This window comes from Passer montanus, unplaced genomic scaffold (assembly GCF_014805655.1).
Source record: "Passer montanus isolate IOZ18808 unplaced genomic scaffold, ASM1480565v1 scaffold38, whole genome shotgun sequence".
NCBI classification, from domain to species: Eukaryota; Metazoa; Chordata; class Aves; order Passeriformes; family Passeridae; genus Passer; species Passer montanus.
Window position 1 is genome coordinate 3,589,973 of NW_024368596.1, and position 138,579 is coordinate 3,728,551.

Below are 138,579 nucleotides of genomic sequence, written 5' to 3' on the forward strand. Positions count from 1 at the left end.
TTCTATAGTAAAATTAATTAAAAATCCTAGTACAAATGCCTGTCTCCCTGGGAGAGTCTTCTTTGGGGATGGGACTGAGGATGCAAACACAGTCAAAGCATCTCTTGCACCTTCTTCCTTTGAACAGATCTTTTCTGGGTAGTTTTACTCACTCCTGATAAACCCTGCAGGAGCAGCAGCAAGGTGCAAGGGCTTCTCGGTCCTGGCTCAGCAGGTGAATGGCTTTCACTTCCAGCCTTCAGCACAATCCTGGCAGCCACCTTGAGTTTGTTTTCCCTCTGTTCAGTCAAGCTCTTGTGCAGAGGAACATCTCCCAAGTAAGCTGTCTTCTGCTGCAGATTTTGGGGGCTTGGAGAGGAGATAGGATGTTTCCAGTGGGTGAGAGCAGGATGCTGCCTTTCTGGCAGTGCTTTCTGACAAGCCCCAGACTCCCCTCTACGAATGTTCACCCGAGCTCACTTTCCTCTAAAAGATAATGGGAGGAACTGTGACAAGTGGCATGTTTATTTCTTTCTAGGGCTACGGCTGCACCACATTTTAATGCAATAAACTGAATTGCAAATCACAGCAGTGCTGCAAACAAAGTGTGCTGGGGACCCTGTTACCAAGCAGTTGCTCTCTAAATGTGTCAGCCTGCAGTGGGGAAGGGACTGAATAACCAGCATGCCTGACAGGGGGTTTTGTGCCCTATGAAGTGTCTTCATCCCCTTTTGCATGCTGGGCTCTGGTGTGTGCCTGCCCTTGCTTGGGCAGCATTTGATAACCTGTGTTCAAAGCACTCTGCAAACGTCTCACCCTTGCAGTAGATCTGATCTCTGTGTGCTAAAGAAATGTGTGGATGTCTCCTTGCATGTGCTAATGCTCTTGATTGGAGTTGTCTGCTGCTAAGAGCTCTTCCCTGAGTGCCCTCCTGCACCTGGATCCCTAAATTAGGCAGGAGGAAGCAGCACAGCCCTGCTGGAGCTCTGTATGCTGGGTGGGAACTCCTCCTCCTGCTCCTGGATGTGGCAGGGGCTCACAGAAACCCCCGTGAGGAGGCTGAGCCAGGGCTGAGGGGTGAGCTGGAGCAGGGGTGGCAGTGACCAGTGAAATGTGAGCTCCTGTGGAGGAGCAGACGGGTGCTGAGGTGGGGCTAAGAGCCTGGGAGGCTGGGATGGATGAAAGCAGACATTTGTCTTGTTGAGATGAAAATGCACTAACTGTGGTAAGGGATTGCCTGTCCTGTACCTGTGTCCCCTGACACTGTTCACTTCATGTCTGGCTGAATTCAGCAGCCAGGCAAACCACAGCTGGGAGCCCAGCCTTGATGTGGGGCTGGGTGTCTGATGGTGTTTGTGGTTGATTTTGAGCCCATGAGTGCAGAGGGGTGCTGCTCTGCCTCCAAACCTGCCACCTGCTCTGCCTCAGCTCCCTGGGGAGCCTGGGGAGCCAGAGCAGCCCCTCTGCACTGGTGTCACACACCACTGGAGCCAAACCTGTGTGAGGAGGAGACAGGTAGGATGCTGTGAGTGATAGAGTTGCTTTTTCTTCCCAGCCCTTCCACTTGTAAAGCTCCCTCAGGTATTTCAAGTCAGAAAAATGCTCTTTTAAAAAATATTAATCAAACATGGCCTGGCTTTGTTGTTGTAGGAGCTTATAGCTTGTAAGTGTTTTTAACTGCTTCTTTGTGAAGCTTAAAATTTGCTTTATTTAGTTAGAAAATTAATACCCATAGCAGGATGAAGTGATTTGAGGGATTGCTTGAGACAAATGCCTCTTTTCTGCTGCTAATGAGTGTGTGACTGCTCTTTTACTGTGTGTTACCTGGCTGTGCCAGCAGTAATGCATGGTCCTGCAAAAGAAGCTTGAGAAAGGTGTAAGCAGGGTCAATTTGGTCTCCCAAATTCTTACCAGATATGTTGGTTGAGTTTTGGTTTTTTTTAGCTTTAGAGCTCAGGCTGGGGATCTTCCCTGGACTTGGCTTCTGCAGTTGTTTAAGGCATTAATACCTATAGGTCCTGGCTTGGATTTCTGCCCAGTAGCAGGGAGAGCAGAAGGAAACATGATGGGTCTTCTGTTGCTTTATTTGTTGCTTCATATAGTAACTTAATTTTTGCAAGCTGCTGGGAGGTTTTTCAGACCAAGCTCAAAGATCAAGATGTCAGTAAAACTCTTACAGAGAACCCTTTCTACAAAGGATGTGTCTGAAAGTGGAATAGAACCTGACCAAATAGAATCTTTGAATTGTTTGGGTAGGAAGGGACCTTTAAGCTCATCTTGTTCAAAGCCCCCTGCTGTAGGCAGGGGCACCTTCCCCCGGACAAGGTTAGTGTTAGACTGTTTAATTACTTGCTGTCGCTTGTGTTCCATTTGCTGGTGATTCCCACCAGAGCTGTCTAGCAAAAAAATCCACTAGACCTGCATTTTGAACCTTGAGGGTGACTCACAAAAGTCTTTCAGTGGCTTTGAACTGGAAGGACTTAGCCTTGTTTGTTTTGTACTGTTCCCTATGCATCTCTGCTAAGTGGGAGTAAATGGTTCTGTCCTCTTTTAGTGCTCTGCTTGGGGAGAAGGTAAAGCTCTTTGACTTTTCCATTTCCCATGCTTAAAGGGGGCTTATGAAGAAGAGGGAGAGTGACATCTTACACCAGCAGATAGTGATAGGACAAGGAGGAAATGATTTTAAAGTAAAGAGAGTAGATTTAGATTAGAAGTTAGGAAGAAGTGGTGAGGTGCTGGCCCAGCTGCCCATGAGAAGCTGTGGATGCCTCACCCTCTCCTGTTCTCTGCCTAGCTCTCAGTCCAGCACAGCAGCTCTGCTCAGCACATCTGACCCAAAGGCTTACTTGAGATGGTTTTGTTTATATTTAAGTTTTGGGAGCAGCCTGGACTGTGTTTTCCCAGCAGTCAGGCGCTTTAGGGAAGACCTTCCGCTGTCACGGGCTGCTGCTCGGTGCCAGTTCAGACACTGCTGCTATTCCCCCGAGATTTCTGTGCTCACAGCAGCACCAGGGTGGGGATGGAGGTCACAGGGCTGCAGGAGCTGCTCCGTGTGGGGAGAGCAGTTGTGCTGGAGGCGGGGAGGGGAGCGGGAGGCGGCTGAGGGCCGCGGGTGCGCAGGCCGGCGCAGCCACAGGGCCCTGCCTGTGCCGGGAGCAGATGGTGCTGTGGTTCACAGCCTGCCCCAGCACCCGGCTCAGCCCTGCTGGGCTCACAGGGAAGGGCTGCTCTCAGAAAAAGTGCTGCTGTCTGTGCTCGGCTCTCTCAAGGAGGCGGTGGCTGCGGGGTCAGGCTGTGTGGGGACACGAACAGGCTGCTGTGGGGAGAGGAGGTGCTAGCGAATGGTAGGTGGGGAGCACCTTTGTGGATGTTCTCATCCTGCCAAACACACGGTTCCTGCCCATCAGAGGTGCTCAGGCAGGGTCTCTTTTCCATTCACCCCCTTGCAGGCTGTGCTTGCTTGGTGGGGCTGTGCCAGAGCAGGTGGCAGAGCCCTGTAGCCAGAGCCTCTCCCAGGGCAGAGCTGCACATCCCTGTGATCTGGAGCAGGATTGCCTCCCATCCCAAGCCCCAGGGGAGCAAGAACCACTTTCCTGCCGTGGGTGCTTGGGCAGCCCAGCAGGGAGGGTTCTGTGGGGGCAGCCCACCCTGAGAAGGGCTCAGGGTGCCCATGGTGGGAGAGGGGATCCTGCCAGAGGAGTTGCTGGTTTGCTAGAAGCCTTCTCCTAAATATGGACATGATTATTTTTAATTTTTTATTTGCTTGCTCTGGAATCCTTTGCATTTTTCCCTTTATCCTGGAGAAAAATCAGTGGTGCCCTGTGTGCATGTGACATGGCTGTGCACAAACTCCCTTTGTGACTTCTTTCTTTCACGGGAGAGAAACACATTCAGGAAAAGCAGGGCCCTGACAACAGGAATCAAGTGTTTCTAAATATGGACATCCTTTTTTGGACTAAAAAGTCTTTTTGTACCATACATATTTCCCCTGTTAATCATTTCCTTTTGTTCCTTGCAAACTTGGGTCCTCCAATGTTATAGAAGGAATTATAGCTGCTCTGTTTGTAAACTTTTGTTATGATCCATGAGCTGCCTTGTACGTTGCACTGATTTGCTGGGTTTTCTTTTTAATGTGGTTGGAAAGGCCAGCACTCTGGTTTACTCACCCTAGGCTTTCCCTTTTTTTTTTTAAACAGTCATATTTGGCCTAAGCCCATCTCGAAATATTGGGGATTTTACAGGCCATTGAGCTTTGCCTGGTCCTATTCACTGCTTTTGTGTTGCACTAATTGGCTTGATAAAGAAGGGCCTGGGCTCTGTGGAGTGCTTCTCCTCCAAGGTGAAATGTGAGATGGAGGGGGAAATATTCAGATGTTCACTAGCAGTTATGCTCGCTGGATAATCTGAATGCATCAGAAATGAGCTAGAGCTCAGACAAAGTAGGGGATTAGGAGTCTGAGATGGGCGAGCGGGTGGACATCTGGAAGCCTGCTGTTTAGCTCGTCTGCTGGGGTGGGTTGTGTCTTCATAATGTGGGTTATAGGCACGGAAGATGAACAGCACGGTGTCTCTCTGTGGATGTATTCCAAAATAACAATCGCTGTTGTTATTTGCGGGGGACCCCACCCTCCCCAGCAGAGCTCCGCGTGTCCCAGCTCCCCTCTGATGCAGGAGGGACGTGCTCTGCTGTGATGGCACTGTTTGCATGCCCCACCTCTGCTGCTGCCCCGAGGTTTGGGGGAGCCTCATGCATCCCCGTGGCTGGTGATGCACAGCAGATGCTCAGGGCCTTGCTTGCACGGTGCCCACTGTGATTTTGGGCAGGGGCAGCTCTGCAGAGCCCAGCAGAAAAGCAGATGCATGGGGGAGGAGGAGAAAACCCAGCTCGGGGCTTCTGAACCTTCCCGTGTGCAGAGCCCGGCTCTCCCAAAGCTGAGCCCATTGTGGCAGGGCAGGGCTGCCCCTGCCCCAGCAGCATCTGCCCTGGAGCTCTGTCTGCCTGGGCCAGCTCCACTTGCTCCTTCCCTCTTTCACCCCAGCCCCTCATCCTGCAGGCACAAGGTTCATGGCTTGGTCATCACAGTGTGGATGGACCAGGGTCTTCCTCATTTGATGATGAAATAGGAGTTGAAAAATCCTTCGGCTTTTTTGAAAACAGATATTGGAGAAGGAATTACAAATATGATGTGAACAGAAATAACTGAATTGTGGTTTGGTTTGTTTTTTCCTAAACAGTAATTTCTTTCCCAGCCTCTCTGCATGTGCTCCCTTTCTCCTCCTCCGTCTCCAGCACCTTGCTCATGTTTCCATCCTTTTCCTGCATGCCCTGCCTTGGCAGTTCAATTTTGGCCTCAGCTGTGGCGTACCCAAACGTGGCTGTGCACAGCTGGAGCCTCACAGTGCTCCCAGCACACAGCCACTGCTGCTGGAGCAGCATTGTGCCTGCCACAGGTGGAGGCATCGCCCTGAGCCAGCCAGCATTGGGAGGTTTCTTGTTCAGGGAGCAGTGAAATTCCCACCCTGCTCTGGCACTGCTGGACTCCATGTCCCAGGGAATTAAAGCAGGACTGAGGAGTGAGCCAGCGTGTGGCAGTGTCACTGAGAGTTCTGACTCAGCAACGTGTGAAAGGTTGTGTGAAAGCCCTGCAAAATTCGTGATTTGTGGGGGATGGTCTTGTTTTACCTGTCAGCTACACACACACACACTAATCTGACCCAGAGGCTCTGGGTACAGCACCAGTGGCCTGTGGCTCCTGCTGTGCTGCCTTGTTTTCTCATCTTTTTCTGGCAAAACTGCTTTTTTTTTTGCTTGGGGGAGCAGAGCTGAGTCCCAGTAGGCACTGGCAGCATTTGTACTTTTTGAGTACTTCTGTGTCCTACTGGGTTGAAATGTAGTTGTACATTTTTTCTGGGTAGAAGCTTGGGAGCTTCTGCTGAGGGCGATTTGGCACTGAGTGGAGTGTGAGCACACAGGTAAAACAGCTCCTTTGCTAGGGCCATGTAGCAGCAATCCTGCCTCTTGATCTGTTGCCAGCAGCACCTTTTGGCTGGGGAAGTGCAGGTCTGGAGAAATAGAGCAACACTGCTATGGTCACCCATGAAACCTCTGGAAATCTGGATTCAAAATTCTCCTTTTTGTCCCAGGTGGGAGGAGGCATGTATTTTGTCAGAAAAGCAGAGCCAGAAAGGTTTTTTTTATGTGCTGGGGGGCTCTAGGTTAGGAGACTTGCCTGATTTTACACATGCTAAATGCAGTTAAGCATTGCAGTCCCAATTCTTCCTCCTCTGCAATGTAACTTTTCAGAAGTGCTGGCAGCACAAAACACTGAAACTGCTCTATACCAGGGGGAGAGCCTGAGGGGCTGCCCAGGGGCTTTGGGACTTGGGATCCCCCGGGCAGGGACAGGGCACCCTGCAGCTCCCTGACACTCTTCTGGGCTGCCAAAGCCCTCACTGTGAGGTGGAGGAGCCCAGGTTTGGGGGAGGCAGCCCTGAGCCCCGTGTCAGTTCCCTGGGTTTGGTGGGGGATGCTCCTGCACACAGGAGTGCTGGGAGTTTGCATTTCCCTCGGCCTCAGCCCTGAAGGAAGCCCAAAGCCTGGGTCAATAATAAGCTTATAAGACAGTAAATCTTGGTAATGAGAAAAACAGGAGACGGCATCTGCTCAGCACAATGGCGCTGTGTATGCTCTGGTAAACAGCCACTGAAGGGAGATGCCTGCTATGGAAGGGGCTGCAGCTGAACAGCCCAATTCCCATGCAGGATTGGAGGCTTTCACTGCCCCCAGCCCTTCAGAGTGGCTGCTGCTGGAATCCTGTGGGGGCTGAGCCCAGGCAGAGGTGACCTGTTGCCCATGAGTGTGTACCACAGGTGCAGCAGCCCCTGCCACAAAAGCAGAGCCGAGCTGCCATTGTCCTGCACGTGTGGAACTGGAGACAGGCATGAGGTGGGGCTGCCACAGTGGCTGTCTGCTCCCCTCCTGTGCCCACTCCAGTGCCTCCTTGCAATGGCTGCACTGGGAGATGTACATAATTCAGAGGGTACCCTGCTGCAAATAGGGGTTGGAGCAAAATGGGAAAGAGCTTCTTCTCTTGTCTTTGGAAGTGCCAAAATGAGATGAACTGATGGGCAACAGGCACCTGGGGATGAATGAGTTGTGCAGGGGGCATCAGGAAAAAGAAGAGGCTGGGTCTTCACCTGATACTCATTCACCTGAGGAGCCTTCTGCCCAGGGTGGGAGCTGGCAGTGGTCCCACTCCTGCTCCAGCTGTGTGAAGCAGGTCTGCAAAATGGGGAGGAGGAGGAGAAGGGGGGAGTTAAGGGGAAGAAATCTGCATATGGTGTGTAATGCGTTTATGAATTGGGTCTTTAATAATTTACATTACCAGTTTAATACTTTGAATACAAATTATCTTGCCCATATGCTGTGCTGACAAACATAAAAATGGAGTAATCAAAGCTGTAATAGCACTACAGCAAAAAGACATAAAATGCCACTAGAAGGCTTAGGATAAATTATTGCATGCACACACCAGCTCTATGGCTCCCTGGTGCCAAAGGATGCATTGCAATTTCTTCCTCAGACTTTGCATTTAGGCTTGAGGACTGATGCAGTACCAGGAGTGCTGCTCAAAATTCTGCAAGACGGGCAGCATTTAACAAAGAAGAGGAAAGAAAAAAAGGCTCAGACTTGTTTGATAAACACCGCAATTTAAATTCTGCTCTGGCATTCCATGGGCTGCCAAGAAAATATAGCCCTCTTATTTGTAGGGAGCCCCTTTCTCCCTCCAGCAGGGTTATTTGCATGTATTATAAACTGCAGTGCTGGCTTGCCATCTTCAGGCAGCTGCCACACACTGCACAGCATCCCTGTGCATCCTTGTCCATCCCTGTGGTGGGTGCAGCCTGGGTCCACGAGGGATACCCAAGGGAAGATGCACCAGGTGACCCAGGCAAAGGGCAGCATTCAGTCCAGGCAAAAACACAAATTTTACCTGATTCCTCTTCCCACCTGAACGTGCTTCCCTCTAATGCCTGAGCTCTGAGGGGCTGGAGGAGGTGGGAGAGGATGAAACAGCCCTGGGCCCTTGGTGCTGCCTCTGGGCCACTCCTGGGCTGCAGTTTAGGTACAAGGGAGCAGCCTGGGAGGCCTTGGGAGATGATGGATGCTGCAGATGACTTAGTGTTTGTTTTTAGCAGTCTTTAGGTGCACGTGTGTGTGTGTACCAGGCACAGGGTTCTGCAGCAAAAGGAGCAGGTTTGCAGAGCAGAGATGCAAGTTGTGCTCACAGGGAGCAGCTGCACTTGGAAATGTCAGCAGACCTTGTGTTGCACCTTGTGGCAGAGCCTCTGCTTTTAAATACCAGGCTGTTCACTGGTGCCACATCTCCAGCACATCCCAGCCACAGGCAGTCTCTCACAGAAAGAGCCGTTTAAGGCTCACATTTGCATACACTGAGTTTCTCAGCTATCAGGGTTACTCCATGCTGTAATCCATTCTGTGCTTCTAATACGATCAGTGAAAAATGAGGCTTCTTCCCAAATAAATCATCACCAATGAAGGAAATGGTGGTTTTTCCACAAGGCCTGAGGCTCCTGCAGTAGCAATTTGCTTTTTCCAAAAGGCAGAGAACTCTGGGCAGGCTCATTCTGTGCTGCATGAGCTCACTGCCAGTCTCCCCAAGATCTAAGCCCTTTGCATATGAATGAGTTTTCCCTGCCTTCGCCTCTCCCAGGATCTGCTGCTGTCTGTCTCCCTGGAATGTGGTGCCAGCAGCTCGGGAATAGTGCACCCATGGGCTGGGGTAGCCCCTCTTTGTCTCATCCATTATTCCATGCACCTCCCTCTCACATGCTAAGGGAAGAGGAGTGAATGCCAGTGTTTGGCATCCTGTATCCTGGCAAGGTGGGTGCTCAGGGCTGCAAAAAGTGAGAGAGAGAGAGAGAGAGAGAGAGCACCCTCCCCCTGCCTAGCGCTGTGTCCTGGCAAGGTGGGTGCTTAGGGCTGCAAAAAGTGAGAGAGGGAGCGAGCACCCTCCCCCTGCCTAGCCTGTCAGCTCCTGTGTTCCACCTTGCTCTGCTCCTTGTCTTCTTCCAAAGCCTGATTTTGCCTGTAACAGGGGGTTTTGGAGGAGCCCCACTCTATCCCCTGGCCCTGCGCCTTGCTCTGCTCCTTGTCTTCCTCCAAAGCCTGATTCTGCCTGTGAACAGGGGGTTTTGGAGGAGCCCCACTCTATCCCCTGGCCCTGGGGAGCAACCACATGACAGAGCAGACCTGTCATTGCAGCCAAAAGCCCTCAGTGCAAAGAGGCAAGCAGAGCTTTTCCTGCCAGGGGCGATGGGACCTCTCTGGGTGGGGAAAGGTACCTGTGTGAGTCAGGACGGGGAGAAACAGGTGGGCATCCAGCCCCCACTGAAAGAACTTTTCCCATTGCCAGATCTGCAGAATAAGGCCCTCACTGATCCTTTTGATCCACAAATAAATTGGATGGATCAAGATCACAATGAGAAATATCCCCATTCTCATCCAGAAGGGATTTTCAGCATAAAAAGGCTTTATGTGACTCATAAACTTTAACATTTATTTCTGCACGCGAGGTAAATATTTCCCCCTCTGAACGTCTAAGCAATGCAATTTTGTTTGAAGCCTCCATTTGTTTAAGTCTGAAGGTGACAATAATTCACCTGTTTTCCCTTCCTGTATTTTCCCAAGCAGTGGCATAAGCCAAAATAGAGCGAACTCAGCTCTGGCTGTTTGTCACCTGTCAGCTCTGTCCCTCAAATGTGCTCAGACAAGCTTTGTCCTGGAGTTTACATTTGGGCACCTTCTGACCTCAAGCTGCTGGTAAATGGCCCCAGGTTCTCCTGTTTAGAGGAAGAAATACAGCATACCTGCATGCAGCCACTGCCAGGGCAGGCAGGAAAGAGAGACATAATTTAATCTAACTCCAGATAAATCATGATTACACAGCGCTCTGCCTGCCACAGGCAGTTGGGAGTCCCATCTCCTTGGCACTGTAGCAACACTTGTCATCCAATGTCCCAAAGAGACCCACTCATGGCCAGAGATCACAGATGACTGAGAAGATGCCTGGAGTTGTAAACACCATCAATCTGGAGAAAACAAACACTGCTGGGAGCTGATGTCAGATGGGGATGTTCCAAGTCAGCACTCGTCTCTGCAGAGCACAGGATGTGCACATGGGCTGCACAGACCCCCACCTCACACCCCCCAGGTCTGGTACCTCCTGAAGCTCCAGCAGATCCAGGGAGACAAAGTGCTGTCTGTCCTTCCCTGGAAGAGCTTGGGTCCCCAGGTTTTGGAGGCTGTAGTCCCCCAGGCAGCCTCTCAGAGAGGGACCAAGGTAGGAGTGAGCAGCTGTGGTGGCCATGTGGCTGTGTGCAGCTGCCAGGTGCCCTTTGCCACCCTCCAACCTGCTCCTGCCAGACAGGGAGGCTGGTTTGGGACAGGTGTTAAAGTTTTATTTTGAGTTCCCCACTTACAGGCAGAGACCCCAGTGTGGGCAGTGCCCCATGTCCCACGCCAGCTTTCGGAGCAGCTCCCCGTCTCATCACAGGCAGTATGTTGGCAGCACAGGTACCTCACGTGGTTTTGTATCCTTTTTGGTATCCCTTTGGTGCCTTTCCTGGCTTTGGTGGAGTCACTTCTGATTTACAGCTGGTGTCACATGAAATCTGAAGCAGGTGCTCTCCTTCTGGCCCGCTCCCACCCAGGACTGCCCTGTTCCCCCTGCAGCTCCCAGTTTCCCTGTCCTCAAGGACATGTTCATGTCCAAGCCTAAATTCCATGCTAACATGCACAGGCTGTTTCTTTATCAGCCTGTCCTTTTTTTTTTTCTTTTTTTTTCCCCTTTTTTTTAAAGGAAACTGAATCCAAGGCTGCCATGTAATGATGACATTATTGTTAGTTATTTCTATTTCCATAGTTCCAGGAGGTAGAGAACAGAGTCCCACTGGGTTAAATGCAGCACATGTTATAACAAAAAGACAGTCTGAGTGCCAAACAACTTGCAATCTTATTTTTAATGTAAGGAATGTAAAATTAAGATTACTATAGCAACATCTTGCCCACGTTGAACACAGATAGGATTTGTTGGTCTTTATAAATATATATGAGTGTGTGTATGTGTATATATATGTAATGTACACATACAAATCCTAAATATCTCTGGCAACCTTTCCTGTAGTTGAATTTATATTTAATTTCAGGCTCTCTGTATTACAAATCTAATTTGCATCCAGCTTTCCTTCAGCAGCCTTGCCTTTTCCTTCAGGCTCTTTTGTGCACCCTGCATGCCAGGCTGGAGTGCCCACTGCCTGGAGCAGAGACAAACTCTGACTGGGGGAGCTAATCCCATCTACTGGGGGCTTCATTTTAACTGTATACAACCCTGCTAAACCTTATAACTGACTTTACATCTCCAAATTTGCTTTCTTCAATCAGATTTTAGGAAAGCAGGGTGAACTTGAGGCATGCAAATTCTTCCTTTTTCTTTCCATTTCTCTTCTCTGAAGTTATTTGTTCAACTTTCAATGAAATTCCTCTGAGGTACAAACCGAAGCTCTAATTTCTTCCACATGACTGAATAAAACCTGGGCCTGGTTTTATTAGGAAATGCCTGCAGGAATGGCAGAGCACAACCGAGACTGAGGAGCTGAGGAAAAGGCAGCAGGAGGATGGATGCTCCTACAGCTCAGTGTCACTTAAATTCTCTAGGAAAGCAGCAGAAATTCAAGCACTGTTTTCACCTTGTTGCAGAGGTAAGTGGAGTTACTGATAAAGAAAAACTTTAACATCACCAGATCTGAAGAGAGCTGTCTTTGCTTATGAGCCTACAACTGGGGAGGAGGGGAAAACCAGGCACCAAACTGTGCTCAGGAGATCTGAAGGATACCACTCTCTGCCAAAGAAAGACACACTGGAGGGATGCCCTCTTCTCTTGAGGAGCAGGAGGAACTTGCAGCTCATTTGTAGCAGCTTTAAGGCTGTGGAGTTGAACGTGCACAGTTGGAGGGTTGGTGGATCCACTGTTTTGAGAGCAGACTGTAATGGAGATCTGAGAACCAAAACTGAAAACGTCTGCTGGCAGGTCTGGATGGAGAAGCTGGAAAGCAGCCTGGAGTTGCCAGCTGCAGATTTCTGGTGCCTATGACTTAGCAGAATTAAATACAAGGAAATAAATCACAGGCAGCTCTGCCTGCAGGGTCTAGAAGGAAAGCAAAGGGGCTGGGGTGAGGAGGGTGAGCAACCCCAGTGGGTCTGTGGGGATGGCAGGAGTGCAAAAGTGAAGAATGGCTCTGCAGGGCACACAGAGGCCCACTTTCAAAGCCCACCCAGGCAAACACAACAGCTTTCCTTCAGACGGAACTGCTCTGTGAGCAGGAGTCAATGCCCTCCTGCAGAGCCTGCAAAAACACTGACAGGTGTAAATGCAGAGCTGATGCCCAGAGGAGGTTTCTGGATGCAGTTATTGCAGAGATGGGTGGGACAGAGCAAACATAGCTGGCACTTCACACATGCATTGGGTGGTGGTGTGGACCTTACCATGGCAGGCTGAAGATCAGACCAGGCAATGGGGAGTGGGTTGATGACCAGTGGGAGTTCATGGGCAATGATGTATTATAGGGCAGAGCAAAGTGATTTCTGTAAGATGGGCACTCAGCTGTTTGCTGCAGGAAAGTTGTTTCTTCGCTTAATTATTCCTGACCCTGGGCTGACCCCCAGGCAGAAGAGACATTGCCACCTCCTTGCCCAAATAGAGGAGGAAAGACAGTCTCCAGGGGTCCAGCAGGGCAACAGGGCTGCAAAGCAGGCCCAGGAGGAGTCAGTAACGTCTGTAGGGTGAACAAGCCATCTTCAGGACCACTGGTTGAAATCCACACACACTTTCTCATCCTGTTCTTTGGAATGGGCACCCAGCAGGACAAGAGTTTGTTTATGATGGGAGTTAACCCTGGACTGCCTCAGGTAAGAGCAGCTGCTGTGGGCAGTGTGAGCACCAGTGCTGTGTGCTGGGTAAAGGTTTGTGTGCAGCCTCAGCCCAGAGACCTGGTGGCTCACCTCTTGGAAATGCTGCAGAGCTGCATGGTCCAGTGAAATCAGAGCTTTTAGTGGGAGTACAGCAAGAGAAGAGAATAATTTCCATTTCCCTGAAGAATACGGAGTTTCCCATCTATGGGCTGCACGTTGCTGATAAGTACCAAAGTGATAGCCTGAGGAAAGGGAATCTCTTCACCGTGGAAAAAGCTTTGGTTGTGGAGTCACCTGTTAACTCCCAGCACACTGCCACCGTGGTTGGCTGCACTTCTGCAGGGGCAGGTAGGTACCACACATCCCCCTGTGCCAGCCACCATCACCATCACCTCTCTGCTTTTTATTACTCTTGACCTTCCTGTTCCCATCAGGTGTTTTTAAGCAAGCCTGCCACCAGGGCTGTAATCGGTTCTCATGTCCTCCTATTTATGCTCTCACCCAGCAATTTGCACAGGGCTGTCGAGCTCTGCTCGTAATTGACAGGGGAAGGCAATCTGCTTCATGAGAGGAAACATCTCCACGGCTGCTGGATCTGAGCAGGCTATTTCCCATAATGAGGATGAAGTAAAACAGGATCTCACTAACAGCGTGGATGTAGCTGAGCCCTCATTACTGCAGGCACAGAGGTGCTGCTTGGGACATAATTAAGAGCTCGAAAGTGTCACACTGTCCTTCCTACACTGCTGCTTCATAGCAAGATGCTTAGTGCCAAGTGCTCCTGAAATTTGCTCAAGTCACAATCCAGGCTGCAGGAGGGGCTGCTCCAGGAAAGGGAAAGCTCCTTGTCTTCTTTCCTAAGGCAGTCGTTTCTCTCCTTGCAGAGGACAGCCATGGGAATTTCAGCCTCAGCATTGGAAAGCATCTGCCAATGGCAATGGCTTGTGCCTTCTCCAGCAGGAGAAGCAGCTTGGACGTGGTGTGGGCAGAATGCTTGCAGGTGGGTGTGCATCTGAATGCACATGGGGGCTGGGGAGGCAGGGAATGTGAAGGGGAGAGTCCCCAGAGCATCTCAGCACTTTCCATCTCACACTCTTGCCCCTGGAACAGTTGGAGGATAAAATTAGGTCCTTTCTCCCCATACAGGTGGTGGTGAACTGGGTAATACCCTAATATTTCCAAAATTTTGACCTGATTCCTCTAGCTGATCTCTAACTGAGATGAACCCTGGGCTGGAGGAGGGGGAAGTAAGGGGAGAGAAAGTGAGGTGAGAGAGGCTGTGAGAGCTGCCCTAGGAAAACTGAGAGCCACTCAGCCAGCATCCCTGTAGGTGCTGATGTGGGAAACTGTGAGAACAGAGAGATTTTTGTGTGCACAGCATGTTGGGGCAAAAGGGATGGGCTGGAAAGGGAATGGTCAAAGGAGACCTGTAAGGAGCAGGAGTGGGTTTGGTAAAGTCACTGAAAAATCCCACATTTTGTCCTAGCATCTTGAGACCTGCAGCAAGACTGGTTCCAGCCACGGGATGCTGCCCAGTGTAGCTGGTGGTGAGAGCTACCACAAAACCCAGCACATGTCCCCAGGGATGCAGGGCTGGGTTCAAGGCACTGATGATGCTGCTGCAGGAAGAAGCCTGAGTTTCTTCACACATATTTATTTGCCAGCAGAGACTGTACAAATCCCATGCATAATTCAGCTGCTGCCATACAAATCATCCCACCAGTAAAAGCCTTTTCAGAAAGCACGATTTGATTGCAACAAACTTTCACCCAAATGTGCTGCAGCCCCGTATGACAGGTTTTAAACTTTTGCCGTCACTTCCTTCCGAGAGGCAGAGTGAATCTAGGTCAGCCTCCCCCTTGCTCATTTGTAATGAGGCTAATTCTGATTTCATTCATGTTGTATCCTCAAGTTTGAGATGGGGGGAAAATGGGATATTTGAAAAGGCAAGTCAGCCTCAAAGTCATTCTTCTTATATCTCATCTTGGAGCAAAGGAAGGTGGCTTGATGTTGCATCCCAAGGCAACATTGATGGTGTCATTTATTATTCAGGGTGCAAGAGGAATACAGAGTTTCCTTCTTTCCCTTTTTATTTAGATTACAGCGTTAAGCTGGGCTGAATGAGCAGGCCTGTGTCCGCAGCTCTGGTGGTGATTAACAGCCAGGGCTGTTGTGGGCCAGCGGGCTGCGCGCCGTGTCGGGCTGCTGCTCGGGGACAAAGAGGGGAAGTGGCTGAACACGGGGTTATTCATTTGTCTGGAGCTCCTAGGCAAGCATGACAGCATAAATAGAGCTGCTTGTTTGTTGATCTCCTCTGCCATGGCAGCTGAGGGCAAGCTGCTGCATTCATCCGTTCACTGCTGAAGCAGCCAGTGCTGCTTTCCCAGGACTGGCACTTTCACCCTGTGCACAGTACAGCTGTGCTGCCTCTCTGTGTTTCTCTCTGGACCAGAGAAAAGTTTGGGAGAGAGGAACGACTGCTGTATGTGTTTGGCTGGAGAACTGCAGGTGGGCAGTAGTGATTCCCCTGTAGGTACTGGTTTGGAAATAACTCTGCCTCCTGGCCACGTGCTGGATTTTAGGGCAGGATCGAAATAAGGGGTGTGGGTGGGAGAAGGTGTTTGCCCTTATTTTTATGCTAATAGTCATGATGCATTGTTGTTTTGATTTTTTAAGATTTTCTAAGTTTTTTGATGTTTACATTCTTGTAATGCACTTTCTCACATACTTTCTGTAAATAACTTATTGTTTTGCATTCTTTTATAGAAGAAGAGAAATTTGATGAACTGTTAATTTGTCCAGCGTCATTGAAGAGGTGGCACTTTCACCCTCCAATCCACTGTCACTTTTAGAAATCTATAACTGTTAGAATAAAAAAATAAACTTCCCTTTTACCTTAAAAGCAGCAGTGTGTCTGCATTGTATTATTTTATGTCTTATAATGACAATCCATGGCAGGACTAAATGACTTATTTTAGCTGTGTTTGTGGGCTCAGTGAGTCTTAGACTGCACCAAGGAATGAACCTCCATTGTCTGGGCTCTAGATCAGAATCTTAAGCAAATAAAACAGTCTGTACTGGAAAGGCCATGCTGAAACTCTGCACTGGCTGAGCACTGCATGCTTGTGGCATTGAACACCTGTAGGCTGCTGGTATCAATATGGGAGGCAGCAGAGACCTCTGCACTCTTACTGAGTCTGTTCAGGGGTGTAGGACACCTGCTCTGCCCATCACCAGGAGCAGACTAAAGAGTGCAGGGGCTAAAGAGTGTGGAAGTAGTCCATGTGGCAAAGGATTTACCAGCCTCATTTCTGCTTCTGCTTAGTGTGTCTCCCAAAGGACATTGCTTGAGTCAAAATGCAGGTGTGTTGAGAAATTACAACTTTCATTGCCTGCTGTTTTTATTAGAAATAAATACAAGTACTTGGCTAGGCTGGTGTGCTGGGAGAAGAGGGGTTCAGCTTCATTCAGCATCTTTGCCTTGTGTGTGAATCTGGGGGACAGAGCAGGTGTTTGGTGGGACATGGACAAGGGAGACAACTGAGTGTTACTGCTTGGGAACCTCAGTGTCAGGAGTGGCTATAAAATTGGCCTTGCAGCTCACTGGGAATTATTTTTAGTGAGGAAACCACTAACCCACCCTGTGGTCCTGGTGCCTGCTTTTTCAAAGAGGGAGTTACAGATCAAAGATGGCTTGCCTGCACCCTGTCTGCAGCTGAGACAGGCAGTGTGGAAGTTGAGGCTCTGATTTTGTATCTCTCTCCTTTCTTTTCATGTCTTCTCCCTCCTTTGAAGTGGGACACCAAGATACCTTTGAATGAGCTTATGTTGGAACTCTGAAATTTCCGACCCGGTGTTCCTGATTCAGTGCTAACCTACCTGTTCCAGCAGATGCCCAGGGGACCACTAATTATTTTGCTAAGCTTGAGGAGTTCCCCAGGTCTGGCTAAAGGGAATGGGTATGTCACTGTCACTAAGCATGCTTAGTCAAAACAGCAAGAAAAATTTGCCTCAAATATGCCAAATTCAGTATAGTAGTATTTGTAGAGAACAGCCATTATCTTTGTATATTTGACAAAAGTTAATTGTCTCTGTGACAATCAGGGTAGTAGTCAGCCTGTCCCTGTATAGGAGGGGAAAAAAATTCTTCATTTATAAGCGATTCATTAAGTAGCATTAAAGCTGTCTCTGAAGACAAAATAATCTTTTTAAAGAGGACTCAAGGTAGCGAGAAGGAAGATTAATGCCTCAGCTATTTTTCAATTATGTAAGCTTCCATTTATTACAGTATACCTGGATTAACTCTTACTAAGCTGTGTGCCTGCTAGGTAGGGTTGTGAAATGGGGGTGTTTTGTGCCACTGGACACTCTCAGCAAGGGATGAGAGATGCTCTGCACAGGGCTGCTGCGACGGGCATGGCAGGAGGGTGCCAGGCACTGCCCCTCCAGCCTCCCTGTTAGCAAAGCTGTGACAATTTTGCACAAGGAGTGTGCATTTCTAGTGCTTGAATATTTTGCACTGATTACATTCTACTTGGTCTTCCTGTTGGCATGCATGCACCTACTCTCTCTCCCTGGTGTAGTTCAGGTACTGAAGGGTTCTGGTTTCTGACACTAATTCAGGTGCTTTCTCCTGCGATCACATTCATGATCCTTGCACAATCAAAAGAGCCTAAATTCTTCTAACACACTGGAGATACTCTTATTTCAGCGTGATTTATGTCACCAGTTCTGGTAAAGTGTAATTAAAAAGGTCTCATTGATACCTCTACCTTAATATTTTTCCCCTTGCCACTGCTCCTTAGAGTGCTTGCCTTGTCTTAATTGAAGCAGTGAAGAGTCCATTTAGCAGGAAGGTGGGAGGAAACAGCCTGAAGATCATTCATCTAAATCACTCCAGTGATGAAAACAGTTGCTCACTACATCTATCATAATTTCTTCTAAGTTTCTTATGGAAGATTAGTTGCTGCAGCTATGCAGATGCACACATGCCTGGTAGAGCTCTGCAGACCTTCCCGTCTAGGGCAGTCACTCCAGGCTGTGGAAAAAGAACTGCTTTCTGTAGGTATAAATTACACACCAGATAAAAAGCCCTTTTTATGTTTTTTCCAGTTGCATTCATTTCATGAAATGTTACACCCCCTTTACCTCGCACTGCTCTGTGAGCAAAGTTTTTTTAAATGTGAGGCCAAAATCTTTTTTGGGTAGCTTTGGTGCTCTTGCCAAGATACTTTTACGTAAAGTTCAGGTCCCTTGAAGTCACATCCTCGTTCTCCTAAGAGCATCTTATAGATGGTGCAAAACTGAAAGAGAAGAGCAGAGTGAAGGTGAAAGGTGCTGGAAGGATATGTCCATGAGAGTTGACCTTACTCCAGTCTGCAAGTATGTCCTGAACAGAACAGCTGAAAGTCCATGAACAAAACTATTTGGTTTACACAGAGAAAATGTTTTCAAAACTATGCAGAATTCAGTGCAAAGTGCCAAAAGGAAGCCAAAAGAAGCTACATATCAAGCCAAAAGCTCTCTTTAACAATTCAAGGATTTTGATAATTTTGTTTAAAACCCTCTTTTTTTTTTTTTTTTTTTTTTTTTAAACTATGCAGAATTCAGTGCAAAATGCCAAAAGGAAGCCAGAAGAAGCTACATATCAAGCCAAAATGCTCTCTTTATTTTTTTTTTTTTTTTTCAAAATTGAGCACTTCAGTCATGGGGAAAAGGTAGGCAGACTTTAAAGCGGGTTGGCTCAGCAAGGTTCTGAACACAGATGCAAGGCTGGCTCTGACCCCAGGCCCCCAGGCCAGGGCAGACCCTGTTTGCTGCTGGTCTCTGCTGTGCCTCGCTGCTGCTTGTACCCTGCTGGCAGGGAGTGAGCCACCAAAGGCTTTGCTTTTTGCTTTGTTATTGACTCACTTGACCAGGCAGTAGTAAAACCCCCACGATGGGTTGTGACACAACCCTCATGTTTGCTTGGGCACTTTGACCTGCACACAGAGGGGTGGCTTTGGGCAGGAGCCAGAGGAGGTGGCGCTGGACAGCCCAAGCATGGACCTGCCCTCTGTCCTGCCCATGGCTGGTGCTGAGACCTCTGCTGTGAGCACAGGCTGAGAGAGCTGGGTTCTTCAACCTGGACAAGAGGAAGTTTCAGGGACACCTTATAGCACTGTCCAGTCCCTGAAGGGGCTGGAGAAGGACTTTAGACAAGGGCAGGGAGCGACAGAACAAGAGGGAATGGCTTTAAACTGGCAGAGGGTAGGTTTAGATTAGATATAAGGAAGAAATTTTTGACTGTTGAGGATGATGAGGCACAGGTTGCCCAGAGCAGCTGTGAATGCCCCATCACTTGAAATGTTCCAGGCCAGGCTGGATGGTGTTCCTGAACGTGTCCCTGCCCACGGCATGGGGAATTGGAACTCAATGATCTTTAAGGCCCTTTCCAACACAAACCATTCCATGGTTCTATAGTATCCCTATTTTCTCTTTTCTGATTTTGTTTTCTAAACAAAGCTGAGAGCTCATGTGGTTGTGGTATTGCAGCCACAGCCTGACCGCAGTGGTTTGGTGTCTTCTTGCTCATGGAGGTGTGGAATAAAGCACAGAAGGTGCCTGGAAGCCCTAGGCGTGGGTCCCGGCTGAAGGAGCCGGGTGTCCCGGCTACTGGAGCTGGGTATCCCGATAGAGGGAGCTGAGTATCCCGGCTGAGGGAGCGGGGTATCCCGGCTAAAGGAGCTGGGTGTCCCGGCTACGGGAGCGGGGTATCCCGGCTACTGGAGCTGTGTGTCCCGGCTGAGCGCTGTTTTCCTGCGGCTGAGAAGGCGCTGAGTGAGTGGGCTGCTGAGCTTACATTACTGCGGGGGATTCTGCAGCGCACACGTTACAATCGGTAAAAAGTATTAAAGCGAAAGTGAATGGTCTCATTCTGGCGTAATTGGTTGAAAAAGTCCCTGCGGGGATGGGTTTGCCTGAGGGGCGGCTGGCTGGGAGCGGAGCCGCGGGGCGGTGGGAAGCACAGGCACCGGGAAATGCTTCAGCGCCTCGAGGTGCGAAACCCCGCCTGGCAGTCTCTCCCTGCCGGCACCTGTGCCCGAGGGCGGGGACGGGCAGGGCCGGTCCCGCGGGGGCGGGCGGCGCTGCGGGCCCGGCGGGGACCCCCGCCCGTGAGGGCCCCTCCGCGGGGAGCCCCGCGGCCCATCTGCCCGGCCAGGGGCTCCGAGCTGCCGCTGAGCCGGAGTAGTGCCCGCCCGCCGCTTCGCTCCGGTGAGCGGGCTGCCGCCGGGTTCCCGGCTCGCTCTCTGCCCGTCCCGTCCCGTCCCGCTGCTGCTGCTGTCCTCCGACTTTTCGAAACTTTTGTCCCCCAGAGGCAGCTGCAGACGGAGGAGCCAACTCAGGTAAAGCCCACGTCCCTTCAGCCGACCCGCGCTGGGAGGAGCGGGGCAGAGGTGCAGGTGAGGACGACTCCGAGTGCCGCGTCAGGTCCTGAGCAGGAGTGCTCGGGTTTGTACGACAGGTCCATTACACCGCTGTGCACTTGCTTTTGTGTTCCAGCCTTTCAGTGTTTTCATATTTTTATCGTAAATCTGCTATGCCGAAAGCAGAGTGAAGAATTTACATGGTTTTTTTGCACAGGTAACTTGGAAGTCGGTTTTGTAGCCTTATTGATTGACCTCCCGAATGAATTAATATAGGAAAGTTGTTAAACTGATATTCTGTATTTTTAAGAAGGCTGTGTTATTTGAGGGTGTAAATTTCATTTCTTCAAAGTCTTGTTGTTTTAGCAAAGAAATAGTACTGGATATCAGTATTAACGGAGAACTTATACTGGATATAAGTTGCTGTGTAAGGAGTTTCAAGTAGTCTGTGTAGTGCTGCTTAAATTGTACCATAGAGTATGTTTTACTGAGGACTATATCACTGTCTGCTTTTATAGAGAGAACATAAAATGACCTTCAGTTTTATAGCTTGTAAAATGGCTCTAATGAAATATCTGTGGTGTTTATGATGTGCAAGTTGCAAGTATTTTGAGATGCTGATGTCTCACTGTCTTTCTCAATCTCCTGTAAATAGGCAGTAACTCAACAAGGTTCAGTAAAAGTACTGGATGGATAAGGCTGACAGGACAATTTCCAGTGCCTCTAACATTTGATTGATTTATTAATGATAGAAAGCACAGAAATGGCCATTGGCTTGGGCAGCCACTGGATGCAGTGACCTCGAATAGTGAGTTGCTTTTTAACTGGTACATAAAACGCTGCCCACAGCACCCGTAGTACACAGACAGGCTGTACTGGGTTTATGAGAAACTGCAGTAGAGCTGCAAAAGCCCTTCTCTTCAGCTTTGCTTTAAAATGTGGGTGCTGCAAGTCTGTAATCAGTGGTTCTGGGGAAGAAAAGCACCCTACCCTTCTCCCAAGATAACTAGCTGTTTATGTTATCTGGCTGCAAGCAGATTTGAAGCTATTAACGGCTTTTATTGCCTTTCAAATCGTTGATCCCTTGAATGCATTTCGTGTTTCAAGACTGCCTCCACTGTGAGTTGAGTTGAAGCTCCTGTGAAAGTGAAAAGGAACAGCTTTGTGGTGAAGTGATCACGGAGATATTTTCCAGATCTTAGCCCTTGTCAGTTGCCTGTTGTCTGCTCTCTGTACAAGCTGTCAGCGTGTACGAATAAAGTCAACACAAGTGCAAACAGTGCTAACCTTCCTGATTTGAGGGGACGTGGCTCTTGTTGCACACAGAGCTTGAGTGTGACTAGTGGGGAATTCAGTGTGACAGACTTTGAAGCTGTGGTAAGTCCCAAGACCCATCCTGTTTGTTCACCTGAGCACTGTTCCTCCTTCAGTCACAGCCTAAACTGGGAGTGCCTGTGCTAAGTCACAGAGGGTTTCAGCAGCAGGAGGATGAGGTGGTCAGGCCACTGGTGGTGGTGGTCTGATTCAGTAAAGTAAAATGTCTAACCTGCATCTAAGTGTTGTTATCTTGTGTTGCTAAAAAGATCATATGTGCTTAGGTGTTCAGACAGTACTGCATCTCTCTGTGTTGGGAAGTAAGCAGTCTGTCAGCCTCCCTGGATGCAGGACAGAAAGTCAGGGATCTCAGCTCAGTTCATGCTCCTCCTGACACGTGAGCAGCCACGTGAATGAGAGGGGCTCATCTGGAACCCAGCAGCCAGATTGAAGTCCTTTGGACAAAGAGTTTATCTGCTCATGTGCAAATATACCCTAAGCCAGTTCAATAAATGAAAAGGGCACCTCTGATGGCTGTGTCAGCTCTTGCCAAATCCTGGAAGGACCTTTCGTTTCTGGAGCAAGCTCACGCGAGGTCATCCAGCTGGAGCTAAAACTGTATTGTCAGGATAATCTGGATTCAGGCTGGGATGTGTAACTGGCACTGCTTCAGTGGCTGTGGTGGGGGATCTCTCTTGTGAGGGTGGGGTTTATGATCCACTACCCTGGACATTTTTGAAGAACTTGTCACTTGTCACTTCAGCACTGCCCACACCTGCAGTGGCACATAGCCACAAGAGTGTGACTGCTGGGCAGCATCTCACATCAGCATTTGCCTGGAACTGAACAAAGAGAAGGAGGTGAGTGGTGCCTGTGGGCAGAGGAAACTGGGATTCACTGAAAGCCCCAGGTGTCCTTTGTGGTAGACAGTTCACATCCACAGCTGACTGTTCAGCCAGAAATGCTGAAGAATGTCTGGTGTTAGGCTTTCCTAAGTCCAGTGTTACCTGAACACTGGAGATATTTGTGTGGTCAGAGAGGTTCCAGAAAAGCTCCAGGCTTTGGTCTGTATGTCCAAACATAGAGACAAGGCAGGGCAGTGGCACGATTGAGGGTGAAGGGTGTGAGGAATAGCCCTGCTCCTCTCACAGGAAAGATGTCTATATGTCTTTTTGGAAGGGGTGAAATTTTTTGGCAGCTGAAAATTTTGACAAACCTGACCACCCTTTTATTGCATTGGGCACTGGGGAGGTTGGGAAGAACTTTCTCTTTCAAGAGAAATCACACTGCTTCTCTTTCCATCTGGGAAGGTATAACGTAAGTTGATGTGTCCAGTGTTGTTACTGGAAGGTGCTCAGAGTGCTGAGCACAGATTAGGACCCAAGTAAGAAACAATGATAGTGAGCTGTGTATAATGGGACACGTGTGGGATCAGGACCAGCCGAGGGCTGCAGGCATGGCTGACCTTACAGCTTTCCATTCTGCCTCTGGCCAGCTTTACAAGTGTGAAAATCAGCTCTAAAACCAGCCAATATTTTTCAATGAGCCTGCTCCCTAGGCAGGGGCTCTAGCAATACCCTTCTCTAGTTCTTCTCAACTCGCTGCAAACTCAGGCACACAGCCCAAACATGCATTCCCTGGAAACCCATGTCTCCCAGCAGTGCTGCCTGGAGCTTTGTGTGCAGAGAGCAATTTCTGCTGCCTCACAGGCCCTTTTTGCTCTTGGGAGTGTAATCTCTGGGGATCCAAAACTTCTCTAGGGGCAGGCAGTGCAGGTACAACTCTAATGAGGTCATTGGGCTCAACTGGCTTTTAATCCTCTGGATATACACTATACACGGCTGTTTGCATAGCGAGGGGGATTTTGTTCTTGAACTCTCACCCCAGCCAAGGTCGGGCGTCACACAAAGTCTGTATGTGTTATGTCAACACGGTTACCTTTGTCAGCCAAATGCAAACTCTAAGAAGAAATACCAGATCCGTTTGACAAGCCCTCCAGCCAGAAAACTGTGTTGACTAACAGGAGTTGTGTTTCCATCCCTGAGCACTCGCTGGCCGCTCCCTGCCCTGCTGGGAGCACGGGCAGGGTGACCAGCCTGCACTTCCCAGGTCAGCCGTTTGCCCTCTGGAAATACTGGCACTGTGCTAAGTTTTTGTTTGCTTGAGCAGGGCTTTTTATTTATTATCCCAAGACCTCTGGAACTTCCTGGCTGGCCTGGGACAGGCTTCTGGTTTGTTTTTTTCTCTAAAGTCAATGTTAGGAATTTGGGTGAGCTCCTTCATAGGCTCCGAGTCCAGGTTTTCTCATTACAGATGTGAAGGATGGTTAGCAGATGCTGTTGGGGATCTTCCCAACTTGCTTCTCTGAGAATTTTGCTATAGCTGAGATTTAAGTCATCCTTATTTGCAAAGATAAAAGTAATGCTTATACTTTCTACATCGTCTATATCAGGATATTTTCACTGTACATTTTTAGTATCAAGCCTAATGTATTGATAGATTGTTGCTTTTTCCTGATAGACCTATTGCCTCCAGGTTTTTTAATATCTTCTAGCTTTCTTTATAAAATGTATTGAATTCTATAAAATTGGCTCTAATTTTAAAGTAGATTTATTTTTTTCTTTTCTTTTAAATTTGGCTCTTGTCTTAAATTTCTATTTTAAACCAAATATTTTTTTTTAAAATATACTGTTACTTTTCTTGGTGGGAAAGAGGACTCTACTAAGGCATCTTTAAACATCCTCCAATAAGCATTGTCACACTTACTTATATTTAGATGTTTTCTCTCAGTTATTTTTGTGTCTGGTTCTTTCTAGTTTTGTGAAACTGACCTTTAGGAGATGTTGTTTTGGACCATGTTCTGATTCCTTACCTCAAATCTAGTTGGGAACTGTGACTGGTTTTCTTTTGGCTACTGCAGGATTTCCTTGTCCTAGAAAGCTATCTATTATATGTAGGTGTTGAGATTTATTTTTTAATTTTTTTTTAGCACCACAAACCCTCCAGCATCTGCCATAAGCCTGAAATTACATCTCTTCTTGCTGTACATTGTGGGTAGATGCTTCAGGAGCTGCTCATCTGTTCCACTGATTCACTTGTCTACAGCAAACTCCTACCAGTGCTGCTGATGCACCGAGCCCATGGCCCTGAATGAGGGGGGCCCTGCTGCAGGTGGCTGGGCTTTCTGGGGGGGCTCTGCTGAGGGGAGCAGCCTGTGTGTTGGTTAAACTGCAAGAAGGTTGCTGGCACTCCAGGGTCTCCCCTTCCCCACCTGCTGGGGAAGGGTGGCAGCCAGCACCCCCTTGCCCTTCAGCAGGGATGGGCACCTGGGACATCAGAGGGGGGGCTGCTGACAGATGTCTCTGCTCTTGAGGGGGGCAGTCCACGCCAGTGGTTGCTTTTAGCTTTGTTACTGATGCACCGACAGCTCGGTGATGAGTTTGCCATTTCAAGCTGACTGCCAGTGCCCCAACCATGGGAATGGTACCTGCAGCATTAGGGCTGCAGAGATCTCTTGAGGGGGGCAGTCCATGCCAGTGGTTGCCTTTTAGCTTTGTTACTGATGCACCAACAGCTCGGTGATGAGTTTGCCATTTCAAGCTGACTGCCAGTGCTCCCCAGTGCCCCAACCATGGGAATGGTACCTGCAGCATTAGGGCTGCAGAGCAGCCTGGCTGGGGCTGGGCTCAGCTGGGCTGGGCTGTAGGGCTGCTGCAGAGAAGTTGTTGAGAGTGGTCTCTTGGGGGGTGTGGTGGGCTCTGGGAGCACTGGAGCAGGAGTGTAGGTGGGGATGGATCCGTCCCTGCTGCAGCCCCTGCTCCCGTGGCACTGCAGTGGGGCTGCTGGCTGTGGGAGGTGGGAGAAGCAGGAGTGACAGTGGGATGAAACCTGTGAGAAAATCAATTTGGATTAAGGTGAAGTGCGAACTTCAAGTGTAATAGGAGCATAAAGTGGAGAACAGTCTTGACGTGCCTTTTCCTGGAAGATGTCTTGCAGTGAGACACAGAGACAGGGCATTTGTTCAGGTTGTGTTGGAGCCACAGGCACAGCCCCGTGGCCAAACTGATTTGGAGAGGTCTCTGATGGCATCACCTTCACATTCACCTGCTCCTGCACTGGTGAGGGTTCAGACTGGATTCCCATCCAGGCCCTGGCATATCCTCCTTCCAGCAGTGCTGCTCTGGGCTCCTCCTGGGCTGTGTCCAGAGTGCCAAAGAGGAGGCTCAGCCACTGTCCTGTCCTGCTCCAAGTGGCATTTGTGCTCCTATGCTGTGCTGCTCCCATCTGTGCTCCCAGAGCTCCAGAGCAGGCGGCAGCTCACTCGGGCATGAGCAGCTCCTAAGTTGCTTTGTAGCACAGTAGCTTCAGAAATGTTTCTAAATTGGTCCTTCATGCAGCTCCGTTGGGGTTCCCAAGGGCATTCCATCCCATCAACTCTGTGAGGTCAAAGCTTCCAATATTTGGGTTTGGGTTTTTTTTTTTCTTTTCTATTTTTTTTTTCCAGGGAAAAAAGTCTTTATGTAGTCGTGAGTATTTTTAGGAACGCTGGATCTCAGGAGCCCCTTTGTGAAACTCTGTGCAACTCCCAGCAGAAATTTTTGCTCCTCCCACCCCCAGTCGTTTGATCCTCCTCCTCCCACTCCCAAAGCCCGGGTTGGAGCAGGACTTGAACACAGCACTGTAAGTCATGGGTGTGTGGCTGGGGAATGGAGTTGAAGCACTGTTAGTCATTCAGTAAGTGAGCAGTGCTCAGCATGCACTTCAGGTGTACCAGTGGTTTGGGAGCCAGATGGTATGTGGTCAAGTGAGAAATACGTGATTTGAGAGGAATTGCCGTGGTTTGATGCTGGCCCAATGCCAGGCACCCACCAGAGTCTTTTGCTCACCCTCCCCTGCTACAGCTGGGCAGTGGAGAGGGGAGAAAAAAAAAGAAATTGACAAACACTTCCTGAGTGGAGATAAAGACCAGGAAAAACACTTAAAGGACAAAACAGGCTCAACTTACGGTTGCAAAGTGAATTTATTACTAATGGAATCAGAGGAGGATAATGAGAAGTAAAATAAGCCCTTAAAACACTGCTTTCCTCCAGCCCCTTGCTCCTTCCAACCAACAGTGCAGAGGGACAGGGCAATGGTTAGCTCATCATTGAGATTTTCTTCTGCTGCTCTGAGAGTCCTTCCCCTGTGAGACTGTGGGGTCACTCCCATGGGGGACAGTTCTCCGTGAACTTTCCTGGCATGGGTGCACTCCCGGGAGCAGCAGCCCTACCACACCATCTTCAAAGCCATCAGAGACTGGCTCTGCTGGACATGGTGGAAGCTTCCAGGAGCTTTTCACAGGAGCCATCTTTGTGGCTTCCCTGCTATCAGAAACCAGGCTGTGCAAAACCAATACTCCAGTGGAACAGGTTTCCACTAGAGACAGTAATTCTGGCATTTCTGAACTGAAGATTATTTGTCTTTGCAGTGTTTGACAAAAGTTCTGTTACACATGTAGGTCTTTATACAGCTGAAATTAGTGGAAACAAAAATCTTGTTATTAGGCAGATTTGTGTCTTGTATCATGTAAAATACCTCCCTGCCTCCCCAGATGGCCACCCTGTGGACAAGAGAGCAAGCCGTGTTCAGCACAGTGCTGAGCTCCCGTTCTCCCTTTCTCAGTCCCTCCTAGCCCTGTGCCCTTCCCTGTCTCTAGCAAAGGCTCGTCTTTTCTTTTCAGCCCCAAAGAGCATTGCTGCCTGAGGACTTGATGTTCCTAAAAAATCTGGAGAGCCAAGTACTGGCATAGATAATGGTAAATAATTAATTACCTTGCAGACAATCCTTCAATACGAGCTGAAACATCTTTCAGGAAGAGGGAAGGTGGGCATATGTGCTCAAATTAACTGTTCCCTGTGATTAATTAAAAGGCTTAGAAGGACAACTGTCATGTCATGGCCTATAAATAAAATGGAAATTAATTCAGAGATAGGTTTTGTATGCTTTTCTCTTTTTTTCATTTTGTTTGCATTTTATTTGCTTTTTTCTCTCTGTACAGGATGTTTAATTCCTTCCAAGTCTGTCCCACAGCAGAGATCAGGGGTGGAGGAGGACAGGACAGTCCTTAGGAGAAGGCTGTGCCACAATCCCAGGACAGTCATGTCTGCAACAGCCCCAGTCTGATGGGACTGCTTTTTTGGAAGATGTAAAAGGAAACCTGTGGTGTAGCTTTCTCATGTTTAACCCTCTTCATTTCTGAAAATTGGAATGAGGACCAGTGAGTCTCTTCTGAGACCATCCCCTTGATGCCTTGCGTTGAGAGACCTCAGATCTTGCTTTGTTGAACAATCCCCAGCAGCACCTTCAGATGTGATGTTGACAAATGCTGTGGTGTCTGCAGGGACTGAGGTCCAGCAGCCCAGAGTCCCACCTGCCCTGAAGCCCTGCCTGTCCTTTGACAGGGATGCAATGCTTCTGGCCTGGAGCAGGAGAATGCAGAGGGTGAGGGAGGAGGGGGACACGTGGGAATGCTAATGCACTGGTGACAGTCTGGCCCCTGCAGGAGGTGTGATGGGATGTACCAAGCACAGCAAAAGCTGTGCCCAGGTGGGCAGTGGAATACTCAGGCTGACTGAGCTGCACCTCTTCCCCATGGCAGAGGGAAGGTGGGGAGGGCTGGCAGCTCTGCCTCTTGCAGACGTTCATGTTTTGCAGTAAGGGTAGGTGGGCTCAAGAGACCCTGGTGTTTTCTAGGAGCAAACCCCAGCCTTGTGGTGCTGAGCAGGCACACAGTTCCTGTGGGCTCTATGAGCTGTAACTTAGAGTTTAACATATTTCATCTTACTCTTAGCATGCTGTATGGTCTTCAGATCTCAGCTGTGAGTTTTATTTCTTCAGATACTGCAGTAGAAAATAGATCAAATTGTATCTTAATGGGATGGGTGAAATCCACAGCAGAGTTGCATTTGGATGCATTAGGAAATGGAGCCCTGGCCTATGCTGCCCCAGGGAATGCTGCCTGACAGCCAGGTGAGAGGGAGCAGCCTCCCCAGTGTGCCCACAGCTGCCTGCATGAGCCAGGATGGGGCACAGGGCTCCTCTGGTGGCTTCAGCTCTGTCCTGCTTGTGAGGAGATTCAGAAGAAGCATTTTAGGAAAGGGAGATGTTCTCCAGGTGGTCCAGGATTTTCCTGTGACTTGTAACTTTCTTTCCTATGTCCCTAAGGTGAGGAGACTGTTCCTTTAGGTGATCACTGCAGCTTAGGCTATCCCTGGACTTGCATACAAACATGGCAGAAGAGGGTTTGTGGTGTGAACAGCACATAGAAGGTAAGAGGGAGAAGAAGACTGGAATCCTGTGCCTGGGTATGGATTTTGGGCTCTGCTTTCAGGGTAGAACTCCTGGGAGATGATGATCTGTGCTCAGGGGTGGTTCTTCTGCACCCACCCGATCCACCTGCTTGTCTCCTGCTTTCATCTGCTGGCCAGCTTCAATGGCAAGAGCCATGCAGATCTCACTGTGTCAGTTCTTTGGCCCTCAGTCCCACCTGCAGGTTGCTGAAATACCCCTGCCCAGTCGTTTTAGTGGCTGCATTGTCCCTCCCAATGCATTTGTCAGCACTCGGCTTTGGGGCTTCCATGGAGGGTCTCTGGCTCATAGGGGAGCAGGGTCAGGATCAGCAGGAAGGATCCAGGCTTGCCTGGTGAGGGAAGAGCTGATGGGAGCTGTGTTTTTAAGGTACACTGATGGAGGAGGGAGGCATGTGAGGCTCCTGCTCATGTCCCTAAGGGAGCAGTGACACAGGGATGGCAGCATGGTGGCACTTCCCTTGTGCTGCTGTCAGTTTGTCTTGGCTGGTTTCTAGGAAAATGGATTATACCACATTCAAAATATTCACTACTGGATTTAGTAATATTTCAAAAATAACTTAAATGTATTTCTTTCAAAAGTGGTATTCCATGAAAATCCTTTCTGTTTATCTGCTGGCATTGCCAAGCACGTACTCCAAAGCCAACATCCATGCAAGTAATTTCTTTTTTAAACAGAATGGGAGAACAATAGCCTGTGTCATTAGCCTGGCCCCAAGCTGTCTGAGGACAAGGGCTGTGCGTTGTGTCATTCCCTACCTGCAGCTTTTCCCTGAAGTTGTCTGGGTGATATCTCTGTTGGCTCTGCCAGAGGTGCCTCAGGGAGCAGAGCCAGGGCTGAATGGCTGGGCAGTCTCCCTCTACTACTACATCTGTGCCAGCTGAGTTTGTTCTTCAGCCTCAGTACCTCTAGAGACAGTTCTTCAGTCTCTACATGTCAAGGTCTTCCCTCCTCATCTTTGAGATGCTTTGGAACTTTCTGAAGTGTCTCAGTTGTGGAGTGCTGGGAAGGTGGGGTGGTGGAGATCTCTCAACACTGGCCTGATGGCTTTGAAGAGCTGACATGAGCCAGCCCAAATAACAGCAAACCCCAGGCCCTGTGACTGATTGCCCAGCAAGGTGTGTGTTAAGGCAGGAGGTCAGAGCTGAAGCTCAAGAGAGTTTGGCCAGTGGTGCCATGAAGATGTGGGCATAAGGTGCATTAGCTTTACCTCAAGCACCCTTTCCAGTTCCTGGTACAGAGATTGAAAGCAAGCCATGACAACACAGAATGTTCCTGGAAGAGGTTTCCAGTAGCATTTGGAGTAGTCTGGAGTTGCCCAAGTTAGTATTCCTGCTTTTCTCTCAAGCTCCTCTCTCACCTCTGCTCTTCTGACTCCTGGTGGAAGACAGATCATGCTCACACTGGCAGTGTCTGTTAATATCTGACTGAAAATATCTGTCTCTTCTGAGTTTGGCACCATTAGTTTATTTACAAATGGTCAGTATGATCTCAGCACCTCAATAAACAGCAGTAGCAAAGATCATAGAATTCACAGAATGGTTTCAATTGAAAGGGATGTTTAAAGGTCATCTTGTCCAACCCTCCTTCATGGAGCAAGGACATCTTCAACTGGATCTGGTCACTCAGAGCTCTGTCCAACCTGGCCTTGAATGTTGCAGGAATGGGGCACCTACCACCTTCCTGGGCAGCCTGTACCAGTGGCTCACCATCCTCATTATAAAAAACTTATTCCTAATATTTAATCTAAATCTACCCTCTTTTAATTTAAACCCATTACCCCTTGGTCCTACTGCAACAACCCTTGGTAAAATGTCTGTCCCCATCTTTCTTACAGACCTCTTTAGGTACTAGGAGATGCCGTAAAGTCTCCCTGGAACCTTCTCCAGACTGAACACCCCCGAGAATCTGAATGAACAGCCAACCTTTCCTTCATAGGAGAGGTGTTCCAAAATGAAGATGAGTTGAAGAATTAGCTATCCTCTGCTTTCCATCACTAGTTCTGCCTGTTTTCTTTCTGGCATTTCCAAAAATATCGACAGCTTCTCTGGAGTTTTCAGTGTTCTGCTTTGCAGGGAGAAATTAAGCTAGAATGAAGTATACTGGTGCCTTTATGTAGAAGTACATGTTGTCAAGGCAGAGATTATGTCTTGGCTTTTTCAAGGAAAGACTAGAAAGGAAAAAAATTTTTCTACTCTACCTAAGATGTGAGCATTAAGTCAGTGGTGAGCTCTGCCATTATGGCTTGTGTCTTAAACAGTCTTTCTACTAACCCAAAGTGATTAGTCAAAATTAATTGGACTAAGTGGAAAGCTTGCTGACAAAACACTTCAAGAGTAGGTGTAGCTGATAGGCACCAAAATGGTCAGACATTACAATGTGGATTGCAAACTCTGCCTCTGCTGTGATCATCCGTGGGAGTTTCTGCAGGGAAGAGAGAAGTGTGGTGTGAGGACTTGCAGAAAAACACAGGTGTGGTGGGAGAAGGAGGGGCATGTGTGATGGGAACAGGAGGGATACTTGTGCTGGGAGGCTGTTGAGCAAATCCCTGCCTTGGAAGAGGCAGTCTTGTCTGCTGAGAGTTAATACCATGGCCAGCAGTCAGAGCAAGGAGGAGCAGCAGGAGTTACAGCTCTGCTGTCTCTGACAAGACACAAGTTTGCAGCTCCTGCAGAGGATCCACCTGCATTACTTGCTGAGATACATTTGGGCCCAGAGCAGTTCAGCAAACACAGCCTGCTGGAAGGTGCTCAACCTCAGGTCACTTCTCACCTAGGTTAGGAGGATTGAACATTTCAGCACATGTACTGGCCTTCTGGTCCTTCAGAGATAGAGAATGCTTTGTTTTGGAAGGGATTTTAAAGATCATCTCATTCCAACCCCACTGGCACTGGCATTATCCTCTTAGGAAGACAGAATTTGTAAGACAATGCACTCTTGTTCCTGACAGATGCTGATGAGCCAGTTCCTAATGACCCAAGACCTTGCTGGGGACTCGAGAGGGCCCTGTTTTCAGAACAGCTGCAGTGAACAAAACATTCCCTGCCTGGTCTAGACTCGCATGGAAAGGTGAGGCAATGATGTCTGCCAGCACCTTGCTCTAAGTCCTTCCAAAAAGCAAGTAAGGACAGAGAAGCCAGCAACTGACTTGAGCAAAAACCTAAGTGGGAAAACCAGGGTTTCCTGTGCCAGGCAACAAGGAAGTAAAACTAACTTTCCTAATTAGGACAATAGACTAATTAGCTAATGAGTGAAGTCTTTCCAGTGTGGATGTACCATTGGAAGCCATTAATTAAAAGTCTTGCTAAATCCCAGACTAGGCAAAGCCTTTGATAATAGGGAAGAGGAAGAAGTAGTTAGCACTGTGTCCCTTAGCACACACAAAGCCTTCTCCATGGAGTCTTTAAAATAATAAATTTGCTTTGGAATAAATTATACAGATACAGAAACAGAGGAGTGGGGAAGCAACAAACAGGGCTTACAAGGAGCTAGGCTGTTTCAGTCTTGCTGTGGCAGCATCTGTTCTTCCTTACTGGTATATTGACTCCACTTCTCTCATTTGTTATTTCCTTTTTGAGACAAATTTCTCCCAGGAGAGGTTGGATTTCTTCTGATTGATCGTTGGCATTACAAAACCAGTTGCTGCTGCTGGGCTGTTCCCATTGCTTTGGCAGACCAGTCTTTTACAGTTTCCTCTTACCTTTAAAAGTGATTCTTTTAATCATTTGTAACAAATGTGTAAAGATACCACTTTTTCCTCCCATGTGGAATGAAGACAAATGATCAAACTCTGACACCTTTTTCCTGGAATGTGATCCTGGTTTGTAATCAACTCCTATTTTTCTCTTCCCTGTTTTTAAATGAGTTTCAGTTCCTAGTAGTCAACAAAACTGTCTATGGCCTGGCCTGCAAGAGAACTTGAGAGGAATTTTTGCAGGGGCTGTAGGGACAGGAGAAGGCAGAGGGGCTTCATGCTGACATAAGGCTGGCTTAGATGAGATATTAAGAGAAAATTCTTCATTATGAGGATGGTGAGACACTGGCACAGGCTGCCCAGAGAAGCTGTGGATGCCCCATCCCTGGGACTGTTCAAGGCCAGTTTGGACTTGGTTTGGAGCAACCTGGGCTAGTGGAAGATGTCCCTGCCTGGGGAGTTGTTGTGTCAAGCCCTTGGCCACAAGTTTCCCTTAGCTGGGCTAAAATTGTCCCCAAACTGGAACGGGAGGATACAGCATGTCAATGAAGAGGAAGGGCTGAACATCTCTTTGTTGAGTTTAACTTTCTGCCATGGACATGTAAGACAAATTCATTCTAAAATAGAAAGCTGAACGGTTATTCTTCACTGTGTTGTTCTAGAAAAGCACTTCTTTTTTTAAAGAACAGACAGAGAAGACAATTCCTGCTAAGCATTCATTTTGTATTTGTCCTTTCACTCACCCTTGCTTCTCTAATTCTGCTGAGACTGATCTTTCACCAGGAAATGAGGAAGGTTGGGGAAAGGTGCTGTGTGTGGGGGATCTAAATGCACTTGGTTGCTGACAGCAGGGTGGATGAGGATGCCAGCACAAATGAGCACGTGGCAGTGGCTTGCACTTCTTCAGAAACCAGTGGCCCTTTTTGTTCTGAGGGATCTGTTTTAACTGCTGGACTTTCTTGAAAGCAGAGTTCTCACTGTGTGCTGAATTCTTTTAAAAGTAACTAGGTTGGATTTGAATTGGGAGCCCCCTGAATACTGTAAGTAGCTGGTGGTACAGCTGTGTTTGTAGGGGCATCCTGGCTGCAATGCCTATCATAGCTCTGAGCTGCCACACCAACAGGGACGGCAGGGCTTGGGAACTCCCTGTTGGGAACAAAGGCATTGGACACAGTGTGTGTTGTGTCTCTGTAGTATTTGAGTGTCTGTCCTGTTCTCCTTCTGTGCTGAGTGGTCCTTGGGGACAGGAGAGTCAGGGAAAACAGAGTGGAATCACGAGAGAGAATTACTCCAGTCATCCTAGAGCTCAAAGTAGAACTGGAAAATCTCCAAGATCACTGAGTCCTACCATTGACCTAACACTGCCAGGTCCATCGTTAATCCTGTCCCTAAGTGTCACATCTACACATTTTTTGAACGTTTCCACCAGCCTCCTTTTCCTTCTTTGGACACAAATCACTTGAACATTACTTGAACAAATACTTAAACATCTCTGCTCTAATAGGAAGATAGATACTTTGCAATCATGCTCAAGTGAGACTGTATAAAAGTCTTCTGGTTCTGGACCTCTACAAAGTCCTGGCTGGTGCTGACTTTAAAGGTGAGGTCTCTGCTGAAGTGGCACAGGAATAGAACAGGGGAAGCTGTTGTGGAAGTTCCCTGTGGTGTTGCTAAAAGGACAGTCTGAAGCTGAAGTGTCCTTCAGTGGCAAAAGAGATGAAAGTAGCTTTGGCTTGTATACAGCCCCTTTCATATGCCTCCGCCTGTGATCTCTGTGGCTGTGTGCTTGTCAAAAATGGTTTTCAGTTTCCTTTTGTGGGGGTGTGAGTGGTTAGAAAGCTCTTGTGCTGGCTTTCTGGGCAGCTGTGAACAAACCCCAATGCTATTGATATCCCTTCCACACAACTGGGCCTGGTAATGTTTATTCTTACCTTTCACCCTTGTGAAAGGAAGACAGAAGATGTGATTTCTTTAGGATGATGGTGAGCTGTGGACTGTACAAAGAGCCTCCTTCCCAGAGCCTCCTTACTGCTGCCAGACCAGTACACTTCAGACAGACTGTGTGCTGCTTTCTCTGTCCTAGACAAGGAGATTTTTAGAGCTGTGGTGCCTGAAAGAAGCCAAGATGTGATTGTGTCCATCTGTCCTGGTTTCAGCTGGGATGGGGTTAATTGGAGCCCAGTGCTGGGCTTTGGATTTAGGGTGAGAATAGTGTTGATAACACACTGATGTTTTAGTGGTTACTAAGCTTGAGTTAATGTTTATACCAACTCAAGGATTTTTCAGCTTCTCATGCTGCCCTGCCAGCAAGGGGAGCATAAGAAGCTAGAAGGGGCACAGCCAGGACAGCTGACCCCAAGTGACCAAAGGGGTATTCCAGACTATAAATTAAGGGCAAAGCTGGCCAGGGCTGCTGCTCAGGGACTGGCTGGGCATCACTTGTCAGGTGGTGATCAATTGCATTGTGTATCATTTGTTTTGCATATTCTAATTCTATTGTTGTTATTAATTCCCTTCCATTTTTGTGCTATTAAACTCTTTTTCTCAACACACAAATTTTACCTTCCCCCCTCCCCCCATTCACTCTCCCATTCCACTGGAAGGAGATGAGTGAGCAGTTATGTGGTGTTTGGTTACTTGCTGAGGCAAAGCATGACACTATCCCATCATCTGGTTTACTTTATTTCTGTCAGAAGTGCCCAGTTTGCATTTTAAGAGCTGCATCAGGGACACTGCTGCTTCCTTGTGAGAAGTGCTGGTGGCAGGATGTGAGACCTACAGATCACCTGCCTGTGGAGCTATAGTTCCCCCTCACATCATATTAGTTTCTTTGTCTCATTCTTTCTCCCTTCATCTGAAGTTATTTTAGCTTTTAAGTGCATTTCCAAGCTGTGGAAAGCTACTGACATTCAGAAACTCTCAATCTCCAACACTAAGAGCACACTTCATCTGCATTTTCTATCAAAAAGTGTATTATAACTCATCAGTCCAGTAACACCTAAGTTTGCAAATGTTTATGGGTTGTTTAAATATTTTAAGTGTGTGAGTCCAAAAGCTAGATATCTGCTAATGCATCAGATCTGTTCCTTGTGCCTCTTGTGCTTCCCTGCCTTCCTCACAATCCTGCTGTATTAATTTTTTCAGGGACTAACAGTGTCTGCCTGTCTGTAATTGCGTTGTATCTTGAGAAGTAAGAAGCCAGATAAAATTCAAAGCAGGACAAGGCAATCTTCATACAGATTTTGAAAGTGCTGCAAGATTGTGCATTAAAGAGATCAAGCACCTCTGCTTTTTCTGCTTTTGCCCTTTCCCTTCTGCCTGGGTAGTAAATGACCTGCATTAAAAGTTTAGCAGAGCAACAAAACACAGCTAGTTTTAAGCAGCAAAAAGGCAGAAATAGAGCAAGAAGAGTCCAAAATTAATTTGTGAAGCAGCTTGTTGCCTTCTGACTTAAGATCTGTGTTCTGAATCATTGTTCAGAAACATAAGCCGTTGTCCATATGAATGGATTTATATAGGGTTTAAAAGGAAAGGGTGAGCTCAAGTCTGGTGTTTAGGTTTGCCTGCCATGAGTCTTCATCTCAGTTTCCCTCTCCTGTGACACTCCCATGGAAGTAGGCCAAGACAGTTCCACTCAGGGAAGCAATGTAAAGCCAATGAGCTGGGTTTCAGAGCATGGAAAATATTTGCTCTCTTCTGCAAGTCTTCTTCCTTAATCTCTGAATATCTCCATGCACAATCTCGTCTGTAGTTACAACCACACTGGAACCTGAGAGTGTGATGCCTATTAATTACTTACCTAATATTTATTTATTCATAGTTTTATATGATAGCTTTTATTGTCTTTTATCTATGTTCAAAACCAGATTTTTATTTTCAATTGTTCAAAGTCAAGTGTTTAAAAAACACACAAACCCAACCCTGTTGGCCCAAGCACTCATATACCAATATGAGTGTATCATGTGCCTTGTCATCTTACCAAAAGCTGCAACTCCTAAAAAAATTAAATTGTTTTATCAGTGATTCTGGCAGCTCAGGCAGGGGTTTGTATGAACAGATGCTTTAAAGGCTAAAGGGACCAAACAAGGGTGCATGTTTCAGTGTTGTTCTGAGACAATGGAGATACAGCCAGCCAAGTTGTTGGAGCTAAACAAGGGACTTTTTGCATACTAATTGATAGCCTGATGTTTTCTTGAAATGTGCTGGTTGACAAAAATAATGATTGCATCACTAGGATACCAATACATCAGAGAATCATATAATTGTTTAGGTTGGAAAAAACCTCCAAGATTCAACCACTAACCCAGCACTGCCATGTTCATCACTAAACCACATTCTAAATGCCACATCTACACGTCTTTTAAATCCCTGACAGGATAATGACTTTACTGTATCCCTGGGCAGTTCCAAAGGTTGGCCACCCTTTTGGTAAAGAAATTTTTCATAATATTCAATCTAAACCTACCCTGGAGCAACTTGAGGCCATTTATTCTTGTCCGTTCTTCTTACCTTGGAGAAGAGCCTGACTCCCACCTGGGTCCAACCTCTTTTCAGGCAGCTGTACAGAGTGATAAGGTCCCCCTCGAGCCTCTTTTTCTCTGGGATAAACATCCCCAGTTCCTCAGCTGCTCCTCATCAGCCTTGTGCTCCAGACCCTTCCCCAGCTCCATTGTCCTTCTCTGGACATGCTCCAGCCCCTCAATGTCCTTCTTGTGAGGGGCCCAAAACTGAACTCAGCATTCCAGGTGTGGCCTCACCAGTGCCCAGCACTGGGACAATCACTGCCCCATCATTCCAGTTTATGGCTTTGTCTAATTAATGTTTGATTTAGATTCTGATTTTTCACACCATTCAGAAAAAACGGTTTTAAACAAGCAATGCTTCTTAACGTACATGTAACTTCATCTCCTGCTCTGAGTAGAGGAAAGGAGTATAATAGGGAGCAGGTGTTGCTCCTCCCAGTTTGTACATACTTGACTGTGATGCTTCTTTTAGAAATGTTTCCTTCTCCAAAGAGCCAAGTAAAAACTGTCATCCTGAAAACGATGACTGATTAAGAAACTGCAACATGGAAATTTCAGGAGAGGGAACAGCATATGACCCTTATATAGTGCTGTAAGCACTGTGGAAAGCAACAACTGTATTTGGTTCCTGGCAATATCTTTAAAAATTAAAATATGAAGTAGCTCAAGAGGAACTGGTTGTGGAGCTCTGTACATCATCAGTGGTGTAGTCTGGTTTTTCTCCAACACCTTCAAGCCAGAATCTTTGGAAGAATTTCAGTAAAAAAAGTACATTTTAATTTCACAGTGGTTAAAAAGGTATAATTTCTTACAAAAGTGTATCTGGGAAAATTTTTAAGATGTTTTCTCTTCTTCCATGGCTACTTTTGATTAAGACCTGCTTTGTAACAACACTAGTAAAGCCAAAGCTTTTTTACTTCAAAACATGGAGAAAGATACTGCAGATTTATTGGCGAGGCTGGATGTATTTTATTAACACCACGATGGGGAAGTCCAATTCTGATTTATTTGCAGAAATGTCACAATTTGGCAGTGCTGTCTGGCAGACTTCCTCTTGATCTTTAATTGACTGAATATTAGGATTGGCTTGAATAGAAAGTTTTGTTTGAATGGGAACTTCAGCTAGAACCTGTGAACATTTTTGAGAACCTAAGGCACACAGGTAAATGTTAAAGAATTTAGAAGAAACCAGTAGTTAATGTTCTAATTCACATATCTGTTAGAAATAGAACTTTTCCAAAGGCTTCTGCCTAAATTTAAATGGACTGTTTATAGCAACCAGCTAGTAATACAATATACTGAGCAAAATGTGCTGAGCATGTGAAGCAAACAGGGTTATTAAACCATGAATAAATCATTGGTTCAAATCAACTTGCACTAACGATGGTGCCCATTTAAAGAAAATGTACCTCATAATTCAAAGTGTTTCAGAATTCATAATAATAATTACAGTCTTAATCACCAGGAGGCAATGTTTCTTTCCCTTGGTGGCAGAGGAAACCTTAGTAATGTAGGGCTTCTCCTTCTCTAGATATAAGACTCTAATTTCCCCATGACAATCATGTCAGACATGTGCCATTGTATGGGATTATTCTCCTCTGCCAAATGGGGAAAGGCAGAGAAAGATTACAAATTTGGCCTTGTATATTGTTTTAGGAAGTGAATGTCTTTGACTCTTAATTTCTGTACTGTGGGGAATTGTCATGTCCAGATTTGGGTTTTGGTGTTTAAAATTGGAACAAAAAGTCAAAATTCACTGCAGACTGGAGGTCGATTGCAGCTTGTCAAAACACTCTGTTACTGCTGAAAAATGTAAATGTGCATATAAGGTAAAATGGAACTTTTCCATGAGGCAGCTCCTTCTGGCAGTGGTGGTATGGAGCACGGCACCAGATGACCCTCAGGTCTGCTGTGATGTGGCTGTTCTCAGGCTCAGAGCACTTATCAACCCTTTGGTCTCCATGAGGTATGAGAAAACACTGCCTTAACAGACCTCTGGGCATTAATTCAGTGTGGCAAATACTGACCTTGTTTACCTGGCTTTCTGAACTTTTTGCTTCTAGTGGCACTCAGAAAGTCCAAGCCATTTTTTATAGAGACCTGAAAATGCAGTGTACTGAACCAAAAGGAAGACAAACAAAATGTAAGCTTTCTACAGCTGCATGTATTGCAACCCCTTGCATTAGTGCTCTGTGTGATTTCTGGGGAAACCTTTTATTTATTATATCAGATATAACTACGTGAATTCATACACTTCAGATGTATATAAGTATAATCCCAATAAAGGGGAAGAATTTAAAGTTACTTTAAGAGTGGGTACTTTCTGCAGTTTTTATTTTTTGTGTTGCTTGATACTCTTTATCCTTCCAAAACTTAAAAACAGGACAGTTAATGCTGTGGGATGGGATGAGATGGAGTTTGAAGAATAGAAAAGCATCAGAAACAATTTCTTATAAGGTTACCTATAATCTCCTGCTAAATCCATCCTTCAGAACCATCTTGAAAGGGATGGTGCTGATGTTGCCACAGAAGCAGTGTGAGTGTTCACGCTTCCTTCAGTACACCAGGATCAGCCCTGTTGGGAATGTTCCTTCCATAAAAGGGGAAGGAGGGAATTTCCCCTTGAGACTTGTCAGCTGTGGGAAGGGAAGTACCAAGTGGGTTCATTTTCCTACCACATCAGGTTTCCCACTGCACTTACTTTCCCTATTTTTTGCTGAAAAATAGAAGAAAGCACCAAGGGAGTGGGGTAGAAATGAGGAAGAGAGGAATGGTAAGGATTCCCTTGTCTGTGGGATGTGGATTTATGAGTCTCATAAAATGCTTTTCTGCTTTTCCTAGTGAGAAATAATCATCTAATTCTGTTATCTTTAAGAGCACGATGATTTATGCTCTCAGAATGAGTGCTCTTTTCCACATCTTTTCAGTGCCTCAACAATGTCTTGGGGAGATTTCTTTTTCCCAAGAAAGGGTGGACCAGATGGTCCTAGGGGGCCCCTTTCCAGCCTGGTTTTCTATGATTCTGTGATAAAGTATGTTTAATTTTTGTTATTTTTTCCATATGTAGTTGTGTGGTGTTCTGCATTAAGGCCTCTGTGATTGTGTCTCTGGGAAATGTGTGTAGATAGATAATCATTCACATGATACTCTGTGCCAGAGTCAAAATCTGTGTAATTGTCTAAACAACTGCATGCCCTAAGTGCTACAGAGTTGAAGAAATTTGTGGCTTCCAACCTGGGCTTTATAAAATATCTAGTTTTGTGCTTGATATTATGTGGGTAATTCACATTATGTCATTCAAGTTTGCAAAATACATCTCCAGAGTATTGGTTCTGGGATGATTAGTAATGAACATTAATCATAATTAAAAGAATGTCATTATTTGAACTTTTGAATTTGTGTCCTTTCAATGTTTATGTGACTGTTGCAGCAGCTGCACATATTGTTGTAAACATATGACCACATCCATGGAAAGAAATCTGTAAATGATCAGAAGACTACTAAAGTAGGGCTTTCTTTTCCTGGACTTCAAATGGTGTCAGCAGCATAGTAACCTTCCCAATGTGTTTTCCCTTTTCTTCCTAATACAGAGAGGACCCAGCTTTGCCTTCCTTTACAAACCCCTGTCCATGGATAACAATCCAGATTAATCCTGATGCCATCTTTATCCACCATTTGCACATTGCAGGAGAATGTGTAAGTGAGGGAGGGTAAATATTTAGAGCAGGTACTGTCATGGCGTGTAGCTAGTGGGTGTGGGCTGTGGACACGTCACCCCAAAACATGTTGTAGGATGCACTGTGGTGAGGTAAGGCACAAAGCATCTTTCTCATCATCTGCCCAAAGAGGCTGGACCCAGCACATCCAGGAAATAGCAAAGCTGGGTTTGTTTCCAGAGGGCTTGTTCCCATGCAGCCTCCAGCACGCTCACCCTGGCTCAGGCTGCGTGTACTGGACAGAGCATTTCAATTTCCAGCTCTGCCTGTAGGGAAATGAAGGAGCATTTTAAGACCTACTGCTTCTCCTTGCAGAGGTCACACTAGTTCAGTGAGAACTGGGCTTGGCTTCCCATGACACAGCAGTCTGAGGGGAAAAAATATGTGAATCCTGGCTTAAATGGATAATGTGAAATGCAGATGTGCCATTATGCTTTGCCCTGCTGTCTGCAGGGGCAGGGCTGAGCCTTGTGCTTCTGCTGATAGGGGTCTTACATGGTTCCCAAAGTGTCAGAAGTTGAAGACAACTGTACTTTTTGGGTCTCTAGAGAGAATGTGCAGTGCCCCCACCCCCTGACTTCCCCAGCATTCCATGCATCCTGGTCCCCTTCCTCCCTCACAACCTGTCCCTGGGCTTCATCTTCCTTCAGCCCAATCCTGCATGAAAACAACAGAGGGAATTGGGAGGGGCTGTCATTTTCCTTCTGCTGTCACATCCACCCCAGAATGAGTCTGAGGGTGACTTACGAGTTTAAAGTGAACTAGCAGCAGTTTCAAGCATTGTCCTGCACATTCTGCTCTTATTGGTGATTTTTCTCTACTCATTGAACGCAAGCTCACATTAGAGAGGGAACTGTCCTGCTGACTGCAGCAAGCAGGCACTACAGAGGGAGGGGATGCTTTACTCATCAGCTCCCTTTGCTTCCACTGGTGATGCCAGACCTTGCAGTCACATCTGTGAGTTTTGCAGGAGGGTGGGAATTCCACTCAGTTGTATTGATGTAGGCATATAATGCAACCTGTGTGTTTTCCTCAGCCTTTTTCTCACTTAATCCCTTTAAATTGAACCCTTTTTGTTATTCTTGAGCATGTTTCCTCCTGCCCTACTTCATGTCCCAAGTTAAAAATCACCATTAAAGGTTTTACAGATAATTGCATATTTTTATTGCATCCTGCAAGCAGAGCTCAAAGGTTGAGAGGAAAGATGTGCCAAACTGGGCTTTCCCTGAGAGGATTTCCTTTGTGATGGAGCATTCTGGCTCCAGCCGATTCTTCAGCCAGATTTTCTTTGTCAAGTCTTCATATTAAAATGTGGCCAGTTAATACTAGAAGAAAATATGACCTTAAATTCTTACTCTTAGGTTTTCCCCTGTTGGCTTTCAAACCAATGATGTTTCTCAAATGTTGAGATGCAGATATGTTTCTGTGTTTTCTTCCAGGGAGTGAGCAATGGCAGCACTGCAGGTCCTCAAATGAGTGCAAGATGATAATGTTTTGCAGAAGAAACCTTTGTTGGTGAAAAATTATGTAATCAATTGCCTAGATTCTTTTTTGCAGAAAACAAATTTTTTTTGGTGTTGTGATGAAGAACAAAATAGTGGTTTTGACATCTTCAGAAATTAAGGTTTTCATGTAAAACTTTCTTGAAAAAAGCTCCAACCCAACAATTTAGTTTTATAATGAAAGTAAAAGAGCTCGAAGTCACAGTGAAATGTTCTGCTCTCAAATTTCTTCTTATTTGATGCACTGGAAATTACATTTTCTGAGGTAATGAAGAACAAATTGTGTTGTAGCAGGAGCCAAACACTCTTGTTCCAAACAAAAGGTTATTTGTACAACCCGTGTGCTGGAGTGTGCCAGGAAGTTTGTGAGGAAAGAGCAGTGATACTCCAGATGCCACACTTCACCGATCCTTCAATTTTCAGGTTTTTTGAATTGCAAAATTTATCTTGTGTTTTGGATGGAATAATACAGATCCAGATCCAACAAGCAGTCTGTCTTCAGTGGCCTGATAAATTGTTCTTAATTTTCTGGAATAGGTTAATTTCATTTAGGTAAGGAAAGGCAAAAAAGCAGGCTTTTCAGGGCGCTGCCAAAAAGAAGATTAAGTCAGCATCAAATCCATTAGTCAACCGATTTATCTGTGTTGGCTAACACCATTTCAGCCTCTTTGTCTTTCTTTTTTTTTTTCCCTTAGGTGACAATTTAGGTAACTCAGAATTTCACTGCTGTATGGCAGCATTACATGGTGGTTGCTCTGCATAAAACTAGGTTTACTGCCCTCTTAATTTTTTTTATAGCAGATTTTGTTTAGTTTTATTTTTTCATGGAAACTTTTTCTTTTTCTTTGAATGTACCCGTTCTTTGAAAACTAATTTCTGGGACTATGCAATCCTAATCGTTTTTGTAGGCTACTGGGGAACATGCTTGTAGTAGAAGGTTCTGGTGTCAGTTAAAGTCTAACCACTGGTGGGGACTTTTTTCACCTTTGGAATATTTCTAACAAGTCCATCTTTTGAGGATTCTTTGCTAATTCCCTGGTGTTATATTTTTCAAATTCTTCCAAGAAACATGTATGCCAGCTATTATCCCTGCCTTTGCTGGTGTCACTGAAGCAGTTAGGGATTTAGGGAAAAGTACTGGTTTAGAGGAGATTTCTGCTAATAACTTCTTTCCCACAATGAATTTTCATCTTCTAACCTGAGACACTGAAGGTGAGTTAGTTTCACTTGAAGTCAGCAGCACCTCTCAACAGGAAATGTTCCTCCCCTACCATGGTGGGGGAGTGACTCCATGGTGGGAAGAGTGTTGCCTATGGAATTTAAAGTTGCATGTGCTACATTCAGCATTTCTCATCCAAACTCCTCCTGGTGTGGGGGACTGTGGGGAACTCCAGGACTGGTGAACAGGGATGTGCTTCTGCCAGTGATATCCCACTTCTCTGGTTGTTCCTGCGTGTCACAGGCTCCTGCACAGAGCAGTGCGGAGCCAAGTGCTCAGTGTGGGAGGACTGCCCAGGGCCAGAAGGTGAGCATGTTGGAAATGTTTCAATTCCTATTCTGCCTTCCAGTCAATGACATCCTCCTACTTGTAGGTATCAGTGAATCCACTGGAGGCAGATCTTTTGCTGGCAGAGCAGGAAGCTGAAACATGCCGAGGCAGCGGTTTGCTCGTGCTGCATGGCGATTAACTGGAAAAGTCCTTGCTTGGAACAAGAATGTGTCTCTCGTTTGTCCTTACATTCAGCTCTCCAGTATAGCACTAGCTCTTACTAATTAAATGCAGAATTACACAGTGCAATCACCTTCTGTCCTCCAAAGAAATAGAGAACAAAACCTGTCAGCACTGCACTCCCCTGCTGCGGGATAATCTGGAACTGGCTGTTGGTTATGTACTTAATTTGTTTGGTTTGTCAGGGTTTATTAGGAGCCTGATTGAAGCAAAATCATCCCGTCCCCTCTGGAAATCAGTGTCCTTCTAGCAAAATGTACAGCTTGGCTTGCAGGATACTTCTTAGCCCCAGGTATTTCCCTGTGGTTTCTGTGGTACCTCTACAAAATCAGCTCCAGGTGTGACTTGTGTAGGCCTTATGCAGTCCTGATCCCCCAGCAATCCCAGCTGCTTTGGTGGTGTAGTCACCACTGCCATGTCACCAGTGCCTGGTGGTGTAGAGAATTTGGGAGTGCTGATAGTGGTGACAGGTATGGCCTTGACCTCTCTGGGAAGAAGGAAATGTGTAGTCTGTTCCAGGATGGCATTGCTGCTACAGGTCCATCAGCATCCTCCATGTTGAAAACTTGCACGTTATAATGGAAAATTGTAACACCAAGTGAACAGCAGTAAAATTCAGTCTGGTAAGATTTATTACTTTAATATTGGAGGGTTTAAGCTGATACCAGATTAACATATTCATAGGGTTTTAGGAACTGCTTGGGTATTAACTGCTTCCTTTTAAACTGAAAACTTTGCAAGGGTGTCACATCTCTTCTGCGCTAATGACTCAGTCTGTCTTTGTTAGAGGTTGAATTTCTTTACATGATGTTTTGAGACTAAATATGAAAGAGGGGAAATGGCCCTTAATTTTAACAAGTTCCCATTTGGTTTAACAGCTGCTGTGAGATCTCTCTTGTCTTTTTGGCTGTGTTTGCCACTTTGGCAGTGTGTTTCTGGTTGTCAGAGTCATACAGAGTTCTAATGAAGTGCAACACTTTTTTCTTTTCCCTACAGCTGTTATTTGTCATTTGATATAACTCTGCCTTGTGAGAGTTTTATTCCTGAATAGATGATAAAAGGACAGCTAGTATCAGAAGGCAGTGCTGGCATGAGAGTTTCTGCTTTGTTACAAACACAGAAGAAGCCATTGCTCTCCTTTTAAAGGATGTGTTATGTGGCTGAATTTGGGAAAGCCTTTCAACTCCTAAGGGAGCCAAAGCCAGCCTCTTCCCCTGTTCTCCCCCTTGCTGCTGTCCTGTCCTAATTAGCAGTTAAACTCCACGCCCTGTGCTCCCAGTGCCAAGACACTGACTTCTGGCAATCACTGGGGGTTTGTTTTTCTCTGCAGTGCAGTAAACACTGCGTGTTTCTGCACTGTGCTCCCAGGGGCTGTGAGACCTGCTGAGTAAGCAGACATGGCCCATGCTCCTTGGGGTTCATCTTCCTCCACCCCAGAGCGGGGAGATGTGGCAGCCAGGGCTGGGTGACGTGAGGGCCTGGGCACGGTGTGACCCTGGGGAGCCTCTTGGGTGGTCCAGACTGGAAGTTTGCTGCAAGAGCTGGGCTCTGTTGTTTTGTGTAAATCTGTTATTGAAGCTGCAAATCCTGGTTCCTAACTCTGACGTTACAAATAACCCCCTGATTCCTTAGAGTACGTACAGAGCTCAGCTGAGCTGTTTCACTGTTGGACATTCCATGTGGCTGTTGTGCAAGGATGGTCCTGCTGGCTTGAAGGTGACTCCCATACTCTCAAGATGTTTCTTGAGCTGCCTAAATGAATGTGCAACCAACACTGGTGTGCTCCCATGCCTGACAGGGAAATACACACCATATCATTGCATGCTGCCAGCTCTGCTTGGGAAGCAGAGACTGTTTGCTGGACTCCACTCATTAATGTGCAAAGCTCTCATCCATTGCCAGCAACGTGCCAAGCAAATTTTTGGATGAAATTTTTGTGAAGCTCTTTGTAAGGCACTCTAACTTTGCCTTATGTCTCCCTGTCCTCTCTGTGTTTCTGTGCTTTTGGGGCTCCCTTTAAAGGAGGGGAGGTGGGAAACATGCTATGAGTTTTTATTCCCTACCTGGATATGTTTGTGTTACACTGCTGCTGAGGACTAGAAACCCTCGTCCTTTCTAACCCTGCCAAATCAACCCCCTCTTAGAGAAGTGTCTTTAATGACATGTGATATTCCCACTGCCCTGAAGATTTAATGGTGAATGTATGGCATTGGTATTTGTTACAAATACTTCTCCCTAGAAGACTCTGCATTAAGCCCACGCTTCATTTAATCCTTAAAACTTCTCTTACTTTGGAGTTAGTTCATAAACAAAATTGCTTTACTGGGGACAGATAACAACATGGGGTTTCAGCAATTAAATGAAAAGTAGCAGGGAATCCTAAGGAGAGGAAATGGAGGGTCATAAATGGCTTTGAAGAGACTTGAAGGCAGGAATTAATATCTTATGCTTAATGAATGACAGCTCTTCAAAAATGCTGTTAGATAAAGCAACAGAGGAGTGGAGAAGAGGGCTTATCAGAAATTGCACAGACTTATAGATGATCTTTCTTTTAGAAATTTAGCAAACTTGACCATTTCTCTTGTCTTTGGAGAGGGTGGCAAATGAAAGCATGACCTCTAAAACTGATAGGAATTCCAACACTTCAGGAGCAAAAGGCAGTGTGAAAACCTATAGCTCTTTCCTCTATTTTGCATCTGCCAGAGGAGCTCTCACACTGAATGAAGGTGCTGGTGCTGAGTTATTCCTTTGTTTCTGAATTTACTCAACCAGCACATGCCTAAAGCCTTTTTTTTTTTTTTTTCAGTGGTAGCAAGTAGGGTGGAAGGTAGTTTGGATTTGAGTAAGGTCAGTTTAATTATAGAAATCATAGAATCATAGTCTCATTAAGGTTGGGAAAGAAGTCTAAGGTCATCAAGTCCAACCATTAGCCCAGCACTGCCATGTTCTCCACTAAGCTATATCCCCTCAGTGCCATGTGCTCACACTTTTGGAACACTTGAAGGGATGGTGATTCCACCATTTACCGAGGCAGCCTGTTCCAAGTGAAGAAAGGCTCCTCCTTGTCAGCAGTTTTTAAGAGCTGTGGCTGAGGGGGATGATCTCCCAGGGTCCCTCCAGCTCAGTTGTTGCTGATGGGTTTTACAGTCACACCCTTGGCCATACAAACATGGAGGTGGGGAGCTGAATCTCCTTTACCAACCTCCAGCTGGCCTGAAAGGTCCACTCAGAATTAGCATTAAAGGGCTGCATGCAGCCCTCACCGCCTGGGTTCCTGTTGGGAATCGTGAGGCGCAAGTGAACACATTACCACTTTGAAGTATGGAGCTGTGGATGTGGTTGTTAGGTAGTTTCAGAGAGAAGAAATGTCTGTGATTTATTTCTTGCTGAGAAATTTCATTAAGGAGAGAAAGGGAAAGGAGGGGAAAATTTTTAAGGGGACACTGAAAGCACCATCAATTGATGGTGGTTATACAACTCTAAAAGTGTGCCTGCCCTTATCACTACAGATTAGAAAGTAGGACTCGGGGGTATTCCAGGATTAGGCAATTTAGCTAAATACGTCAGAGTTTCTTTGGGTTATGTGGATGGCCTTTTTACAGCATCTTTTATTCTTTCTGAAGCTTTTTTTTTTCTTTTTTGCTGAGGGCAAAACATAGTTTGTAAGAGCAGAATCCAGCAATGCTGTTCTACTGGAAGCTGCTGATAGCAAAGTGCCAGCCTCTTCAAGTATTATCCACAAGTGTGAGATCTGCCCTTGAATGTGTAAGTCTGACTACATATTTCCTTCAGTAATTTAGGTGTCACTGTCCTGTGGAATCTTATTTGCCTTCAAACCACTTGGGTAGTATCCACCACTAATTCCCACTGAGATTGGTGTTGGAGCACACCCACTTGAACCATTTGTTCACACAGGCTCGTGCTGAAGCACATTTACTCTGGACTTAACTGCAAAAACTTTTCTCCTTTTATAGACTCACACATTGTACCTCAGTGTTTTGTAAGTCATTAGGAAAAGAACAGTAGCAGATGCCATCCAGCAATACGTTTGGGACTCCCTAGTCCAAGTTTCTCATATCATCAATTGTTTCTTCTCGTTCATCCTGTACCCAGGCTTGACATGAGTTCTGTAAACCCTGTGGAATATCTGGACTGAAAGTTTTGCTGATGTTCTGGGAAACAATGTTTTTGGACTCCTTTCTGGGAAAATGAGGACATGAGAGTTTTTTATTTTCCAGTATCATTATATTCCTACTGAACCAACTTTAACTGTTTGCATTGGACTTTTGCCTGTGTAATTGTATCAGAGTCCCTAAAGTGTTTCCAGGTGAAAGTAACTCTCCATTTCCAGTGGGATTAGTAAATAGGGATTAGTGACCAGGGATTAGTAAATAGTTATGAATGAATAGTTATGAATGAGCCAGGAGGTCCAGAACAGATTTTCTTTTACTTTCTTTTCTCCTACTTGCATGCCCTATGTCTCTCACAGTTCACATGGTCTTGATGAAGCCGTGACATCTTGGGGCTCTTTCTTTGCCTGTCCATTTTGTAAGGAATATTACTCCCCTTCCTAGCAGATTGTGACATCTGGATGAGCAGTACTTCAGGTATCTCATTTCATTGCCCTTAGTCATGCTGCTTTCCTGTCCCTCATGGCATCATTTCTCTTCCAACCTCATCTCCACTGCTTCTGCATACTGTGGCTGTTCATGCCAGGTTCAACGTGAGGCCACAAGAGAAAAAAATGTGGGCTCTAAGGAATTCTATGGATTTACATCTAGCCCATGGGTTTGGTTTTTTTTTGAAAAATTATGTTAAGGTGTTCCGAAGAAAAGCAAATCAATTGGGGCACAGCACTCCCTGTAAGGTGTACCAGGACCGCGCTGTAGCCTACAACTAGGCTATCACCTTGGAGATAATTTGGATCCAAATTATGTTTCTTTTTCCTCAGTCTAGTGGCAAATGCTGTGCGGAAGCACAGGTGATTATCACCCTGCTGCTGCCCTAGCATCCAAGCCTTCATTTAGGTAACCTAGAATTGGTTCTGAATGAGTTAAACACTAAGTGGCCTTCATCAATGGAAACATTTTTGTGTGGTGACTGTTTCTTTAGTAGCTTCATCATTTTCATATGCAATTCAAAAGAATTATAGGGGGAAAAAAACCATCTCCCATTCTTACCAGCTGAGCAGGAAGAGCTGGGACTGGAGAGAGGCTCATCTCTGGTATGTTAAGGCTGGGAGGTCAAGACAAGTTGTTAATTGTGGCATCTGGTCCTTTGCAGTGGATGTCCCTGATCGTAGTGACTGGGGCTGGCACTGAGGTTTAGTCAACAAACTGTGCTGGTGAGGCACAAAGAGGAGCAGGAGCAGCTCCCAGGCTCAGCTGTGGTAGTTCAGCAGGGCTCTCCAGGGCAGTCAGACAATATTTTTAACACTAAAATGAGCTGTGTGTTCATATCTGACTGTGTGCTCTGCGTGACAGCTGCCTAGGAGTTGGTTGCTTGCACACAGCTCCTTTCTGGGAGCACACTTTGACCAACACCAATAGCAAAAGAGCATTATTAAGTCTATTAAGCCTGGGTTGACAGATTTTTTTTTCTAGAATAGTAACAGATGGCAAATGGTGGTGGTACAGCTGATAGGACTGGGAGAGGATGGATGTTGGTTTGTCATTTCAGTGGATGCTGGCAATAATTCATATTTATGTTTATACAGGGTCTTTCCTCTTTGAGAGCACTTTACAAACCAGGTGATAAATAATGGGTCTGGAGTTAACGTGGGCTGGTAGAGCTCATCCCTGAGCCCATGTGGCCGGTGTGGGAGGGTGAACAGAAGGGCATTGGCTGTGCTTCCTACACAGCCTGGATGTGGATGAGGCAGCTGCTTTGCCACTCAGCAGGGATTTCAGGAGGGTAAACAGCTGGAATTCAGGGGGTGACACTGGTATTCAGGTGTCAGGTGCTACTTTGGGTACCTGGACTGACCTCTGGCTGGGTGGAGTTTTGTGTAGACTCTTCCCAAAGACATCTGTGTCCCACAAGAAGCTGCCTGAGGGAGCAGGTAGCCACCAGCCATGCTGTCCTTGTGGCAGCCCGGGCCCTGCAGATCACCTGGCATTGGCAGAGGTGCTGAGGCTCCCTCTCACTCTGTGCAAGTTGAGGGGGGCCCCAAGGCCCTCTTGACCTGACACTTGCTCTCCATCAGCCTTGCTGGGATGTGCTGTGAAGGCAGGCAGTATTTCCAGGCCCATCTTCGGCCCAAGCATTTGGAATTGATACGAGAAGGAATCAAGATTTTGTGTGGATTGGCTCATTCTCTCACAGTGTTACTGCAGGAGATGAGTTTGGTGGATATAACAGTGAAATGACAGAAATCTGGGGCTCATAAGCAGAAAGGGCACATTTTAGCATTTCTTTTGTATTTATTAGGAGCTGGATCAAGACCACCACTTACTCCTCCTCCATTACTAGCAGATTCAGTTGCCATAAATGCATTCAGGAAAAACATCCCACTAGCAAGAGCTAAGTATAGAAATCCATAAGAATTACAGCACTGTGGTTTTCCCTAATGCGAAGGGTCAGAACTTCCAGGAAAACACAGGAAGAAACCATTAAAAGGCACTTAAATGAACATTAAATGGTATTTTAGAAACTTGAAAAATGTTGAAGGTAGGTAAAATGTCAACTTTATATAATTTTTCCTTTCTTTATACTATATTCAGATCACCTTTTCAGGAAGGAGTGCCTAAGGTGAGCAGGATGTGTTAGAATTAATGGGTAATAACATTTGGAAACTTGCTGAATACTGTTTCCCTAGGATGGTGTAAAAACTGCTTTTTCTTTATAAAGAATTTGAAATTCTGAAGATGGGGAAGTTGCTCTGCATTGGTACCAAAAGATGGGTGACCACTTTTTAAATGTTCCGAAGAAGATATAATTAAATAATTTCTATTCATTTGAGAGTGAATGTCCAGCTACCATTTGTGTAACAGCAAGAGAAAAATCCTCCCCTTTACATTGCTTCCAGTGTAATGGTAAGTGATATAAGGAAAGATAAGAAATCATGCCAACAGGGCTGTTCTCTAATTTCTAGCTCATTTCCACAGAGTTCTGAGCTCAGCTAAGGCTGTGAATCTGGGTGATCTCAGCCAAATGAAAGTTATGAATCTCTGGGGTGTGAACACTGCCAACTATTGCCCTTTCCTGCATTCAGTTAGAGTGGCTGAAGGCATGGCTTGAGTGTGGTTTTGGCAGCAAGACAATTAGAAAGTCATGACTTAAAAGTCTAAAATCCAGTAAACCCAGTCTTTCACCTGGCAGTGTAAGCAATTCTTTAGCCATCAGCCAGGATAATATATGGTGCATAACAAATGTAATTGAAGCCCTACAGGGCTGGTCCTTTCTTTAGTAAATACTCTGAGGTTTTCTTCCTCCTCCCACAAGCCTTTCTCAGAGGTCCAGAGGGAAGGGCAGCTTTCACAGCTGAAGTGATGTACTGATGAGAGGGCTCATGGAGTCAGTGATGCCACAGCTGTTCCCAAGTTCCTGGCCACAGCAAGGCAGAGGAGGAGGAGAAGGAGGAGAGTTTGCTTTGTGGACTGCCTTGGCCTTGCTCTGTGCATCTGCAGGGCTGGCACAAGGCAGGGAGCAGCTCTAAGTGCCCACAGTTCTCCCATAGGGAATGATGCCAGCAAACCAGATAATAGTTGGTAGTCCATAGCATACTGCTGTTTTCTGGCTTTGTGGTTGTGCTGAGAGATCTCAAAGGACTGTTTTCAGGAGTTAAATTATTCTGAAGTTTCATGCATTTTTTAGGACTTTCATAATGTCCTTAAATTGGATATTTCCACATTGTCTAATCTTATAGCCTAAGAATGCTGTGGGTTGGCAATACCTCCTGCCCTTTTTGTTATTACCCTGTGTATCATTTTATGCAGCACAATCAGGATTTGAGAGCAGCTGACAGCCCAACTGCACTGTCTGTTTAACTGCAGGAAACCACACTTTATCCCCGTCTGAATGCTAATGGAGTAATGATAACAGATAATTAATTGAATGTCTTTTCCTTTCTTTTGTTTATTCCTCTCTTTGAACATACTCCCTAAATACACAAATAAAATCCTCAATTAAAATTTATGGATTAATGAATTGAACAACAAATTTTTTTTTTCTTTTTTTTTTTCTTTTTGCCTGGATCTCAGTGAGAATTTTGCTGATTTTCACTTGTGCTCCCCTGTCAAACATTTTTGGTTGTCAGAATAGGTAAGTATACACTGGGCTGTCATGTGGGTACATCAGTGTATCAGTGCTTATCAGAGTGGTGGAAAGACATGACAACAGTCTGGGATTCCTCCTGTGTCATTGTGTGTGGTGTGGAAGCCAGGAGCTTGTAAGGATCAGTGCAGTGGGTCACACTCCCCTACAGAGGGATCATTCTTAATGCACTTTGATGGGTAAATATTGTCTACCCAGGAATGACCCTTTAGAGTTTGTGACATCAGAAATGCTTGTCAGAGTGAGGGCTGCAGGCTCAGCATCCCCCAACACCCCAGCATGGTCATCCACTTAATTACAGCAGTACATGATCAGTATGATTGCATATGCTCAATGGTGTCTTTATGCCTTAAAAAGAAGAAAATTGATCTGAAAGCGTTTTCTATGAACTGCCACTTAGTTTGCAGAACTGGGCACACACTTTACATCTGCAGGCTGGAGGTTAGTGACATACAAGCAATCACACAGCAAGTGGCAGGTAAAAACAAACAGGAAAAAGAAGCTATCACAGCTAATAAAGACTTGTTGCATGCTGAATAAAGCTTTTCATGACTTTATTTTTTTGCTTGAAGCAAATAGTACATTTTGTTTCTGTTTTGCAGTGAGCATAAGCTTTGGAAGGTTAAACAGAGAGTATTAGATTATGGTAAGTGGTCATCAGAGGCTTGCTTTACAGTCATGGCCTGTTAAATTGTTTACTGAACCTCGTCACATATATATGTCTCTGAGGCTGACGTGTGTCTTCAATCCCATTTATTTGGAAGACCTGAGTCTGTTGATTTTTTTCATAAAGCCTGAATGAACAAACATAAAATTTAAGATTCTCTTTATTGTAAGCTGTGGTTTATAGTATAATTATAGTAGTAAGAAGTCACTGCAAACATACCACTTGCATCAATAGACTTTCAGCATTTTCTTTAATATCTTCATTGATGATCTGGATGGAGGGATTGAATCCACCATCAGTAAATTTGCAGGTGACACCAAGCTAGGAGCATGTGTCAATCTGCTGGAGGGTAGGAGGGCTCTGCAATGGGACCTGAATAGGATGGATGGGCCAAGTCCCACAACATGAAGTTGAATAAGTCCAAGTGCCAAGTCCTGCACTTTGGCCACAATAATCCCCTGCAGTGCTACAGGCTGGGGACAGAATGGCTGGACAATGCCCAGGTGAAAAGGGACCTGGGTGTGCTGGACAACTGACTGAACATGAGCCAACTGTGTGCCCTGGTGGCCAAGAAAGCCAGTGGCTTCTGGCCTGGATCAAACAGTGTGGCCAGCAGGAGCAGGGAGGTCATCCCACCCCTGTTCTCAGCACTGGTGAGGCCACACCTCGAGTGCTGTGTCCAGCTCTGGCCCCTCAGTTTGGGAAGGACCTTGGGACACTCGAGCACGTCCAGAGGAGGCAATGAGGCTGGAGAGGGGCTGGGAACACAAACCCTGAGAGGAACCACTGAGGGAGCTGGGGGTGCTCAGCCTGGAGAAAAAGAGACTCAGGGGTGACCTTATCACTCTCTCAACTCCCTGAAAGGTGGCTGTGGTCAGGAGGGGTTGGTCTCTTTCTCTAGGCAGCAACTAGACAGAACAAGAAGACACAGCTTTAAGCTACACCAAGGGAAGTTTAGGTTAGATGTGAGAAAGAAATTCTTCACTGAAAGAGTGATTGCTGGAATCATCTGCCAAGAGAGATGGTGGAGTCACCAGCCCTGGAGGAGATGTTAGGTCATAGGTTGGACTAGATGATCTTAAAGGTCTTTTCCAACCTAGTTGATTCTGTAATTCTGTTATTGTGTATCTTTGCACATTTTTATCAATACAGGTTTTTAGACCTGCTTTTCTACAGCTGTCAGTTAATCTGGTAGAAGCTGGACAGACACCAGGGTCTGATCTCACTGCTGGGAAGAGGCTGGAACAGCAAGGTGACTAGTCATGCAGTGAGCCCCATGGCACTCATCCATTGTGCTCATGGGTCAGCTTCTCACTTGCTGCCTTTGAAGCTGTTGTGTGTGGTTTTGTTTGCCTCAAAATGCTGTGCTGGGCACTGTCTATTTGGGAGCAACTGGAATCCCTGAGCAGAGGGGGGAGGAAGCAGCAGCTGGGACAGCAGGCTCACTTGGAGCTGGACTGTTCCAGGTGAGCAGAAGTTGATCCACACAACTCTGTTTCTGCTTTGGTGCAAATCCTGTTGCTCAGGACAATTCAGTTTGAGCACTGGGTGTACAGGTAACAGCGCTAACTTCAGGTTGTATTGAGCATCTCTATGTTGTTCACCTGAAGGAAACAGTTTTGTGGTTCTGTAATACTTCAGCAAGGAATATAAAAGAACTTCATATGAATAACAAAGAAGCAAGAGGTTTGGGTGTTTCAACATTTTGAGATGTACAAAAAGTGACAACTTTCAGAAAAATATTTTATCTCCTTCTCCCCCCCTCACCTTTTAACTCTGGGTCTCGGTTCAGGGTATGTAAACCACAGCCTGTAAAGGACAGCTCACATCTGCTGTGTGGGAAAAATAGGGAGAGGCTGGATCTGTGCAACAGGAGCTTGGACACCAGGGGATTTCCAACAGCCCCTTGAGGCAGGCAGTGCCAGTGACCCTGGTGTTTGTACAGTGATGCTCAGTTAATCTCCACAGAACGATACCTGTTTGGATGAAAGTCACGTGCTCTTGGGGCAGCCTGCCAGTAAAGACTTTTACGTATGTGGTTTATTGATTTGCAGAATTCATTGAGGTATTTCCACATTTCCTAGAACCAGGGCTTGACAATATGTCCTCAGATAACCTGTGTTGTTGGATAATCCAGGCAGAATGAGAGGTAGGGACAGGGAACTGCTGGAGTACAGGAGCAGACTGCTGGAGTGGGCAGAAATAGGTTTATGGGAGCAGAGAGGGAACTCAAAAAAGGGCTAGGGCACAAGATGTTCTGGGATAAATTCCCTTTTGCATCACTTGTGCATGCCTACAATCTGCTCTTCAGCAGGGCTTCAGATTGCTTGGAGTTGTTTTTTTTCCCCTAAACAATTGTGGATTACACTGTGAACAGTGTGTTGTACCTCTGTAATCTGTAGCTCTGTGTGGGACTTCTGTAATGTAAAAGAATTTGTAATTTCTCTGAAAATATGGAGAAATCTGTATTACCAGTGTTACACTTGCCTTTCTCCCCCATTCCTGCCTCATTCATGTAAAACTCTGTAACTGGGGGATGGAGGACAGTGGCACATGAGCCAGTTTATAATAAGTAGAAATTAAAAAAGGGATGGAAAATGTGAAAGCTAATAAGGAAATATAGTCACATGCCAACAAAGAGAAAAAAGATACATCTGAAAATATTGTTGCAGAAGCAGATAAATTTAAATTGGAGATAAAGCCCTACTGGTATTATTTATGGACCAGACTCCTTTGTTTTATAGTGGGAAAATGTAAAAGAAAGCAGTAATGAAGATCATTGGCAGGAAACTGCTCTTTACCTTTTCTAAAAGCCATATATTAGATGGCTTCCCATTCTGCAGTGTCTTTGGGAAGGAGGATCCAACCTCATCCTGCAGAGGGAAGGACACAAGCTGTTGGTGCAGGGCTCAGCACATGGTGGTCTCATAGCAAACCAGGGACTGCAAGGCTAAAGTAATGTTTAACTCAGATTACTCCTGTTTTAATAATTAGCCAATAGCCAGTTCCCATACTTTGAAGGGCATGTTCTGCTTTGGTGGCATGCAATGTGCCCCTTCTTTTCAGTATTCAGCCATAAAAATGCACTGATTTCCAGGACTGACCTGCAAGTTGCTGTTTTATGGGTCTGACTTGCTCCTTCATCTCACCAGAAGAGAAGGATGAAGTTGAGCACATTCCCACATAAACTGGGAGGTGGGCTTGTTTCTATGAAACAGTACTGAGTGAACCTTTCTGGCTGTATTTCCAGGCACCCAGCACCCTGCCTGGGCCATAGGTCTGGTGGGTAGGAGAGGTGAGAGTGCACCATTGAAGGTGCAGAGCAGGGGAGGGCAGGTTTGCTCCCTGAGTGGAGGAGATGATTCTTTTCTTGATAAAACCATCTCATTTTCTCCCTGCAATGAAGCTGTGTCAAAATAATACACACAATACTGTGCTCTTGGATTGAATCCAAACTACAAAGGTCATCCTGTGAATATTATTTCTATAGATTTTTTGCCTTATATCTTTACTTCCTTTCAAATATTCAAGTTGGTTAAGAAAGACCAGCAGAAACAGCTTCTTTCTTTCAGCAGCTGGCAGTGAAGTAAGACTAATAATTTTCCCTATGATATTTCTAAGCTTTGGATTAAATCCACAGATGTGGTGTTTTAAGTAGGGAATATTCAGCTTTGTTCTGCTCTGCCTGGTTCAGAACTGGATGTTGAATGTGTCTCTTTCATGCCCAGCAAAGGCAGAGACTTGCTTTCTAGCTGCTTGTGTACAAATGAGTATCCAAGTTGGACAGGTCTGGTGAAGAGGGAGAGTTGTGGTCCCATTAGTGGCGTCTGTCTCCAGTATCCTCTGGAAATCTCCTAAATTGGATTGCTGATACCTCTCTGTCTCTGTTTCACTCTCTTGAAAATTGTTTTAGAAAAGGTTTCCAAAAGGAAATTCTGGTGCTGGGGGCACATTTTCTTTTGTTGAAGTGCATGTTTTTGATAAGTGAATAAAAGTTTTGCTGCAGAAGAGCATTCCCTCTCTGGGGTGCCTGCAGCCTCACTAAGCCTGGCCACAGTTGGTTCTGCCCTTGAAAATGGGCATAAATGGAATTAATTATATGGGGGACCAGGTTCAGTAACTGCATTTTAAAAGGCTCTCAGTAAGTTATTAAATCAGCAAGAAAGCAGCACTGAGGCCCAACAGATGCAGAAGCTGTGTGCTGTGGTAAACCTGTGTATGTAAAATTTCTCTCTAAAAGGATTTTAGCACTTCACATGACCTCTGCTAATACTTATTTTTAAGTGACAGTCTGTGTCAGCTGCCTCAGCTGCACACTGCCGGGGGCTATTCTCGAGTCTGGACTGCTTTCCAGTCAGCATGAAGTGGCCTGATATGAGCTGTTGACTTGTCCTGGTAGTTTTTGTTGGCACAAACATAGCCACGACCCAACTGCAATGGCAATGCAGCCATGCTTTCCAACAGCCCTTGCATGTTTTTTCCAAATGCTAAAGCCTGTGACCTGGTTGAATGGAGGTGTAAGAGAGTCCTTTCAGGCATACTACACAAAAATACCTCTTTTTAGTAATTTTAAAAATATATATCTACTCCACTAGACAACAGGATATGAGGGTTTGAAGAGGAGGTGTAGGTGTGATCAGTTGTTTGGGATGTTGCCTGTATCACATAGGGGCAGAGGTCTTCACACCTTAAATGTGTTACATACAACTTCATTCTCTATATATACTCTATGTGTATATTTATCTGCTGTCTAGTAATATTTTCCTTCCCACTGCTGCAGATACACCTGCAAGTTGCAGAGTTAGGAAAACCAACTACTTTATCTAGTTTGCTGTCCTCTAACTGAAGTGTTGAGCTCCTGCTGAAGTTACATTCTCTGTGGTCATCAAATGCTGGGTATTGACAGATGTCCTTTTCAACATTATAGCTAGTCCTGTACTTACACCAGTTCCCACAAGACCTCGGGGTCCTTTTCTTAATGCAATCCTCTATGCTGACAAACTGAACAGAAAGGCTTTTTGCCTCCCTAAAAATACACCAGACTCATGAAATGAGCAGCAAGTGCTGTTAGAAGGTCACTGGTCACCCGGGTCATTGGAGGCTGCTCCTCACAGTGGAGCTGTCAGGTGTTGTCCCACACAATGCAACATTTTCAATTCAATAAGGAATTAAATTATTTTATACTTGCTGAGACTCTCAACTCTCTGTTGTAGAGCCTAAATAAACAACCTGCAGCACATACTCTGCAGAGATGACTGACTGCAGCTTATTAAATCACATTCTCTGCCCAGGACCAGACAGTGAAGAAGTAACTGACCTTCCATGTTTAACTGGATAACTTAAACATTAAAAGACAGGAAAATATACCAAAAAAGATAAGCACATCAAGGCTGTGTGCACATGGTTCCTTGAAGAACATACAATCATTAGCATGAATATTGCAGAAATTCCAGTGAATGCATACTACTTACATGCAAAAGAACAAAAGAGACTTTTCCTGTGCAAGTGCTGTCAGTGAAATGAATAAACCACTGAAAACATAACCTTCCTACCACACTCCTTTGGCCCATGATGGTCAGAGAGAGTCAAGCTGGCTGGATAACAAGGAGAACAAAATGCTTCTCTCCTACACAACTTAGAGGATCACAGGTACCTGACTCCCAGCTGTAGCCAAGTTAAAGGTAACACTTCTAGTGTAGATTGCTCCTAAGCAGGAGCATGCAGGTCAATCATGCACTCTCCATTGCTGTCACTAGTAAAGCAAAGTCTTATTTTCTAGGGTTTCAAATTCCAAGTGGAGAGTAGAGTGAAGCCCATCAGAAGACTTAGGCCTAAAGAGGAGTTTTGAGTTGCAAGCTGTCCATCTGGACACACACTAACCTCTCATGGTCTCTTCTTTGTTGTAGGCAACATCTTTGTTGTCAGCTTGTCCGTTGCAGACCTCGTGGTGGCAGTTTATCCGTACCCTCTGATCTTAAGTGCCATTTTCCACAATGGATGGACCATGGGAAATGTTCACTGCCAGATAAGTGGGTTCCTGATGGGCTTAAGTGTCATCGGGTCCATTTTCAACATCACGGCGATCGCAATCAACCGCTACTGCTACATCTGCCACAGCCTTCGGTACGATAAGCTCTTCAACCTGAAGAACACCTGCTGCTATCTCTGCCTGACCTGGATACTCACGGTGGTGGCAATTGTGCCAAACCTCTTCGTTGGCTCCTTGCAGTATGACCCCCGGATTTACTCCTGCACCTTTGCCCAGACCGTGAGCACGTCGTACACCATCACGGTGGTGGTGGTTCACTTCATCGTCCCGCTCTCCGTCGTGACGTTTTGCTACCTACGGATCTGGATTCTGGTCATTCAAGTCAAACACCGGGTGAGACAAGACTGCAAGCAGAAACTCAGGGCAGCTGACATCCGAAACTTCTTGACTATGTTTGTGGTTTTTGTCCTTTTTGCTGTGTGCTGGGGACCATTAAACTTTATTGGCCTTGCTGTTTCAATTAATCCTTCAAAAGTGCAGCCACACATTCCAGAATGGCTTTTTGTCCTGAGCTATTTTATGGCTTATTTTAACAGCTGCCTCAATGCTGTGATCTATGGGCTTCTTAACCAGAATTTTCGGAAGGAATACAAAAGGATATTGCTGACACTGTGGACTCCCAGGCTGCTGTTCATTGATGTGTCCAAGGGTGGGACAGAAGGGATGAAAAGCAAGCATTCTCCAGCCATAACAACGAACAACAACCACGCTGAAATACACCTATGAGTCAGGACAGTACTATTTATTCTGGATTACAGTTGTATATATAATATACAAGAGCCTTTCGTGCTGTGTGCATTGCACAGCTGGTTTTGCCCTCATGCAAGGAAGGATTCTGCAACCTTTCATGCTTAGCTTATTGCTGTGACATAAAGGCTTTGAATAAGAATTTTCAGAATGGAAATGACAGATTTTTTTTTTATATGTCATCTTTCACTGTGTGCCTAATTAATCAGTTTGGTTGCTTTTGCCACAAGCATGCCAATACCCGAAAAGGGAAGCGTTCAGAGTGCATGGAGAAATGCAGTTATGCTTGAAATGCAACCATCAAGAGACAGCAAAATTTCCATTTATTATACACAAACGTTTCTCCCCTCCCTCTGAGTTCTATTTTTCTAGCATTAACTTAACCTGAACTGTATCAAACAAAATGTAAACTGCATGGCTTTTTACATTATAGATAGGTAACTGTATTAGCCAGCAGGTGTATGTATGGGCATGGTGTGTGTTTTCCTTTTTGTTTCCTCTTCAGGTTTAGGAGCTAGCCTGGGCTAGATGTGAGGCAGGCAGAAGCCAGACCAGTGTGTGTCTGATGCACTCATTTTAATTGAGTATCTACAGACATTAAGTACCCTTGCACTCTCCTTCCCAGGCCATGAGTAAGTATATGACATATGACATAATCTAATTGAAGGAAGATACTTGGAGCCTGATTCTAATTTAGGCAGTATCCTGTCATGGCCAGCAGTCATTTCTAACATCTTTCAAAAGTCACTGCTACATGAACATCACAATAAAAAAGATGAACATAGCAGAGTCCCATCTGTGTAACGCAGATTGCAACTTTTAGGTTCCAGTAACATTTACACTTGCAGAAAAAGGCAGAAGGGGAAGGCAGTGTTTTTACCAAAATCCCTCCTTTTGCCCATCACAGAACATGAATTTGCTGACGGGAGAAAAAGTGAAGATTTTTTTTTCCCATTTTATTGACATACAGAACTGTAATTAACTCACAGAGTGGGGAGACGAAAGCTACTTAAGCATAATTATGCATCAGTTCTGTTTAAGCCTGGACTGTGCTATTTGTATCATTGGAAACAATGTCATGAAGTTCTGGGGAGGCCAGTATCACATTAGACATAAACACATGGGCAAAGATAAGGCTGTTTCTTTAATGGAGTATGAAAGGGGTGTGTGTGTGTGTGATGGCAGCTGTCTGTAGATATGACTTCTTTTTTTCCTTAGCTTCATTGTGAATTCATCTCTTTATGGCTTTAAATGTGGATCCTGCTTTGAAGCAATCCCATAAAATCAACAGGTAAGACTCCCCTGGTGCAACTCTACCTTCAGGTTAGTGCCTCTGCCTTGATGCTGGTGTGCTGAGGGGCACAGCAGAGAGAGGGGCAGGTCTGAGCCCTGGGGGTCTAACGAGGCAGCCCCTGGTCCAGGACTGCAGTCTTCACTCTTTGGTTCTAGTCAAAGCAGGACTAGTTCCCAGCACTGAGCCCTGAAAGACTGAGACCAGACTTTGTAGGTGCCCGGAGATGGAGGTACGTAGGATTTCCCCGAAGCCTGAGCAGGCAGTGTGCCTAATCCTTAGTGAAAATAGTAAGCCATTTGTGCACTGCTTTCTGAAACCAACTTGCTGCTGAATGTCCCTCCTGCTGATTTTTTTTGGGAAGAGGAATTGAGAGAAATTAAGGCTCTTTCTGAAGTGGGCCAAGGAACTCTGCATGCCGTGTTACCTCCATGAGGACTGAGTGTCTCTGCTGCTGCCATGTGGTGAAGGTCACTGCAGTAACAGGGGGGCCCTGCATTTATAGGGTGCCCTGGCACTTAGGAAGTTTCAAACTTGAGCATCTCAGCCACTTCAGATGAATGTTGTTTTAAAATGCACTGCAGCCAGCCTCCCATAATAGGAATCAAACTGAGTTTTGTTTTGGCCTCTTAATCTGCCTCAGCATGGCCAAATAAAGGTATTTTGACCCTCAGAAATAACTGTTGTCTGTTCGCCTTCCAGAAAAACCACCCTGGATGAATTCACACCATTCCATGCAAGCAAAATCATTTTGAGTTAAACTTGGATAAGAAAAGCACTGAGGGCACATAACTGCAGGGAGTGTTTGTCCCATCACGCCTGGGAGATGTCCCGTGTTCCATGACTAGTCTTCAAAGTCATTTGCAATTAGCCACAACAGTGTTAGTTAGAATCACATTAGCAAATAATTTGAAGCATCTAGTGCCAAATGAAATATACTGCTTTAAGACAATTGTGAAGAATCTTGTGCAAGCTTGCCAAATATCTCAAATACCCCAAAGCTGGGGTTTCATCTTATGGATTCTTGTCTTTTTAACTGAATGTTCAGTGGAGGTCATTTGGGTTTTTTTTATTATTATTTTATTCTTTATGCTTGTATTTGCACTATTTCTTATTCAGGCTCCAAAGTTAACAGCCAGCAAGTATTTGAACCAAACCAAGTCCAAAGAGGTCCTGAATAGGCAAGCTGTGAGAGTCCCTTGTACACCTGGCAGGAGTGGGAGCAGCAGGAGCAGGATAGGGCATCTCCCCAGGGCTCACAGAGTCACCACTCAACCAAACTATGCAAAATGACCTGCTTGTCTTCTGCCACAGGGTCTGAGCCCAGCTGCTGCCCAGATCTCTGCAGGGACAGGCAAAGTACCTGCTGTGCTGGGCTGGGTCTGAGCAGCTCCCTGCAGCGCAGGGCCCGCAGGCTGGGGGTGGCTCTGGAGCACAGGGAGCACTGCCCTGGCACGCCCTGTTCAGAAGGGCTCTGGCTGTCCCAGGGAGGAGCCCAGGGCTGGGCTGATCCACCCACCATGGTTGGAGGCTTGGGCTCAGCCCTGCTGGAGCTGAGGTTTGCAATATGAACCATGGAAAGCAGGGGATGTAGCCTCAAACAGGAAACACTGTGCCATTTGTTAGCACTTTGAGAGAGGCAGCGCTTAGGATAGGATGGAGTTTTATACTGACTTATTAAACTACCCAAGCAGCTCCTTATTTTTATGTTAGGAAATGGTTAACAGGGTACAGAGAGTTTATTTTTGTTAGCACTTGTTTACAGAAAAAGGGAAGTGTGTTTTAGCTGAGAATGCTGAGCAGTGTCACAGTTTCCCTATGGGAATCTAGCTTTAGTCCAAATTTGAGATTTCATTGAGATCCCACAATTTTAATCACATTCTGCCAGTTCCACCTGTTGCTTATCTGGCCTTAAGTCTCATTGAGATCTCATGTAAACTGCTTTCAAATCACGTGCTCTGGGTTTGATATGGTGTGTCAAATACCTATTCTAGTCCCAAGCTCTAAAACTGTTGTAGTGGAAACTTATGGAGAAGCAGTATTGCTGTGAAGAAAGATGAATCTCTTTCCACAAAGAAATATTTTTGGATGTTGCTAATGAATGTTGTTTCATCAATTTAAGAAGAATGTAACCAATATATATTTATATATAAATGTGTATTGCATATGCTGTTTCCATTTTAATGTTTAATTGAGAATCCTTCAATATACTTTCCTATTGACATTTTTGTTCATAAAATAGATCAATTCCCTTTACCTGTTAAAAATGTAATAAATCTACTATTGGACTACTTACTGATTTTTTTTTCTCCACTAGCAGTTACTTTTTAATAAATACTTGGAACATCAGCTTGAGTTTTGTTGACTCCCAGAAAGCAGATTAAATTGACAAACATGCTTGAGTTCACACATATCTCAGCAGCCCAGCTTGGACCTGGAGGTGAATGACCCATGGCATCTGAGACATCTCCTTGGATCCACACGTTTTCTTCCACTTGCCTGTGAGCCAGCTGCCTGATGCACTCTGGCCTTCCTCATCCGGGAGGAAACTTTCTCCATACAGCCATTGGTCTCCTCACTGTGTGCCTCTTCAATGTCCTTTGCCTTTCCTGTCCCTATCCATGCCTATGCTTGTGTCTGTCAGGGGCTGCTCTGGAAGCAGTTTGTTGTATCCCTTCCCTTGCTCTTTCCTGGGAAGGACAGCACAGCTGACCTGTGAACAGGAGGGTCTGGGAGCCAGGGTGGTTGCAAAATCAGGGCACAAGGTGGTGTTGGATTGTAGGGAAGGGATGGCACAGTGAGGGCTGACACACACTTGGTCTCCATCACAGCTTTGTGAGGATGCTGTATCCAAGATGTTCTATTTGTGCTCTTTTCCTGTGGGGGGGATAGAAAACAAGAAAATAAAGATAGTGCAGAAAGTAATTTCATCCTAAGGAGCTGCAGCTGGGCCAATTACCAAAGATTAGGAACAGGCCAGGTTTAACAGGCCACAGGTGTGACCAGTGAGAAGAAGAGTGCTATAAAAGAGTGGGTTGGGCAGTTAAGAGGGGAATTGGAGTCAGTTGGTTATTCTGAGGAGGAAAGAGTCAGTGTTCTGAGGAGCTGCCCATGAGAAAACACCAAGAAGGTATGAAGCCTTTATGATAAGGAGACAACAGTATGGAACTTTTGCAATGTGATGACATTTTCCCACCACTGTTTTGGGGCGGGTTTTGCTGCACTTATTCAGTTCTTCAGCCAATAGGTTTTACCCACAGGTTGCAGTGATTATATTCCTGTGCTGACTTGACTGGAGCTGTTCTGGGGGAGTCTCTGCTGGTTGTGAAGTAGTGAATATGGGAGTATGGAGAGGTCCAATTGTAACTGCAACCTGAGCTCCAGAAGTCACATGTAGCCATGGTGTTAAGGTGCTAGAGCCTGAGATTTTTCCAGTAAAACAAAGAACATCCATTAAACCAAAGAATTGCTGAAAAAGCCATGGAGCAGACAATGTTGAATGAACAAGGACTATTCATTCAATTACATCCCCAAGCAGTAGTGTTACTTTTTTCCCTAATCTCTTCCAACAGACTTCACCTGCTGCTTCCACAGTGAAGCCTGCAGTGCTTGGTGGTGTGACAAGCAGAAAGCAGTGTTTATGATAGTGGCAAATCTCAAAATGTCTCTCTGTGCAGAGAGTCCTTTCATGGACTTGTACCTGCTGTTTCTAGCATGTGGAACAGATTGAATTGAACTGGCAGAAGTAAGGCAGTGTTATTTATTTACTTACCTGTCACAAAGTATAGCAACTGGGAGATAAGACAGATATAAAATGCAAGAAGTGTGGTAATTTAATACCAGGATAAAATCTCACTCATAGTGACTATTTAGAAATCAATATTTGTCCTAATGTATTTACCTCCAAGCTTATAATTTATAACATGAAACCAGTCAGTAAAGAGCTACTGCATAAGTGTTTAGAATTTTATTGAAAAAATGTAAATCACTGGACTTAATGCAATACTTCTTACCACAAAAACCTTGAGATAAGAAATGCAGAATAGGTTCTCTTAAGAACTCTGTGATGGGATATGCAAATTTTTTTCATTGGTGATAAGAACCATAAAATTCATATCACTCATGAACTACTCTTGTGAATGGAAGCTCCATAATATTGTTAACTGAATTTTCATTTTCAAGTGCTTGTTTATAATATCCATTATTCATGGGCTATAAGTACTGTACAGCAGAGATAGAATTTACAGTACAGGGTTGGTTTCCAGAGCAAACAAGGTGGGTCTGAACCATTAACTGAAATATGTTTCTATATTTTCTTCCAAGCATCATCTCCTGATAAGGTTTTTAACTCAAGTGACTGCTTCTAAGAGATCAGGGAAACTTTAATGTCTTTTAGATTAGGTGCAATGTCTGTACAGTCATGGCTTGCTTAGATTACCTTTTAAATAGACTTGAGCTGTCAAACCATTTTATGTCTGTCCAGTTGAAGCACATAATTTATTTTGTATGTGGAATATTTTATACGTAGCACATTTAATAAACTGGTATGTCCTTCCTTCATCATTGTGCTTCTCCTGCAAGCAAGATTTCTGAATTTCCCTGGAAATAGGATGCAAAATTGTTTTCTCAACTGTAAGCAGGTTGTTTGCCTCAAGGTAGGTTTCCACTGGTTTTGATAAGTGCGTAGGATAGAGGTTTAATGTGGCATCAAAACACAACTATCGTCTGGCTGAAAAGTGACAGCTGTTTTGCAATTTTTTAAAAAAAAAGTGTGTGGAAAAAGCTCCAAAACAATTTGCAGGAAGTAATTGTAATAGACATTTCTGGTTGAAATAAGAGAAATATTTGAAGGGATTGTACTAAACTGGGACCTGGCCAGGACAATGAGGTTAAGAAACCCCATAATATTAAAAAGGCCCAAGGATTTTTATGGCACAGAGACACACAGGTGGCAGGGAATGGGTGTCTGCTGCAGAGAAACAGTCAATATAGTAAGGAAAACTAGAGATAACCAGAGCACACTTCAGAAACTATTAAATGAACACATGTATTGGTATTTTAGTACGATTTTACTTTTGGTCTTTCTTCTTTCCCTCCCCAGCTATGATTTTGTTGACAGTAACCACTTCATTTTATTTACAAGTACTCCCAAAGGACAATTTTCTTTTGGTTTGTGTCTGGCTCTAGGGAGCCCCAAGCTGTAGGAATGGCAACCTGGGCAAGGCTTGGCCAGGCAGGGATAGGATGGGGCTTATGAGCTGCCCCTGGACTGAGTGGAGCCCTCAAGGGCTTAAATCCCCCTGGGGAGAGGCTCTGCTTTCCCAGGCAGTGTATGGCTGGAAGAGGAGGCTGCTGCTGTGCTGTGGCTGCTGTGCCAGCCCCAGGGCCCTACAGGGCTCCAGCACCCCGAGGTGGTGCAAAACTGGGACCATGTCCTGTTCCAGTGGGGTCTGGTGGGACAGGAGGGACATCTCACTGAGGCAGGAGAGGGCAGTTCTGCTGAGGGTGGGAGGATTGCTTCCTTGGCACAATGCTCTTCATGGGAAAGTCAAAAGATGTTCCAGAAAGAAGACATCTACTGTGGGAAACAGAGCAGCTCTGTCCTCGTAGCCTGTGGCTTTCTCTGCCCTGCTGGTGGTGATGCAGCAATTAAAGTGGTGACAAGGGGTGTTGGTCACACACAGGACCTGCCCGTGCCCCTCCCAGCCCACCTGTCCTCACAGAGCTGCTGTGCTCCTGGCTGAGCTGGTGACACCAAGCCCCGGGGGTGTTGGTCACACACAGGACCTGTCCTTCTCCCTGCCCTGCCTGTGCCCCTCCCAGCCCACCTGTCCTCACAGAGCTGCTGTGCTCCTGGCTGAGCTGGTGACACCAAGCCCCATACACCTAACCCTGCCTGGGGGGTGTGAGAAACATCAAATGCTTAGGCAATGACACAGGTTAAACCCTGCTTGGGTTAGTCATAACCAAGCCATGCATGAAGTGGTAGCTGGGCCTTTGTCTGCAAACCTTGAGGGCAATTGATTCCATGTGAGACTCTTCTGATGTCTCCTAGACCAGGAATTTCCTTCCCTCCCAGGATCATCCCTTCCCTGTAGGCCACCACTGAAAGAGGGGAATAGACAAGTGAAGGAAAAAGAACTGTACTTTGACTTGAAGCCCTTTGGATTCTAGAGTAGACCTTATACTGCTTTCCTCATTGTATAGAAATGTGTATATGTATGATTATTTATTTTTTGACATAGCCTGTGTTTTCCTAGAGGAATCAAGGCCAGTCATACATTTCAAATTATTTGCTACACAAAAGTTCTGGGTTTTTTCCTCCTGGGTACTTCAGAACAGATGGAAAACGCAGCAGGTGCTGCTAATGTTTTTCTACCCTTGGGAAAACTTGTCACAGTTACCTGTTTATCTTGTTTATTTTGACATTTTGCTGCCTGAAACTGCTCTGTAACATAAAAACACATGCAGGGCGGTTAGAGTTGAAGTCTTACGGATTCACATGTTCTTGAACAATTGAAAATCAATAACCTACAAGCAACAAAGAAAAATGTGGGGTTTTGTGCATGTGGAAGACAGCTGGTATTTTTATTTTTACTGAGGAAATGCCGTGGAATTATTTGGGTAGGAAGGGACTATAAAGCTCATTTAATCCCAACTCTCCTGCCATGGGCAGGGACACCTTCCACTGGACCAGGATACTCAAAGCCCCATCCAGCCTGTCCTTTAATACTTCCAGGGATTGGGGCAGCCACAACCTCTCTGGATAACCTGTGCCAGGGCCTCACCACCCTCAAAGGGAAGAATTTCTTCCTTATATCTAATCTAAGCCTGTCCTCTATCAGTTTGGAACCACCGTTTCTTGTCCTGTTATTCTATGCCCTTGTAAGAATCCCTCTCCAGCTCTCTTCTGGCTCCTTTAGATACTGTAAAGTGCTATAAGGTGACCCTGGAGACCCTGTATTTCCATCAGGGAATGCAGGGGTTTGCACTTTGTGTATCAGTGCCTGAGAAGTGTAAAATGAGCTTTGCTTTAGATGCCATGCACAAGCTTTTCCTTTGCTTTTCAACAGGTCAATGGAAGCCTCAGTTTATTTTTGCCATGTTCTTAGGGCTGTGCAGAAAAAGAATGAGGAGGTTGGTAATACAGCCACTGAAGGGTTTCCTGTGCTCAGCATGTTGAAAAAGTGAGGTTTGTAGAAGACAAGCAGGGCCAGTTGTGCTGGCAGTCTGCGGAGTCCCGCTCTGCAGCGGCACCGGCGCCGCTCGTGCCTTTGTGAGAGCTCTGAGTGGGGATGCTTCTCCCCTGCTGATCCAGCTGAGCCTGCAGGGAGATGGCCAGGCTTTACTCCAAGAAGGAAATAAAGACTTCGATTTTAATTGTGGGTCTGACAGAATGTGTCATTTCAGATGCCAGATTTTTCCCTCAGTCTGCTTTCTGATGCTGAAATTTTGGGAAACAATTAATAGTCTCTACTGCTCCCACCCCAAGAGGGGGCATCTTCTGAATGCTTGGAGCTTTTTGCTTGCCTTAGAGTGTGTTTGTAGGTATTGTTGTTTGAGGAATTGCTGTTGCATACAAGTGACCTCTTTGAAGGGGCACGGAGCAGCAGCACAGCTGGTGGTAACAGCTGGGAGGGCAATTGCACAGTCTCTCCATCTTCATGCTGTGTGGAGTATGGGAATAGGGCTTTTGGGTGAGGAACAAATTGCACCTCTCTAACTTCACTGTCCCCTGGGGCTGCAGCAGAGAATACTTATTTCAGCCTGAGATGGAGGTGGGGTGGGCGCTTTGGAGCAACTTCTGTAGGTCTTCTAAATTCTGAGTGGTGGTTTATTGGTTTGCTCGTAACTTGGACTTCTTAGTGGTGCAGTTGCATCTGAAATTTACCTTTGAGGCTTTGAAGTAAAATGAATCCTGACAAGTGTCTGAATTCAGAGCTTTCAGCTGAGAGTTATGTCTCAGTGTTTAACATAAATTAATACTAGCCATTAAACATCTCAGCTGCTAATTAAATGGACGATTTCTATGTTATGTGTAAATCCATCCATATCTTCATTTTGCAGCCAAATAGAATTTTATTAAGGCACTTCAGTAACTGTAAAGGGACAGAAACAGCATTTTGGGGTATTTTGGGTTTAGTGAATTATGTCACTGTCTTGTAGTGATTACTAAATACCTTAATGATATGTCTGGTGGAATTTATTCTAGTTTTGGCAGGGCCATTAGGATGATAAAGAGCTCAGCAGGGAAGAGTAAATTACAGCTGAGCTCAGAAATGGTGCTTGAATCTTTAAAGTCCATAGTTGCTGTAAGTCTTTACGAGGATGTGTAAAAAGAGCTAGATAGCTTTGTATGCAAGTCTATTTGTCAGACATACTGCACATCAAACACTGCCTTAAGCTGCAGTTCCTTTATATGACCAATGTGGAGAGGCTCCTTTTCCCAGCCTCTGCTCTCATATTTTTAGTTAGCAGCTAGCACTGACCTTGCTTTCCCGGGTTTTGTGTCGATTGAAGAGTGGATGCTACCTAGTGGTTGAAGCAGGGGACTGAGTGGAGGTGACAAGTCAGGACATCTTGCCTCTGTCCTTGCCTCTCTCTACTTGTTTTGTGACCTTGAACTGAAGTGTGTTTTACTTTGGTTTTGAGATGTAGTTAATTACGCTGCAAAACACTGAGGATGAGACAATTAGGTTATCTAAGGGAATTGCACAATGATTAATGCTTAATTTGCTTTGTGGTTTCTTTGTTTCTCATTAAGCCTGCTGAAGCAGGACCTTTGAGGTGAAAATCAAAGGTGAATATTGGTTTTAGAAGTGTAGGGGACTGAATAAGTCAGCTGTGACAAAGCTTTGCAGAGCCCATGATTTTTTACTGGCCTGGGGAAAAACCCAGGGCCTGGGTTGTGTGTAAAAGGCTGTCACCTGCTGCAGTCCCCTGATTTTTTATTTTCTGTAACAGAACAACTCTTGTGAGAACAGTCAAAAGCAGTGGGGGAAAGATCAGCAATGCAGGCCATGCTTGATTTGCTTAGATGTGCAATTATCTGTAACACATTAGAGTCCAGTCAAGCTCATTTATAATTTCCCTCGTGGGATTTGTGGAGTTGTTTCAATGCAGACGTAGGACTGATTTTATTTTGGTTTATTTGGTGTTCATACTAATGTCTACTGCCTAATTCTAGCCTCTGCAGGTGTTGTGATAATTGAAATGAGCCAGTTTTCTTGGAGAAAATACTTAGTGACAATGAAACCTCAGATTTGCTGCAATATTCCTTGGCCAGACTGAGTAATTCTCCCTCCAGCATTGGGTCATGCATATGTATTTGTGGGCTAAACTCCTCCTGTAAGTGTATTAGGGAGGAAACAGTAGGACTGATTCTTTTCCTTTGTTTCCCAGCAAAGTGAACAAGACTAATTTCACTGAAAGCTGTAGTTATGCTAATGTAACATTGGTGTAGGAGGAGAACTGTGCCAAATCCAGAATGATTTGGTTTTATCAGTTAGAAATTAGGACTGTTGGAGGCAAAAGTGGCAATAAAAAATGAAAGTGAGAAGTGATTTAACGATGGAAGTATAAATAGATATTTTTAAAAAATTAAACATTGCTCCAGCAGTTCACGTGTAGGCAAAATTAACAAAATCCATGATGTTTGCAGGGGGGCAAAATGTATCATGTTCAGCTGACATGGGACTAGGGATTTAGAGGGAATTGGCAGGCAAAAGCCCTTTTAAAAAGCAGTGTAGGAGTTGTAGTCTGTGAGGCTGGGGGTCACTGTCTTGCTATACCATTAAAAAATGGTATATAAATTGTATATACACATAATGGTATATATATTAAAAAGTATTAAAATATTTCTATGCTCTACAAACCTACATTGTGTCTGTATTGAATATTCTTAAATGCAATGAAAAGCTGTATTTGGAGGGAGACATCAGAGATATTACATTAATGTATATGCACATATATGAACTCTCACGGGTAGTATTGTTACTGCTAGAGTCCCTCAATTTGAGGGAAAATAGCAGTGGCTGTGTGGACTGGTGAGAGAGAGATTCATGTAGAAAATGTGTATTTTAAGCTACAGTGGAGGCTTGTCAAAACTGAGGCATAATAGCTTGTGTTCTCAACAAGAATATCTCATCACTTAGATTAGAACCATTTAGCTTGGAGAAGACCAAGTCCAACCAAGCTCTGCCAAGTCCAGCTCTAATCCATGTCCCCAGGTGCCACATCTGTGTGTCTTTTAAGTCCCTCCAGGAATGGTTGTGTTGGAGGTGTTCACAAACAGGACAGGACTGCTGGGATACATTCTTTGGGTTTTATTGTGGTGTCAGTCTCATTACATGCTTGAGACAATTGAAAGGTGGCAGCAGCTCATGCCTTGCTAAAGATGTCTTTGTTATAGAGTATTTTAAAAACTTTCTAGCCAATAGCACATTGTTAAAGCTTATAGATGATTGTTCTAGCTAATCACTAAAAGCTTACATACACTTGCTTCAAACAATGCTTGCTTGTCTGCTTTTCTATTAACAATACATAATACTCTATTATTAAGTTTAAAACCTTCTCCTATCTTGTTAGGCATATTTTTCTACAGTCTTAAGGTCTCTCTTAGCTAAACCTAAAACTCAAATTATTGTTTCATGTCCTTGCTTGCTATACTACTGTAACTTTTCTACTTTCAGGCTCTGCTCTTTCTAAGGACTACTTTTACAGTTTTCTGAAAATAATCTTACCTTTACTGTTTCCCACAATGGTGACTCCACCAGTTCCCTGTTCCACTGCTTGACAGCCCTTCCAGTGCAGGAATTTTTCCTAATATCCAATCTAAACATCCCCTGGAGCATCTTGAGGCAATTTCCTCTTCTGCTGCTTGTTGCCTGGGAAAAGAGACTGGCCCCCACCTGGCTGCAGCCTCCTTTCAGGCAGTTGTACAGAGTGGTAAGGTCCCCCCTGAGCTTCTTTTTCTCCAAGCCAAGCTCCCTCAGCTGCTCCTCACCAGCCTTGTGCTCCAGCCCCTTCCCCAGCTCCACTCCCTTCCCTGGGCAGGCTCCAGCCCCTTCCTGAGCTGAGGGGCCCAGAGCTGAGCCCAGGGTTTGAGGCGTGCCCTGACAGTGCCCAGCAGGGCTGGATGGTCAATGCCCTGATCCTGGTCCTGCTGCCACACCACTGCTGGTACAGGCCAGGTGCCACTGCCCTTCCTGGCCAGCTGTGCACATCTGGCTCCTGTTCAGCTGCTCTCGACCAGCACCCCCAGCTCCTTTCCCTCTGGGCCCCTTCCAGCCCCTCTGCCCCGACCCTGGAGCACTGCAGGGGGTTGTTGTGTGTAGGATCCAGCCCTTTGCCTTGTTGAGCCTTCCCAAACTGCTCTGGACCCATCAATCCAGCCTGCCCAGATCCTCTGCAGAGCCCTCCTGCCCTCCCAGCCAATTGGTGTCATGCAAACTGAGTGTGCTCTTGATCCCCTCCTCCAGATAACTGATAAAGATCATAAACAGGACTGGCCCAAACAGAATTCGTCACAATTAGCTGTAAAATTGCATCCACTGCTTTGGTTTGTCAGCTAGACTGAGTTTCTGCTGCTTCGAAGTCACTTGGGTTGGATTTTATGTCGATGGGATGAGATGCATGAGGGGTGAATGTTTTGCAGACAACTTCACAGCTGCTGTGAAATTAGATATTCAATTATATTATCTGTTGTGTTTCATTATTCAGAAATATATCCAGAGCTTTTGTAGCCATCCTTTTCTAAATAATTTAACTGATTATAGGAGTGTTGTTGGCTGTGTGAAATTCCAGCTAAATGCTCATCCCTGGGCCAGCTTCAGGTGAGCAGCTTGTGCAGTGACATCTTCACTCTTTGCCAGTGCTTTAGATGGAGTTAGGCAGGAATCCTGAGAAATAAAAGGCTGAATTAAGAGTGCCTTGGCACTGGACTGGGCTGGGCATGGGGATCTTTGATCACTTGCCTGGCTCCCACTGCACTGCCTTTGGCTAGAGATATGATATCATATTATTATTATTATTATGTCAGTAAAGAATAATTACTGTGGTGGTATTTCTTTTTGTAAAGGGAAATGCAATCACCTCTTCATTTCACTTATTTCTAATTAGCTGGTTAAATCAGGTGAAATGAAGGTGTTGTGTTTTAGGCCCCCTAGTCTGTTGACAGTGTGGCAGGTATGATCAGAAGGGAAGGGTAGCCCCAGAAAACTCTGCAGAGGGGATGGCTCACAGTGCTTGCCCTGAGGGCTCCCTGCTCATGGGATTCATGTGCTCAGGCAGGCAGAGCTCTGCAGCCACTTGTGCCAGCAGCACCACGAGCACTGGCGTGGCCTTTGGGATGCAATTCTGCACAGGGTCCTCTGCAGTGCCCAGCAGTTCTTGGGAAAGTCTGTGGAAGAGGCTTTGGTAGCCAGCCAAGCCCTGGTCAGCCCCCACCTGATGTTTATTTTGAGTATTTTCCTTTTGGAACAAAATGTGCTTTGGAGTTTAGTGATAGGAAATGGGGCTCAGGAGTCTGACAGAAAAACTGAAACATAAAAAACCCTGAAACATAGCAGGATTACTGCTCCTGTCTTTCCTTGTTTCTACATCTGTCCCAGGCCACTTGCAGATTGAGGGGATGCCTAGAGCATCTGTGACCAGGGGGGTCACTGTTGTAGGACTCCAGCAAAGCTGAGTGCAGGAAAAGCTGAAAAATACCAAGCAGCTCTTTGCTGTGATGAAGTGAAAAAATGCATTTATTGATTACTTTTTAAGGTGAATCAATCCTGAAAAGAAGAGCCATAAAGACTCTTTTTATTATAACATTATTAAGCCTTATTATGGGCAAACTGCCATTACAGCAATTACTGTACTTTGGTATACTCAAGGCTGCCTATGAGACTGGTTTAAGAGGTGAAACCATTTGTTATTTCCTCTACTACCCAAATATAAATTATATGTCCTGTAATATTTGGTAAGGCTAGGTTTTCAGGGAAATCAGAAGCTCAATTATTCATGCCCTATATTAACATCAATATTTCATGGTTAAGAAGAGGCATTTATGTGAGCCTGGTGAGATTTTTTAAGCCTCCTTTATTTTGTGTTGTATTTAGAGAAAGACTTTAACTCTGGAAACAGACCAATAGACTGATGCATGGGCTTAATTCATGTGAAGTTGTTCTGCTCAGCTGGAGCTTTAAAAGAAAAGTGATGTGGCCATGCTGTGCTTGGCCCTCACCCTGCTGCAGATCCCTCTTGGGGCTGTGGCATGGGATATGGAATTCTTGGGAGATGATGGGAAGTCTTGCTGTTAATTGGTGGGATGCTTGAGCAGGTCCCATCCTGGCTGATGTCAACTCAGCACCTCAGTTTTGAGGGTTTTGTGCCCACAGCTACAAATTATGAAGGTGCCCAGAGGGAAGCTTCACTGAAGTGCAGGTCACAGGGCCCAGCAGTCTTACTCAGGCTTGCCTTGCTCATCTTTGGGCTCTAACCCTGGAGAGTCACAGGCTGTCACCTTTGTTCCCATCTGACAAATGAGATGGAGTTTGTTGCTCTGCCCATGTACAAAGATGCTCAGACCCATCTTGGGTCTCCTGTGTTTAAATTTATAGCCCTGAACTTGAATTTGAGTACCTCCTCTGAAGAGATTTAAATTCCTGGAGTAGCTTGAACTTGTCTGTGGGTGAGCATCATAATCAAGTTTAGATAAAAGGAAAGAGCATTTCAGAAAACCCAGGGGGAATAAAAGCTGGTAATTTCTACAGGGGCAAGGTTCATGGAGGCAGTCAGAGAGCTTTCACTGCAGGATTTGTTTTGGTGTTTTATCCCTGCAATGAGCATGTCTCCCTTCTGGTAAGCCTTGGTCCTACCACAGTGACTTCTTGAGGGGACAGCTTGGGACACAAGAGGGAGATGGACCAAAGCACTTGGTCTCTTCTACTGAAACACTCCAGCATTTCTATTAATGCAAATATTTCCCTTTTTTGAGTTACCTTTCTTGTCTGCACTCTTCTCTCTGTTATATTAAGGAAGAAACCCACCAACTGCTTTTTGGCTAATTTGATTATGATCAGATCACAGCCATTCAAAAAACAAAACAGCAAACAACAAAACAAATCCTCTTTTTGAAATCTTCCCTTTGTGGTGTGGTTCAGCTTTGATTTTGGTGTTTCATTAAAGCAGCAGAGTTCACACTGCTGTAATCAGAGGCCAATTGCCACTTCAGTACAAAGCTTGACTCCCAAGAGTCTCATAACTTGCCTGTACAACAGGTAAATAGCTGTTATCCTGCAAAACTGAGGTATTGTCTTAAAACTATTCATGCCTTCCCCCTTCTCCTCTCTGTTCACCCCACCCCTTCCTACCACCAAGGCTCCCCAATATTCCTGCTCAAATTCAAGCACACTTCAAGCAAGCAGTTGATGTTGGCAAAAGGAATGTACAAGAGGTCACTCTGGTCATGGTCCTGCCTGTGTCCCCACCACTCACAACTGCATCCAGCTATGTCACACAAACTATCATAGGCAGAAGAAAATCTCTGGTCATGGTCCTGCCTGCGAGTTGCACTCACAACTGCATCCAGCTATGTCACACAAACTATCATAGGCAGAAGAAAACTGTCTTAAAACCAGAAAGGCAACTCTAGCCCTTTCTAGCTCCTAGAATGCTGTTCTAGTGACTCTCTTAGTTCCCAGTGGAACTCACCTGCATGTCAGTGTTTGGGGGTTTTGCACTGTTCTTCATCTTGTCTAAAACTTCTCCCCTTCTTTAGTGAGGTTGTCTTGCTGCTGAATCCCAGTGAATTAACTGTGTCATTCCTTACTCATGTCTTGGTTAATGCTGGCAGGTTCTGTTTCCAGGTCAGGTAATGGCAGAAGTACAAAACAGGAGAAATGAGGCTCTTGTGCTCTGCCTCCCTGTGCTGTGGGAAGCCTTGCTTGGAGCAGAGTTTTTTCCTGCCCGTGGGAACAAAGGGGAGTACCCACAACTGGAAATGTTTCTCTTGAGTACAGCTGTCCTGTGCACATCTCACTTGGTTTTAAAAGTGTCTGTGGCATCTAAACAATTTATGGCAAGTGGAAAACAATTCAAACTGGAATATTGTTCTAGGTGTGATAATGGCCCCTGTCTTTTTGGGCCTCTTCCTGCTGTAAGAGCTGAAGGCTCCTCAAAGGGTTGGAGAAGAACCTCACAGTGTGCTTTGACAGACTTCTCAGTGATACTCCTCAATGCTCTACATCATTCATGCTTCTAACACGCTGCAGTGTCAGAAATGGCAATAGACCTTAAACAGAATCTTTGGAATGTGCATACGAGTTTGCCCTGACTGCACACTTCACCTCTAAGTTTGGTTAGGTTAGGTGCTTTGAAAAAAGGAAAAGATTTGTTCTGTCAGTCTGCTTCAGAGCCAACTGAAATGTCTAATAAGTCAAATAACTTTTCAAAAATTATCCTTATTTCTGCTGGTGTCCCTGGGGTTATATCTGTATGCAATGCTGACTGACTACAGCAGTGCAGTCAAGAGAATCTGCATTTTTTTGTCAATTTTCTATTCATTAGCTGCTGCTGCTAACAACACTTTCTTCACATCCTTGTCTTGAGTCACTACACTCTATTATTTGGAATAGGGATTGATCCTTGATGTGTTTTTGCAGCAATATCCGGTATCATTAGGCTTGAACTTAGCTACAAGTCTTGGTCTGTGTTCCATTGCTAGCGCTAATTGATGTCAGTTTTAATTTTGTGAATCCCTGACTATTTGGATGTGTCTGTGTATATACAAATATAAAGAATGCCTGTCTAAAACATCATGTTACTGGTGTATGTGGGAAGCGCTGGGATCTCCTGTGAAGCATCTTAATTAGTTTTGCCTTTCATGTTGACATCCTAAATTCTAGGCTTGATTTATGGATCAGATTTTTTCTCCCTTGTTTGTCAAAACAGAACAACTTCTTTAGAGCAGAACATAATGCAAATACTAATTAAAACTGACAAGTCAAATTGATGTCACCTATTTTTAAGTGGAAGAAAAAACTAAGAAAAATCTATTCTGCCCTTGTTGAAGTTGGCTGAAACATGATTACTGAAATCTGTGAGCACAGAATGAGTGTTCTGCTTTTGCTGTTTCTTGAGGCAGGATCAGCCATCCATGAGTTGAGAGAGCAGAGCTGCTGCCCCTGGGGCAGGACAGCTTCTCTCCAAGCTGCTTTGCTGCACTTGCTGACAGCTGCCTTGATGCTCTCTGCTGGCAGCTGGGCTTTGGCCAGATGTGATCCCAGATGTGATCTCTACAGATTGCAAATGTGAGCGTTGGGGCTGGCAGTCATCAGCCCTGTCCCTCCAAAGTGCTCTGGAGCTTGCTGGGAATGAGCTCCTCAGCTGGAGCCTGGCAGTTTGTGTTGTGCAGGAGGGTGGCCCATGCCAGTGGTGAAAGCAGCCTCGTTCAGCTGCTGTTTGGCAGGGGATAGGACAGGTGCTGCCCACAGAGAACTGGCTCTTGTCACAGATGACAGGAGCGTGGGAGCCCTCTTTGTGTAGCAGGGAGTTTGGATGGCTGATAATTACTTCTTTCCCTCCCTCCCTGGGAGGCAGAAGATGTTACAGGCACCTAATTATCATGAAAACTTAAGGAGTTTTTTGGTTTAGATCTAGTTTTCTTCCAACACAGAGCACTGCATCATTTCCAGTGCATCCTGGTGATGTGCTGATGGTGTTCTGCTGCTGAATAGCCCAATAAGAAGTAATTACCCACACTTATTTGGTGAAGTGCATTTTCTTGATGGTGAGATGCATAGATGATAACAAAAATATTTCCTGTGTGGATAGACATCCACTAGGGTACAGTGCAACCATAGTATGCATAAACCTTTATAAAAATGGAGATATGTCAGATATATTCTCATCGTGTCTTAAAATTAGATTTATGGTATGGTGATCCATGCATTGTGTTCCCTTTCAGTCTGTATGCATCTGCTAATGATAGATACTATTAATAAGCTTTTTCTCCCCATGTCTTGTGAAGATTCTTCTACTGCTCTCCACAAGCCTGTGTTCTTTCTGATGGCCTCACTCTTTTAACCAGCCCTGGGAACCATCAGTCTGTCAGTGCAGCTTCAGCGCCCAGCAAGTAGCTGAGTGCTGGAACTGTCCTTAGGTCAGTGGGTTTTATTCTTAATCTACTCCTATCCTTGTTTGATTGGGGATGTAAAGGCTACTCGGAAAGAAAGCCATTGCCTTTTACTTCCTGGATTAAGATGTCAGTTACCCCATCGCTAAATTTAAAAAAAAAATCCAACAATTTTTCATGTTTGGCTTTTATGGTTTAAAAAAATCCACCACCCCTTCTTTCCTCCTGACTCCTTGTAGCTTATTGTGCTGGTTGAAATGGGTTGGCTGTGTAGCTTGAGAATGAATTTCAGGCAAATATCTGAGTATCTTTTTGACTAGAACTTGTACTTCTTATCAAACTTTTACATTAAAACTCTTGTAAACAAGCTTTCCAGAGCTGCTCTTGCTGAGAGCTGGCTTGGTGCTATCTGCTGGTAGATGGGCTTTGGCCAACAAAACACTTGAGAGAGGCTCCATGGCTCTCCAGGGAACCAGACTGTGTAATCCATTTCCATGGATGACACTGAGGGCAATGAGGAGGCAATCTGCTGAAGGCAAATAATGGCTCACATTTTTTTGATGCCTGGGCTTCTGTGGGGTGAATGGAGTATCTGTGTTTTTCAGATGAGAAATAAAGGCCAGATGCAGTGCTGGGATGGTGCCAGTTGCAGTTTCTAGAGTTTTGGTCTGGAGCATGAAATGAGCTGCAGTGAGGCGTGTGGCAAAGCAAGGCAAAGTGGTGATCAGTAACCTGATTAGAGTGAGGGCACAGGGGGTGCTGGGGGCACTGAGATCTGCAGTCCCCTCTCTGTGGAAGGCAAACACCCTTTCTGGAGCTGCAGGAGAAGCTCTCTGCCTGGGACAGGAGGCCTGTCTGGCTGTGCAGCAGGCACCACTGCTGCCAGTCAGCTCTTCCACCACCTCTGCTGCCTGAGAGACACTGTCAGGGGTGTGACAGAGCAGATGTGGGGTACCTGATGTCAGCCAGCGTGAATCCATGTCTTGCCTCTTGAGATGCAGCAGTGAAATTCAGGAAGAGGCAGGGATAGGTGTTTAATAACACCTCCTTTAGAGCGTGGCCGTGATGCTGCAACTGAGCTTCCTGGGGTAAGACATGGTGGAAAGAGGCACTGGGGAGCAGGAGGAAGAGGAAATGGCTCTGAGATCTGGAATATACATGAGCAGATTGATGGGTCTGTAAGGACCTTCCCAATGGTTTGTGTTCATAACAGACAAACTGCTCCAGCAGCAGGAGAATGGAATACTGAATACAAAGCTAAGGAGAAAAAAACTTCTGCTGCAAATGTAGTCTTTGTGATCCTTAGGGAGCTGATTTGTTCCTAAGTGAAGCCCCATGTGACTTGGATCCATCTCCAGGGAATCACTGCAGCACAAGTGTAGCAGACTTCATGCTGCTGATCACCTAAGGACTGGTGACATCAGCTGCAATAACGGGTAAAGACCTGATCCCCATTTACTGGAAAAAGGTGACAGTGCAGCCGTGATTCTTTACATTTTTGAAATAGGTGAGCACAGAGATGTGGGAGGTGTCTGGGCACTTCCAACATCCCATCCATATTTCCCCAGTTTCAGCAGTGGGAAGTAAAACCTTTTCATTGTTTGGTAGCAGTTATCAGTGTGATGTGAGCCTGGATTACTCTAACAATTAGTATCACATTAAAACCAACAGGCAAGAAACCTGTTTTAAGTAAGAGTGAAATCTCTGGTGACAAAAACTTTGTCCTTCCAGCACCATGTGGGTTGGGGCTGGATGCCCACACAGGACACAGGTCTGCACTGGCCTGACAGGCGAGTGAGGAGTGGAGCTGCTGGGGCAGAGCCACAGGGGTGATGGAGGGAGGTGCTGCTGTGCCAGGGGCAGGCTGCTTTCCCCCAGCTCCCTTCCCACTGCCTCCAGCCCAGCCACGGCCTGTGGGGAGCTGAATGCTTTGCACCACAAACGTGCAGTGGTGAGCCTGGATGTTACCACAGCAATGTCTGTGAGCCTGCAGCTCTCCCCAGGGCTCTGGCATCCTCTGGACAATAACTGGGTGAATCACTTGGCAGGGAGAGGGGAGGTCTAGTGCCAAGGGAGCTCCATGGCAGAGCATGGCCCAGGTGCCTGTAGCTCCCCAGGTGCTGGGCCTAGCGCCTGTTTTATCCCAAGACATTTTTCCCAGTCTCTTTAGCCCACTGTGGTGGTGCCATCCAGTTGACAAGTCCCACTGGGATGCAGATAGATATGTCTGAAGCTGCACTTACTGAGTGCTCCGTTCTGAATGAGTCCTGGCAAGCAGCCCGTGTGCTGTAACTTGGCCAGCTAACAGCATGCTCAGTGTGTGTGAGCTGGCTGGTTTGAGCCTCAGCAAAAGCAACTGGAAGATGTTCCTAGGACATACATAGGAGAAACTGTCATTTTCCCATGGAATTGCAGATAAGAGCAAGATTCTTTGGCTTAATTTCCTAAAATATGAAATTCTGAAATGTTGTCATTGCTGATCTCAAGATCATTTTTGAGTAGCTCAGCCGTCCTTTTTTGCTGAAGTAGTACCAGTACCTTGGTGAAGGTCTTGGTTTGTGGCTGGGTCAACCAGGGAATCCATTCATCAGATGCAGAAAAGATCTGTTCCAACATCTGTCCAGCATGCCAGTCACACAAAGCAGATGGCAATCACATAGCTTATTTAACTGCACTGGCTAAAGTACAGTTACATTGCCAAAATACGTGCCCAGCCTTGCACTCCATGCAATTTTTCAAGGTTAATATTTCTGCTGTTTGTAGTATTTGATTGCTAGAGGTAGTGAAGCAAAGATTGTCAAAGATTATTAAAACAGAAAATTTTGCAGGTTTAGATAATTTGGAAGTAATACTGGACATATCACCGTACTGAATTGTTGCTTTTTAAAATCATTGTTTCATAACAAGCTTTGCACATGTAGCCCTACTAACAGCCAAGATAGAAAAAATTTTATATAGTGATGTCTTCTTAGAGGTGGGGGTGTGTAGTTACACTGTGGGTTGGATGCTGTTATTTTCTAACTACTGTTCAATTACAAATTTTCTGATTCTCTCTTAACACTGCTTGCTGCTTTTCTTGCTCTCTGGTGCTCTACCTGGCAGAAACCTCCAGCTTTTTTTCCTTAACAGTTCAAGTAATGTTCAAAGTAGAATATTGCTAATAATTACACCAGGGATATATCTTTCTGAAGGCAGATATTGAAAATTCAAAACTGGAAGACACAAGGAGAAACCAGCAATATTTAAGTCTAAACTCTGGCATCAGTTTAGATGATGGCTTTATTGCTGATAATCTCTCAGCAGTGTCAAATGGGGAGTCCTTGAGGGTAGTTTTCTTTTACTCAAGATGAAGTAATGGACAGGTTTGTCTGAAAATTGAGAGCTTAAATCTTCAGTACTGATTCATACATTGTTTTTTGAAGTGAGAGGCATTTAATATCTTATTTTTGCTCATGTGTACAAGTGCTACACAGGTGAAATCCAACTTCCATCTGCTAAACTAAGAAAGCTTCTTTAGCAATCAGTGTTGGCAGCTGCTGAGGTCCTCTGAGCTACAGCAGAAGCTGTGGCAGTCGAAGAAACAGCAGCTTGGAGCTGTTCAGCACCTGGGAGCTCCTTCCATGAGGTTCTCTGGTCAGCTGAGAAATACTAATGACTTGACCTCAGTATAGTTTTTAAAGCCTTCTGGCTCAGGATCAAGGGTGGGTGTTGTTTTGCCCTCAAAATGCCTGAATTACGTCAATGACTTGGATTTAGTTGAAAACTTCGGAAGGAAATGGAGCAGTAGCAAGGGGGAAGGCAGCTGAAAAATAAGGATATGGCTCAGGGTCAGTGAGATGTAGAACTAATCAAGATAATATTTTGGAGATTACTATTAATGCTAGAAAGCTGTGTGTAAATGAAGACTACACTGACCCGTGATACTTAACCCTGAATCACTCATAAATCAGGACACTGCGCTCGCTGACGCGCTGCACAGCGAGGTCAGGGATCCAAGACTTGGGAGGGAGCCTCAAAGGCTGCCTCGTGCTCAAACTGGGCTCAGCAGAGGAGGATCATGCCCTAGTGATTCATAAATTAGGTTAATGTAAATCAACAGTAACATATTTTGCTGTTCCATTGTTTTATTTTTTTTTTCCTTGGCTCTTCTATGAGGAATTTAAACATCAGGAAGTGGCTTGGTTTTTCTGAAGGAAATTCACAGCACAGGCAGACATTTCTTTTTCAGGGGACATAATTGTCATTTCAGCCAGCTCTGCCTTTGAATGTCACAAACATCCAGAACCTTTCTTCACTACCTGGAATTTGCAGGATCTCTCTCTGCAGAGTATGCATGACCTGTGCCTCAGAGAGGGTTTGTTTAGACTAAACTCTTCTAAAACAATAAAAGGAGCAGAGCTTATGATGTGGATGCCTTGTAGCATACATCCACTGCACGTGTGCATTTAAGGGTCAGGCTTGGAGGGAATCACTTGACTGGGTTAATGAGGCTAAAATCATCTTTTAGTCATGGTTCAAAATTCTGGACAAACTTTCTGTAAATTAATTCTCTGTAGCTTCACCACCACAAGGGGTTGGAAGCTTGGAGTGGCCTGGTCTGCCAGTCTGTTCCTTAAAAATTATCGAAGACCTACAATCAAACCCTTGATTCAATTTCCTCCCATTTGGCTCTACTGGTTCTATCCCTGGGCTCAACCAGGGACCAGCAGTGATGGAGATGGAGATTAGTGGTGATCAATCTAATTTACTGGTTGGCACATTTCCAGTGAGCTCAAATGGACTAGAGTTAATCTAGTTTTCAACTATGCTTGTGTTGTGAGTGCAAGTTAAAATTTGCTTTATATCCCTCTTACCAGATGGCCTTACAGCTAAAAGTATCAGAGTGGGAGGAAGGAGATCTGGCATTAGTTTTAGCTTTTCTATATCATCCTGGCATGACTCTGTGAGGAATTCTCCCCGACACAGTGACTGAAGAGCTTTTATTTTTATTTTTTTTTTTACTTTTTCTTTTTTAAAATAAGAGGAGCACATACCCTTACCACAGCTCATCTTGCATGAAGTCATAGAGTCACAGAAGGGCTTGGGTTGGAAAAGACCTCAAAGATCATCTTGTTCCAACCCCTCACTGCCATGGGCAGGGACACTTTGCCCTAGACCACATTGCTCAAAGCCTCCTCCAACCTGACCTGGAGCACTTTCAGGAATGAGGCATCCACAACTTGTCTGGACAACCTGTGCCAGTGCCTCAACACTCTCTCAGGGAAGATTTTCTTCCAAATATCTCATCTGGGTCTGCCCTCTGTCAGTTTGAAGTAATTTTCTCCTGCACTGTCACTGCTTGCTCCTGTCCAAAGTCCTTCTCCAGCTCTCTTGCAGCCCCTTTAGGTACTGGAGTTGCTCTCAGGTGTCCCTGGAGCCTTTTATTCTGAGATGTGTGGCACCACTGCACATGTGCAGCACAGGGTGTCTAGTTGTAACAGGGAGTTTGCACTTTCTTTTGTACTTGATTCTGCATCAGACCAGTTTTCTTGTAGTGCTAGTAGATGATATTTAAAATTATTTTGTTATTATTCCTATTTTTTTCTTGTTACATATATTCTCAGATAAACCTAGAATTAATCTAGATCATCTCTGATGGTCAGGATGCTGCCAAGTTCTGTGCCTCACTGACTGTGTAATAGACCACACAGAAGTAATTAAATGCAAATAGCAATGAAGGTTGTACAGGTGAAGAAATGCAGATGTGTGTCACTGGTAGAGGTTGAATATTAAGATTTTCTTGCCTTTCTTTTTTCTCTGATGCTGTTTACTTTCTGTATTTCCAAAGGCAAACCACCAGAAATGAGATACTGAAAGGATTTTCACTTAAATTTATTTTTTCCCCCAAGCTTTCATGTGCATCTCCAGGTTAAGTCTCTAGAATGTGTAAACAACATTTATAAAAAATTCTTCCCTGTCAAAATTAGGCTAATTCAGATTCTTTGAGTTTTAGGACTCACTTGAATGGAGAAGCCCAGGTGTGTTCTTTTTTAAAAACCCCTTTAAATCCTGAGAAGGAAGTATGTCCAGTAATTGTCGTTTGATGCAAAAAATATTCTTACTTCTCCCTCATTAGAGTTTAGCTTTCCCATTTGCAAAATTCCAGGGCTGTAAACCCCTCTCTCACTTTAACATGATTTATGGAACAAATGGAAGGGCAGAGAGGGGAGAGGAGCATCCCAAGGTTGGTGAGGACACACAGGCTTGAGGTGGAGTGTGGTGATGACACACCTGCAGGTTGAGCCCAGGGAAAGGCAAAAGTTGGGAAAAGCAGCAAAACAGAAAATAGCCAAGGTAGCAGGAGGCTTCCCAGACAGCATGTGTGGAGGCCTGGGCTGCAAGTCCCTTCCCCTGCAGGGGCTGGGAGTTCAGGTTGCCCAGAGAAGGTGGGGGATGCCCCATCCTTATAAACACTCAGGGCTGGGCTGGACGAGGCTCTGAGCAGCCTGATGTGGCTGAAGATGTCCCTGCTTATGGCAGTGACATTGGACCAATGCCCTTTAAAGATCCCTTCTAATCCAAGCCATTCTGTGAGTCTGTGTTGCTCTGAGTTAGCTCAGTGGGGGAGGACTAAATCCTGGAGATGCCAGTAGGGTCACCTCTGAAGCCAGTTCTTCCCGAGGCCTTGCAAGACTTGCTCTTTGTGCCTGGCTTTCCAAAACTGCCAGATGGGAATGAGAACCATAAGAGGCTCTTCATTCCCTTTGTTTAGCAAGCCCTTGTCAAGGACTGGGATGAGTAAACCACTCCCATGCATCTACAAAGGTGTTAAAACAACGTGGGGCTTGGCTCCATCTGGTAGCAGATGCCTGCATGTGTATAAGTACTGTGGAAAGAATAATCTCCTTTTAATGCTGAAAATGAAGTTCTATATTGGAAACAAAAGTTGTCATGGAAGTTACTCTTCCTCAGTGCAGCTCACTCATTCCTCTGCTCCGTGACTGAGGCAGTGAGTCACACAGCTCCCTTGTAGTTCAAGCAGGAGAGCCTACGTGATGACATCTGATTATTGTTCTGTTTAAACTTTTCTCCTGCTGGTTTTCAGCAAGCAAAATGAAGGGTTTGTTTCAGTGCATGTGTCAAGCATGGAGGTGGGGGCAGTGGGCTTGTTTGCCCTCTAACATTTTTCACTATACAGAAAATACTGTCTTTTCCTGGGAGATGCTTCATGTCATCCTGGGGTTTTTTTCCTAAGAATCACTTGAGATCCACAAAGCAATGGGCTTCAGTAGTTTGTTTGGAAGCAAGTTCCATCAGGCAGGAGAAATATGGATTTATGAGCTTCTTTGGAGCCTGGTGTTTCAGGGCAGGGGGTTTCCAACCACTGGGATGTAAGACAGGGGCTGCAGGGTGGGAGGCTCTCAAAGGGGAGCTGGCACAAGCTCTCTGTGCAGCGTGGGGGGACCAGCCTTGCCTGCCCATCCTTCCCAGGCTGCAGGATGCATTTGTGGGAAAGCCTCCACTCTTCCTCCAGGCTGTGATGAGGTCTTGTGGAGCATGGCCATGCTTCCAGGCACGGCTGTTGTGTTCATCCACAGGCATCCTCTTGGGCAGTGTGGCTGAAGGCTTTGGTACAGGCTACCTTCCATTTCTGACATATTCTGTTGTCTTTCTCAAACTAACAGTTAAAACACTGGGTAATGGCACTGGATGTGCACATGTGTTTTCCTCAAGCTCACCTAGATGACAATTTGCTTTCAAGTGTTTTGTACTTATTTTACCTTGTTCTTTATATTCACTTTGTTATCCATCAGTTCTAAAGAAAAGCATAATACATTAATTATTCTGCTGTTTTGGGGGTTCAGGGCCAGGCAATGAAAAAGCTGGCAATCATGCAACCATAAATTCTGTTAATCCACAGTCAGTATTATTTAAAATATTTAAAAATAAAACTCCACCATATCATTCATATTAACTATATCTCGTATGTCATGATTTGGTGCTCATGTCTTTCTTCTCAGCAGCAAGTCTTTACATTTTATTGTTTAGGTCAGAAGGGAGTAATAAAATAAAATCTCTTTTTTCAAAAATAACTGGATTGTATCATAATACTATCAGCCCTAATTTGTTTTATGGCTAACCTTACTGAAAGTCACTGTTTCAAATAGTGGCATGAATTATAGCAGAAAAAAAAATAGTATGTCCTAAGGACAGCAAAAAAATGATGGCATGTAAAATGTTTCTGGGAATTAATTTACTGACATTGTGTCATCTTTCAATAAAACATAAATCATATGTCTAATATAAAAATAATTAGGCAAGGCATGCAAATGATTATGAAATCCAACTCTTGTGTATTGATTCTCATTTGTTATATGGTTGAAAGGGTCTGGAAAGTTTAACAAAGATAGTTGATAGTGATGAACTTCAAAGTCGCAACCTTTGCTGAGATTTCCCTTGTGAATTGTATGTGAGTCAGAATTTACCACCTTAAAGACATTTTTTCATCTGAAAAATCGCTTACATGTAACTTTTAAGGAGTTCTCTATGCTGAGAAGGCTTCTTCCAGGCTTGTGTTTCTGCATGTAAGCTCTGAAATTTTGATTCATGGAAATGGTATCAGTAACTCCAGCATCACCCTTCCCTTTGAATCTGTCACCCACTCAGTGCCCACTGCCCCAGGCAGGGCTGTGTCCCTGGATGAGCTGTGCTGCTTTCTGGGCTCCTCCCAAAGTCACAGTGAAAGCTGAGTGTCCCTGGATGAGCTGTGCTGCTTTCTGGGCTCCTCCCAAAGTCACAGTGAAAGCTAGAGTTTGGGATTTGAACCTGACCCTGATTTCTCCCCACAGATTTAGTGTCTCCAGCCTTCACTTTGGAGATGTGGCTGCCCTGGGAGGGATTTCTCCATGACACAGCCCTTGGGTTGGGATGTTTGGAGGCTGGAGACACTAAATGTGTCTCCAGTGGCTGCCCTGGGAGGGATTTCTCCATGACACAGCCCTTGGGTTGGGATGGATTCTGCATCCAGTGCTGTCACCTGCTCTCCTGGGAGCACAAGCCCTTCAGGTTATGGCCAATATTTCATGTGAACTCAGATGTTTTCCTGCCTGTCTCTCCTTGGGGTCTGCAAATTACCTTCCTTTGATGGATTCCAACATGTTGTACCACATCCATTCTGACATTTTAATTATGTGTTATCCGCATTGTCGAAGAAATTAACAATTGGAGTGGTTGAAGCTTTTCAGGATATTTTCCCCCAAATAACAGTTTTGTATTTTGAGCACCAGCCAGATTCTCCATATGGCTAAAATGTGCTAGAACAGAAAGACATTAGCATGGCTTAATAAACTTCATGCATGGTTTGCTATTGCAATATCAGAAAGAAAACAAATATAGCCACTAGTTCTCCTTGGAATAACTCTGTTAAATTACTGTTGTTTGAAATTAGCTCTTTTATGGCTTATGGCTGATAGAATTTGCATTGTGATAAGTAAAGCAGCATTCTGTATGTTTAATACTTTTCAATTTGACATAGGCCTGCTTGGGTCTTGCATAAATCTTCTCCCCAGTGGGAAGGGAAGGCAATAGATTGAGTTTAGGTAGGCATCAGAAAGCAATGGGTTTGGGAGACACTCAGGCTCTATTCCAAACTCCTCCATGGAGCACAACTTTGTGGATGGACTTTTAGCCTGTCTTCAGTCTTTGTCTGTTTACCTTTCTTGGTTAAATGTTCTGAGAGCCAGGCCTAGCTGGGCACAGGCTGACTTTCCTCCTGGGGTTCACCAAAAGGTGCAGTGCCCATGGTTACATTGGTGCTGGGGCATTTTGTCTGTCAGCAGAGGATACTGCTGGGCAGGCTGCTGATTGCTCCTGGTCCAGCATCTCAGTCTGGTATGTGTAGTGGGAGAAAAGGTAATCTCTGTGTGTCTGAACTGTGTGACTTGAATGACCTTCACACAGAGAAATCTGGCACTCAAATGCTTGTGGAAGCTTGTCTTTGGGTTTTAGGCATGCATGACTTAGAGACAGCTTTGTGTGTGTATGGGATTTGCAGGGCTCAGGGTGTTCTCCTGTGGCCATGAGTGTCCTGTGAGATTCAGGAATAAACTGCTCTTGGGACAGCACTGATCCCCTGGACATGGCCTGCCCATGGTGGCCGTGTTCAGATCTTGCTCTGGTAGGAAAACCTGCTCTGCTCATTACAGCTGATCCCTTGGATGATGCTGAGTGTGGGCTACACACAAATAACTTCTAGGGGTGAGTCCCACAACAGAGCTGCTGCTGCTGCTGGATCTTGTGCTTTCAAACCACTTTTCAGCAATTGGCACTGGAGGAGGATGAGCTTGGGCTTTTTCCACCCCCCACAACAGAGCTGCTGTGCTTCCAAACCACTTTTCAGCAATTGGCACTGGAGGAGGATGAGCTTGGGCTTTTTCCACCAGAAAGAAGGGCAGATATCTCCTTGCTATTGATGCAGTCTGTCTTCTGTGTTTTCATGAATGAGAGTACTTAGGAAAAATCTTTATTTTACATTATTTTATGCAGGCCACTGGTTTGGAGGCACTTGATGTTTTAATTAACTTTGAGGGGCTGTGGTCAGCATAGTTCACACAGCTATTCCCCAGTTTATTTTACATTATTTTATGCAGACCACTGGTTTGGAGGCACTTGATTATTTTAATTAACTTTGAGGGGCTGTGGTCAGCATAGTTCACACAGCTATTCCCCAGTGTGATCTGCACCTCTCTGGATTCAGAGCACATCCACCCCGATGCCTTCAGAACACACGAGTGAGTTTGGATTACCAATGTGCACAGGATGAATGTTTCTATTACCCCATCATCGTTATCATCATCATTTTACTCCTTGCTCGAGAAGTGACAGTGTGGCTGTAATTAGTTTTGATTGTGCAGGATGGCAGCAGTAATTGGGAAGGTGTTACATGAGAGGGGCAGGCTGCGTGGCTCCTTACATTGCTGCTGGCAGCCTGTGAATGCGGTGCTATATGTATATTAAAAAATAAGGAGGAAAATGCTGCTAGAAAGCAATCTTCCTGAGAACACGTTTTCCTGGCACCCTGGGCTTAGGAGTTCACAGTTCAGCTCTGGCAGGATGTGAGTCTCTGGGCTGCCACCCACGCCAAGGGCTTAGGAGCATCACTGCTGATTTCTGTTCTACAAAGGAAAATCCTGCAGGTAGGAAAACATCTTGGTGAATGCAGTAACTATGTAAGGTTTCCTACCTCACCATGGTGAAGGCCTGTCCCAGGCTGGTTTTCTTGGGCAGGAGATCTGCACCATTTCCATGCTGTGCCTGCCCACATCCCGGTGAGATGTCTGGTAGCTTTTCCCTGCAGTAATTGTGTCCTGATCTTTCATAATACCTTTGGCAGCTTCATTTCTACTGCCAGTATGAAAAGTAACAATAGCAAAGTATTTATTTTCAAAGCAAGCTGGCACCCCAGCTCTGCAATGTCTGGGTTTTACTGCTCACCCCTTTGCAGCTGACACCATGCTCTTGAAAATACTGCTTTGGCACCAAAAAATAGTGTTTGCCACATGGGCAAACCTGCAGAGAGAGCCCAGAGCTCTCAAGCTGTGTCTCAGGGCCTCGGCCTCAATGAGTCATTTAGAGATGTCAGGTGGTGGAGGAGAACCCCTCTGGCTTCACACAAAAGCAAGGAGAAGGCAGAGCTGTGGGAGGAGAGGCCAGCCAGCAAAGCTTGCAGAGGCCCTTGTGGTGGTGCTGGGCTGAAATCTGCCTTGGCATTGCCCAGCAGGAGCTGCAGGATGGATTCAGAGCTGGTACAAACCAGAGCAGAGCATGGCTGAGTGTGTGTTGGCTGCCTCTGTGAGCCACAAACCTGCTGGATTGAGAGCAGCCGAGATAAATGGCATGTCTGAACACAGAGCATAAATAATTGTATGGGAAGCTTAGTGCTCCCATGCCAGTGTGTATAAATATTCATATTATTCCATGAATCTGTCATTATGTGCAAGTGCTTCATCTTTCCAACTTTACTCCTGCCAAAAGTCCTCACTCATGGAAACACTCTCACTGGAGGCAATCAGATGATTGATGTGAGTAAAGGGCTGGGGGAGCTCTTCTAACAGCCTGATTTACAGCAGTAGTTCATTCCTAATTTCTGCACACTGGGAAACAAAACCCAAACACAAACTCAGCTGTTTTTGAGAGACTTTCTCACTGTAGGGTTCTTACTTCATGAGGACTGAATGAAATCACAGAGCTTTTTCCCAGTCACTAATCGTCTGCATCCACTTATTATCATCAGTGATGCTGGTGAAGTAATTTTTGGGGGCTGAATTTTCTCCTGAGCTACTGCTTTCCGTAGTCTCAGCCAGGCTTCTGGCATGGCTCATAGCCCACAGGAGTGGCTCCCCTGTTATGGTTTGTTATAGTTGTTAGTGCAGGGCAAAATAGCTGGAAGTGATTAAAGAGTGAAGTGTGCTCTGAACTCTGATACCTCAGCAGCATTTATAGGCACAAGAACGCTAAAGCCTCTCTCACTGCTGCTTCTGATTAGTTCAGAGCAGAGCAAAGGTTTGCATATTCCAGCAGGTGGCTTCTCTTTGAGGCTGGCAGACACAGAGGATGTGGAGGATGCTGTCCCCTAGGTCCATCCACGCCTAGCGAGAGGGTGGGGACCAAACTTTTTGTTCTCTTGCCCTCCTGTTGGCAGCAGAGCTTGAGCAGACCTCTGCCTGCCTCCCTGGACATGGCATTTTGAACATGAGTTGGTCCAGCCATACTCTAAATGGTGGCATGGCAGCAGAGCAGGTGTGACTGCCCCTCAGCTGAGGTGCAGCATCTGCCTGTCTGTGCTCCTGAGTGACTGCAAACACCATCTTTGCTGCGTTTGTGTAAACCTTGAGTCGCAGCAGAGACCCTGGAATAGATGCAGGCTGATACTAGAGAGAGAAGGGATCAGCACTGTCCCATATGGCTCTCATGGTCACATGCCTCATCTGTGCCATTTCTACGCCTTCTCACGCTTCAGTATCGGTGCTGAGCGTAGCAGAGTGTGGATCAAAATGAGCACAAATGCTGGTGCCAATTAAAAGTCTCGTTGGAGATAAAGGGTGCTGGCAGTTCTCCCAAAAGTATCCTTTTCTCTGTTTTCATGGTTGTGTAGGGCTGCTAATTTCCCTGTGATGAGTCACTGAAAGAATTTATAGAGGTAAGAGGGATTTCATGCTCTAAATATAGCCTCAAGTCAGCCCACAAGGAGCAGCCACAGGAGCTGGCTGCTGAGCTAGTAAATACAACTCAGTGCTGCTCCCAGCTCCTCCTGAGTGATGGAGCTTGAAGGGAGGGAATGGACAGAGCAGGAAAAGACTCAGCATGTACAGGCTGGGGCCACAAGACCTGAGATCACAACACGGTGAGGAAAATCACAAGTGCAGGTGAAAATTAGGTAAATCACAAGTACAACAATGGGAGACCTTTTTGCTAGCCTGTTCCCAGCTCCTCCTTCCAGCAATAGTTAAATTCCAGCTGGCCCCACCTTTCTTGACAGTAGCTGTTACCTCCTGAAGTTTAGTTGGAGGAAAGGAATAAGGTGATTCCTCACCAGTTAACTCAGTACCTGCTTGGATCTTGGTTTTGGCAATCCAAAACTTTTCCCAAGTGTTTTATTCACCATGATTTCATTGCAGCTGCTTGCTCACATCCCCAGCATGGGGATGGGGGAGAGAACTGGAAGGGTAAGAAAGTGAGAAAACAGAGTGGGTTGGATAAAGGCAGTAAAACAGGCGAGGCAAACCAGGGGACTCATTGCCTCTTCCCATGGCAGGCAGGTGCTCAGCCATGCCCAGGGCAGCAGGGCTCCATCTCCTGTGACAGTGACTTGGGAAGGCTCTACCACAGCCAAAACCAGCACAACAAGAATACAGGTGATCTGAACACTTTATTTGCATCAGCCTTAATGGACTTTTCAAAGTTACCTTGAACTTCGTGCAGGTTAAAAATATTGGCTGCTTGCTTTATACTCTCTGAAATCCACAAGATGGCTTTACCAATTTAGAAATCATTTAGGCAGAACTGGCTGTAAAATAAGCTAGAAATATTTCTGAGTTTAGGCGGACCCTAAAAATCAATTTATAGGAGGATTTATCAACACAGAAATTTTCTACTCGTGAACAACCTCAAAAAAAAAAAATACAGAAAACTTCCTTGCCAGTAGGAAAAAATGAATCTAGACATTAAAGTAGTACTTTATTCTTCATTAATTCTGCTGCATTGTCATCCCTTCCCAGTGCCTGCTCCTCCCAGGCCAGGGCTGGGCACAGGCAGCTCCTCTATCTGCACTTGCATAGCTGAGCTCACTTTCCCACACAGGAGTGTTGCTGTGCTCACGTGGAGTCTGTGAGCCAGAACAGACAATTACACAGGCATTTGCACACATCAGCTCCTTCCACGTCGTTTGTGCGATGCAGCACTGCAGGGAGGGTGTTTTGAACTACTTGGTGAAGTACCTGATGTGGGGCACAAAGCCAAACCACTGCTTTTTCCTGTTCTCCTGTCCCTGGTGGTGTTACCTGTGAGCTGTCTGCAGCTTTGGTGGTGCTTATTTTGGTTTTCCTGATCCATTTGCTTACCCTTTGGCTGTCTAACCTCACGGGTCTTGTTGCTTTTCTGAAGAGGTTCTCTCCAGGCTGCTCTTGGTTTGCTGTTGCAGAGTCTCTGGGCTGCTGTGCCTGTCAGGAGTGGGATGGTTGTCCCCAGCCCTTTGGGGTGCAGGGTGTGCAGCCTCAGCCCTTCCCTGCACCACATCCATCTGCTGGCAGCATGCTGGAGGGCAGCTCTGCTGAGAACATTGTGGTGTCCATTGAGCTAGCATGGATTAGAAGGCTCCTTTTGTAAGATTTTATCAATGTTCTTCAGCAAGTTGCTGGCCAAGGCTAGCACATTTCTTTTTTTCCTCTGAGATCTCAGATAAGACCCTTTTGATGCTGAAGGGTCCTGAGCTGTGAGCTCTGGTAAGAACAACACTTGCTCTGCTTTCCCTGACCCCTTCCCTGAGATGTGGCTTGCTCCACACCCAAGGTCTGAGCCCACTCCCTGCTTGCACAGCAAATGACACCAAGGATTCATTGATGATGTTTATTTCCAGATGAAGCAAAGCAGCTCAAATGGGAGAGCCTAGCAAGCTGTGAGCTCAGGGGGCTGAGGGATGCTCCACCCCAAAGGTGTGCTGTGCTCACTCAGGTTTAGTGCCAGGAGATGAGCCTGGTGTTGGACCTGTGTCCTGGGGGGCTTTGAGCCCCCAGACTCACAGGTGAAATTGTGTTTGGATTCTGAGCCTAGTGCTGGGTTTTAGTTACCACTTTAGCTGAGGGTCACACCTGTGTCTTGGTTAGACCAAAGATAAAGGAGGGAAAAGCATTTTATTCGTAAGTTTATTTTTCAGACAGTCTGGCGCTGGCACAAGGACAATGCTGGAAACATAGGTGGGATGTGGGGTAAGGCACTGGGGTTCCTGTTCCAGCAGTGAGGGCAGCCAAGGGCAGCTGAAAGCAATGTCAAAGCTCAGAGTGGGAAGCCTGCCAAGTCTGTTCTTCATTGCCCGTGCTGCTCATTCCTGCCCTGTGATCCCCGGGCTCCCCTGGCACTTGCAGAGCTGTTGGGAGGCTGTGCAGGGCAGGGCTGTGCTGGGTTTAATGAAAACCAGCCTGCAGTAAAACCAGCTGTGATCTAAAGCAGCCCTTCAGTCCTGCTTTGCTCAGAGTGCAGGAGGGAAGGACAGGGGTAGGGAGGAACCAGCTCCTTCCTTTAAGTGCTGCTTTATGAGCAGTGTGAGTGGCTGAGGCTCCTCAAGGAACCACAGTGCAGGCAAAGGCACGTGGCTGTGATGGGAGCTGCCCTGCAGGCTGCCAGCACTGGACAGGGACCAAGGAAATGTGCAGGAAATGTCATCTTTGAGAGGATTAGGGAGGCCTTTGTAGGCGTGCTGTTGGTGCTCCAGCGTGTGCATGGGCTGGAAATGTCACCTTGGATCCAGCACTGATAGATTCACTTGCTGCCTGGGCAGGTGCAGGTGCCCCAGTTGTGACAATGGGCACACAGCAGCACGTGTCCAGGCTGGAGGACCTGAGGGCTGGCCTGCAACTGCACAGCAGGACCAGGGAGAGCTGTGTCATACTTGGTGTTTATGGCTGAAAACACAAAAAAAAAAAAGGAAATGCATCTCTAATTACATCAAAAACGAACGCAGCTTTTTGTAACACCCTTGCATGTTAAAATGGGTATACAAACTTCTAGGAGTCATGGTGTTATTTTCAGAACAATTTAGAGCAAGAGAAAGAAAAGATGAAATCCCTTGAATTCAATAAAACTGCCAGGGAACCTGCCTTGCTTTTAGCACATCCTGGCTTCTGTTTACTTGGGTTTCCATGTGTGGTTTGGGGAGTGTGCTCAGAGTGTAGATCATAAAAGCAAAGGTCATCATCCTTCCGTGAGAGGACTCTTCCCACCCTCTGCAGGCTTTGCTGTGTTGCACAAATGCTGTGTTTGCTCTTAGTGTGGAACAACTTGGTACTTTCTGGGAAATCAAAGAGCTGCTGTGCTTCCAAAAGCACAGGACCTGGCTGTGTGCAGGGGTCAGCGCTCAGCAGCGTGGCAGATCCATGCAGGTCCTCACAAACAGATCCTTTTGTCATCCTGCTCTCGTGTGCTGTGGCTCCAGAAGGTCCATGCAGCTCCTGGCAGCCCTGTCCCAGTCCAGCCATGCAGCTCCACTGCATTCAGCAGGGACTGCAGGGCAGAAGCAGCTTTATACCCTACTTTTCCTTTAAAATAGTCTATTATTTAATTGCCTTTTGATTCCTATCTCTCAGACTCAGGCTGGCTGGAGATTTGCCCCTGGGCTGGAAGGGGTTTGCTGTGTACCTGTGGCTCTCCCTGCCTTCCTCCCTTCTCCCCTCCCTGGCTGTGCTGAGCAGAGGTCAGGCTCTCCCTGTCACACCAGAACAGTGTCAGCCCTTGGAAAGGGCATCCTGGGGGTTGTGCAGGCGATGAACAGAGCCTGACTGATTGCCCAGGCTGCATTTGACCTCCAGATGAGCTCTGGTTTGCCTTCTCAACCCTGCCCCCAGCAGGGCCAGGGGAGCTGTGATGCCCCTCTGACCTGGGGCTGCTTCCCTGCCCTCCTGGGAGAGCAGGCAGTGCAGGACAGGGAGGCTCCATTAATATTCCCCAAATGCTCAGTGATAGTCCTGTTACTTCTACTTTCTTTCCTGTTATTTTCATTTTGTATCGTTTCCCTTGTGTGGGCCAGCATGGAGAAGGTTCCATCCTCAGCAGGATGTTACAAATCAGTGTGGGGGACAGGTGCATCCCCATTAGGTTGTGCTAACCAATCCTCAGCATGGAACTTATAAAAACTTAAAAAGTAAAATAATTGCAACTACTGCAACTCAATACTTACTTTTTCTTTCAAGTTTTCTACCCAATTTTGCATCCAAGTCCTGAATGATATCCACTTAACTGGATTGTACCCAGATAGTGCTGTTATGATGTTGTCATTTTTTCTCTTTAAATCAAATTACTTTAAAATGGTGGCCTGTTGCCTGAACACAAATATTCTGAAGTTACTTTGGAAATTTTTATTTTTTTGGCAACAACACTTCCTATAGATAATATTTTCTTTTCTCCCAAGTAAAGTCACTTTTTTATGGCTCAGACAGAGTAACTGTAGCAAGTCAGAAAATAAATATTGTCTGTAGTCCAAAGTATAATTAACAAAAAACAATCAAGTGATGGCTGGAATATTTTTGTGCTGATGACTGGGATTTTTTTTTTGTTTTTGTTATTGCTCCTGTTGTGTTTAGAAAACTGCATCGAGTTGTACTGGAAATATTCAAGGTCAGGTCAGATCAGGTTCTAGTTGAAGATGTCCGTGCTCATTGCAGGGGGGTTGGACTGGGAGTTCCAAAGTTCTGTTCCCACCCAAAGCACTTTGATTCTGTGATCCACTGAACTGGGTAAAACACAGGTGGTGCAAATGGCAGTATTTACCTCAGAAATGGAACCAGACTCTTTTCCCAACACTGAAATTTATTTAGGAAGAGATAATGTAAATTTTTCCCCCTCTAGTTCTTTGGTAAATATATAATAATGTTAATTATTGGCTTTATAGTCTGCTCTTTGGGGGGAGACAAAGCATTTAGCAGCAGGTCTCCATTTTAATATATGAGAGACAATTCAGCTTAGAAGAATTCCCTTTTGCTAAATGAGTCTGTAATGTTTATTGTCTCCTGAGAAATTTGCTCAAGTAATTCCATTAGTAAAAAAATTCAGAGAGAGCCAAGCTCAGGAAAATAATAATAAAAAAAATTTAAAAATAAGTGCTGCTGTCTTAATTTAACACAGTTTGTGTGTCTGTATTTTTAAGTCACAATTTCGATGTGTGAGGCCAGTTTTCAAATGTGGGGACTGTTTCCCAGGAGAGCCAAGCTGGTACATCCAGCTGCCAAAAACCAGTTGGCATTGGGCAGGTCAGGTCTGGACTCCAAACTGCCTTGGGTGCCAGCAAGCACACAGCTGCTTTTGGGCATCAGAGCAGAATTTCACTAATCAGACAGGTCTTTGAATTGGGTGGGTTGGGTGAGCAGTAGGTCCCTAGTTCCTGGAAGCCTCTTGGAGAAGAATAAAAAGCCTGAGCTGCTGGCCTGGCTCTCTGTGGGGTCCCTGGAAGCAGCTGGAACCTTTCTGGTGGTGGCCCTTTGTCACAGGCTGGGCCTGGCTCCCCCAGCAGTAAAACAGCTGTGCCCAGGTGCTCTGTCAGCAGGGGCAGCAGCACCTCTGGGCTTTGGGGAGGTGTCAGAACCCAGGACATCTCTCTGGATGCCCTGCATGGCTCAAAACCCTGGCAGGAAGCCAAAGACAGCTGGGAATTTGATCTCAACCCATGGAGCAAATGACCAACTTTATATGAAGAATTACAAGTCACAAGAGTTTAAGTAGCATAACAGTAGTTGGCACAGGGTGAAAGGTGGAATTCTGAAGATTTTTACTATGGGGCTGAGGGGCTTACACTGTGCCACCTGTGGCTGGTCACATCAGCGAGGCAGGGATGGGTAAGGAGCATGAACTGAGGTGACAAACTGTCAGTTGTCATCACCCCTAATTCAAATTGTGAAGGGGCTGCCCCTTCATCTTCCCTGCCACGAGCAAGGTTTCACAACCTCTCTTCAATTCACCGTACTTAGTGGTGAATTAAAAATGGAAATGGAAAGAATTTGCTGAGGCTCTCAGGAAGATGAACGATTGTTTCATGTGTTAGCTCTCCTCCTTCAGCCATGCAACCCTTTCATTGATACTTACTGTAGGGGTGATGTAGGTCAGGAAATCCCTCAGCTGGAGGGGAGAGCTCAGGTGTGGTCACAGCTGTGGTGTCACAGCATGAGGACCCTGGGCAGCTGGCACAACTTTGGCTTTTCATGTGTGCACCTACAGAACTGTTTCCTTCCCTCTTTTCATCTGGGTACATTTCTCAGCTCTCTGTTCTCTGTATACAAAGATATTTTTGGAATTAAGTTCATGAAATGTTTTTTTTCTTTGGTGATTGATAGATCCATATCACAAGCTTCTGAGCAAATAAATTCCCCCCTCCTTTTTCGCTGCTCAGCAGTCACCCAGAGGACTCACGCTGCTGCATTAATCTGTATGCAAGCAATCAGGTTGGTAATCTGTGCCAATAAAGGGATTTATGGGCTCTCAGAGCACAGAGGCTACATTCAATCTTGCTGACAGCCCTAGGGTATGCCCCATTTAGTTGGTGGAAGACAGCAGGGTGTTTTTTCCTTGCTGACTTGAAAGTGATTTCTGTCACCTAAAGGACATGGGTGTGAGGAGGACTAAAGACTTTTAAAGCCCTTGGTACAGAATCTGTTTTGGAGTGCAGAAGGTATCTCTGACACCTGCATGAAACTAATAACAATAGTCCTTTACATCCCTGGAACTAATCTTAAAATATGATCTGATGCCTGTACTTGCTGTGCTTGTCTATTTTCTTTTGATCTCTGCCTGTTTACACCTTGCTCTCATGGTTGTCTCTGCCATTCCCAAGCCAAACTCTACATTAGGATGTTCCCCAGCCTGGTTTCAGTCATGTTCTTCAGCCTTTCAGCTCTCTTTTTTTTTAAATTAAAATTATTCTTTATTTTATTTATGTTATCTCATTACTTGGTCACAAAGCTGCCAGGAGCCACAGACTGTTTCTGAAGGATGAGTGGAAGGTAACTGAGCAGAGCAAGGCTCCCATCAGCTGTTGTGTGGAGGGGTCTGCACTGCTACAGCAAAACTGCTAGGCTGGAAGTACCCAAAGGGGAGCAGGATTTGAGACAAAACCTTCGTAGCCTCTGCTTCAGCCTCCTATGGTGATCCTTGTCCAGCTTTGGGCTTAAATATTTCCCTGTATTTCACAGAGGGAGCTCAGCTGCTCAGCCTGGGTGTGAAGGGCTCCTTTGGGCCCTGCAGTGTTTGCTGCTGAGTTGGTTTTCCAAGGAGCCCAGAACCCACTTACACTGGGGCTATGGGCAAGGAACCTCTCCTCTCAGTGCCATGTCCAAAGATGTGGGTTCTGGTTTTTTGGCCCCCCGGCAATATAATTTTACCTGAAGTACAAGCTTGTGCAGGAAATATTTTATTTCTCCACACTTGTTAAACTGATATTTAAGCTGTTAAAACCTGGCCTATAGTATTTCATTCAGTCTGGGATGTGACTTTCAGCTGCCTTAAAGTGTGGTATTGAGTACTGACCTGCTGTGATTGTTGCACTAAGGGTGGGTTGCACTGGTGTGTTGTTTGGAAGAAACTGGGAAAGTCTCTCCATGTCCTCTGGCAGATCCCATGAGGAGATAGGAGGATGGTCACCCCTGAAGAGATGTCCCAGCTCAGTGGGGTCAGGAGGACCATCTACCTAACATGTGTCACTGGGGACAGCTTCCGTCAACAGTGGACTTAGCACAGTGTGCAGTGACATTGTGTCTTGCAAATCCAGATTTAATCCAGATGACATTTAGGTGACATTTAAATGGAAGCAGTTTAATGCCTTTAAGAGATTGAAGCTATCAGAATGCTCTTGGAGTGACCAAACTGTCTGGAAAGGGGGGAAAGGCTGTCTCTGAGAAGGACAAGTCAAAGTAGAAAGGGAGGGTGACGTTTTTTCATTTTCCTGTCAGCAGCAGAGATGTGAGAGTCCAGCCCCATGGGAGACTCTTGTAGAGATCTGTTATTCCGTGCAATTTCACCTGTAACCATTATGTCCAACACATAAATCCTAACATCCCATTACTGGAATACCTGCTTCACAGACTCCTTGCTGTGAAAACACAACCAAACTGAGCAAAAAGAATAAAATCTCTAGAATTTCCTTGGTGTCATCCCGTGCAGGATGCAGCTCCTGCAAGCTTCACCTCCTTCTTCAGCATACAATCACTCCTTTCTCATGTTGACCTTTTCATTTAAACTACCAGGAAGCCCCAAGACTGTGGCTGGGACAGAGCCCTCCCGTGTCTATAAACAGTTTAGGAAAAATGAAATGCAAAGGTTAGCAAGAGGCTTGCAGAGACTTTGTAAAACAGGTGGCCATGTCATGGCTTCTTATTAAATAAACAGAGCTAGTCTGGAAATCATCCAAGAGACAAAGAGGTGTTGACATTCTCATTTTCATTGCTGTAATTCAAGTTTTAACTGTTTCTTAGCACTGAAAAAATGACTGTGAGCTTTGTGAGCATTAGTGACAGCACAGTGTTACTAAGCAGATTTTCCATCCAAGCACTTCCTGGGGGTGACTATCCCTCCAAACCTGTGCCTTCCATGTAGGAAACAGGTGAGGGAAGAGATTCCCCATGCAGTGATAATTCAACAGGAATGAAAGATCATGTGCTGGAAGATGTCTGACAAAGGCAAGGATCTCAAAGCAGTTGGGCTTTCATAGCTCTAGGAAGAGGACAGAAAACAGAGCTTGGCAGTACAGGCAGCACATAAAGCCAGGGCAGACAGACTACCTGGGCCAACAGCTTCACACTGGAGTGGGGAGAGATGTCTATTGAAAATAAAATGAGCCACTCCAGAGAGGCAGAGGCGTTGCTAATGGCCCAAAGCTAAGGCAGTGGTTAATACAGCATTCATTTTATTTGCATTTTATTCTATTCTTTTCAAACTATATGGGGAAGAAAAACATCTGGGGTCAGAATGAGGAGCAGATTTTCAGCACCATGCTCAGTTGAATGGATGCATAAATCCCATTAGCAGTAATGGAAATCAGTTGTCTAACCCAAGTAATTGAAATTGTGTGCTGAATTCACTTTCTTCCACAGTAGTAGGTCTGAATCCTGGCTCTTGGGTTGCTGTGGGTAAATAAAATGTGTTTTGTTGCTACCAGAACTATGCATAAAGGAAATATCTTCCAGATTTGAAGGTGTAGTGCAGGTCTGCAGCTGCAAGCTCATCAGCACTTCTTGGAAAAGGCTGTTTTCCTGAGGAAGGTGGGGACAGGGGAATGCTGCCATAAGGGAGGTACCAGCCTCTGTAGGGACAGGTGTCTATGGAGCATCCAGGTGTCCAGGACATTGTATTCACATGGCTCATCTTTGTTTCTTGTGAGGCAGGATTACATGTTTCCCTGTGTTTTCTAAAACACTGCCATTGTGCTGTCCTGCTGTGATAAGGAGTGGAGCCTCCAGGCTAGGCATAAAAATTGCTCCAGGCCAAGAATTTCTACTTTTAAAAAATGTTAACTAGATTTAACTGGCCACCACCTTCTTTTTGTAAAACTGGTTCTTCCTTGAAGGCTACTTTGAATTTGCTCTCAGCTTCCAGTGGGATTTTAATGTAGGCCAGGCTTATGTGAGTAAAGGAGAACAGCAGTTGAGAGATCAGCAGAGCTTTTATTGACCCCAGATATTTTCCCCCAGTGAACCTGAGTAGCAGAGGAGTCTTCTAGTGGGTTACAGGCTTTGAGAACCATCGAGTCATGCATTTTTGCTCAGCAATTTGCACTTGCACCTACCCCTGGAGTACCAGGGGAAGAAGTCCCATCACTTTGGGAAGGATGCATGTAGCTGGAACATGAGAGTCAGCAGAATGCCTGGTGTGGATGCCCCAGGACTGGACACTGCTGATTTGTCACGACTTCTGCTGGATGAGTAAGTCACTAATGTGGCTTTTTCTGAAAGCTGGAGGGATGGTGTGTCATGCAGCTCGGGTGGTCTGCAGGCATGTTCAGTTCTGTCCATCAGCCCTTCTGCAAATGAAGGAGCAGTGTTGATTAGGACAAGCTTATTATTCCTGCTGTGTTAACACTCACATGAATAGCAAATACAATTCTAGTGGATCAAGAAATTACTGTGAAAGTTGCAGGTCAGACATTTGGGTATGACTGGGACATTTTTTACCTTTTTTCCCTAGTTTATAAACCTGGAAATGAGACAGTAGTAGGAATATGTGCAGAAGTTAACAACCCTTGTCAGATCACATTCTGCAGGGCAAGATCAGATTTTGCAAGCTGGAAGGAAGTCAAGTGTTAGTGATCCAGACATGGAACAACCACCCAGATGACAATGTTGGTTGGGTGAAGGTAGACAAGAGTCTGTGCATGGAGTTTATCCTGAAAGAGTTTGCAGGATTCCAGCACAGTTTGGCTATGAGAACACAGGAAGTGCATAAAGTGACCATTGTGACCATTTTAGAAGGGTGACTGGTCCCAGTGGGCCTTTGTATCTTCAGGTAAAAGCCAAGGAGGGAAAAAAGTGGGCTTGGCAAGGAGAGAATCCACTCAGCCCTTCATCCAACACATCTCTAGGAAGAGAAGCCAGGCAGGTAACACTCTAGAGAAGTTCCTCCACTGGCAACACAGCTGGGAGAGACAAATGAATGTCCTTTTCCTTCAGAAGGACTGGATCAAGGATCAGGCTTTGTAGACACATTGTCTTAATTTCAGATCTAATGTGATTCTTTGGCCTGGAGTTCACAGACCCAATGAGGCTACAGCTACCTGCAGCTGTTGGTGCCTCTCTGTGCATCTCCTTATTGCTGGGAAATCCAGAGTGACTTGCCTGAGCTCACCTTGCAGTGTGAGTGGGTTTTTAATGTTACAACTGCTCCTTGTGGTTTATCAGTTAATGGTCTTTCAATTAACTTTGATCTACATTGAGGTATCCATAGGGCTGTCTTTAGATCATGCTGCCCTGCAACACCAGCAGGCATAAAGTCACTCCCTTGAGTAAAAAACCATACAGAAGCATGTTGAACCAACAGGGTCATCTCTGTCAGCCAGAGCTGAGTGTTTCACAGCAGAGTTATCCTGATGGGACATTCAGTTATGTTATAATCTTAATTCTTTTGTGTTTGCGTGGCACATTAGCCTATCTGTGTTTTTGCTTGGGTTTATGTAAGATTATGGTTTCGTGTCCATCTGCTTATTCTGGCCATCTATTTTCTTCCAGTCCCCTGGAACACCCATAGCATTCCATTTGTCAGAAGTCAACACTGAATGATGCTAGTGGGTGTCAGGGAAAATGGAACAGAAACTGTTGCCTGGTGGTTTTTCTCTGCAGCCACATTATTCTGCTGTGAGATCCAGAAATTATCAGGTGCAGCAAAAAGTGGTGTTTGCAGTCTTACTTTACAGACCCTTGTACAAAGAGAGAACTCCAGAGGCTCATGGACTTCACAGCTCTGTCTTGATTTGGGGCATTAGTGATCAATGCCAATGTCAACTTTCTCAAGGCAGTTTTCTTAAGCTTTTATTTTTCTGACAGCTCTAGCTTATCAACTTTATAAGGGTGCTTGTGTTCCAAGTTTGACACTTATTTTCCATGGATGAATGTTATTTCTTCACAGCAGCCTGTAGCTGAGTGTAGGAGATTTTTTAGATCATTACTTTTGGGGAAGACTTTGACTCATGTGTGGTAGTTGAGGAGACAATTACTGTATTTAGTTGCCCAGAGATTTATTTAGGCTGAGATACTGGCATACCTTTGACTATACCTAGGTGTTAAGAGGTCAGGAGTGAACTGCCTCTCCTGTGCAGGCCCTTGGTGAAAGAAATATCTGCTTGGCCATCCTTGTCCAGCTCTTCAGGAGCCTCCTGCTGGCCCTGTGTGTACAGCTGTAAACAACAAAATAACTGAGTGTGACTAAGAGGCAAATGAGTTATTGCTTGGCTCACCCCAAGTAGTCAAGACCTTCTGTGCCCTTAGCACAACAACTTGTGTTGTTTTGATATAACTGCATTGAGGGTAGAGAATGTGCAGCAATGGGGAATGGCTGAACCCAAAGGACTCTCTGTACCTTACTAAAAATAGCTCATTTATCAAAAAACCCTGTATTTTTGCAGTTCTCTTAGGGGAATGATAGGACAACTTGACCAAGCATATTTAAAATGTGGGCTTTGGGATGGTGCAGAAGGATAGAAGGCACCTTGTTTCTGGTTGCAGTGGATCCAAATGAACACTTGGCATAAATAATTACAGAACCACAGAATGGCTTGGCTTGTGTTTGAAGTGACCTTAAAAATCACAGAGTTCCACACTCCTTGCCATGGGCAGGAGGGACAGCTTCCACCAGACCAATCACACCCATCAAATCCATGTTTCTCCAGTTTAGAAGCAAGGATGCTGTGCAGGACAGTGTCAAACACTCTGCACAAGTCCAGGTAGATGCTAGCTGCCCTTCCTTTGCCCACCAGTGCTGTAACCCCATCCTAGAAGGCCACCAAACGTGTCAGGCATGGTTTGCCATTAGTGATGCTGTGTTGGCTGTCACCACCCACCTCCTTGTTTTCCATGTGCCTTAGCAGAGAAAGGAGCATTTGCTCCATGGTCTTGAGGCACACCAGGGTGACACTGACTGTTCCTGTGGTTCCCTGTGTCTTTTTTTCACCTTTTTAAAAATGGGGGTTATGTTCCCCCTTTCATACTGAGTGGGAGCTTCAGTGGAGTGCCACAGCTTCTCAAATATGAGGGATAGAGGTTTAGTCACTCCCTCTGCCAGTTCCCTCAGAGCCTGTGAATGTGTTCTCAGCTAAACGAGTGCAGAGGACAGATTGTGCAATTATTTACCTCTAGGAGGGACAGAATTGGAGAATGGTATGATTTATAAATAAGGAGGGGGGATTATCTTGGTATTAAAAGCTGAGAAATCAAACAGCAAAATACAGAGCTAAGATCAAATTTAACTATTCATTTCAGTACTTAGAACACTTTTGAGAGGTTTGCCTTAATTTCTATATTCTTTTAATAATTTGCATAGCACAACACAATGTAGAGGTATTTATGGAACCCTCAGATATAGTAAATTATAAGGCAATGCCAATTTATCTTGATTAAATCGATATGAAGTCTAAGTACAAAAGATGAAACTTTGCTTCTGATGTCCTTCAGTTCAACTCTGAGTTGAACTGAAACATTTTGGGTGAAAAAACCACCCTGAATATTTCACAGGTCTGTAACAGGGTGTTGTGCTCCACTCCCATTTCTCCACATGGCTTTCTATTTTAAACAAAGTTGAATTTTGGTGCAGGGTATTAAATATGTGTGGTATCACTGCACATTCAGGGAAATTGCCTCTATATTTTCTTGTGCATTAAAAGGAAGTCAATTGCATTGCCAGTTGCTTCACTTGATCTTTTTAAAGGATAAACACAGTCCATTGTGGTTCATGCTACAGAGTGAATCAGGATTTTTATGAATGTGATCAAGATATCTTAGTCACTTAAGAATGAAGGTTAGCATTTCTCAAACCCACTGAAGAATATGGGTGTGTTTTCAAAGCTCAAAATTTAAAAGCTGCAATTAAAATATTGTCCTCAATGTAATTTTTAAAAATCTGTCATCCCTCCCTTCCTTAACTCTGAAAAGAATGAGAAAATAAAATAATAGAGCAGCAGTTCTTTCAGAATGAACCCTTGTCCCTAATGCAGGCATGATTTAATGCTTATTGTTTCTTATGCCAACTTAATTCTTCTAACTTTTGGCATGTCCAGAGTGTGAAGTCAGTCTGAATTTCAAATGCCTTTTCATGTCCAAAAGGGTGTGTGATTTATATGCTCAGCAATGCCTAGCAGAGCTAGGCTCAGGTGTGGGGGGAGGTAAAATAAGGACACACTCAGCAGACAGCTGCTGCTCTAAGGGGAGGTTACTTGTCCAAGTCAGGAGCTGCCAGGACCTGAAGCTGCTTGGTGCTCTCAGCATAGGAGAAAATTTTGGAGTCTTAATGAAATGACTGTGAGAACTCCTAAGTTGTGTGCAGGATTTCTGTTGTGTCTCACAAGCAGGGTCCTGGGTAGCGGCACACACAAATTACTCTGGCTCCACTTCCCCACAGTCCTGCCCACACACTTAGAGTGGTGCATTGCAAGCAGGTGCTAATGGCACCCTGGGAGAAGCCTTTGCAGGAACGGCTTCTGCACACTGCAGCTAAAATGCCCCAAATTAATATCATTGTTATTTTTCTGTAGAGGACAGGCATTGCAGCAAGCAGGTTTGTACAGATAACCTCCAGCTCTCTGCAGACACTGAATCACTTTTGTGGGCGTTCTCAGCAAAGGTATTAAGTTCTGTTTGAGATTTGCTTTCTGCAAGGAGTAAATCCCTTGTTTTAATCAAATGCCAAAAACGGCAAAATGGAAAAAAATAAATCTGAGCATTTTTTAGTTAAGGTTAAGAATAAACTTTTCATGGGTGCCTAAAGGAAGATGCTGTGGTTTTGATTTACAAAGGTGCTTAACTGGTTAAATTAGGGAGGGGAGACTTACAGAAATACAAGGGTTCTTCCTTCTCCTGGCAGTCACACTTGCCAGGATTTTTGACTTTTTCCTGTCATTCTTACTAAGCACTGCTATGACCCTTGAGGGACTGAAATACTTTTTGCAGCAGCAGCCCAAAGCTACACAGGCACAGTAACAAATTTAGCCAGATAGGCAGCTTCTCCTGAGAGCAGCCTCCTACAGCTTGCCTCAGCAGTAGTATTTGCTGAGGGATGTCTTGGTGGGTGAAGTTCACAGGCACACTGTCCTACACTTTGTGTAGCTTGGATTCTGCTCAGATGGCTTTCTCCTGGGTGTTTGTTTCTTTGGAAGTGTGTCAGGTTTTGTTTTTCACTCTGCAGACAACTCCATGTGCCGTAGGAAATCACTGCATAAAGATGTCACTGCAAAGCCAAGTGCAATAGTCCCTGCAGCTGTTTCTCACTTGAGTAACACTCCCTGCCCTTGAAAGTATTGGTGTTCCACACAGACACTTTATATAGGTGTCCTGGATCGTCTGGTGGGAGGTAATCCCACCCACTAGATAGTGCTTCATGTTTGAAAGTGCTGATCCCTACCACACTGCCTGCTAAGCACGTGAGCAGGAGTGGAGAGCTGCTTGAGATAGCAAGGTATATCCATGCCATCTACAGGTAGAAGAATGAAGCTGGGAATGCGCAACTTTGGCATCTCCCACGCTGTCCAGGTTTGCTCTCTTGGCTCCTGCCGTGGTGGCAGTGAGCTCTGCCATGCAGGGACAGGCAAGGGCAGCGCTCTGGGGACAGACCCCATCCATCCTTCTCTGGCAGGGCTGCTAGTGGCAGCAGGGAACCAGCAATTCTGTGGTTCCTGAGCCTCCTGTGTGAGTGAGAGCAGCTGTGACACCTGTGTCCCTGTGGCACCTTGGCAGGAGACGTGAGTGTGCCCAGCTGTGGCTGCTGTGGTGTCCCTCCGTGGTACAGGAGAGTTTGGAGAAAGTCATCCCAAAACAGGCTGCTGGAAGAGGGAGCTCAAAAATCCCTGTGGTCACAGGCACAATGTGAAGGTGTTTTATCAGTAGGGAAGGGGCAGGAGGGAGTCAGTGGAGCCCAAGAGTTTGTCAGGGAAGAGAGAACTTTTTAATTGACTGTCAAACCAGAATCGTGGAAACCTGAGGAGAGGCATCAGTGTGTATGTCAGCACAGATAGGCATCAATCTTCCCTGGCTAGACAGCAACATGATTACTTCTGGAATAATGTCAACAACTTGGAAGTGCAGTAAGATGATTTGGCCTGTTTCAAATGAAGGGAGGAGGTGGGATGCACTTCCTCCCCTCATTTATTCAAGCTGTTTCATTTAAATAGATTGTTTACAGCTATTTTTTAATTAGGAATAATTCAAACATATACCTCTATTTTAAAAGATTTACTTTCATTTTGTTATGACCTGTTCCAAAATAAGGTCAAAGTGAGGACAAATACCATCTTAGTCATTTTCTTTCCATATTTCTTAATGTTTTTATGATTTCCTTCACCTTAGCCTAGGAGATCCTAGCAAAAGGTATGGAGTAGTTGGTAGGAAATACTACTAAATAGCTAAATTTTATCTGCAAAAAAAAAATTCTTACGTTATCAGGAAAAGTTTACTTAGGAACTGTTTAGTAAGTGCAAAACATTTGGAACCAGTCAGCAGTCCTGCAGATCCCATGGTGGGACCCCATCTCCTGAGCAGCACTCAGTGCTACTGATGGAGAACATGAACATCTGTCCCCCTCTGCATGGATTGATGTGCCAGCCAGTGCCAGTGGTTTTGGTTGATCCACAGCTCTTGGGTTTAGCTTTGGGGGTTTTTGTCACCCTTCTTGTTATGCTGCAGATACAGCAGCTCTTTTGAAGGGGAAAATGCACTGAGCTGTTGAAGAACCTTGGGCAGACAAGATTAGAGATGTAATATACAGTGACTGTGTGACATGAGATTGCTGCTGCTGTCATTCTGCCTCAGGACTGTTTCCTGCTGCTGAATGTAACTGTTGATGAGCATGGCTCTGCTCTCTTCAGTTCTGCAATCTCTTCTTGGTTTTGGAGCACCTCTGCTTTCCCCTGTAATGGCAAGGGCCATGCAAATGAGGTGCATTTTGTAAATGAGGTTATGTCAAGACACTGTGATTTATGACCACAATATCAGAGTCTTGTCTCAACTTCTTTGCACAACTTATCCTAATGGCATCTGCTGTTATCTGGGAGGGGAAACAGAGCCTTAGCTTACAGCTCAATTTATATTAATTGCACTTCCCTCTTACGTGCCTGGACCAAACTTTTGATACTTGTTTTGCAGGAGTTTAGGGAAGGCAATCAGCAATACCATGGCCTGTTGTATTGTACAGCACATTTCAAACAATTCATATGACATTTTCTGAATTAAAAATTACTAGTAGCATAAATGATCAAAGTGGTTTGTCAAAGAAGAAACATCTGCACTGACTGAAAACCTTTGAAGGCACCAGCCCATTAACACCATTAAATTGATGATTTATGGGGTTGTGCTGGAGAGGAGGCTTTCCAAACACCTTGGGGTATGTAAATTTTATCCCCCAGGTGCTGACAATCAGTTAAAAATCCCTTTGGTGTATCTTACCTTCTTTATCCCCCTCTGTTCTGCTTTTGGAAGTGCAGCACTTTGGCTGGAGGCTCCAGTGAGTGCAGGTGCTGTGTCCAGAGAGGATGCGAGGGTGTGAGCATGGCCTGACTGACACTCCCAGCCACAGGCTCTAATTCTCTAATAGGCAACTCCTGCTTGTTCCAGCACATCTTCAGCTGCCCTCCCAGCTGCTGCTGGCAAGAGGAGGTGAATGGCTGCAGACAGAAACCAGTGACAGGAGTGGTCAGTGACAGAAGGATTTAGCAGAAGACTCAGCCAGCAAATATCTGGTGTAGGAAGCAATAGAAAAACAGAGCTTTAGCCCCAAACTAAGTATGTTGTGCCATTAAGACATTTTTATTTTATCTGCTCAGCTCTATCTCCACTGCATAAAAATCCCTACCAGCCCTTTTAAATTTAAGCGAATTAAGGGCACACACTGAACTACTTGTTATTAATATCTCAGCACTATTTTCTAATTCCCAATTCATACTTGAAATGGATTAAAACTGCTAATCCTTGACAAGGCAGCAAAATGTGATGCTAATTTATTGATGTGCTCTTTTAAGAAACTTTGGGTTTCTTGTCTATAAATTAAATTTAAACAGAGCATTCAGGGCCCTTTCCAAGTTAGAGAGTGGAGCTGTGTGTGCTGACACACCACGTCCTTGAGCTCAGTGCACAGGGGAGGGGCTGTCTTTGCTCTAGAAGGATGTTTGTGCCTTGTTAGCTGTCTCTTCAGGCTGCCTGTGCCCATGGCTCCTCCAGCTCATACCACACAAGCTGCCTTGGCTCACCCTGGAGGGGATTTGACCTCTTCTCTTCCACTGGGCTGCTGCCCCCATCCCTAGCTCGGGCTCTGCTCTGTTCCGTGGGTGTTTCTAATGAGCTCTCCCAGATGTGGGATGTCACTGCTGAGCCTGGCAGAGGCTGTGCTGTTCTGCTGGGAATTGTTTTGAGTCCTTGCACATTTTTTCATTACCTTGCAGCTTAATTTCAATCTTCCCCCTGTACATTTGTTAGTAACAGGCTCCTTTATCAAAGGAAGTGGATTATTTTCAGAATATTGCAATTACGTGGCAGTTGTTGCTTTCCCTGGTTGTTGTTCTCTTCTCTGGGAAGGAGTAAACATTGGAAGCTTGGAAAAAGCCTGCCACAGGAACCTGTGCTCTGTGCCCTTCTCAGAACTGAGCAGAGCTGCCCCTTGCTGGAACCAGCCCTTTCCACCCACACAGGCACATTTACAGCCCTGGAAGGACAACAGGATTGGTTTGTGCATCCATGCCAGACTCGGGAGCCCTGCTGGCTGCTGGGGTGGCTGTCACAGGAGAAGGCACCTTGTTTGGGCTGGAGTGGCACTCACTGAGCTCTGGGTAAAGCAGGTTTCCAACAACAACACCTTGAGCATGGCTGATGTTACAGTGAGCCCTGCATGGGCATTGAGGCATCAGTGCAGCTTCCCTTGGGTGGTTTGACTCCTTGTCAAACCCAGTTTTGAGGGTTTGGCATTTCTGCCTTGAGTAAGGTCAACAACATGAAAGTTTTGAAGCCATTTCATGCCTGTCCTTTGTCCTGTCTGTTATCTCAGATATTTTTTATTTGGGAACATAAAAAAGGAGTTGTTGGTTTTAAAAACACCAACACCAAAATTTGACAAATAAGTTTAAAAGAAAGCTTTTCTGAAGAATATTTTAAAAATGGCAATTATCACCTCAGACATTTCTGGGAAACTGACAACAAGTTTTATCAATTCTAAATGACTTTTGCAATTAAAAAAGGCAATTTTCTAATGAACCCAAACAAATACCAGCCCATGTTTCTGTCCCTTTATCACACTCTCTGCACACTTCACTGTTGTGAAGAACTTCTGTCTGCCTGTCCTTCAAGGGCTCCCAATTAGTCCAATAAAATTTGGAAAATTAGGGAAGAGTGAGACTTGGAATTCCCAAATACTGAGCTGGCTTAATGGGGTTGGTAACTGGTGAAAGTAATGCTTGCACAGGGCTCTTTGGTGGTGGATGGGAGTTCCTGGCATTCATTTTCCACCCTGAGCCCAAACACTTTCCCACCTGTATCAAACACAGAGTGAGCTCAGCTGAGTTGCCTGGAATGCATTGTCCTCTCCCCAAACAGCTTTTAAGTGGAAAAAGCCAGTGGTGTCTGAGCCTGAATGTGGCAGGGGTGGGAGTGAGGTTGGGATGTGATTCCTGCCAGGATCCTTAGCCTGGAAAGTTAAATGCACACTAAACTGTCTCAATACAGTGTTTGTTTCACTGCTGGGGAAGCTGCATGCCAGGGAGAGGACAAGACTGGATCTGCCTGGCACTTGAGGCAGGTTTTCACAGCAGGCAGAGCTGGCTCCCATTTACACTGCTGAAAATTCTCTGTCAAAAAGCCACTGGCTAAGACACGTAATGTTAATTACAGATAATGTCAGCTGAAATACCTGGAGGAGACAGGCAATAGCTGCAGTCTGTGGAATCCAAAGGGACTTGTTCTGAGTGGCATTAATTTTTAATGCTTTAATCAGGATGAAATCCCTCTACAAAGTCTTAAGGGGAGTAGGAGTAGTCTGTTTAATTTTTTTAATATGACCCGAAGGAGAAAGCAATAATTTCAGCAATCTCTAGTGATGACAAATTTCTCAACTGGACAACAGGAAAAAGAAACCCCTCAGTTTTGCCCAAGACATTTAAAATTCAGCTGAAGGCATACAGAGAGCACCAATTCCACTATATTTATAAGTCATTCTGTAAGATTTAAATCTCTTGCATGCTCTTTTTTTTCTTTTTCTAAGTGAGACTTCATGCTGCCCTGATAGACACTTCCCTGCTGAAACTGAAGGGTTTTTGCCTAGGAAGAGGCAGGTTTGTCCCCTCCCTGGGGTGAGCTGTGCAGGGAGCACATGCACAGCATGGAAGGGGAGCAGTGACAGGGGACTCTGCACCCCCGGCAGCTCCTCATCCTGCTCTGATAAATCCCTTCCTCACCGGAGCACAATGGTGCATTAATAACCTTTCAAAACCCAGAGCTGTATTCTACAGGTGTGCAAGGCATATGGCTTCTCCCCTATTAGCAATGCAAATTTAATCAACTGGAATAATATTCAAAGGGTTGGCTCAGCACGAGCCAGCAGCCAGCAAGCAGTTGTCATTTTCCCCTGCTTTTGACAAACATAAGAAAGATCTTTGATTAAAACTTCAATTCTCCTTAAAACCAATATCCCTTTGAATGAAAGGAAGCAACATCCTCTAGAAGTTCTATTGTATTTCTACTGTCACTTCCTAAGAAAGCTGCTTTTTATGTCCAGATTTCAGCAACATCAGAGAGAAAAATCTGTTACTTTCCAGTTGAAAAGCAATCCCTGTCACCAAACGTGCTGGAATTTAGCAAAGTGGCAAAGTTCAGGTTGATCTGCATATTTTCCCGTGTGAGACTTTTATTGCATTTCAATTTAATTTCATAGCACGACACTGTTTGTTGTTCCCTGGCTCTTGCTAACAGCTTCAATATGCTGGATGTCTTCTCCTCTGTCTGTCAAGCAGTGTCAGGTCACTGGGTTTACAGACATCACTGCAGAGCAGAATCTGAAGTGTTTCAGTGCCCTCCTGGCTGCAGCAGCCCAGCCCTGCCAGCCGTGGTGGCATTGCTGGGAGGCACCTTTTGTGTCACCGTTAATTTATGTCACATCACAGGTACCACAGCCCAACAGGAGATTCCCTTTGCTGACCCCTTCCCAGCTTAGCAGAGTGGCAAGGTGCTGGGAGGGGATGTCCTTGTTCCTCTGGGTTTTTTGGGGGCTTTCCAGTGTTTCTGAGCCCACCCAGTGCCACCCAAGGGCTGGCACTGAGCACTTGTAACCATTGAACCTGGTCTTGTTCTGCTGGCTGACACCAGGTTTGGCCTGATGGCACTTCCCTGGAGCTCACTGATGTTGGTGAAGACAAGACCTGGTCCTTGCCTGTGAAATAGCTGTATGCACATCCTGTGGTAGGTAAAACTGCCTCTCCTTTGTGTCTGCCTGTACAATGCAGGTGGTGCTGCACCCCTTACATCTGAGCAGTTGGAGGAATCACTACAGCGTCACAAAGTCAAGTGAGAGGGCTGGGAGACTTCACTTAGAATCTCAGATAATTGTGGTCACTTTATTTTTCATTCACTTAATAAAAGAAAATGTAAAATTACCACAGCAGATAATTGTGGTAGTAGTTTTCTCATATTGTGGGTCATTAAATGCTGGTTGGCAATGGTTTGCTAACAACTTTTCTATTTCCAAAAATGCCATTATCTACCGGACTAGAAACAGATTTTTCATTGAAACCACTTTATCTAGAAGGGCCCTGCTTGACACATGCACTTGATCATAAAAATCATCAAAGTCCATCTGACTACTGCAGAAACCTGAAATCCACATTGCCTGAAGATGGGGAGGTAGATCCCCATCTATTATTGGTGGCAATAAAGTTGGGCTTGTCCTATTGAGCAGCCTTTCTGCTCCAGCACTGAGGATTTGTGCCCATCTGCTGCTTTCCAGGACCACTGGCACTCTGCAGCAGTGCCTAAGGGCTGCACGGGGGATCCCAAGTTGTTTGGGATGTGGAAGCACTGTGGGGATATGGGACAAACCTTGGAGCTGTGTTTTCACGAGGGAAATAAGAACTAGGCCAGCCTAAGGAAAATACAAAGCTGAAACATGAATGCTGGATTCAGCAAACAGAGCCCATGTCTGCCAGCAGCAGAGGTGGCAAGCAGGGCTCTGAGATGCCTCCTGCTCCTGGGGCTGTGCTGCACCCTCTGCCTTCTGCTGCTGTCAGCATCCCTGCCTTGCCTGGCAAGCAGCATTTCACTGCCCTGTGCCTTGTGCATGGGGCTCCTCACCCTGTCTGAGGCTCTTTGGTTAATGCAGAACTTGTCTGCAGCCTGTTTGCTGGGTTGTCTGCTGCTGACAAGTTGGTGTGGTGGCCAGTGTGTTTCTGGCTGCTGGCCAGGTACACGAGGTGCTTTCTGAGACTCCATCTGCTCCTTGCTGGGGTGTTTGAGTGCTGCCAATCAGCCCTGGAGTGCCATCACCCTGCCCCTCATGTGCATGGCCTCCAGCCTAAATCCCAGAGTTCATGGGAGGGCTACAGGGAATTGTCCAAGTGCTCCATGGGGCCTCCTAAGGCAGGGTGACACCTGTGGCCCTGCTGGCTCTGCCATGCCCCTGGCTGGATGATCAGGAGTCAGGGAGAACGCAATGCAAGGCTGGGAGCAGGACCCCACCTGACCTCGAGAGGAAGACAGAAGGGTTGAGCAGTGCTCACAGCTGGCAGGGGTGCTGCAGGAGGCAGATGGAGCAGGGCTGCATGGGGATGGAGGCAAACATCAGCCCTGACAGCAGGAAGCAAAGCCTGGGGCTCCTGCTGCACCATCACACGGACTGAGGGCAGCAGGGATGTGTGGTGAGCACAGGCAAAGCCCCTGCTGCGCTCCAAAGGATGCAGGTCTTGGATGTGTCTCTCACAGAGCTTTTATTTTTGTTTTCCTGGAGAAAAGTACACTTCAGCACCTCTTCTTGTGATGTCACTTCTTCCTCTTGTAGCCAGGTAGGGAAGCGTGAGTGCCTGAACATCTGTTGTGATTCTGGGGTTGCGGCTTGGTTTGGTTTTAATAAAACTTGTTCAGCACTGACAAGCAGTGAGCAAAGACTCTTTGGGCACTTTGATTCCCTTGATTGCTGATTTTTGTTTACTTCAACCTCTTGAAAAGCAAAGCACTTCTTATCTCTTCACAAGAAATGAAGCCATTTCTTCAGCTGCAGCCTACTTAAGGGTGTTTTTCTGATGCCTGTGTTTTCCCCTGAGAAAACATGAAACACAATGCAAGGAGTTTAAGCAAAAAGCCAAAGTCCTTGGACTCCAAAGGCATCAAAGCTGAGCTACTTTCCTTTGAAAATAGTCTTGGGTGGGCTGTGATTATTCCTAGGCATTTATAATGCCACCCATCACACAGGTTTTATCCTAGCTAATTTTGTCTTGCATTTCTTGAAGTTTTTTGTCTATTATTTTTTACTTTTGATGTTAAATAAGCTCAAATATGCTTCCAGGAGAAAATCCATCTCTGGGAGGTGGTGTAGCTTGGGATCAGGCTGTGCAGGCAGCCCTCCTGGGGAGCCCAGGCCAGCAGAGTGGCTTCTGCATTGGTCGTGTGTACCAGCAGATCTGTGTGTCCCCTTGCTGCCACCACCCTGGGTGTCCCCTCTCCCCGTGCTCTGAATGGACTCCTAAATAGCTCTAAATAGACTTCCCCCTCAGCTTGAATGGCCACAAACACAAGTGACCCTGGCTGCTCTCACAAGCCTTGGTCAGGCAGCACAATGAGGGAGTTCTGATATTTCATCTCCTGAGTAAAACCAATGGAGTCCTGCAGGTGGGACATTCACCTGCTGATAGACTGGCATGTGCTCAGCTCATTTGATCTGGGAAGGAAACCTAGACTGCTGCAATAACATTGCAGAAAGAAGGAGTGAAAGGTTAGCAGGTCCCTCTGCACGGGGCTGAGCAGCTGCTGTCTGTCTGTCTGTCTGGGGAAAGAGTGATCTGCAGGAAAAGCTGCAGCATCAGCTGAGCCTGAGTCCTGTGGAGGGGAGGGGGCCCTGAACTCTGCAAACCAGAGTTTTTTTGGGGTGAATGTGGCATGCAGCAATGATATGGCATGAAAAGCCACAACCCTGGAGGGCTCAGCCAGACTCGCTCGAGGCTCTGATCCACAAAGGGATCCTTGATCCCACAAAGGGATCCTTGATCCCACAAAGGGCTGTGCAGAACTGCATGATTTGGTGAAATTCAAGCATGAATCCAGTCACAAGGGAAAGCCATCCATAAGGCAGTCCTGAGCTGAGCTGTGCTCAGCCAGTCCCTGCAGGTGCCTTTGGGAAGCATCAAACACTTCAAAACCACTTGGGCAGGAGGAGGCATCAGGAACATCCCGATGTGCTGCAAGGCTGAAGGGAGAGGATGTGTCCAGCCTGACTGGATCCCTTCCATGCAATGCCTGGAGCAGGCTCATCCCTCCCTTCACCTGGCTCCCGGTGATTTAGACTAGGCAAGGAACATTGAGGATTTGCTGCAGAAAATGTGTTCACAAAGTCAGATCTTCAAGTGGGGTTTTCTTATGGGCCTCACTCATGCCAGGGGCAGAATCCTCGCGTTCCAAAACTTCTCCTGTCCAACTGGCCTCTAAATACATATCAGGCAAACAGTTTTCTGTTTTCCTACCTAAGTTACCAAAGTAGCTTTTCATATTACTGCTTCTTTTCTTAATATTCTCTCTCCCTGTCAGCTACCTATGCAATCTGCTTGTTTGCATATAATTACTTCATTAGACCTTTTTTGATCAGATTGCTAGTTTTTAGTTTTGAGGCATTTTTTTAAACATTAAATTTTTAATCTTGTAAATTTGCTGTTGTCAGGATAGCTTCAGACCAAGTGAAAGTAATGAGTTCCAGACTAGAAATAATGAGATCAGAAGTAAAAAAAAATCCCAGCAAGACAAACAGTGGCAAAAACCCCACGAAGGGCAGATTTTATTTTTTCCATCTCGCTGCTGATCAGGAATTTATCCTGCAGGAAACCTTGCTGGTATCAATGGAGTGAGTATGGGGAGTATAAGCTGGCTTACAGAATGAGCTTCTACTTTCATTCTTTGGAGCTCCTTGGCTTCCAGCAGCCTTTCTGAATATGGTGATTCCCTCTGTCAGTGCATCAGGGGTTGGACGTCTCCAGGGCTACTCCCGGTGGGTGGGTGGCATCCCTGCCTGCGCATATCAGCTCTTTCTCATTCCTCTGAAAGTGGCAGGGTGCTCTTGTGGGGTTGCATCAGCATGGGTGTTTGCTCTCTTCTCAAGGGGATGGGCAGTGCTCTGCCCCTGAGAAAGCAGACACGGCTCAAGGCAGCTGCTTGGGCATTCTGCCATCTGGATTTGCCCCTTTGTGCTCAGTGGGGGAGAGACACCATCCCAACAGGTCCCTTCTAGAAAAGTCAGACTGGGCTGTGAGGTACCTGTGGCCTGGCTAAAATACTCTGAGATAAAACAAAGGAGCAGCACACCTTGGACAGCTGAAGTTTGATCCAGTGAAGACATAAGTGATAAAGGCATTGGAAAAGGGACCTTTCAGGGAAGTCTAAACTATAGCTGGGGGTGCAGTGGGTTTTATAGCTCCAAGCTGAGCGTGATGTTTGATCCAGTGGAGAGCATAAGTGATAAAGACATTGGAAAAGGGACCTTTCAGTGAAGTCTAAACTGTAGCTGGGGGTGCAGTGGGTTTTATAGCTCCAAACACAGTGAGCTTCTGATAGCTAAAACAATGAAGGGTGTAAAAACAGTCACTTTAGGAAGTACCCATGACTTCATCACCCAGCCATCTGTGCCAAAAATAAGGGAAAACAGGCAAATTTTAAAAAGTTGTTACTGCTGGTGAGTGACACCGATGCTGGGTTGATTTAGAGCCTGGAACTAAGAGCTGTGCAGAATGATACACAGCTGATTTGGTGATGTGTGAATACAACCCAAGTTCCAAAATTTCACAGGACATTTTTCAAGCAGAAATGGTTAAGGGGTGCCCTTTACACATCACCAGCTAAATGGTGTGTGCTCACTGTGCCAGCTGGACACCTGCCAGGCTTGTGCTGCTGCTCTAAAAGGATCACTTGCCATGCGGAGTTTTTGCTTTTTCTGCTATCCAAACAGACTCACTTGAATGTTAATTTGTTCCCAGCTGCCTAAGACCCATTCCTGCAAGAAGCTGAGCCCTGTGCCTGCTGAAGGGCTTGTTCCCATCCCTGCTCCCCCGGGCTGGGGCTGGAGCCAGGTGACACTGGCTTGCTGCACTCAGAGAGCAGTGTGTCACTGGGTACAAAACCTCTGCCCACAAACACATTTCCTTCTTTCAGAGCCCAGTGCTGTGGCCTTGGCAAAAAAGGACAGCAACTTTTCTCTCTCATGGGAGGTGACAACTGGAGAGGACACATGGGAGTGTTTGGAAAGGAAAAAGCCTCTTGGGGTTTTGGAGCTGGGCTATGTGATGTGCTCTGGTCCTTGGCCAGAGCCTGCCAGGGGACAGCGGTGACATTGTGAGTGTGGCAGTTCAGTGTGGGTGATCCAGCCCTTGTGGGCCCAAAGCTAAAGCCACCAGGATTCCTGTGCCAGCAGCTCACTGCTCCCACAGTGCCTGGACACCCTGGTCCTTCAGGGGCAGGTTGGGGATCCCTCTGGCTCAGAGGGGCCCCCAGAGACTATCTTCATCCTTTTGCCTTGTCATGTTCAAAGTGGCAAAATAGCAGACAGTGGCCTTGGCCTAGGTTCCAACAGACCTGTTTAACATCCCTTCCTAGTTCTTTTAAATGTTTGCTGTGTCTTTTGATGGAAATATATAGGTTTTTCAAGTCTATGTGCAGAAGGGAAGAAAACCAGGGGATGTCCTGAGCTGCCCAGGGGCTGCAGGTGGGAAGTGACTAAAACATTGATAGAGACTAAAGCAGGTGGGAGAGGGCAGCGATGCAAAAGGTTTGATGAGAGGCAAAGGTTTGATGAGAGGTGGTGAGGTTAATGCAAAGTGTGTTTGGCATGTTCTCTTGCCAGCCTCATGCCAGGGCTCCCAGTTCTCTGGGCACGGTGGGTCAGAGGACTCCAGGCTGTGGAGGTGGTGCCACTGGAGCCATGGGCATGCAAGGGAAAGAATCCCCCCTCCTTGTGTCCACTTGTGGGTGTGTAAACCATTGGAAAGCCAAAAGGCACAGGCAAACCTCTGCTGGGTGATGTGTTTGACAAGGGGCTGGGATCTGCACTGAAGCTTCACTGCTTTGATTAGAAGGAACATAAATAGGTTCCAATTTACCTAAATCTTCCTCCTTCTGCTTAATTTCTCTGTCAATATTTTTGGATGCTTCAAGAAAAATGTAATTTTTGGGTGTCTTTTTTTAGCAAATGAAAAAAAAATTGGAAGATTGTTCAAAATTTGATTAAATATTTAAAGCACAGTTTTTATTTAGGAACTGGCACTTTATCAAGTTAAACAACCCATTAAGCTTGTAATCATGCTCCCTCTTTTGGGGCACAATGCCTTTTACATCTTTTGAAATTAGTATTTGTGTCATCACTCAGCACATGCAGAAGGGAAAATAATCTTCCATTGCATTGTTTCGTTTTACTGCTGGCTGTAATAATACTTTTAATATCTTTTTCATTGTTTATTTGCATTCTTTTTTTGACGCATGACTTACGGAGGAAATTTGAAAACAAGTCACGAAATTGAGATCCCTGATAAGCTTCTGAAACTCCTTAAATATTCAGCTTGAATATTCTTTCATCAGTTGGTTTGAGTAATTGCTTTTTCACTGCTAACAGAGGCAGTTATTGCAGCTTTGAGCATTGCTGGAGTCTTGAGGCTTTTTTAAGCGATCAAATACTTCAAGGTGTGGCTTTTGCAAAACAGCAGTGGTCAGTTCTGGGGGATGGAACCCACAGAAAGCCCTGTGAAGGCCAGAAGGAGGAATTGAATCCTAGACTTCTGTAGGGACCAGGGATGTCAGAACCCCTCCCAAACCCTGGATGGGAGAAGGGATCACTGGCAACCACAGCACCTGCTGCTCTAGCGGTGTCCCAACAACTGAGGCTGTGCCTTCCACATCCCCAGGACTGTCTTTGCAGGGTGGGAAGGGAGTCCTCTCCCACATTCCTCATGCCTCTCTGTGCCAGCTGGTGATCACTGCAGGGCTCTGCTCAGTGAGTCAGGGCACACCTTTATTGGAAGGGCAGCTCCATTCATTAGCATTATTGTGTGTGCAGTAACAGTGATTTGAGCAGAATTGTTCTTCTCCCCAGTCTTACATTCAATGAAAGTTCTCTTATTTTTGTTACCTCTGAAACTAAGAGAGGCAGGCTGCTGTTTTTTTGAATGGTGTGTCTGCTTCCTATGGCAAGGCAGACTTAGAAATGCATTGCATTCATAGACTGCAAGATGTGACAACGTTTTAAAGCCCCGTGTCCTTCTGCAAATGTAATCTTTTTCATGGAATGACTACAAAAAGGGGGTTATTTGCATTACGAGATTCACAATGAATGTTTGCAGATTAATCTTATAGCATATTGTCATTGTGGGGATGGACAAAGACACAGCACTTCAACGTTCAAGCAGAAAAAGCTGAATCTTTATTACACACAGCTTATATTTCTATGGTTATCAAGGGCATCACGTTTAATTCCAGTTGCTCAGCAGCTCCCTGTAACTCATTCCATTGGTTGGTAATGGCTAGTGTAGATGTTCATCAAAACTTCTCTCTCTAATCATGTTTGCATGTTTGTAAGGCTTTACCTCTCTGTGACAGCCTGTAAGTATGGCTGCAAAGGATGGTGCTGCAGCAGCAAGGCCATCACTGCACTCTGTGTGCTGGGAGTGATAAGGCTGTATCAGCAGAGCAAGCAACTGAGCAAAACCTATTGCTGTTTGTGGGTTGGAAGGCAGTTTGATATGGAAACATAAAAAACATGCAACCAGATCATTCTTTGCTCTGTGCCTCCTGCTTGGAATTAGTGCCCAGCTTTTCAAAGTTGTTTTCAGTTACTGCTGACAGTTCATTTACCACGAGGAGTCCAGGCATTTCCTGGCATCCTAAGTTAGATCCTGCCTATGTCCCAAATCCCTGAGAGCCGTGTTTCCTCAAAGGGAACTTGCCAGAGCACACACTTTCTCTGTCAAACCTCTCCCACACCAGTTCTTTCCCAGGGGCTCACCAAACACAGGGTTGCACCAGCTGAGACTGACCTGCTGAGGTCCCTGCAGTGGCTTTAAAGGTGTCACAGAGTTCTGGCTTTTTCTTGGGTTTCTTGTTCCTTTCTTGTTCTCACAGTTCATGTGAGAAGCCTGATCGGCTTGTCCCTGCTTGTTGGTGTGTGATAAGCAGCTGTACAGTTAAGATCATCTCCAGGGTCAAAGCCTCTGAGGATCACTGTAACTGCTGGTTCTAATTAAGTTTCTTTATTCCTATTAATGACAAGAAATGGAGCTTCCTGCTTTGCCTCTCATGTTGCCATTGACTATTTCCAGGTTCTCATACGGGCTTTCCATGAACCTCATTTTTCCCTGAGCAATATAATAGTCATCCACAATTTTTTCCAGTGAGCAGTGTGCAGGAAAGCATGCTTCAAAAAATACCCAGAGTACGGGTAAAGTCTCTTACACATGCAGTGCAGTTTGGCTTCTTTCTGAGCTAATTCCCAGTTCACAGAGTGGGAGGAATATTCACAGGTGTCACTGTAATGTGCTGGTTCTTGGAGATTCAAAATGATGTTCTTTCTCATAAACTGGGGATAGCATATGTAACCTTATGCTAGAATTATGCAGTGCATCAGTGAGCTATTCTTTTTTTGCAGAAATGAATATTGTTTATTAGATGAGGTATTTCTTCATCCCAAATTTTCAGAGCACAGTTATTTCCTTGGTGAATATGAGTAATTCACACATATTCTGTTACATTTCCTGTTTGATTCTAAGGGAAATACTTACAGCATCCAGCCTAGAGGGTCTGATCCCCAATGGGAAGCTGACATGACTTGAAATACCAAAGAACTGAGGAAAATATAAGAAATATGTAAATATTGCAGTTGTTGTGTCAAAACTCATAGACTCACTTAGACTGGAAATGATCATCAAGTGCAAACATCAACCCAGCACTGCCAAGGCCACCACTAAACCACGTCCCCAAGCACAACATCCACATGTGCTTTAAACCCCTCCAGGGATGGTGACCCCCCCCTGCCCTGAGCAGCCCTGTTCCAGTGCTTGATAACCTTTTCTGTGAAGAATCTCTTCCTAATATCCAATCCAAATCTTCCCTGGCACAGCTTGAGGCTATTTCCTCTTGCCCTGCTGTTTGCTGCTTGTGAGGAGAGACCGACCCCACCTTGTTACACCATCCTTTTGGGTAGTTGTGGAGAGCAGAAAGGTCCCCCCAAGCCTCCTTTTCTCCAGGATAAACAACTCCAGTTCCCTCTCCACAGCAAATCTTACACTGTTGTAGGATGCTATTAAACACTGAAATGACAGGGGTGAGGTGAAGTGTTAGCAGCACATTTGCATGGGTGGGAAAACCAAATGAGCACTGTTAAAATTGAAATGAAACCACCAGTGATGCAGCAGATTGTAGTAGGTTACAAAATAGGAGAAAGCTTAAACATGTATGGATATTTTATAGCTCCATCATAGGATATTTTAAAGCACAGGGCAAGCAGCAGTGAGTAAATATTTAGGGCTATATTTTTGCACAGTATTTAGTCATATATTAAATGTTTACAATATGCTTCTCTCACAGAATTCAGCCTACAGGGAAGAATATTCTGCTTTTCTGGAAAGTGCTTGTCTAAGTTATAGAACAAGTTAGGATGTGCTTATTTACCCTTTGTGTAAAGATTGCAATGCTTGCTGGGAGGGGCAGGTGGGAAGGGGCTGTCTGGACCCCTCAGTTACAACCCCAGGTGATGACTGAAGGCTGTAAATAAATGAATAGAGTCCTGGAGTTTGTTCCCAATACTGAATCTGTTGTGAATTGGGTACTAAAGCAGGAGATGTGTGTGCCCATAAACCAGCCCAGCTCTGAGGAGAACTGAGTGCAGAGATGTGCTTGCAGCTGTGACTGGGAGTGGTTTTGATGCCTCACACACACTCTTGCTTCCTGTTCTCCTCCTACTTGAGGTGGCCTTTCAAGTAGATTTACTTCCTAAATAAAAAATGCTGGACAGTAAATGTGAATTGCAGTAATAAAGTAATTTACTCACTCTTGTTGTGCTTGCTATAGACCTTGAATAAGAATAGATGTACATTTGGAAAGCCTGCTTCCTAAATCATGAGAATGTGGGATTCTATTGGACGCCAAATACTGCAAATCAGAGCATGCATTTCTTATAAATGTTCAACTGTTTCAGACTGGCCATGATTTGCCTTTATTTTCACTGGTACCAGTCAGGACTGGAAAGCACACAGAGACTTCCATTTGATCTCTAAACTCAGATGTAGCCTGTTCTACCATAGCAGAGGCAACTTCTTTGTTGGAGGGACAACATGACCAGCTTTCTCTCCCAACAGCTGCCTGAAGGACCCAGCAGGCTGCACCTGGATGCAGAGGAAGGTTTGATTGTTCCAGCAGCCCTGAACTGCCCCCCAGCTCCCCAGCATGCTGACTGCTGGAAAGGAAACTCTGCAACCAGAGAACACACCCAGCTGTCTCCCAGTCAGTGCTGCACAAAGGTATGCTGCTATTCCAAACCCTTGTCACTGCAGTGATGTGGATATGTTATAACCACCCTCTCCACTTTTCATCTGTCTGTCACCAGCTGGCAGTTGTGGGTGATTTATAGGATTAGATTTCAGACCTCATTAACCAACATAAGAGCATCTATGTGCTAATTTCATCCTGTCAAATATTATTTGTAATAAACATGCTGGTAATTTCACCCAGTGGGGTTTATTGACTAAAAGAGCAATGAGGCAGTGCCCACACACTGATCTGGTGGATTTGTCATTAGTGAGCAGGCTGGGTGGCACAGCCCCATGTGCTCCTGGAACCCTGCTCAGCATCATGAGAGAGCCCAGTTCAGCAATCCCTGCTACTGTCAGTGGAATGGTAACACTTAGAGCCCTTCCTTTCCCTGGTTATTCCAACATCTTTAAAAGCATCCTGGTAACACAGGCCTATACATGGGTATTTTCTTTTTACCTGAAAGCCGATGCCAGCATTCGTAGCTTAGGCAACAAAATGCTATTTATTTATTTTAAGAGTCTAAGGTACCATCTGCTAGGAAAGCAAGGAAAATAGAAGTATCTGAAGGCATGGTTGGTCCCATGGCTCCTGGCTTTTGGTGCTGGGACCCAAAGTTCTTTTCAGTAATGTTCCACACTTGCTCTGAACTGTGGAATGCTTGGAGGTGACATTCTCAACCTGCCTGATGTTCTTCATGCCACCCAAGCCCATCTCTGGTGTGTGGTTTCTCTTCCTTTCAAGAAGTAAGGCAAGGTTCAAAATCCCACATCCCTGCTTAGGGCAAATCACTGTTGCCAGGAAAAGTTCCATTAAACAATGCTCGTCTTACAGCCAACTCTAGGGAGTCAAAAATCAGTGAGCAGGAACTCCAGAGAGCAATAAGGCCACAGGACAGACCTCCTGAGACTGGATGCTAAGAGCTCAGGGTGGGACTGCATTTTTCTCTACTTTGAAATAGCCGCAGTCCATAGGGCACTTGTGACAATTGTAAAATTAGAAGACAATCCAAATTCTCTGTGATGGGAGTGCTGGGCTCAAGGAAAGAAGGTGGTGCTGGAGAAGGCTGTGCCTGCAGGGCCAAGGGATACACGAGGTGCATGTGGGCCCCAGCCTGGGCCAGTAAAGCCACAGGAGAAAGGTTCTGGAGAGAGCTGTCTCCTCTCCAGGCTGCTGCTGGGGGTGCCTGGGGCAGGAGCCACCTCCACCACGTCTCACTCTCCCACCTTCACTGGGCACAGAGTGAGGAATGGCCATCCAAGCACTAAGGATTTGTTACAGCACTCAACACTGCTGTTCCAGCCTGGTGTGTTTGTTACGAAGGCAGGCTGTTGGTGCAATATAAGCAACAATAAACCCTCCTGGAATCGTAATTCTGTGATTAGGCCAATTCCCCATATTTAGAAAAAATGATTTCTATGTATTTATTAAAAAGTCTGTAATTGCTGTGGCAAGGATTGATACCACTGGTACCCATCAGATGAACAGATGGTGCTTCTCCTGTGTTTTGTTACTGCTGCCACAGATGGGGAGAGCTCCTGTTTGAGGAAAGCCCTGCTTGGCAAGGGTTACCTGCTGGGGGCTGGGATGGGGAAAGCAGCCTGGGTGCCAGGTCCTTGCAATCTCCATCCAAGAGCCCATGATCACTGACATGATCACTGCAAGCCTCCCCACAGTCAGGGCAAAGCTAGCTGAAGAGGAAAGTGTCATCGACCTTCTGTGCTCCTCTTTAACACCTCTGGTGCTCCACCACAGCCAGGCAGATTTACAGAGGGAGGGAGGCTTTTGCAGTGCTGGAAGCTTCTGCCCTGCTTCCCTGCCATGGTGCACTCTCCAGCAGCGGGGCAGGGTGTGTGGCACCAGTGGAGTGTGGCACAGGTCCTGTTCAGCCATCCCAGCAGAGCCCAGTGGCACCCAGCTGGCTCCAGCCAGGGTAGCCCTGCATTGCCCTGCTGCTCCTTCTTGGCTTCCACACACAAGATTTGGCTGCAATGCCCTGGATTTTCCCAGATATTAACACTTAGGGCACATCTATCCTGAAATAATCTGTCCTGGACCCTTAATTTACAAACCAGGTTGAGCCTTTGTACTGCAAGGGCACATGTGGCTTTCACCCGAGCACACCCGTTTTAGCCAGAGCTGCTGTGGATTGCATTGGGAAGGAAGTTTTGTGAAGTTTTTTCCCAGGTTCCTCTCCATTTTGCTCCCTGAGCAGCTCTAAAAGTTTTGTTTGGCACATTGTAAAAGCTCTTGGGTGGTTTGGCAACCAGACAAGCAGCCAGTTGTCTTGTCCCAGTAGCCAGGCCTCCAGTACCAGCTCCCAGCTTCAGCTCCTGTGCTGGCTGGGTGCATCTCTGGATGCTACTGAAGCTGTCACGTTGCCAGAAAAATGTTTCAGCAGCTGCAGTCTGACTCCAACTGCTCTTAAAATCCCATTTACAGGATTTCCTCTCTGCTTTGCAGGGAGACAGTCCTAAGCAACGTGCTTAGCTTAGGACTGTCTGACATCTTCAGCAGTGACGCATGGCAGGAAAAGGACAGGATGGCCCTAAAATATTCTTGCTCCTCTGTGCTTGCCATTGATTCTACTGCTCAATTTCCCAGCAAGACTAAGTCTAAATAATTTATAGGTAGGCCTCTTTCCTGCTCTGAAAAGCTTCTTAATAGATTTGTAACTGGAAAGACCATTTTCCATTTTTTTAATGATAGAAAAACGTTCTGGAGATGATCACCAATATCAGCATTTCTCCAAAGGTCACAAGCCTAAAACTGTTCAGGATTTATTTTTATCTTTACTTTATATGTAATTTGAATGCAGAACCAAAATAATGAGAATGAAATTCAGAAGAATTCAAGCAAATGGGCTTTGTTTCTATAGAAGCCTGTTAATGGACAGAGTATTGATATTTACTTTAGGAATGGGCCCTGGAAAGTTCAGTAATAGGATTTCTATTTTAACTCTACTGCCTTGAAGCTTAATGTACCCCTGCAGCATCTTCAGTTTTGAGATGAACAAGCAGTGAAGAGGTTGTGTTTTGCTGGGAAATGCTTCTGATATTTCTGCATGGTGACAGAGGGACACCCACGATCCTCAAGGGGACACTTTGTCCCTGCCCTAACATCCAAACTTCTGAGTGCCCTGCTCTGAGCTGGACAGGCAGGTGCTCGGGGTGCCCATTTGGCTCAGTTACAGTTTGCCAGCTCTAACCTTGGGGCCATAGGCACCTATTTTCATAGATTTTATTATTCCATAGCTGAATGGAAGTATATTTATTTTCAGGGCTGTTCCTCTTTCCCTGCAAAGGTTCACTAACCATTTTTAAGCAAAGACCTGGCTGCCCCTGCACCACACCCAGCAGTGCCTGCTCTTTGCCCAGCTGTGTGCCACGCTGTGGGCACTGGAGCCCAGACACAAAGCGCTGTGACACCCGCTGCCCACAGCTGGGGCACAGCCAGCTGCTTCCAGGGGCTGTGCCAGGGCAGTCTGGGTGTGGTGCCAGGGCAATCTGGGTGTGGTGCCAGGGAATCTGGGTGTGGTGCAGGGCAATCTGGGTGTGGTGCCAGGGGAATCTGGGTGTGGTGCAGGGGCAATCTGGGTTCTGGGTGTGGTGCCAGGGCAATCCAGGTGTGGTACCAGGGCAATCCAGTTGGTGCCAGGGCAATCTGGGTGTGGCGTCAGGGGTAATCTGGGTGTGGTGTCAGGGGAATCCAGGTGTGGTACCAGGGAAATCCAGTTGGTGCCAGGGCAATCTGGGTTCTGGGTGTGGTGCTGTGCCTCCCGCAGTGGCCAGAGGGGGATGTGAGTCCCGAGCTTCAGTGCCCGCTCCTGCCTTCTCCTGTCTCCCAAATGTCCCCACCACTTAACCAAGGCAATCCAAAGAATGACACTCAGCTGGTTCTCAGCGCCATCTGCCTAAACACTGCTTTTTCTAGAAAGTCAATTAAACTATAGTGCTTCTTTGCCAGAACGATGGCTGCACTCTGATGAGAAACGCACTTGATGATTTAATAGGCATTTTGTCTTTTTCCTAACAAGATGTGTTGATTTCTGAGAGGTCTGTTATTCACCAAGAGAGGAAAATATATGAACTGAAGTAAAACGTAGAATATTTATTAATGTGAAGGATTTTAATCTCTGTGAACTAAAAATAAAACTTGTGAGCTATTCGGATTATTGGCATTTCCTAAATTTCTTTATCATTCGGATGTTGGGGCAATGGGTGGGTAAAATGGAAGCTCTTTAAATTAAAAAGAGTTGTTCTGAAATAATAGAAATAATGATGTTTTGAAGTAAAAAAAGAAAAATTTCAAGGTCAAAGTCAAAATGTTCAATAATTTTTTAGGGCTCCAGTTTGAATGAATCAGTCCCAACCTGCAAGAGCATTCTTGACATTTCAGTTCACAGAAATTTTTCATTGTCTTCTTTGGTGCTAGAATATAGAACATTTTCCAAGTCATAAATGCAATATGATTGGAAAACTCTTTTCCACTCAGCCCTGGTAAAACTTCCCAGTAAGGGCACGAAGACACAGGTTCCCTGCCAGAGCACAGGAGCTCTGCTAAACCAGCATCTCCATATTCTTTCTCTCAGAACATGCTTTTTCCTCCAAACCAAATAGTGGAGGACTGGAGGGAAGAGCAGAGACACAGTGACACTGTCCCATGCTGGCTGGTAACCCTGTGGTGCCTCTGGGGCACAGAAGGTCTGAATTTAAGTCTTCCTCTGGTTTGGATCTGCTTCAAACAAATACAAGCATCTCCTGAAAGTGCTGCCCTCCCCAGGGCCTCTCTGCTCATCACCTGCAGGCAGACTCTCACAAGAATTTGACTTTATTAGTGATTTAAGCCTTGGAATGGAGGCTGACAGCAGGTGAGTGTTGGGCAGAGTGTGGGGAAAGGGAGAGGCTGAGAGGGAGCCACACCAGGATCTGACTGAGGCAGGGCCATGGCAGGAATCAAAAGAACAGCCAGGATGAAGAAAGCCACAGGTTTACATGTGGCAAGCCCTTGCTTTGCCTCATCCTGTTTTCCTAATAACAGTTAAATATGGAAAGTAGCATGTCATCTCTATGGGGCCATGTTTTTGTATTTACTGGAAATCCACCTGTGCAGCTGGGAGTCAGTCCCAGCGTGGTTGCAGGGCTGGAGCCACCTTGGTTTGGTGCCTGACACCAGAACTGACCTGAAACCCTGCAAAAAGCAATCAGCCTGTCTTTCCTCTGCCACAGCAGCCTCCTACCAGCACTGCAGGAGGGTCTGAGACTGGCACGGGGTGTTTGGAAGCAGCCACTGATCAGCAGGGTCTGCAGCATCTGCAGGGAGCCAGCAGAGGAGACGAGCAGCTCTGCTACATTGTGGGGAATGCTTCAGCAAACCCAGAACACACTCTCTGAAACTGAGCTGCCCCCCCCAGGAATAGGTCACACAAACTGGTACAAACTTTAGGGTTTATAGACTTTATAAGGTTCTATTATTATATATATATATATACATATAAATTATATAATAGTATATAATTGTATGCTATTGTATAGTTGATTATTTATATTGTTTGTTTTATTATTCTTTATTATTTATAAGGTTTTAAGGTTTTTATTAGGTTTTATAAACTTTAGGGGGACCACTGTATGTGGTCCAGGATCCCCCTGGCACAGCTGGAGCCCCATCAGTGCCACATATGCACAGCCATGGGCACCATCACAGCACCAGGCCAGAGCCTTCCTGGTGAGCCCTCTCATCCAGGTGTCACAGGACATGAGCACAGTCTCCCACGGTGGTCTGCTCCTCTTTCTGCCCTTCCCTGCCTTGTGAGCATGTTTTTCTTGTGTCTCCTTGAATCTTCTCTAAGCCCCATCTGCACTAGAAATCTGTTATACATCCTAAACCAAGAAATACTGTGGTGGGATTGCCACATTTTCCCTTGGGCTAAGTACATGCAGAGAGGAGAGATAAAAATCACAGAGCACTGTTCTGCAGAAATGGGTTTGCTTTTGCACTTGGTTGTTGAAGAAGGTTTGGGGCATTCTGACATTTTATGGGCTTGACTGATGACTCACCTACAGTTACTCTTGAGTCTGGAAACTTGCCTCTCTGCAGCTCAAAGGATGTCTGAAACATCAGCCTCTTCTCTCAGGGGCTGAGTTCAAGGTGTCCCAGGAGGAGTTCAAGGTGTCCCATGAGGAGTGATGGAGCCCTCCTTGTCCCAGGACTGCTCCTGGACATCTCCTGCTGGGCTGCCAAACATCCCCTTGCTCTGCTTTCCCCTGCCAGGAGGTTTTCCCTGGCAGAGGGCTGGGAAAGCCCCAATGATCCAGCTGGCACAGTCAGGAAAAGACAGAGCTCACTTCATAAAGGACACAGGTTTTGAGATGCTTTCAGGTAACCTGAGAGCAATGTAAGGTTTATGTAGCAGTTAATAATGTGATATAGGCTCCTTAGAGGTTTACTGGTCTCTATAGTCTTGAAGTTATATTTCTTCCTACTGAGTTGGAAGCTCTGAATATAATGTCCTGAGACTAAACTCTGATGTTTTTTGAAAGTGTGTTTATGTAAATGCCAGGGAGAGGAACAGAGATTAAAACTGCTGAGATTATGCCTGAAGCAAGAGCAAACAGACGGATTTCATTTTTAGGACACTGAAGAAATGCAAAGTGGCCATCTGCCAAAGGTTCCTGTGAGCTCTCAAACAGTACTGTGAGGTAAAACAATCTTGTAATTTAACCAGAGGGTGAGTAATGCTGCTTCTGGCAGCTGCACAGGGGCTGGAAATATTTGCACAGCCTACACCTATGGATCTTCTCAGGATCCTGTTGGCAGGGCTGCTGTGGAAAGGTCAGGTCCTGGTAGCTGGGCAGGGACCCAACTGTTGTGTTCTGGGGCTTCAGGATCAATGTTGTTCTGCTGCTGACAAAGATTCCTCACCTGAGCAACACCCAACAGAAGCCCCTGGAACCATCCCAGGTACCTTTAATTGGAATGTATGATTTGTTTCTAAAAAAACCCAATGTGCTAAATTACTGCAATGGTTGAGGCAAGGACTGAATGAAATGGAGCTTCTTCATTTGATTAAAAGCTGTAAATGAGTTTTGGAACAGGCTTGACTTGTGGCAAGACGGGACAAAACTCTCAATCCCTTTGCTGGTGTGTACCACAGGATGGGTTGGCACCACAGGACTTCGTGCTGAGCTTGCTTGCATCACATGCTTAATCTGCATTTTTTATGGCAAATCCTCTCCTGCCCCTCTCCTCCCTCCCTGGGAAATTGCATCTGTGAGTTTACATACGGGCTGTAATTCCTGTGTTTCCAAAAGGCCCTCCTGAAACATGTGCAGCCTTCAGACAGTGCTTTGAGACACCCCTTCCCAGGGCACAGCCACAGCTCAAGGCCAGCTTCACACAGCTGTAATTCCAAGTGACTGGAATTTATGGTGGCTAATCTGCCAGAGAGCATATGTTAGAGCAGTGCTCAGCTGATCAAGTGCATCACCTGATAACTGCTGGCAGCTCTGCTGTGTGATCTACAGCCTGATTCTGAGTGGAAAGTATTTAGCCTGTGGCAGCTTATGAGACTAGCAAGAAATAATAAAACCCAGTGTAGATTTAGGAGGAAAAGATAAAATTTATTGAAAAACAATTGTTGAAAAGCAGCTGATGAAATGGTTGAGGTGTTACAGCACCAGTAGCAGTAATCAAGAGCCCTGCTAAATCCTTTAGCCTGCTGCTTCATTTCATATCTGGCTTGAAACAGGTATTGAATGAAGGTGCCCAGCTCGGGCTAGCAAAAGTGCAGGCAAATGAGGAGATAAAATAGCAGCCTTTCAAAAGTGATCCTGTTCAAGGGTACCACAAAGGATTTCCAAGGCAATTTTTTGCAGAATTTAATTAAAGTGCTTTCAAATTTCTGAGAAGTGAGAAATTTCTTGGCAGGATTGTTGGATTTTGGCACTGCGAAGGCTGAAGAGTGAGCCCTCACTGGTGGCCAGGCAGTGGAAGTGTGCTTGGCTGGGTCTCATTTTGGAACGTCTGAGGACTGCCATCAGCAATGTAGGCATCCCAGGCATGGAGGGATAGTGGGAGGTAGGGATCAACAGCCAGGCATAGGCAGGCTTGCCTTGGTGCTGGGGAAGATTCCTCTTTCTCACCCTGCTCAGATGTGAGGTTCCTTTGGCTCATCTAAAAAATGTTCTGGAGATCATGTAGCAATCCAAGCTGGTCACAGCCTGTCTGTAGGGTATCACTTTTCCTCCAGCCTGCCGTGATGCTCCCATTGTATGCTCCCATTTCTGCTGCTGGGGGTGTCTGAGGGGTTGGACTCGGTGCTTCTCCAGCCACACTCAGTGAGGACAGGGCACAGAGACCTTCCCACCCCTCCTGTCCCCTGCTTGCTGCTGTCCTGGTCCCTGGAGCAGCTGTTTCCTAGGTCAGGCTGCAGTTTACCCCGAGGTTCATCCCCCTCATGGCCCATGCAGTGCCAGCCTCAGGGTGAGATGTCATCCCACCTTCCAGCAATGAATCCAGCAGACTTTTGCCATTGCTGCTCACTGTGTCTCATTGAGGAGTGCTGGGCTAGCTTTGCTTTAGAAAGAGGAAATGTGCTGATGAATTAGGAGCGGTGCCAGGCTCCCAAGAGGACTTGTTCTTTCTTTTTAATAAGACTCCCCATCATTTCTAATGTCAAAGCCACACTTGGCTCTCTGGCTCATTTTCCATCTGCTTATGAGAAGGGCTTATGGGAGATGAATGTGTAAGAGGGGATTCTGCTGAGGATGGCTGACCTGTGCAATCATGTGGGGTTCCCATCTGGGTTTTTTTGGGCTTTTTTGGTTGGGTTTTCCAAAATAATGTTTCTGAAATAGGAAGTAGATGCTGACACGTATATATGGTCCGGGTTCCTTTCCAAAGGGGGCTTGGGGTGGAGGTCAGGAAGGTTGTCATGATGAGAACTGAGGTAGCAAAGGAAGGTTTTATCCCATAAATTTAATTTTCTATCCCTTCTTGTGTCTACTGGAACTGTACCTGTACTGCTAAGTGGGAACAGTGTGCTGCCTAGGTGTGATCACATCAGTCAATCTTTTTATAGCGAGCTTTCTTCAAAAGGCTTAAATGTGATATCAAACCAATTCATCTTTAAATTTGATCTGAATGCTTGATCATGCTAAACTGGAAACTCTTGTGCAAACCCTTCCCAAACAGTCCTGTGAAAGGCAGAAATTGCCCAGCAGATTGTCCTTACCATGCCTGCCTTGGAGTGATTTGTTACAGTGAAATAAAAATGTCCAAAAGTAATAAATTAAAAAAGAAATTCTCTTCATCAGTGCAAGGAGAATGTACTCTGTAATTTATTATGGCAGTGACAAAGAAGGCTATTGCATGAATCTAACTTTTGGAGCCTGCAGAGGTTTCCTGCAGGCTGCTCTCTTCTTTCTTGCAGGACCTTAGACTGGTACAGAGATATTGGCTGTGTCCTCCACATCCAGATCCCACAGGGACCAACAGGAACTATTTTTTTGGCTCACAGAGCAAAAAAGCCAGCTTATTTTTACCCATAGTTATGGCAGCTGCCTCTGAGTGTCCATGAGTGCTCACCAGTAAGGATGAATCCCAGTTGGGGATTCACAGCTGGCCTGAGAGAGCCTCTTCCTTTCCTGAGCACTTTAACAAATTGCAAATCTCTTCCAGATTAGTGAGAGGGACCGTGGTGTCACAGTGTGCAGTGGTGTCTTCGTTTGCCTGTGGGGTGAGTGTGTTGCTGCAATCCTGTAACTCATCCAGTGTGTTCAAAACAGAGGGGTCTCCTGTGAATTCCTGCTTCAGTGCTCTCGGAGAATGACCACTCATCTGACTGAATTAAATTCAGCTGAACCTAAAAAGTCTTAGTCAATGATATTTCTTAAAGCTTTGTCTGGGTAAGTTTATATATTTTGCAGTTCTAGGAATAGCTCAAATAAAAAATGGAGCTTCTTTAGCCACTATTTTTACTTCTAAGGGTCTGAAACATATTTTTTTGTCCAAAAATAGCAACGAGCTTTATGAGGGATTGCAGTACATTCAAAACAGTTTCTGGTAGCCTTTCAAATGCAATAGTCCATCTTGTCCTGGGGTGACTTTATCATACTGTATCCCCCATTGTCTGCCTTATGCCCAGACATGGGTCCTGTAACTTTAAGCTCAAAGAGGAGACACCCAGGGGAATTCCTTGGTGCCAAATTTGTGTTCCGCTCACACAGACTGCCCTGGTTCTCTCTGAGCTGGGTTGTCTAGCATGGACAGAGGGAGTACATCTTTGCTTTTAGTTACCTTCTTGTTCATTAGCTGAAGCAAGAAGCTTTTCCCAGGACTGTGGCTGCTTCTTCTGGAACTGCTCAGCTTTGCTCTGGTCCAGAACACCAGACCATCATTGGGAGCCCCACGCTGCATCCCAGCTCTGGACCTTGGGAGAAGCCCAGCAGGACTCCAAAAGTCCACCAGTTTTCTCCACAATGAGAAGGTTTATTATCTAACATTAGTCTTTTTTCTTTCTTTCTTTCTTTTCTGTGTGCACTCTGCTTATTAAATAATCTGGGGTGGTTTTTTTACTTTCCTCCAAGAAATGATTTTCAAACTGTTGGGGAGAGGCTGCCGAAACCTACCTTTCTTTAGAGGAGACACTCTTTCAGGAAGTTTCCTCCTAATTTGTCTCAAAACCAAGACACTTCTCCTCTTCACAATGCCCCAGACCCTTTGTGTGCTTGCCTTTTGTCTCACTGCTTTGGAAAGCTGCTGAAAGGGGAAATGATCTCAGTGCCCTGAACCAGCCAGCTCTGCTCCATCCTTGCCTGGTCCTGTGTGCCCAAACCTGCCCCAAGACTCCCCTGCAGCCAGCTGGGGGCTGTGGCAGCTGGGGACACTGCACAGGGCCCTGGGGGAGATGCTGCCCTCAGGAAAGGCACCAAGCCCCACTCTCCCCTCTCACTCCCTGCACATCCCCTACATTTTCTCTACATCCCCTGGAGGCAAGGGGGAAAAAAAACCCCGAGTCTCCAGGCTGGATGGGGCCATGCAGCTGCCCAGCCATGGGAAATTCAGACACTGGAGTGGAAATAATGCCACCTCCAACCATAAACTGCCCTTGAAATTTTAATTGGGTTGTTACACTGAGATGAAATGTGCTTTCTGGTTTTTTAACGTGTTTATTAAGTTGGCATATATGATTTATTATATCCTTAATTATTAATTTTCTTGCTCGTGTCTGGATTTTTTGTAAATTATGAGATAGGGAAGCGTAATGCTATCATAGAAGAACCTTAAGTGAAATGAAAGGGTTGGCTTTTTAATGCAATTTATATTTATGAAAAACTAATAGAAGATAATTTTATATTATCAAAGTAATATAACTAATCCAAGATGATTTAAGGACTGATAATCAGATAGGTGTGTGAACTGATGTGAGCAGAAACTGAACAGCTGAAGAATTTAGATCCTAATTTTGCAAAACACTTTAAAAGTCACTTTTGTTGGTAGGGAGGTTGTCCTGCATTAAGTCCTAAGCATGAAGAATGTTACTAAGCATTGCTCAAGGCTACCCAATATTCTGTTTTCTGTGAAGTAGGATTTGATCTAGGGCAAAATTGAATACGGGATGGATTCAAGCACAATTTTTTTGCTTGGGTTCATTCTCATGAAGCTTAATGTGCTGAGCATTTGCAGATTATGAATGTGAAGAATGGGGTGAGCAAGGCTGGATTAAATTGGTTTAATTCAAGTTCATCATTTCTGGTGGTGTTTTATACCACTGTGGGTGAAAAGAGAGCTCAGTTTGTGGATCAAGTTGTAACAGCAGCAAGTGTCATTCAGCCAAGGAAAAGAACGAGTATTATAACACTTCAGCAAGTTACAAGCACAGGGTACAATCAACATTTTTATTAATACAGGTGAGAAGTTCTGAGCCTGCTTGCAAGTATACAGTGTTTACTCATGCACTTTCAGAGTTCCTTAGTCAGTGCTGTGTCTGACTGTGAAGTTTCATATTGAGGTAATTCTGAATTAACAAGTCATTGCAAGTAAATAAAATTAATCCATCTGAATCCCTTGCATTAAATGTTCTTTTAATTCACAGTAATTTAAATTTTCTTTGGTACAGCATGTGCTGTAAGAGAACAGTAATGCTTTTATTCTATAATTCCAGTTCAAGGAGGGGAAAAGCAACAATATCTGAATCCCTGTTTCAAACTACTTCCTGACAAATAAGTTTTTCCTGATATAAATAAAGGAGTTGTCAAAATTCACTTTTCTCAAATGTCAAGGTCAGCTAGTAAATTAGTTCAAAAGAAATTAATGAACCAGTAAAAAGACAGATACAGAGGTTTGGCTCTGTGAACATGTTGGTTAATCATCTGAGAGTCCACTCAATACGCTTTTGATTACTTTCTTGACTTCATTTCTTTATACAATTTGATTAAATCTTAGTCACACCTCAGTTTGCTAGGAAACATATCTCCATTTAGGTCTTCTTGGAACCTTTTTTAGTTTTATATTAAACAAATATAAAGTTCTATAACCAGTATGTGGAATAATGATAGCAGTTATTCTGCAGACACTTTAGCTACATCAATAGAGGTGTAACATAAAACAGCAATACAGGTTAAAGGGTTTTTTTTAAGGAGTAATCTATTGAAGTGAATGGTAGCTCTGGTGGACTTTGCAAATAATTTTCCAAATATTAATTCCCCAGGTGCTGTCACAGCTACTAAAACTTCCCACCCACATTCTGGAGAAAAGAGAAATAAGGATTCAGTTACTGGCATCCATGGAAACTTCATCCCAGAGCTCTGAGCATCCCAGCAAACCCAGGCCAGGCAAAGAGCAGGCAGACTCCCTGCCAGAGCAGGGTGCTAGGCACTCACTGACAGCAGCAACAACTGAGGTCTCTTTCCTCAGCCAGCTCAGTCTTTCTGACTTATTTTTAATTCTGTGTCGTCACCTTGATGTCTTTTCATGGGTTGTTTTTCATTGCCTCTCACTGGAGAGGTAACAGCAGATTTGTGGAGACTGTACAACTTTTGCCTGAGGTTTTCCTGATGTCAACTTCATGACTGGGATATTTGCTCTCCCGGTTTATTGCACTGCAGTCCTCTCAATTTTCATCTGCACACCAAAAAATCACAGGCACTGACTCATGAAAATGCAAATTTCTTTTCCTCTTCCAATTCCAGCTTCATTCTTTCATAAGAGGGGAATTGAGGTTTTAAGTCAATAGCTTGACTACATCTAATGTGAATTGATGCTAGATGCAAGAAGCTTAATACAGCATTGCAGCTCCTTCACTTCTGTTGTGAACTCAAGAACATTCTTCAAAGGGAATGTCCCCCAGGCATGGGCTGCCTGCTGACACCCCAAGAGATGAGCTGCTGCCTTTTGCTGTGAATCACAGCAGCCCCAGCTGTGCCAGGAGAGAAGAGTCTGGCTGAGGATCACAGAGGTGTGAGAGCAGCAGTGGGTAAGTGCAAACCCTCTTCCACACCCAGGAAGGGAACGTGGCCAGCACCTGGCCTGAGGGAGAGCTCCCTGCACAGCTCCCAGAAAAGGCAGCTCATGGATGCTGACAAAGGGGAAGTTTTCCCTCTGCCCAGCCCTGCCTGTGGTGCCTGGATGTGGCAGCCAGGGCTGCGTCACTTACCTGGCAGACCTGGCCAGGGCTTCCCAGCTGAGGAGACCAAGTCCCTCCAGGAGGGTGGTGGCCATAGAGGGACACCCCCTCCCAGGGACCCCTGGTGCCTGCTTGACCTTCCTGCTCCCCCCCTTTCTCAAATCAAAGCTCCCACTAACCTCAGACTGCCAGCCCATCCAAAGCCTTGCGAAAGGAATCAGTTAAATTAACACAAGATCTGACCTCCCAGAGGAGGGCAGATAATTGAGCACTAATTGGAGCAACATTTTAAAAGCCATTATGGATTTTATTTGCAGTTCAGTAACTGCTTAAATGCCTGGCTCTAGGGCAAGGGGGTGATGCTCGTCCTTACAGGGCTGGTAAGGTGCTCTCTGTGGGCAGCTGTGTTTGGACACTTTCTGGTTGTGTTTCTGAGAACCAAACGAGATGCTGGTTCAGTGATAGCCTGGTTTTGCAACACAGGCATTTTAAAACCAGGGCTAAAATGCTGACAGCTTAAAAAAAAATCCCAAAACTACTCCCTGTTGAATTCATCTGATCTATCCTCTCTTGGTGCTCCCCACAGGGCATTCCTGCATTGCCTTATGGTTCAAAGAAAGCCCATTATTCAACAGAGAAGTAAAAACATTTCCCTGATAAAAAAATTGAGCTCAGATATGCCAAAAAACCCCAAAGAAAAAATAATGCAAGGTACAGTTTTATTTATCTATCTCAGGGCAGCAGGGAAATACTGATGTCACTGATGTTCTGACTACAAAACATGGTGCAGTGTGTGAAGGGTCAGTGAGCTGCTGGCCACCAGCAGCTCCAGGAGTCACCCCTCTGCCCCATGGCCTGCCCTGCCAGCACAGCTCACCAGGGGGACAGACTCACCTTCCGGCCTCTTCTGCTCCAGAACTTGGAGGCAGATACTTCTTTTGGAACATAAAGCTTACAGGGCTTCAGATGTTTTCAGAACCCAGACCAATGTTGTGCCCATTAGTCAGAGAAATATTTCTTCCTCCTCTGAAATCCTGAATTGGCTTTTGCTCTCAGATCTTATGCCAGAGATTACCACTGGTTAATTATGTTGGTTTTCAATAGTTCTCCCTCTAGCTGCATGTCCAACAGTGAATTGCCTAGTTTATCTCTGCAGTAACCCACATTCCAGCTCTGCTATTTTACATTAAACCATAAAAAAAAGAGCACAGGAATGACAACAACAACTACAAAAAAGTGGCTAGATCCTTAGGAGCTCTGAGACCCGTTAACTGAGGTGTGATTAACCACCTGATTTGTGCAGTACTCAGCAAGAGCACTCAGGGAAGAATTAGCATCCTGAGGAGAGCACAATAACATCTTAAATCTTGGCCCTGGCTGAGTAGCAACCTACATTAATATCATAATAGTGTAAGCTAAACTAAGGAGCATAAATAGGAAGGACTACATCACGTTGGTTTCCACATGGATCCAGAAAAAATTAAATACATTTTTGGATTTGGGAAAATAACTGAATTAAGATCAGCTTTGCCTTGAAAGGCATATCATACCTGCTTATATTAATAACTGTTGGCTTTTACCTGTAATAAAACATATTTGGATTATTTTCTAGTTATTCCATAATTGTGATAGAAAAAAAATGAAGAGAACTATATATCTATACTAAACATGTACCATGACACTGAACATCTGTGAACTCCAGGTCAGGCAACACGAGCAGGTGACAGACTGGGAGTGCAGATTTGGGGGCTGATATTGTTCCATGGGAGGGTTATCATCTACAGTTTCAGCACTTTTCAGTGGAGCAGCGGGTGAGATGCCTGGCTGTGTAGGAAACTGGAAGGTGGGAATCTGGGCATGGTTTTGTGCATGCTGATCTGCATCCATGGCTTGCAGGGACCTGCACTGTCCCTGTGACAGAGTGTGGGTTCCACACGTGACAGTGCA

General features: G+C 45.5%; 1 protein-coding gene across 11 annotated transcripts; it reads left to right on the forward strand.

Moving 5' to 3' along the window:
- Positions 1-11,607: 11,607 nt before the first annotated feature.
- GPR50 (G protein-coupled receptor 50) lies at positions 11,608-63,555 on the forward strand. Of its 11 annotated transcripts, none has more exons than XM_039717523.1 (4): positions 20,127-20,412; positions 28,894-28,997; positions 31,988-32,106; positions 59,049-63,555. In XM_039717523.1, exon 4 carries the CDS (start codon positions 59,147-59,149, stop codon positions 59,915-59,917), a length of 771 nt encoding a protein of 256 aa, XP_039573457.1. In that variant the 5' UTR covers positions 20,127-20,412; positions 28,894-28,997; positions 31,988-32,106; positions 59,049-59,146; the 3' UTR covers positions 59,918-63,555. The 11 variants fall into 11 exon arrangements, 10 of the variants coding, with proteins under 10 accessions (XP_039573464.1, XP_039573461.1, XP_039573462.1 ...); XM_039717524.1 differs by lacking the exon at positions 20,127-20,412 and adding an exon at positions 26,211-28,170; XM_039717525.1 differs by lacking the exon at positions 20,127-20,412 and adding an exon at positions 27,462-27,484.
- Positions 63,556-138,579: the final 75,024 nt, after the last annotated feature.